Below are 144,179 nucleotides of genomic sequence, written 5' to 3' on the forward strand. Positions count from 1 at the left end.
GCAGGCCCACCAGCGACTCACAGCTCCATCTAAACTCTGTTAGGGCTGAACAAACAAAGTCACCATGGAAACAACAAGTGTTTATGCCTGAGGGGTATCCAGTGACATTATTAACTAAAAGAAAAAAAACGGAACACCTTGGATTTTTTTGAATTGCCTGGTAGAGCGGAAACAATGGCCACTTGAAATCAATTCGATTTTAGCTTGAGTAAACACAAGTTAAACACTTCATTTGAGGAGACTGAGCTATTGAAATACTGCAGGCAGTGAGTCAATTATTAAGCAAATGTATTTATTAATAATTAATAATTTCTTTTTTGCATTGCATCTCATGTGAATCAAGATGAAATAATAAAGACAGTGGAGTAGAAAAGAGTAGGAAAAAGAGTTTAATTCACTAGGCCTAAATGTCAAATTGTGCAAACCTAGCCTTTAAACAGATACATTAAAACAGTATCTAAACCAGGGGTGTCCAAACTACGGCCCGCGGCCCGATTTGTATTGGCCCGCGGCCGATTTTTAAAATATAATGTAATATGGCCCTTTGAAAATGTCTTAGTGCAGGGGTATCAAAACTGATTGATTGGCCCGTGGCACATTTTGAAAATATAATGTAATATGGCCCTTTTAATTTTTAAATAATTTAAATGCACTCATTATATTACAGAGAAATATGTCCCATAAAAGAAAAAGAGCACCAAGCCCATCCCAGAGGACCCTGCATAATATTTTATTTTAAATTAATATTATTATGGAAAATCCATGTGTCCTTCTCCAATAGCTTCTAATTCATCTGACACAGTGTCTCCATTTTTTTTTCATACAAAATTCTTCAGCTTTAGCCTCTTAATTTCCCTCTCAAAGTGCACCAGATTCATGCATTTCACTTTAAAAATTTAAAAAAATCTCCCGGGGGGGCATACCCCCGGCCCCTTCGTAGATTTTTCTGTATGTGGCCCTCAGTGAAAAAAGTTTGGACACCCCTGATCTAAACTATCAAATTAGGACAAAAATGGTTGTTGCGCATTTCATAACAACAGTATCACATCGAAACATGCTCATTTCTAATGGAAAAACAAAGTTGACGGCACCAATATTTGTTAAGTCTGAAATGTAATGACTGCAGGTATTCCTTTCAGGCTGCATACAGCCCCGACACGCTGTACCAATGAGAAAGGGAATCCTGAAAGGCAAAGGGCAAAAGATAAAAGAAAGATAAAAGTTTTCTCCAAGCCCACACTTTACCAAAAACATTGACGTCAAACTATCAAAGTGAGGGTGGCACAGTGGAAATGATGCCTTTATAATACGTCACATAAACCTATGCCTGTTTGCAGTTGATGTGATAATAATGATAAGAAGAAAAAGAAGAAGAAAATATATATAAAGGTGTGGTTGATCAAATGCATCATCATATAAATTATTATTTGAACACCCCCATCAGTTCCTGCACACTAACTTCAACATTATGACTATTTATATCCTGCTGTTCTTATCGTTGCCATGGCAAACACTTCATGTTATCATATCCGCTGTCGCACCAGAGATGATATTGTATTGGGAAAACCCACAAGCGTTGACGTATTCAATCTCAAACTAAACATGACCGAGCGAGCAGTTTGTTTAATCTAAGAGGTGACATAAGGTTGGAGGCACTGATATGCTGTGATCCCTGTAAACAAAACCCACTGTGGAATATTGCCTGCATGTGTGCCACTGTGTTTTTAGGGTCAGATGGGGAGGTCAGTTAAGGTGTCATCTGGTCACAATCTCATTGTAGTGTCTTCAAACCCCTTTGCCTGCCTGGAGGTCAGAGTTCAGGGTCAACTGTGCTTTGAACTACACTTGTGAGCTTGTATTGATTTAATTATGATGTGTTGATTTGACTTAAATTACATAATACAGGTTGAGTCATATACTGTATTAGCAACGTTTTAAAGTTGGAAGACGCTATGCTCCAGTGTTTCATGAGAATAGATTAAAAATGAATAGATACATAGAATAAAATAAACGGTCATCACAAATAGTTTAAAGGCTTCCTATGAACTTCTCTTAAATACCGTCCCATCTATTGTCACTATCGGTTTGCAATTGCATCTGCTTTGTAATCATGAAACCTTAATTAGATCATTTGAGAACTATCTGTCCACGCTGACTGTCATCTATTTTTTATAAGATATCATCAGATGGCCTCAGAGTAAAAAGGTAGGCAGATATCAATTTAAAAACATTGTAATACATGCAGAATGTATACACTGTGAACAGCAATCTCGAACATTAAAAACACGAGAAAAATTACCTATGAATAATACATATTTGTGCATACATATTTATTCGTTTGAAATTCGAAATGTCAGGCATGTGGTGTGGGTGCAACACATGAAAGATTCAACAAAAAAAATTGATTGATATCAATAAATTATATTAACAGTTAAAAGTCTGGCGAAGTGGATGGATTTGTACATACTTAGTAATGTGCCCTCTTGTGTGTTTTGAAATGGAACACATACTTTTTTGTATATTCAGACTCATCAGGTCAAGGAAGAAGTTTGCGTGACTTGAACAATATTAAAAGTGGGCCAATGTAAGTCTTAAAATACATTTGCAACAAACAAAAACGGGAAGTGCTTCCGGTGCAAAGGAATCTTTATTCCCCTATTTTTAGACTGGGGGTGCTTGGATTTGTTTACTTTGACTACTCCTACTACTCCTTAGACTGTGTGACTGAATGTTTTATGGATGTTTTTTAAGATCTTGACCTGGATTAGTCTGACTGTGATGCACAATACAGCACAGCCCACGCCTTGTCTCTCTTGTAAATCTCCCTGTCTCTAAGGGGACAGCTCCCCCAAGCTCAACATGTGTCTTTACAAAAACTACATTTTCTTTATCTCTCTCTGTGCTGTTCGTCACCTCGATCCATTGCATTGTTTCTTACATATATGTGTACCTCGTGTGCCTACTTTTTATTTACCCTGGTGTGTTCTATGGACTCATGAACCATTTGTTAGTGTACAGGGCTAAAACACACACATTTTATTGTCAGTGACAGTCACTTAAAGCAGAGACGGATATAAAAAGCATTCGAGGAAGACAATCATTGGTGGAAAATCATTACAATGGTACTTGCTTACATGAGAATAGATTTTATAGTCTTAAGTGTTTGGACATACTAAACCGCTATAGTGTCTGAACCAAAAGCACATGAACATAGTATGCAGATAAGAGCGTGGTAGGTGACATGTACTGCGTGAGATATCTGAGTATTATACTTATACTTTGTGAAGTATTTCTCAGGTTACCTCCACAAGTTAAATTCTGTTTTCATTGTTCCCTTTATGTACAATATATTATACTTACCTGTGTGTTTGTAATGTGGTCAAATTTGTATTTAGTTCCAGAATGAGTTGTAGGGATTGTAAAGGATGAACAGAAGGCTGAACTACACATGACACCTTCTGCAAGGCAACCCTTTCAACTGATTAGGAGTGGCTGATTTATCTGTTATTTTGGTAATAAATGTGGATGCCAGCATCCAAATGCTGAGCCTGTAGACAGTGCAGGTAATAAAGCCACGTTTCTAATAGAATATATACTGTAGCCCATTGTCTGACATATGATTTACTGTACCGATTTATTTTTGCTTTTGCTTTTTTATGAACACTTTACTATAATACATAACAAAAAGTAATAAAGGCTAACATTTGCCCAGTGGCCCCATTGACTGCAAATCAGGATTTATAGAGATATCCTTGTAGAACTTTAACAAAGAACTTTATCCTCAAACCTTGTGCATTCCTTTCCGTAAGTCATTTGCTCGGTTACCATTTTTGGGCATTTGAGCAGGCAGCTGCAATAAGAGTATGATGTGTCAGAATTGTTATTTTATTTTATTTAACCTTTATTTATAAAAGGTAACTCTCAGGTAGCAGTAGAACAAAGTGGCGCAAATTAGCGGGGGACAAGCTGGGGTGGAGATAAGTCTGAATCTTCTGTTTACAAAACACAACCAGCAAATGTTACCAATTCAAATACAGTCCCTCCTCTGAATGTATTTTGGTAGGTACTAGGTAATATTTGTTTGTTTGTTGTGATTGTAGGACTGTCTAGATAAGCACACACTACCACACATTCCAGTGAGGCAGAAGTGAATAGTGTCATAGAGTGTCATAGAGAAGGATTATTTATGCGTTTAAAGAGAAATCTCAGAGCACTGACAGGGAATTTTCCACTAATAACTCTTCTTGTTCCTCACCAGTTAACTGCTTATATAAACTCCGGAGGCCGAAGGCAGTGGCACTGTGATAACGGAGATGGCAGGGAAGTGCTCTCCACTCTGTGACCTACAGCTGAACCTGATTGCCTGCATACACAGTCGCCGAAGGACTGAATGGATGGCAGAGTGATCTGGACGTGGTTGAGACAGGTTCCAGATAACTGGATGAGCCTGTTGAAAAACATTTTATCTGAGATACCAACACCAGCGGCCACTCTCTCAGAGGAGGTCAGGTCACCATGATCTCCACAGCTCTCCGCTGGCTGGTCCTGATGTCTTTTATCTTGGTGACCATTGGTGGGAACGTGCTGGTGTGTTTGGCCGTGGGGCTCAGCCGACGACTGTGGCGCGTCGCTAACTGTTTCCTGGTGTCTCTGGCGGTGACGGATCTCCTGCTAGGCCTGCTGGTTCTCCCCTTGTCTGCGGCCGTGGAGCTCCGCAGTGGGAAATGGCCCCTGGGAGGAGCCCTGTGTAACATCTACATCTCTCTGGATGTCATGTTGTGTTCATCCTCCATACTGACCCTGCTGGCCATAAGCGTGGACCGATACCTGGCCATCTCGTCCCCGCTTAGCTACGGCCGGAGAGTCACCCGTCTGAGGGTGACCCTGGCCATGGTCACCATCTGGACCACGTCACTGGCTCTGTCCTTCGTGCCCATCCACATGGGCTGGAACACGGTGGACTACAGGGTGCAGCACTCAGACTGGGGCATGGGGGACGAAGACAAGGAGAAGGAGCACTACTGCCAGTTTGAATGGAATAACAACTACGTTCTTATTTATGCCTGCGGCTCATTCTATCTGCCTCTGCTGCTCATGTGCGGAATGTACCTTTGCATATTCAGAGTGGCCCGGGAACAGGTCAGTGGTTATTTTTTCATTGCATTATGTAAAAGACGTGCTGAGGTGGGATACAAAAGGTCAGGGCTCAAGGCATATACATTATTTTCATGCATGGGAAAGAGGCTTCTATTTTCCAAGTGATTATTGACCTGCATTTAAGCAGTAACAATTGCATTAAAGTGACATTCACAAAGTCACACTCACTTGTAATGTATTGCTGAATTGAATCCTTAATCCTCAGATTAGTGGGTGATCTTATCTCATTTGCCGTGCCCTCTGGCTCTCTAACATTGTTTCAACCATTTAACTTTATTCTTTTTCAGGTGCGGCGAATTCGTGCCGCCACTCCGTCATTCGCACGTACTGCATCGACGGCGGCCATTGCCCGAGAGCACAAAGCCACCGTGACCCTGGCTGCTGTACTGGGGGCCTTTGTGGTCTGCTGGTTCCCCTATTTCACCTTCTTCACCTGCATGGGCATAAAGGAACAGTCCAACCCACCTAATACGCTTCATTCTGTGGTGCTGTGGCTGGGCTATTTTAACTCAGCCCTCAACCCCATCCTGTATCCAGCCTTCAACAGGGATTTCCGCAGGGCCTACGGAGAGCTGCTCCGCTGCAGGGGGCTGTCGTGCAGAAAGGTGGGGCTGACTCTCGTGTCCGTGCATAAAAGACTGACCTTAACTAACGGCCAGAGGGTTTCACAACAGACTGAGAAACATGTAGACACGGTTAAGAACGAAACGGAGGGAGCGAGCCTCACCCCACATGAGAGAAACGGTGTCCCTGACGAGCCTAGCTGAAATGCCATGGGATTGTTTCACTGCCTGGACTTCAAAATGGCACCATAATTATGTAAATTAAAAAACTTTTAATATTCACTTCAGCTTACAATTTAAAGCATCAGTTCAATGTTTATAGTATGTAGTGCCAAATATGCTACCATTTTGCAAAACACAAGGCACAGCATTATAAATATATGTAACATTTTTGTACTGAAGTAGCACATGAAACAAATCCAAAATGTGCTTATTTAATACGTGATTTTTAACTTCTGCAAATTTGACGATTCACTTGATTAAAATTGTCTCGTCATATGACACAGGTAAAAAGCAGCAGCAGGGCAGAAAGGAATGAATAGGTGACTCAATAAGTTTCCAAGAACATTGCACGGAGACACAAGTGGTTAAATGTTTGCAAACGGTTTGTTTTCTCTCCCCGCAGTCGTGCCAATGACAGTGAATAAGTGACCAGCGAGTTGATTTGATATGTAGAATATGTGTTTGTTTGACCAGACCCAAAGCAGGAAGACCTTATAACGTCTCTAGATGTTTCAACTGGTTAACTGCAACCGAACAAGACAGTCATGAATCCCTGCAGGAATTGATTGATAGTGGAACTGCACTCATTTTTCAAGACTCCTGAGAACTATTATTGTTAAGGTCCCTTTTTGCTATTAGTGCCTTTTTCACTACTTGTGTTTGTGCTCACTATGGTTCCGTCATCCACTTTAAATTGTGCAGCACTTTGGTCAACGTTGTTTAAACGTGCTCTATAATTAACCTTGACTTCACTTGAATACAATACGCAATACATCACGTAAACTAGACACAATACAATCTACATCCATGACAGTATCGTTACAATGTACATAAATGTAAGAAAAATGTGTGTCATACTGTACAATGTACAATAATATATTGATACAATAACACTAGAGTATTACACCATACATATGAAATGTGTTTGTGTTGTTATAAATACTAAAGAACATATCTCAGTGGTGTTACATTGGTAAAAGTGGATTAGGACATTTTGTGTTGTGTTTCAGTTTGGACAGGACATGGACATGGTGCTAACTCTATTCTGGGCACACCGGGCAGCACCTGCTCCTTCTCTCTCATTTCCATCATCTGCTCTCTTTGTGTTTCTCTCGAATAAACACAAGGTCGATTGATATTTGTTTCTTACTGTCTAATCTGCCTCGTTTTAACATTAAAGGTGCACTATGCAGTTTCAGGGGGAGGGGGGGGAGTTTACATTTGCAACGGCTGCAGTTAGCTTACAAAACATATTTAGTCTACATGGTATTCTTAGTATTGAATGATTGTATCATCATAAATCCAAACAAAAACATGTTTGGGGCACCTGGAACCAAACGTGTGAGTAGAATACGTTTGTGCACAAAACTGAGCCCTGCTGCTGTAAACAACAACGAAAGTGTCACTTTTAAGGTAGCTTTCCAACTTCATACTGTGTTCAAGGGATACAATTTTACTCTGAGGAAAGGTTGTCCATTCAGTTATGAGAATATACCTTAGAAAATGCTCACTTCTCTGACACACCTAAAGTTACATAACATTGTAACAAACTTTACCTTTAAGTTGGACTCTTCACACATATTGAACTTAAAGAAAAGCATTTGAACTGTGTTGGATGAATGGAATGAGTTTATTCACTCAGGTGAAACTAATCAGCCGGCATTATGATGGATGGCCAGTGTCTCGCATAGCACGTTCACACAGTAGTTGTTAGTCAAATGGTATATTGGCTGGCCTTTTAATGAAAACAGATGCCCATCAATGGTAATGTTTAGATGTATAATGGGTTTCAAGCATTGCCAGTCACCAGGCAAGGCCAGCTCAGTGTGATAATTGAAGTTTAATGTGAGCCCTGGTGCTGCCGATGGCAGCTAAAGTAGGTTGATTGGTTGAGGGGAAGGAGAATGAAATCCTTTTGGGATGAATTGATGACTTGACTCTTGTAGAGGAGCGGATGCTGCTGAGGAGGAGAAATGAGATCACACTTACATTCACCAATATGCAGGTCGGAAACAGGATGTGATCAGGGCCAGCTGCACACTGACATATCAAATAGGAGTAATAAAAAATGATTAATTGTGATTAAGGTCAGGTGGCAGAGGAGTAAAAACGTGAGACTGGAAGTGCAGGGCCATTCATAGGCACCATAAAAAGGCAGCCGAGTCCTCTGAGCTGAGGATGGATTAACATTTTTCTGTTCCCTGTCGTGTTCAGTACATCTCCAGCCCAGTTAAAGGTCTCCCAGAGTTTAAGGGTTGAATGTGGAATTACATGCAGGTGAAAAGGTTTCCTCTATAAATCTCGTTGGAATCCAATAGAGGAGACTCTATAGGCTCTAAATACATGTATCAAGTCTGATTTTGTGCAGACATGGAAGAAATGAAATAAACGGGATGTCCCCATACTGCAGTAACTTCTCTTGTATATTTTAAAAATGACACCTCAATTGGCAAAGTTATTTCCCGGAGTCACAGTGACACTTCAGAAAGTCATTGCTCTCTGCCAAGAAATAGTGACAGCACATAATTCCATACTAATATATGTATGTCATAAAATGTACTGAGAGAGATAGAGTTGTAAAAAAACGGATAGGGACAAATTTGAACTCAGGTCAGAACAAAATTAAAATAGCGTAGGTCCCCCATGCTTCCAGACTTTATGCTAAACTAGGCTTGCAGGTCTCTTTTGAGAATAGGACCCTGTGTCTAAATGAGATTACCTGGATAAATAAAGGTTAAATAAATAAAAAATCCTGGTTCCAAATTCATAGATAGTATAAACGTGATAGACATACTGATTTTCTCATAGTAAAAAAGCAATTCCGCAAAACACAATGCCAAAAAGTTTAATATATTCTGTTTAGAGTTATATACTCTGTGTGTGTAAGCAATACAAACATTTTCAAGACGTTGGTGACTTTCTTATCCCCAATAAAAAGATAGTTGAAAATGTAATTTCTCGCTTGTCAAAACAATAACAATTTGTACATCTTGTCTTGAAGATCTGAAATGTATCTACTTGTGCATTGAATACAAAATGAACATTTGAATTACTGCGTATCATAATCATAGATATGTATCATATGTATAACTAATGCAAATAGGAGGTTATTATGTATATATGGTTAATACAGGAAGCGTTGCATAAGTCCTGGTATAAAACACAGTCATAATGGCAGGCCCGTTCTACCCATTTAAACCTTATAAGCCTGTGTTCTGTGTGTCATTTGATGATAAATAGTGTGCTTCAACTGAACCTGGACTCGACCCCAGAAAAGCAGAGAGATAAAAGAATAATTCCAGAAATAAAAAGATCCAAGCCACATGATAGAACTGTCATCATTTGTTGTTGTTCGTAATGGGAACAGAAATACTTTTAATCGTGTTACCACCGAGTTAGGAGACTTACAGATCCACTCGGTGGCTCCATGCAGTGTAGTGTGCGTCATCATGTGTTTGATCAAAATCAGAAGTGGGCTAATCCAATATAGTGCTGTCTCATTGCCTGGTGGCCGTTCTACCTCATGTGATATGAGCTGTTAAGTCCCTCATTGTAATGGTGGTTATCTCTGTTTACCCTATACACAGTCATTTCCAATGTATCATCTCTAGAGCAAAGAGATGAATAAAATCCCACCTGCTGCGCAGAGAGCAACCTTTTCATCTCAAAGTCAATAGTTGTATTATTATTGTTTTGGTGTGCGTCTGTGTGGGAACAATTATTTATTTGTGTTATTGAGCGCAGGCAACGCAAACAAAAAGACATTGCAGTGTTTTAAGAAATGATCCAACTGCATTTCAGGGCTGCCATTTCTGTATCAATTAAGGCTGCAAGGGGTTTTCTCTTTTCAATAGTATTACAGATTGACTTCAGGGTTGAAACCATAATAAAACAAAAAACATAACAATTAGGGAGAGGTTTTTCTACCTGAAATCAATGTTGTTATTGAACACCAGAAGTTAGAACCAGCATCACAATACAACATAGGCCTCTGTATGTCAGTTAAAAACAGTTTAAAAGAAAAGGAGATGCATCTGATTTGGTGGTGAGTGATAAATCTTATCAAATACCATCTCAGGAGGGTGCCTTTGTTCATGCCTTTGTTTACCCCATTCCAATTTATTAACACATTAACCTCCTGCTATTTAGAGACATAGTCTATAAGACATAATGGACATAGTTCACTGAAGTCAGAAAGAGCTTTTTTTAAATTGCTAAAAATAAGTTAAGTTGCCAAGAGTTAGAAGATTGATACCACTACTCATTTCTAGGGGTGGGACGATACAAATAACTCATGATACAATACTATGACGATATTTGGCCCTCGATTATGAGAATATCACGAGAGACAATATTTTACTGTTATCGATATATTGCAAGATATCTAATCTACGATACATCACAATATGTGTAACTGAAGAATAAAAAATACCCCAAAAAAGCCTAAAGGCAGGAATGATGTATTTATTAACATAACTGACATGAAAAGCTTATCAGAATTGTTAGTGTGCAATATGTGCATCACAAACTTGCCAATTGCACATAAAACAACGTACAACAAATTGTATCGTGCACCTTTAAATAGTGGCTATCGAAATAGCAAAATATAGATATTAAATTACAAAATTAAATTAAAAGTCGCTGCAGGAGAAGCTACTACAAGTTGACATGTTGATATCAACATTGATTTTTTTTTTGTCCCACCCCTACTGATTTCTGTATGTCAAAAATAATGATAGAGCCAACTGGTTAGCTTATCTTAGCAAGAAGACTGGAAACAAGAGGAGACTTTGCACTTCATATTCGTACCGTTCAAAACAAAAAAATATATATGCCGTGCTAACAAGGAAGTACATTTTGCTAAAAGTAAAAACATTTTCATCACATGCAGAAATGTGTTCCAGCATAAACGTATGTTGTCATGATTTGATCCACTTCTCTGTCTCCAGCCCCTGCCTGCATTTTCCACACCTGTCCCCACTTGTGGCTCGTTAGCGCCCTGCCATTCACCTCCTCACCTGTTTGTGATTAACCAATCAGCCACTCACTCACCACATAAACTGGACTCATGGCTTTCCCTGCGTTCCGAATCGCATACTCTTTCTTTTTTCTATTCTACAAAATACATCCGACGATAAAAATAATCTAGTCAGGATGCAGTAGGCATACTTTTACTCTTTTATTTCATCATAACATTGCGCCTTGATCTTGCCTCTTGCTTTTATATCCGGCGCATCCCCGTTTGTTTTCATATGGAGGCTTCGTTGATGTGACGTCACTTCACGTGCGCACCGGATTGTGGGTCAGAATCGCTTAAAGATCTCCTATTATACTACTTTTCTGGTCTTAATTTCTTGTTAACTGCTATAGAGCAACCTGACACAAATCACATCACAAAAAACCATGTAGATTTTCGGGAAACTCTTCCTGTCATCTGAGCGCGCACAGCAGTCTATCACAACACTCGGCTTTGTGCTTCTCCGCTCCCTTCCCCCCTCCTGCAAACCCCACTCTGTTGTGATTGGTTACCTTCCTCCCGGAACAATTTCAGCAGCACGTGGGCAGATTCGAGAGCAGGAAGGTGGGGGCATGGCCAGAGCTTGCCTGAGCCAGCATTACCATACATGGAAATGAAACTTTTCTTGTCGACAAGAATATCAGGAAATTCTGAACCGATTTGAACGCGTGATTTCTCGACCGGCTGCCCTAGTGCTTAGTGCTCTGCACAGCCACCCCAGATGGTCAGCAGGGAATACGTCTAAATGCATGTACGTCATTATTTGATACGCTAGTATGGTTAAACATGACTATAAATCATTATAACAATGTTTATTGGTCATAAAAGTCAAAAAAGTATCATAGGTCCTCTTTAAATAGGATGCAGTTTTCAACACTAACAATCTTGGCCAGACGAAGTAGTAGGACATCCGGGTACTTCTAACCATCCTTAATCTGGCCACAAGAATCTGGACATCCTAAATCTTTTTTTCTACATATTTTATAGTAGAAAGTATGCGATTCGGAACGCAGGGTCTGTCTCAAGCCCATGCCTACATTTTCCACACCTGTTCCCACTTGTGGCTCGTTAGCGCTCTGCCATTCACCTCCTCACCTGTTTGTGATTAACTAATCAGCCCCTCACTCACCACATAAACTGGACTCATGGCTTTATGTCTTTGTCAGATTGTCTGTTGTGTTTCCTGTGATGTCTACCTGCTTTAGTCTTTCTAGTTAGTGTTGAGCTTCTAGTGTGTCTCGTTTGTCCAGTGTTCCAGTATTCTCTGCCAGTCAATTCATCATCAATAAAACCACCATCTTCACCCGTCTGCATTTGGATCCATCTCCTGCCGCCTGTTAGATGTACTCCTCTTGTTATCTACTTTGACACCAATGCTGGCGGATGCTACTATAACCTAAGAACTGGGTACAAGTTTTGCAGGAACGCTCCCTCTTTATAGTGAATGTGGGGAAAACTCTCTCACCAAATACACGGCAGAAGTTTTTGATTTACAGATGACAGCATGCAATACTTTTCTGCAGCGAGAGGATGACAAGGAGCTGTGCACTGAACACACAGGGGCGAAGGAATTACTGACAAAACGCCCACTGCTGCCATGGAGTGGAATGCTGTTGATGCAGAGCTTGTGTGTGTGTGTGTCAGTGTCAGTGTGAATCGACTGTAACAATCTTCTAAAATGCTTGTTGCTATCTCTGAAATTAATAAGTGGCAATATTTGAGGACCCATTAACAACCAGGCAAAGATGGCAACTTCAGCTATGCAGGGACCAAAACCCGTATACCAGAGACCCCATGGTTGGTTTGTGGTCCTACTTTGCAGAGGAGCCCTGTATAAAAACTGCCATTGTACATACTCTTGAATAAAAGTGTGTTAAAATACAAAATGCCACAAACAGGGTTCAGTCTGGGCCCAGGGCTAATTGATGAAACATGCCTTCAATCGCCCTCAACTTTGAATAGGCTAAACCTCAACATATTTTCAATTAGATTTACTTATTTCAAGACATGGTGCGGTCTCTATGGGGAGAATACTGCAGCCTTTCTCACAGAACACAGGACAGTAATTGTTCTATTATCTCAATGTATCACCACAAGATGGCAGCATTAACTAGTTTTCACTATGCAGAAGAATGGGGTGGTACAGTATATCTGCAAGGTTCATAAAAGATGCACTTACGACATCCTGTGTTGGACTATCTAGCTAGCACATGACAGAACTCATGTCTTGACCTTATTGTACGTTATCTAAGGGGATGGATGGAGAGTTTAAGAGGTCTATTAGATTAATTAGAAACTCAAAGTCCTTACATTTTCATTTCATTTTTGATTTAACCTTTATTAATACTCAAGATCAATTGAGGGGTGACCCTCATTTACAATGATGTCGAGTCAAACAAATGCAAAGCAAAAACACCAACACAAACACAATGTACCACGCAAAAATACATTAAATACACAAGCGGATACAGAGCCAAACAATTGATATAATTAGACAGCGATGTAGAATGGCTGCGATTAAAAGGAAATGGGTGGAGGCGCCCTTTGCTCAGTTGGTAGGACGTCGGTCCCAGGGGCCTCGGCCAGCAGCGGACCTGGGTTCGATTCCAGCCTGCGGTCGTTCCCTGCATATCACTCCCCTCTCTGCCCCATTTCAACTCTCTGTCTCTACACTATCAATAAAGCATAAAAATGCCAAAAAAAAAAGGAAATGGGTGAAAGTACAATATGGCCTAATTAAAACAGTTACATGTAGAGTTCAGCAGATTTAAGATAATATGTCTACATTTGTTAAAAGATATGAAGGTATTTATTTAAATTTAACAAAAGCACGTTATACAGTATAGTGTTAGTGTTGGGTAGAGAGCAAGAGCTTTGAAATTTGGGGGTAGAAAGAAAAAGGTTTCCATCAAACTAATTAAGGAGTGAAGAAGTGGAGCGTGTTGTAGGTAGAGACATTTCAGTCCACAATCAGACCAGGCAAGAAACGAGGGAACTATGTCAAGGAAACTATTGATGAAAGGACATGTAAAATGTCTTCATTATCTAAAAAAGTGGTTCGATCTAGGATTTTTCCAAAATAGTCAAAACAGTTAATGAGTCACATTCCAACATTGTCTCTCCAGAACTGATTCAAAACTCAAAATTCAGAAATGATTAACTGGTGTGGGTTTTATCATTAGTCAGCTTAAACAGAGTATCTAATCTGCATGCATCATCCTTTTTTTTCCCACTTTGTTTTATATGTTTATTTATTTATGTGTCCATCCATTTGCTTATTGTCATAGGAATGCGATAAGAGTGTTTAAATAACCTCATACATTATGCAACTGAGTAGGAGGGAAGGTGGGCGGGGAGGTGCAATGCGTAAAACGTGATCCCTTTTCTGGTTTCTTGAGAACCATTTGAGCCTGCGATGTAAGGAAGTAAAATCATGCAACTGGGTTTGATTGGAGTGAGCAGCCGTTACCGTGGATAATTGAACCAATCGCTTCCACAGGTTTCACTGGGTGCAGCAATATTTTTGGGAAGTGTGCCCATTGTTCAGACTCAAAAACAAGCAAATAAAAAAAATAAAAATAAAGTTATTGCTTTAAGTCTAATTTATACTTTGAATAGTTTTTGTGCTTAATTTCTAATCCGCATTTGTGTTTTGTTGTTGAGCCCTTTGATTAATTATGTTCATACCTTCAACTCTTTTGTAAAAGACGGTGGTGCCGCAGTCTTCTTTATGTGGTTTCTGCTTTATCAGCACTCCTTAATTGCACCTAAGTGCCAGCTGTATCAGGAGTGTAGCCTTGCTGTGCAGTGCAGTAAAAGAACTCTCAACTGAAGAGAATTGTAAGCTTAGCAATACCTACTGAACTTTCTCTTCAACTGACACGGTTTTTTCATTGCTGGTTGCTTTATAATGGGACTTTTAGTTGCATAGCAACTCTACTGATGTCAGTGTTGGTCTGTCAGCTGTACAGTTCCTGGTCCCATGGTTCCATGCCATGAGTACAAAGTTCCATTATTCTGACAGCTCAGTAGTCCATCATATCCCCCATTGGACCAAAAGTCCATTGGTCCAACGTAACACTATCCCGAAAAAGCCCATAGTTGGATTTGTATTTTCATGTCAGAGATACAGTATGTGTTGCTTGTTTTAATGACCTAATCTACCTTAGCTTCTGCTGAAACAAAGCCACATGGTTTGTGCGTCAAATTACCTTAATATTGAGGGTAAAAAACAGAATGTGTGTATTTTCGGGATAACGGACCGTTGGACAAATGGGCAATATGTCAGACTATAGCCTACTACCATAGCTGTCGGAATGATAGGCCATCAGAAATACAGGCAGTCACCGGTCCCACTGACCCTTCATCTAGTGCAAATATTAAACTCACTTATCTGCAAAACTGATGCCATTACCATCAGCATCTCTACATTGTGTTTAGGGCTAATTAGCAAATGTTAGCATGGTGAGGTGCTAAAGATAATGAACCTATTTGTAGTTATATCTGCCAAATATCAGCACATTGGCATTGTCATTGTGAACATGTTAGCATTAAGCTCATGTGCTCCTTAAAATACATTTGGTATGTTTATGTTATTATATTTATTTCATGAACATAAGTGCTTAAAAGTACAGAAGCCAAGAACATCTGTGCTGACAGTTATGTTTTAATGCAGTTTTCTTGTGATAACGAGGGAATTCTCTTGTGATCTGGAGAAAACCGCCTTTTTCTTTTCAAGCCAACAGCTGCTAATTGCATAAGATAACTTAAAAATTGATTTAACGGCATTAAAAAATGTTTGCAAGCATGGCCCGTCTAAGCCCCTATACAAAGCTGATCTTTCCTCCCCGTTATCACATTTTACGTCCTTTTCCTGACAATAACTTTTGGATTTTATTTTGTCCGAAACTTAATGAAAAACTTTTTTGGTACACCCGAGACAGGTTTTCTTGCTCGCTGCATATGTTTGTGTGGGGGTCTGTATGTGTTTTTCTGTGTGTGGGTGTGAGTTTTTTGGGGGATCGAGTAATGAAGCAGCTGTTGGCTTTGCCTGCCTCACACTGCCAGTTCCTGTCACTTCTCATCCTTCCATGAGCGGATGACTGCTCAACTCCTGTATAGAGTACTGGAAGCAGGTTTGTATGCATGCTCAGTGCGGGGGCTAAGGAGACTTAACATCCAAGTGTAGGAGGTAACCCAATGCTGCTGGGGGGTTCAGAGGCTGCATACGCCCACTAGCAGCAGCAGTTTTTAAGAAATTAACACATGTGAGAATTATTCAAATGGATGAACACATTGATGAACATTGGGTCTGTATTTCAAAGCAAAGCAAATCAATATAATTAAAACATGTGTGGGTTACTGTATTTTTTTTAGGAACTCTTAAACATGTCCTTCTTCTTCTTCTTGACTTCACTATGGCAACAACAGTATAACCAAGTAGTAACAAGTGCAAAAGTAGTTTCTTGTGAGATATTTATTAATATCTCCGTATCACCATGGACACTGGCATTTTTTTTAAATGTAATGCTTTTTTTTCTTCCTTTTTACTTCCCTTTGGCTTAATTAGAGATTTTAATCACAAATATGACAAGGCATGCCGCATTACCTTCTGGACTTACAAAGTATCACTGCTACTGTGGTAAAGGGAACAGAGTAAGTAAGGAACGTGTACTTTCTTGAGTATATACTGTATCTTTCATGAAGCTTTATGATACTCCTATGCATTTCAAATGGATATGTTTGCACTTTTCACCCCTGTATTCTTTTTTTTCTTCAGATTGAGCCTTTTAAAAGCATCGTATTATTGAACACATTGCATTATTAAAGATTAAGCCAGTAAAGGCAATATTTCACATTAAAGCATAGATGAGACTAAATATGCGTGCAGCTGTCAATGTAAGAGATTTTTTTTTATCACCTCACTCCCCTTCAGATCTTTAAAATGACCTTTTGAAACTAGCACCAATATTGACAATCTACTCATGCCAAATGTCCTTATAAGGGTGGAAAAAAGCTAACTCATTAATGCAACCTGATATCAACCCATACAAATCTGATGTCATTTCTCATCTCTGTGCAGTCTGCTACTAAAAACTCATAAATAATCCAAAAACGTCTGAGCATGTTTCAGGGTGGCAGCTTACTTTACCCCTTCACAATAAAGTCACAAATAAAGGCTTCTGAAAATATTACATCAAACAACAGTAACAGCCGAGACAATAGGTTGCTAAGGGAGAAACAGAGAAAAAATAGGTTTAATTGAACTGCTTTTGTTCCGTTTAATTGCAGTTTATAATTACTAATATCCTGCAGATACTTACACTGCATTTAACAGTGTGGCTAGCACTCTGATGCTATTTTTACTCTGCCACTCTGTGAGTAAAGTGCCCCTCTCCTGGGATGTAAACAGGATTGTGCGAACAAGCACCTCAAGTCACAAAAGCTGTGTTCCTCCTTTTTCCATTTCTTTGTTCCTTTGTTAGATTTTCTTTTTTTATTATTGTACGTGTGTTAGCTAGACACTTTAGGATAGACCTAGGATGCTCCTGAAATACATCAGTGACTGTGACCATGAGGAAATAAATAGAATCTATGAGCATTAAATATAGACAGAGGATGAGGGTGGAGAAAAGCCTGAGGACGCACTGCATCATGCTCTCCTCCAGTGTTTCCCCAGTTCAGCAGAGTGAGAAACAAAAAAGCTCCTGCATGGTCTCCACAGGCAAACTGCAGGCTTATTACATAACTAGTCTTAGAGTCATTTAGTGATAAGAGTGGACTGCTTGTCTATGGGCGATTTGCTCACATACAGTAATGTGTGAATTTGGCACAGACGTTTTGGTTCCATTTAAGCAATGATAGCTCGTCAGTTCTGGTGGGTGTCTAATCACCATAGAGACAAGAAGCTGCATTTAGGGATTACAGATGTGCTTTCCTGTCATAGCTGTGGAGATAAAAATGATGAAGGTGATTAGTATAATTACAGTAGGCAGCCATTCTTCTGTGGTACAATCTGTTCCACATTGTAGGTTTAGATTTTGTTTTTTATTTTTTTGCTGAATCCATTTTCTTCTTACCCCAAAATATATTACACATGCTGCAGCACAGCTGCTCACTTCATTCACAATGAAAACGTATTTAAATCATTGTGACAGGACAAAGCCTTCTCATAAACCATCCTCAGACCCATATCTTTCTGTTTCCAGACGAAAAGCAATGGGTTTGCATCACTGTGCAATAACAATCATATGGGTGCACCTTTTTACTTTAACTTTTTCCAAATTTAAATTTTCAATTAATTTACATTAAAAAGTTAGCTAGGTAACTCACTGCAGGGGGAGTGCCCCAATTCATTTGTGATATGGCTGTTGTTGGCACATGCAGCTAAATATGACCTAATTATACATACTTATAGTTATTTTAATCTACATGTTATACATTTTTTCTGAATATTTACAAAGTAAAAAGAAGAGGTTTGGTTTGGAGAACATGTCAATAAATAATGGAAATGTAAGACATTAAGATGTACTGACTTCACGATAGAGACTGTATTGCCGATGTTTGACAAGTTCATCATAAGATGTGTGAAAGAACAATATTATTATATTGCACAGTGTTACAGTTATAAGCTAGAAATGGGATAGCACTATGGGGGGGAATATGATGTAACAGTTAATAAAGGCCACAGGCGATTTGGGCTTTTTTTTTTTACTTTTTTTTTACTGGATCACGGATTATGCAATTGTGTAGGCTCTCAAAGAAAAAGTTTAAAAAAAAAGTAAAAACAAAATAGAGCATTAGCCAAATCAAATCAAATCAGTTTTATTTGTATAGCCCAATATCACAAATGAGACATTTGCCTCAGTGGGCTTTACATTCCATACAGTATGACACCCTGCCCTTAGACCCTTAGCTCGTCTGAGAATAAACTCCCAGTAAAAAAATCTTTATCGGGATTTTAAAAAAGTAGCCAGACTGAGTGAGGAAGCACAAATGCAAGAAGACAGGAGGAGGGAGCACAGAGGAGGAAGGGAAGGAGGGAGGGAGGGCGGGCGGGTAGTGTGGTGGTGGCTGCTCTCTGCAGTACTGATCTGCTGCTGAGAGCACCAGAGCAGAGCAGACCACAGCCGCAGGACTCTCACTGCATCTCACAAACACACACGCACACACATACGTGCTGGAGGAGAAAGTGCTACCTCGCAAGACCTCGGGACAGAAGACCAAGCAAAGAGGAAGAGAACATAAGCTTGATCATACCGACAAGAAGAGCTGGACCAGGCTTGTCTTTTTCTTTTTTTGGACGCACAGAACTTCAACGGCACTCCGTTCTTATTGTTCTACTTTTGGATTCCATTTAATAATTCATCTTTTGCCTTGTTTTGGTCTGTGGAAGGCAACTTTGTTTTTATTTTAAGTTTGACATTCAGGTTTGGAATATTTCCAATCAACATCTCTGCCCATCTGCCTCATATGGCAATTGGCACTGTTTCAATACCTGCCCGTAAACTTCAGCACAGCAGTGCGTTTGTTCCTGCGTGAGCATCAGTTTTTGTGAGTGCAATGTACCCTGTTGAGTTAACAGGTACTCGGGCGTAACTTTGTGGGAAAGAATATACACTGATTTGTTTTGAACTACACTACAAGCTTGTTTATTTTTTATTTTTATGCGTCTAAGCTTTTTTCACTCTTTTCTCCACAAGACTTCAAGATGTCCCAGTGCAAAAACTACTGAGGCAAAATTCAATACGTCTGAAGAGGACTTTGTGGAGACACGTGCGAGTTCAAACCCATTTTGTTTTGAACATATATCTGAGGAAACAGTTGTTCTCTTCTCCTCGGTCCTTGTCCTCCCGGCCCCTGTCTCTACCTGAGGATGGCTGGCTGTACCAGCCGCTGCAGGCAGGGGGTGCTCAAGTTAATCCAGTCCCTGCAGAGACTGGTCTCAGGAACCCTCGCTAAAGGTATCCAATGCAGATGCACCTGCAGCACACCTTTCACTACAATGTGTATTTCACTTGGTTAGATACAGTGTGGTTCTGTGACATTTGTGAGAACATTTAATGCACACTCTATATTAGAAGGTCTTGAATAATAAGATTAACACTAGTCTGTATTTGATCAAGCAGTGTTTTTATTATATAGTGTGTAAAAACACACACACACACACACACACACACACACACACATCTAAGTTCAGAGTGAAAAGCCACCAACTTCAATTCTTCAAAACATTTTCACTTAAGTACTTTTATCTTTCATCAATTAAATTACATTTAACTTTTTTTTCCAAAAAGATGCCATTAGCATGCCAGCAGTGAGTTATCAGTGATATATAATACACTGTATTGTCTCCCACAACCTTCAATGTCCTATATATTCAACAACTGCTATGTATCCTGTCACAATGTATTTGATGATTGTTTTTTTGTTTTGTACACTGGAATCGTGTCACGCTGCAATGGCTGCTGTGCTGCACAAATTGAGCCATCAGGTCAGATGGGACAGATAGAGCCAGATAGAAACTGCGTAGCTCTTTAATATATGCATAGGCCCAACCAAAGGGCTTGGTCTTGTTGACATTTTTCAGACTTTTCTCAAAATTTTGCTTTTAACTAAACATTTTTGCACCTATTTGTCATTTCAAAATGAATGGAATTAAACGATTCGAGAAGATAAAGGTCTATTCCTTGGTTGAACTGCTCAAGATTTCAAGTAATTTACTTTCACATTAAGGCCATAACCTGCAATGACTGAGAGGTATAAGCAGACCTTCATTTTCAGGGACCAAAAGCTAAATAGGTTAGTAAACTTTGATTTAGACAAATGGCTGCATTTGATTCAGCATCACTACTGTAATATGATGTATGATTTGATTGATTAAAAAAAGGGTTGATCGATATTATTTATTTTTTATTTACACTTCATTTCCTGTTTTACCAAACACCTGTACACAGACATTTAGCTTCCCCACAAACATATTCTATTTCACATTTGCAAACACACACACACACATTCCAATCATGCCAAGTAAGTAAGGTTGTGATGGACAGGAGAATGCAGGTAAATCAGACATTGATGTATATGGTTTATTTTGTCTATAAGGTACATTTGCTTGCAGTAATTTGCCGTCAATGTTGTTGGGAAGGAAGAATTTGGCTCTGACCTTTTGATTGTAGTGGATTCGGCTTATTTTTGACTTTTATTTGTGTTAGAGCTGAATGAGGAGGTCTATCTGTGAGTCATAGGTGGGCCTACGCCTCAACATTTGCGATGCACTTATTTAACGCCCTGTCATGTTCATCATCTTCCTGTTAAAAGCCCCGGCTCTACGTCCCCTCCACGAACTCCATCCTCCTTTAGCCGAAAATTACTTTTCACACATGTCAGCAAGTCAGAGTGCAGCTACAAGTCAGTCACAATTGTCTTTATGAAACATCATCTGCACTCACTTCCAAAATAACCTATTTTCTATTATAGATTTCCAAATAAAACCAATATGAAAGTTTAACAATATAATAAAATGATGGCGCAGGTGCAGACAATGCTTCATAGAATCCCTCACTATGGCCCTTGTGCATTTTTTCTACCAGTTGTCAATTACCCATGTCGTCACCAGCTGCTTATTTTCCAACCAGAAACGATTTGCATGCTTTTCCTATTCAGCTGTAAATCATGTGCGAGCATACCCAGTGCAAGGTTTGATTTATTACAGAGCAGAGCGGTGATGGAAACTGAACGGAGCAAACACAAGAAAGGGAAAACAATCACAGCAGGCAGCAATATCAACAGATTCACAAACAGGACAAGACATTTATGCTGGGATATTTTAGGCACACACACACACACACACACACACAATATTTTAAGAAGCAAGCAAGAAGAAAGGAAGGAAGGAGTTCAATAAACAGTAGCTTGTATTCTTATAATCTTTGATGATTCCATTATGATCTGATTTGGTCTTTGTTTTACCTTCATTCTGATCCACTGACCAAACTCTGACACACTACCTATCCTATGCCTTGTTACCTCCCATATCAAATCAACCTTACCTCAATCTTTGTATCATATTCCTTTGATATGAAAAACTACTAAGTAGTGGAGTTTTTTTTCCATCTGTAGTGCAAAAGAATGCAACGCAGTGAAACCTGCTGAGAGGGAAACTATTTGTGGCATTGTCAGCTACTGCTCTATTCCAGAAATAATACAGCCCACTTAAGGTTCCATGGGTTAACGATCTGGGTCAAGCACTGCAGCCACAGATGAGCTGTAGACTGTGGGACTGCAGACTCTGCATCTTTTTATATGGCAAAGACATAAGTGAACTTATCCAAACCCACTTTAACTCTAAGGTGCTAATCTTCAGTAGCTTGGAATCATGTTCCTAAAGTACTAGCCTAGAAATCCAGACCCATATCTAGAACAATATAGGGTCTGGCCATGATCAATAGACCTTCCCAACTCAAGGGGCAGCACCTACGTGTGCATTTCAAATGCCACTGCACGCAATTGGATAGCACTACAACCAATCAGAGTAATGAACAAGGTGACGTCTTAAGCCCTGTTCGTTTAGCGAACAGCGTGGTGAACTGGTAAATTAAACTTTTGCCGTGGTCGGCCGGCAAAACAGAACATTCCTCTTACTTGCTAATGAAAGATTTGATAGCCGTCTTCCAAATCGTTAAGTGTCGAGGCCAAAGCCGTCTCAAACTCAAACAACATATCCGCAGCCATATCTGTTGTTTACTATCACGGCGCAAGCACAGCACTGTTGTCATCCAGTTACGTCCGCCCACGAGAACCATATATAGGGCTCTAGCCTGCCCATATCAAATAGAACCAATTGAAACGTAGCTCAGAATTTTCTGACATATTTAATGAGCTTCAATGGAGCGTGCCCAGACCAACACACTGAGCAAATTTAAATTGGCCAGCGGCAGGTCTGGATTCCCAGGCTAGCAAAGTACAGCATGATGTATGAATGCAGCGTTGAAACTTTTAGTAAACCTCAGTATATTTTTTAAAGAAGGAGACACACACAGTACGGACAGGTATCGGACTTTGAGGAGATATTCACTGATTTTGACTATAAGTGATTTTGTCAACAAGCACATGAATGCAGTCAGAATCACTGACTGCATTTTTAATAAGGTGCCTCAAAACAATCTTTGGGACCCATTGGTTCTATCATTTCAACCCTCTGTGGGAATTTAATTTGGGGTTTCATCCCTGTTAATTTAACTTTTTAATTTAGCACAACCAAACTTTAAGTGTGAATTATGCCATGTCAGCACCGTAGTGATATCTCAGGATGAACATGCCCAAGCTTTTTATATACACACTTCAAAGGGGTGAACACACTTACAGTAACTCTTGTCTAATACAATGCTATATAGAACAAAACCAGTAAGAACTAAGGCCCCAAACAGGGAGTTGAAATCAATAGTTTCTATTTTTGATCCTTTTCTTATTTTAGTTTTGCATACCTTCCTTGTAGTATTATAGTTTGTTCTTTCTCCATTTAACTGTGCTTATTTCTGTCCTTGCTGTTGTTGCTGCAGGAACAACCAAATTTCCCCTCTGGAATCAATACAGGATTTATTCAATAAAGTCTGAACATAAACAAAGATGTTTGTGTTAGACTGCATCACATATTCTATCTACTGTACATTCTTGTAGTTGTGTCCATAACTGTAAAATATATATATATATATACCTGTATATATTTTATTTAAACATAGATAAGATAAATCACTCGCTGTCAACTAAAAACTAAAATTATAAATAGATCCCAATCCATATTAATTCTCCATCTAAAGTTGAAGATGGTGCACACGCACAGTAACTGAACATTTCATGTGAATTTCTCTACAAAATACAATTCCAGGGGGGAGCTTGTGGTGTGGTGGTTAGAGTGTCTTCCTAAAGGCTCAGTCCTCATTGCAGCAGACCCAGTTAGAATCTGACCCATGGTCGGTTCTCTGCATGTCCTCCCCACTTTGCCCCATTTCAACTCTGTCTCTGCAAACTGTCTAATAAAAGCGAAAAACGCCCAAAAATAATCTTACTTTTTTTTTTGACAATGTCAAACAGTTTGTAAATCGGGTTGTTGTCCATTTTTAGTCCATGAATTGAAATATCTGTGTATCAATGTGCATCATACCAGTAGAAATACAGTAGATAGTTTTTGTTGATGATAACAAATGTGGCATAATATAGAGATGCTGATCTTGCTATGTAGGTTGACAGTATGTAGTCATTATCCCTTCTGCTTGTAGTTGCATTCCAGATGGAAACCTTTCTTTGTCCATTTCACTCATCATCATGTGTCAGAGTATCATCTTTGCTCTGCAGATTAAGCACATGACATGCATGCTATCATATGCATGGAAGAAGTTATGAAAATGTGCACACACATCCATATTCAGCTTGGCACACGCAATCATGCTAAGTAAACCGAAAGAATGCAAGTCCCTCATCTCAAACACGCAATTATCCAAAGTACTAGTTTCTTTGCCTGCACACACTTGCATATAGAGTTATGTGAACTGTAAAACTCTGCCTGTTAACCTTTAGGATGTTCTACTTGCAAAAGCAGCGGCGTATAATCATTCTCAGACCTTTAAACATTGTGAGCTGGAGTGTCAGAGTTGGGGAAACAGGGCTGGTGTTGTGCCTTGGGCTTTAAGCTCACTGACACCCACTGTTATTTTTAGGTCCCTTGTGAATAATGTATATTGTGGTCTTCAGAAGTATTTATTTATTCTGTTGTTTCACATAGTTCTGCCTCAAGAGTCCGCAAAAACTAAAACTTGAAACGTATTGAGAAATGTGATCCGGCAGCTGTTGTCTTTTCTGAGAAAGCAAATGCTGCTTTTTTATTATTGTGACGGCCGAACAACACTATCAAAGACAGGGTCCATGCATGCAAAGCGTATAGGCGCACAGGGTGTACAGGTGTTTTTGAATTTTCAGCTCCACAAAACTCTCTCTGTATATTAGTGTTACTGATACATATAGCTTTAAAATATTATTTGAATGCTAAAAAATAGTTCAGCATTTATCCCATTAATCATTATCATAAGCCCCCACAGGTGTAACTGTTAAGGGAAGGTTACAACAGAATCATGTTGAGGTCCACATGGTAAATATTTTAACCTGCGTGCCTATACTGCAATGTCCACGTTCTTGTGTTTGCCCCATTTTTGGTACAGACCAAGCAAGGTCCTATCGGAAACAGAAGGAGTGTAGGTGAGGACAGAAAGCACTCATCCGGCCCTCATGCTGTCCCTTGCTATTAAAAGTCACATGTGTCCTCTAAGTGGATAACCTTGCAGCAAACGTCCCACCACACACACACACACACACTGCGGAGACAGACTGAGATCTATATGGCCCGTGTACTTCTACCCTTGCTCTACTTATGACTGTTCTCCACAAAAACTATACTTCCCCCTTGTTGTTGTAAAAGCAGGGGATGGCAGCCGACAGTGTGTTTCTCTGCTTTAAATGTTTTAACATCACCTCCCTACACACGTTTATGTAACTGTCTTCTTCTAGACTTATTCTCATCTCTTGCCTCAACTGTGAGTGTCATTTTCCGTGTTCATTCTCTAGCCTCATTGTTTTCATAATTACTAATACTATAAGAATTCCGCGCAGTGACGGTGATGTTTGAGTGATGTTTAGTATTTTAGAAGGCATGTTTGAGGGATTGTAAAATTGTAGGGATTGTTCAGAAATTGTAGAAGGCTTACGTGCCCATATGTTGTCAAAGTAATTTAAAAAAAATTTTGCTCATGTTCTATTTAGTCAAGAAGAGCAAACCGAGCTGGTAATGTTGATCCACTGCTGCTGATTGCATTAGGACTTGTACTCTGCTGCCACCTGCTGTTCAAAGACGAAGACACCACATCATGACACGTGTGCTCAGTCAAGTTGATTTTTTTCTCCGTCAGTGGTCATATTATAATTCAGGTCATCAAATAGAGTCACCACTTATTCATCCCAAAGAATATTGGAAAATATTATCGCTCTGCACAGTGTGAGAAATTGTGTGAGTGAGTATAGTGTTGAAGAGAATGTGACTTTTACTCCTGGCTCACTTCTTAAATATTTAATTTCACTTCTCCCCAATTTAAAATACTTTCATATATATATATATATATATATATATATATATATATATATATATATATATATATATATATATATATATAATATCAAAAAATATATATATCAAAGAGAGAGAAAACATATTTTATTAATTCATTATTCATCTTCAATATAATTCGAAAGACAGATCGAAAAAAAAATATTGAAAAACCTCTTACTGATAGCAGTAGAATGTTTTAATTAACACATTATAAATAAATATTATGGCTGCAATTAATACGATGCTATTATTTTTTATTTGTTCTCCTAATGTTGTGCAAATTACTAGTTTTGTCTCGCCATTCAAATTGACCCGAAGTTATTCAATTTAGAATAATATGATATATACCCAAATACACCATTTTACCACATTTGACTGAACGTTTCAGTTACGGAACAAATCTCACTAAAGACACTGTCATCACAGCATTCCTGGCATCAGATGATTAATGAGTTAAATGGCTTTTCATGAAAGATTGTTGTGTGTTCTTCAAATTCACATTAAAAAAATGACAGCAGGTGGAGTAGGGGAGGACGTTGTTGAAAATTATTCGTAAAGCCTTATCTCTTGATTAGAGGTAGAGTGTGTTGTTACCAAATGTGTTCATGCAAACTTTACCTTGGTTCCTTTTTTTTATCCATCTCTCACCTTTTCAACAGCGCCTATGACACAGCTGTGACTTGTGAGCCTCAGGCGCTGAGCTGACTTGTGTGGATCATGAACTGGTTAAAAGATAATGAGGAGATTATGAAGTCAAGTCCTAAGTGCTTGTCAGTGCTTGGGGTGATGTGGTGCAGAAAGGCGGTCTTAGAAGGCACACATCTGTCACGTTATGCTTATAGTTCTCAATCTGCAAGTGTTTTGTTTGTATGTGTGTCAGGGGGGCTTACCTCTATTTATACTGGGGGAGGCTGGGTAGAAAGTTTGTTTGAACAGCAGTGATATCGGTTTGAGTTTGTGTTTATGCTTCGTGATCCTGGGATGAAGTCACCGTTCTGACATTTCCAGGAAATACAAGAAATGAATATTTGATAGTAAAAAGCAGGGGGAATCACGGCATGAAATGCATGAGTAACGCCTTTAGAGTGAGCGTGACATGAGTCTGGAGAATGCAGGGAATTGGGCAGCATAAAGTTAAAAAGGTAAGACACCTCGCGTGGTGGAAAGGGCATGGCTTTATGTTTAATTAATCAGTGCATGTTAAGTTTCTTATCTATAGACCCCATGGGCAACTGCAGGACTGACGTCAGCAAAACACACACCAACACAAAAACACACACAACTTAACTTTAATCCCAGTGAGCTTCATACTTATTCCTGTGGGGTTCTATGCTATTCAAACATCCTAAATACACATGTACCACAGATAAGGGACGTTTCCATGGCTTAAAGCTATAGTGCGTAACTTTTCATATGAATGAATGTAGGTTAGATTAAAGCCATCGAATGAGTTGACACAAAGTTGATTAGGCCTATGGGCTCCACAAAACTCTCTCTGTATTTCTCAGTATGGCAGCATTTATAAACTGGTGTCACCCCCTGACACCGGCGCAGGAGCTCTGAAAAAATCCCAAGAAGAGCCCACGAAAATGTTTCAGTTGTTGATTATACTGCTGAGAATATACAGCCATACAGCAGGTATAAAATCCATATACGATCACCAAAGCCTTACCTCATGTAGATGCACCAACAGTGTTGTTGCAATCACTCAGAATTCCTCATGGTGGTGACAGAAGTTACACAATTTTCGAAAGACTAGAGTTTATTCTCTTAATTTGGTATATACATATAGCTGAGTCCATTTACCCCATCACTGTACTTTATAAACTCCTTAAAACAAGTTGGGAAAATTAAAAGGCTTTCTATCGCGACATAAACCAAAAATAAGACATGATCAACAAAACACAAACATAGATTAAGTCCAGCAGTGACTGAAATAAGAAAAATTATCTCCAAACGATCCTATCCTTCACCAGTTGCAACTTTAAAGTTATGTAGACATCAACACATCCAGCCATTAGCTGTACCCACTTTTCCATTAAAGGGGGCATGGAGCAAATGCTGACATCGCTAATCAATCAATAACAAGAATCCAATAATGTAATATTGATTATTCAGGACTGGGCCATTCTTAATGAGTACCATTGGTATTTAAAGTATATTTTGATGCTTATTATTACAGTATTAAACACAACGTTAAGTGCATGGCTAGTATTTCTGTGGCATTGCTTATTTTACTGAAGTGGAATGTTAGATTCCTTCCACTATTCCTGAGAGGTGGATCACAACTTTCAAGGAACAAGAAAGCTGAATCGACATTGAAAAAAAAAGGCAGTCCATGAATTTTTTAGGTTGAGTGGGTTTTCTGAAGCCCCCCACTCCTCAACACACACACACACACACACACAAACACACACACACACACACACACACACACACAAACACGAGTGGGGCAGGGAGAGCATAACATTTCTGCTCTGCAGCCAGTTGAATATTTATAAAGACACATTCACATTTTCTGTTTTCCCCTCACATGCATTTACAGTATGTGAACCTCACAAGAAGCTTCAAATGTCTTTCCTTAGATTGCATAACGGCAAACTTTGATCTTCAGCGAGGTACTGCAGAGAATCACTGTCAGATAACAGATCAAATCCTATAACAGACTACACTGATATAGTAAACATATTGTAATCAGTGCCTGCTTTTAATCCCAGTGAATGATATTGTTTGAGTAGAAAAGGCATTGATAACATACCTTTACTTCTGCTTCTAACACACCGGTTTGATTTTTAATCCCGGGCACTTGAAGGGAAATAAACATTACTCACTCCCACTGCTTTCCAATGTACACAAAGCCATTTTCCTAAATTGAAGCTGCTCGCTGAATATTAATTGACACCATTAAACACCCTTAGCTCTTGTTTGTACCGCGGGTGAAAATCAATACTTCTCTGTATCCCTTCACCTTACAATAAGTATACACCATTACTGTGGGGAATTAGCAAGCGTGCACACACACACACACACACACACACACACACACACACACACACAAACACACACACACACACACACACACACACATGAGTGGTCAGGCTTCAAACAGAACATATATCCTTGCTCACCAAGGAACATGCCATGCGTCAGGGAGCAGAGCACTAATTCGAAGTGGTATTGGACTGTCTAAAGACATCATTAATGATTGGGTAACCATTGTGTGTGTGTGTGTGTGTGTGTGTGTGTGTGTGTGTGTGTGTGTGTGTGTGTGTGTGTGTGTGTGTGTGTGTGTGTGTGTGTGTGTGTGTGTGTGTGTGTGTGTGTGTGTGTGTGTGTGTGTGTGTATAGTTGCTAGAGTATAAAGAGAGCAATGAGTAATAAATATTAGTAACATATTTAAATGCGTGTCCAATCACCTGCTGCCATTCACTTGTCAGTAGTGTTATTACTTAGTGTTGCTTCGGTTACCAGCACTCCACAATATCATGAGGGCACGAGGAGGCAGGGAGCTGGAAAGAGGGGGGAAAGGCTGACAGATGAGAGGAATGAGGCACAGAATGGAGGGAGTGGCGCAGAAAGGAAGGAGCAGCCGGCGTATGTGTGTGTGTGAGAGTGTATGCGTATGTGTGTGTGTGTGAGAGTGTATGTGTGTGTGTTTGGAGAAAGAGATCAGAAATCCTAGAGAATCGGCTGAGTCCTCTCTCAGTGACTGATCTGAAAGCAGTGAGAAGAGAAGTAGGGGGCAAAGCTCCTTTAAGATACTAGAGCCGTGTGGAGGCACATGAAGACAGAACAACAGGCTGACCAACAACAACAAAAAAAGACGTCAAAATAAATAGAGGACTATTACTCCCCGGGGTTGTTTTGACCAGGCTGGTTTCCACGGTGACAACATGGGCGCAGTGGTGGGCACTTTGACCATGCAAACCAAGCAGAGGAGGAGACCATCCAGAGGTACGTCAATGTTAATGAAAAGATGGGGAGAAGACAAAAGAGCAACAGTAGGCTATAAGATGGGCTACACTGAGCAGAGAGAAATACGCTTAACACACACATAAACACATACACACATACACCCCACAAACACCCACACAGCAAGAAAAACACTCAAACATTTGGAAAGGTTGTAATTCATGTAATGTGTTTGTTTCTCTTGTGTTGCAAATGTGCTCATTTAACATAAGCAATTAGCTTTTTCATGTTTCTATGAATGGGAAATACGGTCAAGGAAGTCACACATAGAACAACTATTGCATTTACAAAATATTACAATTTACATGTGACGAAATGGCCTGTAAAGTGCAGTCATCAATAGCATTGCTGTTTTTAAGTTGTTTAAAAAAACTGCATTAATATTCATTTAAGGAAGTAGCGTCAAAATTGAAAGGGGTTTGAGGTTTGTGTCGTCTGGGTTTGCATGTACTGTGGCCACGATGGATAGATTACATGTGTCATCATGAGGGAGGATGCCCTTGAAAATAACCTGAGAGCCAAATCACTGGCCCTAACTCTGTGTGTGTGTGTGGGGGGGGGAGGGGGGGTTCAGGCTAGATCATGTGGAATTAACACGCCGATCACATACAGTATCAAACCTCTCCCGGGGCCTTATGCTTCAGAACCCGGTTGTCATGGAGACTGGGTTGTAAGGGGGCATATAAAAAAAAGAGAGTAAGAGCAACAAATTCCCAGCTTCAGGACCAATGGTGAATTCATAGCAGCATGAAATACAGATAAAAAACAATCCACGAACCAGCAAATACAGCAATTACTCTCTGATGCTAGATGTCACACCCCCCAAGGAGAAGTGTGTGGATCCGTATTACACAGATAAGATGGAAACATTCGTCCTAGTTTCAATACAAGCCTTCTTTTTTTTTAAATGTGCAGAGGTCATCCTGTTTTATTTTGTATTTTTAGATCTGCCAAAGTTTGTCTTGTAATGCCAGATGGCTGTGTATATGAGATAAGATAAGACAGATAAGACTTTAGAGATCCCCAGGAGGGATATAAGTATAGAAACAGCACAGGAAATAGGGCAGAGAGGTAGGTCAACGCAGTATATAAATAAGAGAATATAAGAATTAGCTAAGTATATAAAATACAACGTCCTAGACCACTGAGCATGCAGTTAAGTGTACCGTTTATGTGCGAAAAGACATGTCTGATGTTTCTGCCTGGAGAAATGAAATGTCACTGGCAATCAGTACAGCCATACTTCATGTCACCGGTATGGTTGATTCCTGTGAGGTGTCTGGTTTATCAGCTATCACATCCACAGGTTTGAAAAAAGGGCACAGACCAAAGTCAGTGCATCGACTACAGCATGCTACAGCATGATGCACTCGTTCAATGACTTCAGTGTGTGAAAAACAAGCATTTGCTGTCATTTTGAAATAACTTTCTGTTTTGATTAGAAATAAAACACATCTAATGCTCATTAATTAAAATGTTACATCAAATTACATTTAGATACAAAGCTGTTTAACGTGCCATACTAATTCATGGCTGGCAGCAGTCCTTTCCTAGAACTACAGTAGCCTATGTCATAATCGTGAGGTTGCAAGGCAACAAGCATGCAGGGACTCCAGGAGGTTACTGGGTTAAACAAACAAGATATAACCTGTTATTTAGTGACCTTGTAGGTGGATTTTTGATATCGTCATACAAAGCCAGGCTAGCTTGTTCTCCCCAGTTTAAAGTCATAATGTTAAGCTAAGCAAACTGTCTGTATGGCTGGCTGTATATTTAGTGCTCAGACGTGGTGAGAGTGGTATCGATTTTCTTATCTAATTCTCAACAAGACAGCGAAACAAGCTTGTGTTGTGTGTGTCGATATTGGGCCTTCTCAATACACGCCAGAAAAGCACGCTGAATACAACCTGTTTTGAGCAGTCAAAGCTACACTTGGGCCAGAGGCACTGTAACAACCACTCTCTCAGATTGCTTTTTATGTGAAGACACTGCTGGCCCGAGGATGCTGGCTGCAGCCGTTGCCCTTCACAGGTTGAAAGAGATGCAGTTTGCCTAAAAAGAAAAAAACACCATCTGACACCCAGTCCTAATTATCTCAATCACGTTATCTCATGACAACCCCAGCCCCAGGTACATGCTTATGAATGTTAATGCAGAGCAGCTGTTGCACCACTTCCGCCAAGACACCTGCCTTATGCATACATCATTGGTAGATCGTAGATGTATCAACGTGTTTTAAACCCCCAGGCGATTAAAAGCTAATAGATGAGTCCTTCAAATTCAAAATCAATATGTCAATTTCTTCATCAGACATATTGTGTAAAGTCCCATTCTGCCATGTGTTGCTCTCATTCTCTCACCTTTTTCCTTCACACTCCTTCTTCTTCTCTCCATATCTCACCCCTCCTCTTATCAACACCTCTTTCTGTTTCTCTTTCTCACCCTCATTTTATTTCTTCTGTTTCTGATCACACCGTCACATTTGCAAGAAAAAAAACTATATTGCACCTTGGCAGAGAGAATAGTGTAGCATATGCACGTGTACCGCAAAACAACACATCTGTTGTAATGTTGTCATGCTTTTTACTCACATTGCAAATTGAAATGTACAAATTGTGTTTGACACCATTTTATTCAAATCAGTTAATCCAGTTCACATTCATAATGGCTGTCTATCTCCATGACAACAGGAGGCAGCGACATCGCAACAGGCCAAGGGGAAAATGGAGGGGAAATTGAGTGAAAGCAACACATAACAATACACTGTATGTTCAGCTAATGATTGACAGTAAATATTCAAAACGGTCCACCATTTCTGCTGGTTCAGCATTCAGTAGAATAAACCCAAAGGATATAGGGGTCAATAAGAGCAGCTGTGTAAGGGCAACACATCTATAGGCTAAATTGCATAAACTCGCAGGCAATTATTCTTATGCTTTCCATGCATGTTGAAGATCTCATTAAAGCTTGTAATATGTTGTTTTCATTGAATGGGCTTAAAGCTAGCTAGTTTCATAAATACTACATGAACGTTACAAACTTATAAGCCTTCAGAACATGTTTGATGTGTGTAGCTAAAAGTCGTGTGCTGATAGTTGAAACCTACTTTGCTGGGATTGAAACTGAAATCTATTGAATAACAAAAAGTTTCCAAATATTATAAAAAGAATTGAAGCGGTACCAATAACTCTGTTGCATAGACACAAATACAACTAATTTGAGCCTTTAGACCTTATTGCGCACTTGATGTATCATGGAAGTGCTAAAAGGTGGATGGCCGAAAGGATATTTGATACTAAATTCAAATTAGCATTACCTCTGGCAGATAAGTTACTATACTACTGTAGATAGATAAGCTCCCAGTGTTGAGGATTAATCTTGACACCACTGCGGAATGGGCTGATATGAATGAGTCATCGCCATCGTACCAAGAGCAGTAGTATTACAGTCTTTTTAATCTCCTTTTCTTCTTGGCTGACTGAGCCTAATGGTGCTTATACTGGTACAGTGCAATTTGCATATATGTGAACATTTGTGAATTTAGCAGGATGGAGTTCATGTTGAAATAATTCCTCCAAGGATAGAGCATATTGTGAGACCTGGTTTCCGTAGAAACAAATGTATAATACTTTATTTAAAATACTTATTGGTTATATCCCAGAGATCAGTTGGGATATAAAAGTAACCATGTGAGCCTATACTTTAGGTTTCATTTCTGCACCATTGTTTCCTTAGTGTTAGCTGCTGCCAGAAGTGAAAGCAATAAAGACTCCCAGAGAGCACTTTGTGGCTGTTTTCCTCTTGGATGTTTACTCATGTTTGAGAACGCACTGATGTGTGAATTGTGTCCACTGCCAGATGTCCAGATGTTAGCATTGCCCCGCGGCCGGAGACAGTCTTGGTGACAAACACTTGCCCACAGCAGCAGTCACATCATTAACCTCCATCCATTTCCACAACATCCAATAAGCCTATACTGAGAACCATGTGGTGATTAAAATAATCCCTCAACTCCTACCGCGAGACCTATCTGTCAAGTTCATGTATAGATCTTCCCTATCGCTCTTTTTCCCTTGACCTGATCCTATTCCTGCCTTATTACTCGGCTGCTTGACATGCTATGTAGGCACTATTTTCTGCTGTCTAATCAAATTCTTTGATATGTTGCCTGTCAATTTAACATGCTAAGGCTTTCGCTGAGCAGTCTCTTTCCTGTGTTTTACAGTTTTTATATTTCTAAAGACAGGGAAGAGCATGTGACAAAGAGGGAGCAAATACTGTATATCTTGACACGATTCTGTGTTCAGTTCTTTCAATCTCTCTCTCTCTCTCGCTCTCTCTCTTTTCTTCTTTCCTGAAGATAAAACAGATGAGGAGCTGGAGATGGCGACGGTGTGCCACAGGCCGGAGGGTCTGGACCAATTGGAGGCCCAAACTAACTTCACCAAACAGGAGCTACAGATCCTCTACCGGGGTTTCAAGAATGTAATCAAACACTTTGTGGTGTTGTTATTAGATTAATCTGGTGCATACAGAGCATGCATTCAAGATAGCCCACATTAAAGCTGGGGTGGAGGATTTGGGGAGAAAATGGCAGTTGGGCTAGAGATTCGAATCCAAATACCTCAACTGCTCCACTTGTTCTCTTTGGTCCCTCATATGGTCCTTCGCTGACACGCTCTACACAAACAAAGTTGTGCCAAAGTGAATGGACAGTCCCAACAGCCAATAAGAACAGAGAATCAGAGCCTCGCTCATGTTAACTTTGACCAATCAGAAATCACATACCCCAGCTTTAAAGCCACTAAGAGTAACATGGCACGTTGGCGTCCCCTTTGAACAAAAGCGGTAGTATTTTTACGACGCCCGCTGTCGCAAAGCTGTTTTCTAGCTCGTGCCAGGCGTGCGAGTGTGAACTGAGAAGGGCGCAATATAGTGCATGTCCGTGTGTTGAAAATGTGAGGACTCTTTTCGGCTCCGTGAGAGTGGTTTTGACACTGCATCAACTAATGCCAGTCAGTGCTACACACACCTGATTGCAATGAGTTGATGCAGCAGCGTCACCTAACTACTCTCTCTCACGGAGCTGAAAGAGTCCGTGTCCTCACAGAAAGCGAATGAACGAGAGACGGCAGTTAGTATGGATCACGATGAGGTAATGTGTGTGTGTTGTTGTTGTAAATAATGACTATTTCAGATAATGGTTATCTGATGATGGTGAAGCAAAGCAAACTTTGTGTTAGTACCAACCGCTCATTCATTTAAGAGTAAACACTGCAGTCTAGTTTCGCTCTCGTGAAATTGTATACCCGCCTATTTTAGCTTTTCTTCATTGCATTTTCTTTTTTTTCTTTGATGGTTCAGCCCCGTTATCAGTCATTATGACGACAAATAACTGTCTCAAACAAGGCTCCCGCTCCCCTTCCCTCACCTGGATGGATAGGCTTCTCAAATCGCGTTGCAGCGCCACACTGAAATGGATATGTGACCACCGAAAATCGGACTGGGTGTGCGACTAGACCAAAAGCAGTAATAAAAACTATATAAAAATGTCTTTCTTTGCACTGATGGTCTCGTTTGCTGTTAAAGGTCATTTATGATTATCAGAGGAAACATGAGGCTGTTTAAAAGATATTTAAATGTTACTCGTAGCCGCTTTAAGATCACACTTATTAAAAATTTAAAAAATCCATCAAATTGTTGAGGTATTTCAATTTGGACCAGAGTAGTAGATAAACAGACTGACAAACCCAATAGCCATTATGCTAGCTCAAGCAAACATTCAGCTGTCACTTCCCATTGAATTTATTTAACTGTTGTTGATGAACAATTACTGGGGACCATTTATTTTCTGCTGAAAAAATGGTGAAACCTGTATGAAAAATAAGTTGCAGTTCTGTTAGAGTAAAAAAAAATATTATGGAGGTGATGTTAATTTAAATTCTTCCAACAGAAAGGTAAAGAGACTTGGCTTAATTGGGTAGCCTAGAGTAACAGCAATTCTTTTTTTCTCCCCCACAGGAATGTCCAAGTGGAGTGGTAGACGAGGAGACATTTAAACATATTTACGCACAGTTCTTCCCTCATGGAGGTAAAGTGTTTTGGTCTGTCTTTCCTTGTTCTGTGAAGTTTCTTGACAACAGGAAATCTCATACGTTCATGTGTTTTATGTATGTTGCAGATGCGAGCATGTATGCACATTATCTCTTCAATGCATTTGACTCGACAAACAATGGCTCCATTAAGTTCAAGGTAAAAATATAAGTTAGTTCATTACTTCCATGTCCTATATGGCACTTTCAGACTCTTGACTCTTTTTGGGGTTCTGTTTGCCAGGACTTTGTGGTGGGTTTGTCCACACTGCTGCGAGGGACACTGAGAGAAAAGCTGGAGTGGACGTTTTACCTTTACGACATTAACAGAGACGGCTACATAAACAGAGAGGTGAGGCTGTGCTGTCCTAAAGCACACAGTGTTTTGTGTTATTATCTGACGAAATTGCCTCACTGCATTGAGAATCTAATATCTTCTTCCAGGAAATGACTGAGATTGTGAGGGCCATTTATGACATGATGGGCAAGTACACCTACCCTGCACTGAAGGGAGATGTCGCGCAGCAGCACGTTGATGCCTTTTTTCGGGTACATTTCTTTTACATAAGATAAACAATACAATTATTTCAGATTTGCTTTTATTCTATTTGAGCCTGATTCTGATGGGTTTTTTTTCCCCCACAGAAAATGGATAAAAACAAAGATGGAGTGGTGACTTTAGAGGAGTTTGTCATAGCATGCCAGGAGGTAAGTGTTATGCTACACTGAGTTGTCTGTTTCTCTATGATAAACCATATACAAGCATGTTTCAAAGCATTTAACAACTTTTATGTGTTGAGAATATACAGTATAAAACAGATCATAAAATGCATGGATTTACCCACAGTGTATTAGAGATATGCATAGACATATTGGTTTGTATTTTTCTATGTGAAAATACCTTTGAGGGTAGAGTTGAGTTCCATTACTAGCTTTTTGGAGCTGTGAACCACAATGAAGACTGGAAGCTTCTTCCGAACTCTTTTAACTGCATGTCCCGTTTAATTAGTCAAGACAAATGATGTGTGTGTGATATATCTGGAAGCTGCAGTCTTCATGGAGCTTATAGAGCAGGGCTGACTATACATTGTTATATACAGAGGTACAGTCATTGTCTAGTTAATTGCATCATTCTGCTCTGATTACTACTCTCTCTCTCTCTGCAGGATGAAACCATGATGAATTCCATGCAGCTGTTTGAAAATGTGATGTAGATAATGGAGACAAAAATGTGGGAAATGAGAGCGCTTGGTGTGAGTGTGTGTGGGGGGAGGAGTGTGTGTGTGTGTGTGTGTGTGTGTGTGGTGTGTGTGTGTGTGTGTGCGTGTGTGTGCTTGTGTGTGTGTGTGTGCGTGTGTGTGTGTGCTTGTGTGTGCATATGTGCAATACATCCGGTCTCTCCTCCTCTTCCTATATCTTTTCCTGCTGTGGCCTGCATACGACCCACAATGATCCGAATGAAGGGATTGAACTGGATTTAGTTTTGCCTTCCTGCATTGTTTAATTTCCCCACTCAATTACAAAGTGACTGATGTGACAGACTTGGACTTAAAAGACATCGCTCTCTCTCCCGTCTTTGGCCCGTTAAAGAAAAAGACTTCCCTATATTACAAGGCTGCTCCCAACCAGCAAGAGCTATTGTTCAACCAGCCGAATTTATTTTGTTTTTTTGCCATTATTTTTTCTTTATTTGCCAAAAATAATTGCATGCTGTTGCAAAATGTTTTGATTTATCTTCAAACGTTTGTCAAATTTGCTATGGGAATTTGGCCATAATTCTTCTGCACTGATCTCAAACATCTAGTGGTGGACAGATATGGTATATTTCAAATGGCATGTGTTGGTTCCACTGGTCGTAGTGACCCCTGTTGACCTTGGCTGTCGCTTGGCTGCTGCTTATTGTCAAGTGTCTGACTAAAGTTAACAGTAGGGAGTCAAACAATTTGTAAACTCTACATTTCATGGGGTTTTATGTGGTGTGTGTGTGTGTGTGTGTGTGTGTGTGTGTGTGTGTGTGTGTGTGTGTGTGTGTGTGTGTGTGTGTGTGTGTGTGTGTGTGTGTGTGTGTGCGCCTGTCTTTCTGTCTCTATGTTGCAACTTGGATTTATATGAAAGAAAAGACTAAATGTATTAATTATTTATTTTATATTTTCACCTGCTGCTCTCCTTCTTGTGGTGTGTTGTCAAAAATCAAAAATGTAAAACTATTGTGAAAAGTGTGCATACATTTTGAGTCTCATGATGAAGTGCCCGTAAAAACAAAGACATTGGGCTTGTAAACCAAAATCTTTAAATTCACTTGGGACGGACTCTGCAACTCGGAGATGGCGCCAGTGACGAAAGTAAAATATGTGTGTGGCACAACCTCATTGATCTCGCTCATACAGTGGCTAATTCATTATACAAGAAACATGGCCATACTAAAGAAATATGAGTGTTTCAGATTATTCTGGCAGGGATCATACGGCTGAATGTCAGTCTCGGAATGTGTTGTTCAGATGGCTCAGAGGACTGCTCCATCTGTATGAGGGAACATTTGGCACTGCCTCCAAGCCAAATCTGTGATGCCAAACTGACGTAGGCTACATGGTGCAGACAGAACATGGTGACCCCTACAGATGGTTTTCTGTGAGTCAGGGTGTGTGTGTGTGTGTGTGTGTGTGTGTGTGTGTGTGTGTGTGTGTGTGTGTTAAGGTACAACGATAGCACAAAGCTCAGAAAGGATATTTTAAGTACTAAGATATTCATCATGCCCATTTTTCTGATGGTGGAGCAATTTTTTTTGCTGTATGGTACGTCAGTATGGCATCACAGCCTCTGGTGTCTGATATTGTGGTTTGGAAAACAGAGTTGTTACTGTAAATTTTAAAAACATAAAATAATTCTAAGCCATAAAATAAAAATGTAAATTCCTAAATTGAGTGGTGTTTTACTTTAAAGTGGTATTTTCTTGTATGTAAATGTGCATGGTGTATGTGTGTGTTGTGTGTGTTTTTATATATATAATACAACATATGTATAATATAATACATATATAAGTGCAATCAAATATTATTTCATTATCTCAGACAACAAAAGTAGTATTTTTTATTTATTTTTAAAGTCGAATTAGAGTAAAACTTCAAATGTCACCCGCCACACCAGTAGGTGGCGGTAATGAGCCAATTCGGTGTTTGACATCCGCGAAAATAACTGTTAAGGAAGAGGTACCACGACCAGCTACCACGTTAGTTAGTGGCTAGTTGTTACCAGCAGGACTTGGTTGTTCTCTCCATCACAGACAGAGAAGTAGGTTGTCAGCCTTTTACTGTAAAACAGAAGAGATGAACGGGATGGACGAGGGACCCATGGCGCCACAGACCTTCCTCTACGGTGAGAGAACTTCTATATGTAGCCTACTGTGTGATTTTACGCTGTTTAACATTATACTTGCCCTCGTGTTTGACTTATGATATCCGGACAAGAACACGCTGTGGCTGTAATGTAAGGAACTATCCCAACTGTTAGGTTAAACCAGTCAACATGTTATGTCTTGTGTTAATATTCATTGCGATATTGAACAGGACTAACGAGAGCTACCCAGTGAATGGCGCGGTTTTCCAGCATGGACATATTGCTTAGCAGCATACACGTGTTTGACTACCAACATGGCGGCGCCCGTCTTATAGGAACAATGTTGATTTTTGATTCTCCTTTCCCCCTACTAGACCCGGGAATAGATGTATATTGTAATTTACATCTCATTGTGATTAACTGAATGATAAGAATTCAAATTCGACCACAGTTAGGCGCTCGTGGGCGGAAGCCGTGTCAACGTGGGTTCAAACCAGGTTTCACCGCGTGCGGTCCTCGTGAGATGAAAAGATGCATTGAATTACAGGCCTCTTTTATACATTAAAATCTGATATAGATCATGATTGAACACACAATAGACGTGGGGAAATAGTAAAGCCTTATTGTGCTTTTGAGTCTCAAATTCTGACCATATGGAAATGAGTAGAGCTGTGTTGTATAGTATAGTGCTCCAGAAAGACGAGGGATGGAAATGGATGTATGGTATCTGAGAAGTGTGAAGCCACCATGCACAGCACAGACAGTTTACTTTGCTGTACATAGTGGCTTTTACTTCATCAAAGTGTATTGTAACACTATTTAATAAGTACACAGTGACATGGTATTTGTTGGAAAGCACCACGCAGACCCCACTAGTTACTGTGCTGACTTTTCACCACAATGTTTTCAGTGACATGATTTTACCCTCATAATTGATGGGGGCTCACAGTGCACCGAGGCCATGTGGGGACACGCACATCAGTAGTCCTTATAGCGCCCCCCTGTGTGCATTTCTAGTATAGCATTATTATTTTTATCACATATTACATTCTCGGTTTGTATGCCTTAAAGGTCCCATATTATGCTAAATGCACTTTTTAAATGTGTTCCAACATATCCATGCGTCCACGGTGTGCCTAGAGACTGCCAAAATATCAAAAAAAATAACCATCTCTCCTTTTCTCACTCTCCCCTTTTCTGAAACCCCCACCCCTCCCCCCAAAAACACTCCAGTCAGAATTATCCCCTTTTCTGACCTCACAAACCGTAAAGCCAGAAGCTTCCACTGTGCAGCCCACACCCCTATTTCTTATTGGTCCACGGCCCTGACAGACAGAGGGCGAGGCGTATCTGGCTTCGCTTCCGGACAGGGGGCGGGGGGAGCTCAAAGATTGTATATTTACGAGGGGACCTGCAACTCTTTTTTTAAAAATAGGCCATTGTGAGATTAGCTGAACATCAGCATAGTATAATAAATTATCTGAAAGTTTTTTTCAGCAAACAATTAAAGAAAAATGTATTAGGGACCACTAAGACCATATAATATGGTGTATAATAGAACCGAAAAGTGTATAATATGGGAGCTTTAACTGTTGTGGCCAAGTTAATTTATTTGTTATTTTGAAATCTCTTCTTTAGGGTGCGTTCTGGAAGCCGGAAAGGAGGTGGTGTTCAACCCCGAGGATGACGAATTTGAGCATCAGCTAGATCTAAGGATGGTAAGTACCATGAGACGTTAAGGCTTCACATGGGCCTTAGAACATGTATTTAATTGTAACGTGGCAGGTATTTTATTTGGAATATATTCCTCCTTTGTATTGGTTTACCCGTATGTGTTATAAGGAATTTTAATACTGGGAAATTCAAGGACACCACATGGGCAACCGTTACACCGATTGTATGGCCATTGCACCTGTTGACACGGGGACAAGTACTAGCCTGAAGTGATTAAAAAAGGGGCATGGTGCCACATGACTGGCTAAATAAATAGTGTTCTATCAGCAGCTTCAGAGGAATGAACATCTGGAGAATAAAGTCCCCTTTAGGTTTTACATTCGGGCCCCCTACACTGATAGCCAGAACAGCATATGCATTTTTTTTTATTATTATTTTTTTATATAAATGTTACAAAGAGCTCACAATCCAGCACGGATAGTATAGACTTTTAACTGGACCCTCAATGCCATTTAATGGTGTCAAACGAGTGGAAACTGTAGATCAAAGTGCTGTATATTATATTATGGTCAGAACGCATCTATGAAAGAAAAACATATTGTGTATTAACTACGATTCCCGTGGCACACTTTGACATCATAAACAAACGGAAGCAAACAGGCTATCCCACGTTTGTGTGTGTGACCAGAGGCAAACGGGTTGCCTGTGAAATCACACTGAACTTGACCGTAGACTGTTGCCTTGCCCTCTCTAGGCCTGTGTGGACCCCAGCACTAAGGATGAGCTTCACATGGTGGAGGTGGAAGGACAAGACGCAGAGGGTCAGACAATCAAAGCGGCACTGGTTTCGCTCAAGCCCTCCACCCTGCCCACTGTAAGTAAACGTCTTCATGTCAGATGTACAACATTGTGTCAGGTTTTATTGTTTCGGTCAAATTGTGCTACTATGGCCCAACATCAGCCCAGGAGAAGAATAAGTTCACTTCATCTTTAAATTCAGCTCTTTATGCCATTAATTGATTGAATTTAAAGTGAAAAGTAGTATATCGTGATATAAATTACTTATACCGTGACACGAGTTTGACCACACCGCCCAACCCTACCTACTGTGTGGATGTAGAGTGCACCTTTTCTACACTGTACAACATGCTGATGTGTGTCTTGTTGCAGGTGTGTCTCGGTGGCTTCACAATCACACCCCCGGCAATCTTCCGTCTGAAGTCGGGTTCAGGTCCCATCCACATCAGTGGACAACACCTCGTCAGTGAGTATTATTGCAAGGGTCTACAGTTATTTAAACTGGTCTGGAAACATAGTTATTTCTTGATTTCCAGCGTATGTTTATGCATCATTAACTTGTTTGACACTAGCCTTAACATTTCTAAATGTTTCTTTAAAGTGATGGAGGCTGATGAGTCTTTTGATGAGGGGGAAGAAGAAGAAGAGGAGGAAGAGGAAGATGTCCCAACATCAAAGAAAAGACCCGCCCCCTCCCCTGCCAAAAAGTCTCAGGTAGGTTTGACATGGTTTACTGTTTTGGTTTCAGATCTGTCCAAATTGAAGAGACCAGATTTAACTTGTTGTTTTTACCTCCACACAGAAAAAGATGAAGATGGAAATGATGGATGATGACGACAGTGACGATGATGATGAAGATGATGAGTGAGTGTCCAGCTTCACATTCTAGACTGAACTTTTTCATTGCATACATTCAAACACAGTGAGGTCCATTACACAGTCAAAGCTATTCTGTTCAAGCTGCATCACCCTAAATCGAGTGATATCTAAAATACTTAAACATTAGTTCAATTTAATAGCTTCATGCCACATTTAAAAAAACAAATGGTGCCATCTTTTTTTAAATATCCCTGGGAATTCTCGTGTTAGTACCACATGTTAGGCTTGTCGTCCTCTCGGATGTTTCGAAAGATTCATTATTTTGAATGCTAGTAACTATAAAGGGTTAGGCATCTCTTTCCCTTGGACTTCAGACAGGCACAGCTTGCGTATGTCACTGTCCTGCTGGACATGAACCTGAATCTGCTTGTCATGATGCCAGCATACTTCTGTCTAACACAATGTAAAGGGTTGCTTTTGTGTTTGGCAGTGAGTGTACCTCTGACTGGAAGGTGTTGATGCTTTTTGTTAACCTGCCTTTGTATATTTGATAAATGTTGTTCCATGTTAGGTTTGGAGGTGTTCCTTTTGGATCAAAGTTGTTTTTCTGTAAATTAAAATGACTTTGCTTGTTTGTACCTTTTTGTAGTTGTGCTGCTAGCTAAGAAACAATAAAGTTCTATGTTGGCACAACACACCTAACCTGCTTTTAATAAAGCTAGTTTGGCATCATTACAGACAACAGGGAAATGTTAGTTTTTCAATTTATGCGATTTATCAAAGTCAGGCAATGAGTCGTGATGATGAGACTCGTGGCGCGATATGAATCTAATTTATGCTTCAGTTTTCTTGCAAAAGACAAACTGCTCGCAGTGCATGGAAAGAGCATTGTTTGTGTTAGAGTAAACGTTTTGATAAACACTGGGGAAAACAAACCTGTCGGTTCTTGATGATTTCTTAATGTATTTGTGATGAATGAAAATCACTTTGTCATTGGATGCTTCCCTTTCTGATTTTATTTTTATTTTTGGTAGGGATGATGACGATGATGAGGAAGACGAGGAGAGCGAGGAAGAAGACACACCTGTTAAGGTAAAGCACTTCTTCCATGCAGTATGTGAGAGCTGAATGAGCTGTTAGTCGTTTCTTACTAACAGCAGCGTATATTTTACAGGCCAAGCCAACGCCGACCAAAAAACAAGCCCCTGCTCAGAATGGCAAGAGTCCAAAACCCAACACTCCAGCCAAGAAACAGGTAACCGTTGGCTCATTAACTGCAATTTTCTCCCCACTTAACCATTTTTAGATGCACTCTGTATAATAATTAATTCAAAGGTTATACATGCCTTTTTTAAAGTTTCCTCTTATACCGTTTAACTTCTCTTTCCTAATATTTAAACATAATGTTGTTCATAGGGAAATACCCCAAAAGCAAAGGGCGACAAGTCGCCTAAACCCCCACCAGTCATTTTAACACTTCCTGAGGTCAAAGCCAAGATGCTGGAGTGCGTCAAGAAGGTTTGTGACATTTTTTTATTTATTCGAATATCTCGCTAATGTTTCATTACTGACATTTTCCTCCATTGGAAAATGCATAAAATTTAACAAATACATGGTGAGAGAATGCAGATTTGCTTATTTGTTGTTCTTTCCATTTTACAGGGAGTATCACTACCTAAACTCCAGCCCAAGTTTGAGAACTTTCTGAAGAACGGTTATAAAATCTCAGATGAAAAGGTACAGTACACCTTTACGCTTCCAGCCAATCTCTCCGGCACCCATTGTTGTGCTAAATTAGCTTGCAAAATTAATCTCTGAACTAAATATTATGGTAGTTACGTATTTTATTTAAATTAAATAGAAAAAAGTTTTGGAAAGGCATGCTAACATATTGGTGCAACTAATTTCTCAGTTCTCCTGCATTTTTTTTTTTAAACTTATTTGCCATCTTTAGATCCTACCACTAGGGGGCTCCAATGTTTAAGAATGACACAGCTTGTCACCATTTAAACTAACTAACTTTTTTTTCTTTTTTTTTCAGATCGTGGCCGAGATGTGGAAGTGGAGACAAACTGTAAAGGATGAGAAATAACTGTCTGCGTAGTTTTATTGTCTCTTTTTATGACGTGTTTGTACCCATAGCACCTCTCAAACCTTCTGAAGCCAATCTCAGGGCCTCATTCTCTGATTCTAAGTGTAGTCCAGCTCCATCTGTCCCTCCTGTATGAAGAGAACCAACTTACACATTTTCATCCGTGTAAATACAATTCTTGCTAGATTGTTGGAACCCGAGTATGGAGGCGATCTTAATGTGTTTTTATATATTCAGTAGACATTGATTTGGCTCCATGTAGGGACAATGAAAAAGCATACAATTATTACACATAGTTAAAAGCACATAAGACTAGCAACACATCAGCTCAAACATCTGGTAAAGCAAATATTTTGGCTGCCAGCATTTTTAAGTCCCGAAGTTGCTGTGTAGTAGCACCATGAATATAAAGAAAAACTTTGTGCACTTTTTGAAATGTGAATGTTTATGCTATTGTGAGATTCCAGAAGTAATTATACCATGAGAACAAATTGTCCACCTGGTTTCTGTTTGAAACGTGTCATTTTTCATATTTCTACCGTCCGGCAATATCAGCCATACAGTATAAATCTGGTCTGTTTCCTTTTTCCCTTTTTTTTTAATAATAAAACAAGTTCTTATGACTTAACAAATCAGGAAGATGTTACGAGAATTTCCCATGTGTCCATGCATGAGGCCTTTTCTAGCAGAATATCATTCCATGTTCTCAAGAAATGTAGTGCAAGTTTGTACGACATAAAATTTGCTATGGGTTTGGATTGACTATCCATGGATTGATTAAATAAAAGATATGAAGACCTGCCAGTGTTTTGTTCCTTATCAATGACAACTGATAAGTTTTACCCAATTTGAAGATTCAGTTCGTTTTCTTCAGTTTTATTTTTGTTATTTGCAACAATCTGCTGACTAATAAAATGTCCAGCAGAGAATTTGTCTTGTGTTTCTTTGGGTTTCCAGTGTAGAATCCTTGGTATCTTTTGAATGTTGTATTACTTGGTTTATTTCCTCAACATTTCCCTCTGCATAAGGCTGCAGAAAGTAGTTACATAAAAGAGGTGTGCTTTTACATTCTCACTTTCCACGACAATTAAAGAAATGAGCCACCAAACTATTTTGTACAACTTGTGATTGTCTTTACATCATGATGTAATTGGCAGTCATTGTTAGCCCAACATCAACTCTTAAGATGTAATCTGCTTCTGACAGTCATAAGATACACTTTACAACATCACTGAATGCTCCTGTGCATTATGGGACTTGGTTATTTAACACATTTGGCGATCTTAGTGTAGGCTACTTTGTCATTTTAGAATCAAAACACAGCAGATGTGCTTGTCAGCAGGACAAAAAGATAAAACATCTTTGTTTACGGGTATAATATCGAAAAATAAAGAGTGCAAACATGACGTGGTAAACGGTTTTCTATTCCTTAAGGGAGACTTTCTGCCCATAAAGCAAGTTTCCTCAAAGCACACCACAGTGTAGACATAACATCTTATGGTAACAGAAGAAAGAAGTACCCAGGTTGGTTTCATTGTGTTAGTTTATAGCACAGATGCAGACTGAGGTCAGACACTTTGGCCATAATCATTAGGTTATAACTTATCACTTGTAGATTGTAGAATGGCAGTGAGAATGAGAACAGAGGAAAAGGAGAACTAGAGCAAGACCTTGCCGGGTCTCAGGCATATGATGACATGAGATGAGATGGTGTTTAAGACTTGAAGAATAAGGTGAATTCAGGTGCAAATGCTCTGCTATTGTGAAATATTACCTTTCACAACTGGAAATGGATCCAAAAGGCAGACCTGAGCAAGCATAGAATACTATTAAGAAGGTGCTACACTTATATCCACCCATTCAGTGCATAGCGTTTACCCCAAATAACAGCAGTTACTCAAACACACCACAAGGTGGCAATAGAACCAAAGGAACCTTCATTACGTGTGCCATTATAATGCTGTGTACCCTCCAAGCCAACAGAAGATGGCTTCCAGCCAGAATACAGGCCATGATGATTTCAGATGTCTCAATAGCAAAATCATATGCAACCAGTCTGTCATGTTTGTTCAAACATTTTTAAATACCAAAACACTGTCGTTTTGAAGGAAGTGTGTTCATATTTAAAAGGGGTGTACATGCCAGGTGTCATATTCACAGCATGTTAAAGGCCTACTTCACCGGTTTGAATATGAAGGTGTATTGAATTCTGAGATCCTATGTAGTATAAATGTGCGAAAAAAATTGAAATCGGTTCATCCTAGCCTGAGAAAAGGCAGAAAGAGTGTTTTTTTAACCCTAAATTTCTCTTTCTCGTGACATCACAGAAAGAGAAATATAGGGTTAAAAAAGAACGTACTTTGTAAATATTACTGTGATGTCTTTTACTGTGACATCACAGTAATATTTACAAAGTACGTTTTTTTTTAACCCTATATTTCTCTTTCTGTGATGTCACGAGAAAGAGAAATATAGGGTTAAAAAAAACACTCTTTCTGCCTTTTCTCAGGCTAGGATGAACCGATTTCAATTATTTTTGCACATTTATACTACATAGGATCTCAGAATTCAATACACCTTCATATTCAAACCGGTGAAGTAGGCCTTTAACCAGTTAACAAAATCATACTTTATTATTGTGCAGAGCTTGTATTTCATCTACATTGTATGGTCATTTCTTTGTTTTAAACTTTCTATTTTGTTTTCCTTCCCTGAAAATATATTAACATTCTAGCTTCTCATTTTGATTGAATGAAAAAGTAGTTATTGTTTCGCATATGTATTTCCACAAGCCAGAAACAGTAGATTTTCCACTTTTATTTGTATGTACAACAGAAACTTTGCAAAGGACAATTTAAAAAGTTTAAAAAAAAATGTATGAAGTTGATTTGTACAGCAACATGTATAATGACTAAAAACTAGTACAGGAGCAATAAGCAAATCCCAGTCACATACTGCAGAACAGGTCAACATCTGTCTTACTGGGTGTGTATCAGCTAAACATTGGCAATTTGATTAAAAGGAATTTATTTACAGCAATTTAAATAGTTACAATTGTACTCCAGCACTTGATATCAAAATGGTTTACAGTGGTAATGAATTACTTGTGTTCACATAAATAAGGCACAAATACATGGAAACTATGGTAGCACATTTCTTCTCAGTTGCCAGATGAACTATTATGCATTCAGCCTAACCAGTAATAATGGTGTTCGGGTTGTCCATATCTGATTCCATGCCGTGCATTCAAACCATTTTACAAAACACAATGTACACAGTAGCATGTGAAGCATATTCTACATTCCAAGTTGCATATCATCAGGGGTGTTTCACCTCATTTGTAACTTTGTGCTTTACAGCGGTCAGCAAAGTGAATAGTATACTACACAGTATACAAATCACTAAGCACTGGCAGATTGGGCTGGGCAAGTGAGCGCTTCAAGAAGTAAACAGCAATTATTTAAAATGTGTACGTCTTTGTTAAAATAATAAAATATAACAGTAACATCACAGAGAAGCCCTGACAGAACTAAAATACAAAATGAAATAAAAAAAAAACAGGTTCCGAGCACCTCCTGGGATACATCTTCGTAACTGAGTTGGACTAGCATGAATGTCAAAGTGTTCCTTCAGCCTCTAACATGGAGCTGTGTCTGGTTCAAACGTACTCCTTGCTGCTGGCCGGTCTGGAGACGGCCATGGGATATTTGGGTGAGGAGGATTTTGATGTTTTAGGGCAGGTTGCTGCCAGCATGGCACCACCAATTACTGCCAGAAAGGCTCCAGCCCAGGCAATGAAGATGGCAGAACCAAACTCATACCTGCAGGAAGGGAAATTACAGTAAGTGGAATGTAATGACAGCGCAGCTTCAACTGACACAAAACAATCAGCAGCAGCACTAGAGATGGGTTGAACACATGTACATGTATGGATACAAAACAGACAACTAATTGGTATTTAAAAATCAATACATTTTAATTCAATTAAAAAAAAATGCATTAAAAAGGTTAAGATTTCTCATGTACTTACTTGGTATTGACAGGGGTGAAAGGGTTGTAGAAGGCTTGGATGATGTCATGAGCATACCAAGAGCAGGCGACAATGGAACACAAAGCTGTTGGAAAGCAAAGAAAAAGATTATTGAAACTGTTAAGGGGCCAGGAGGAGAAGAGACTAACCAAAAAAAGTCAAGATAAAATTGCTTCTTACCTCCTATCAGGATGACAATGCCTCCAGTCATGGCAATGCGAGACTTGCGAGTTTTGTCGTCTCCTCCACAGTTGGTGCACTTCATTCCCATGACGGCTACGCCCAGGCCAGCTACTGTTACGATAATACTCACGATCATGAGAGCGCGGGTTGCTTGGAGGGCACCTGGATGAGGGGACAGGATAGGGTTAATACACAAGACATTTTCACAAGGATTTAATAGTTACTACCACTAGCAATTAGTGACTAGGTCTAAGGGTGTGGCAAGACGAAAACAAGCTTCACCACTGAAAAAACAATTAGACAAACAAAAAAGTTGCAGTGAATGTTGGGTAATAACATTTCTATCAAATGTTTTGAGGCCACCATTTTGGGCAAAAAAAAAGCAGCGTAAACAGAGTGGCTATTGTCTCTTGTGTCACTGCCGCTCCCTTTAACAACGCTCCACAGAAACTGGCTCTAACCGGAAGTCCAAGGGAACGCTGGGGGGGTGGGGGAGTTGCTGCTTGGGTTTGTGTGTGTGCAAGACAGAAACAGGTCTGACCAGGTTTCAGGTTTCATTCTAAGGAAGACACTCCCAATTTCAGGAACTTGCAGGCCGCTTTTCAGCAGGTGTACATTGCAGCTTCAAACTACCATACAAAAAGACACAGGCGCGCTCTAGAATGTGAAAAATGCCCGGTGTTTCAATAAAATAAAAAGGTTCAGAATATAGTTGTCACGCTTTTCAAAGTTGTCTCTAGAACTTCTGGTTTGTGTCCGTAGATTTGGAGGAGTAATTTCAGAAAAGTGAGCCATTATTTGTTCACTAGCTCCATATCTAACCACAGCTATAAAATCACACAATCTTTATCAAAGTGGGGTTATGTTCGTGTTTGAAGAGGCGATAAGGCACATTGTACTGCCGATACTTTATCAAATGTTTTGATAAGTCAACACAGAAAAGAAATGCAGCAGAAATATAAAGAAAATTATACGAGGAATTTGGAGGAAATGGACAGTTTGTGAATTTTTAACTCAGAAGTTAAAAAGTAACTTGCATCTCTTTGTGCATTTTACAGAATAAAAAGGTGAGTCACGATAAACACACAGGGAGGGGCAATAAGCAAAAACCACTCCTCTCATGACATTCAGGCAGTCAATGCCCGGGGGCAGTCTGTCAATCAATGTAATTAGGAGTCAGACTATGTACAATGAAGGACACAACTGTCTGCTACCATTGACCCATTTAGCCACTGCTATAAGATAACAGATAAAAAGGTCATAAAGACGAATGATATCATGAACTTTAGGTTTGGGACTTCAAAAACAGAAAATGTATATTTTTTCCTCCAATTAACTTTTCTTCTTTTGCTTATTAGCAACATGATTACTAATGAAGACACATGTAACAGTGTAATGCATTTCCCTGAACCAATCCCAACCAACACAGGTGTGAATGCATGCTATGTGGCATACCAAAGCCTGGAAGCAGGGCCTTTTGTAGTGATTTGAAGTGTCTTCATGTAGGTGTTGAGATAAAACATATGGAACATTTGAACTAAATGCTGCATTTGTCACTCTTCCACAGTGTATGAAACTCAACATTCGTGGGCCCAAAACGAAGCAAGGAATGTCTGTGTTAACATGACACCCCATAGGCTAAAGACAAAGCAACCGTTTGCGGGGCTGGTATTTAGGCCTGTTGACTAAACAGTGGCCCATGCAGGTGTTGTTTAACCTGTAACTACCTGTGCTGTGTAATGCAATTCCTACACTGTGGGGGTTTGCGCCGAGCTGTAGTCTACTGCACAATGGATACATGACAATCATTGCCTAAAGTGAAAAAGTGTGAACGCACACTATACAAACCTATGCAGTGGAAATAATTTGTCAGCACTGAGCCACGAAGCTGCTCTGCTGCACAGTGCAGGTGAAGTGAGGCCTTATACTGCGTGCTTTAAACCAAATAACTTGGTCTCAGAGAATAAGATGGGAGTTAATAAGTGACAGAACCGGTTCGGCCAAATTACAGGAATCTGTTAACAGCGAAGAGTTGTGAACAGACAAATGAGAACCGACCTGGGGAAAACGTTACAAGTGTCTTTGTTCAACAGGTGCATGCATGTTGGTTACATCATTTCCTGTTTAACGTTGAATAAAAAAGGTAGGCCTACACCGGTTAATAACCTTGGTTTGTAAAATCAGTTATAGGCCTACATTAAAAAAAGTTTAACAAGTTTAAAAAAAAAAAGGCCCCACCCATTTTAGCCTAAATAAAAAATACACACATTTTACATGTTGAACTCTTCGTTTCAAAAATGCAAGAACTTCGACGACAGATGCCTAACAACCCAACTGAAAACTGGTTGACTTACTGTTGAGCTGCAGGATGGAGTCGTACACCTTGCACTGGATTTGGCCCGTGCTCTGGAAGGCGCAGGACATCCACAGTCCTTCATACATGGACACCGCCGTGATGATGTTGTCCCCAACGTAAGCAGACATCTTCCACTGCGGCAGAATGGTGCCAATTATCAATCCAATGAGGCCCAAGAGGGCTAGGGCGAATCCCAAAATCTGCAGACCCGAGTTGGCCATTTTCCACTTCTTCTTGTTCTACTTCTCCTTCAACGACTCGACGGCGAATCAATAGACGACGTCCACCTGCTTTGAAGGTAGCCAACAAAAAAACCCACTCCTTACTTTTTAAATGTGTTTTCTTGCTGATAAAGTTCGCTCCTCTGTTATTATCTATTGGCGTACTCCCTGAATTTCTGGAAATAAAAAGGCAGATGACGGCTATAATTCAACTCTCTCGTTGATTGTCCACGCACCTGTTGCTCTGCCGCGCCTTGAATGAGGAGCTGGTAGCGGGCGCGAGCTCTTTTAGGCGGTTTCTGTTACAGGTGGGAGGGAACGCGCACGTAGTTTCGACTCATCCGCCGTAAGCGTCAGAACACCTGAAGTTTCATGATGTCAGTTTCCTGAAACGCATACCCTTATGGTGATAAATAAATACATCTATTTACAAAACATAGATAGATAGATAGATAGATAGATAGATAGATAGATAAATAGATAGAGAGAGAGAGAGAGAGAGAGAGAGAGATAGAGATAGATAGATAAATAGATAGAGAGAGAGATAGATAGATAGATAGATAGATAGATAGATAGATAGATAGATAGATAGATAGATAGATAGATAGATAGATAGATAGATAGATAGATAGATAGATAGATAGATAGATAGATAGATAGATAGATAGATAGATAGATAGATAGATAGATAGATAGATAAGTGTATTTAGGCTATAGCACCTTTACAGAAACAACATTCACAAGTGCTTCACACGATTAAAAAGGTAATAAATATGCCACTTGGACCTGGTTAACATAGAAAGATAGAAAGACAAATAAATTGGCTAATAATGATTTGATTTGTATTATTTATGATAATTAAGATTTTAGAAAAAACATCTGAAGTTTATCATTTGAATGTTGAGATTATAAATACGCTTGAGAGCCATGTGTAGCATTTCGCAATATAGCCTATTGGTTTTTCACTTTTTATACAATCAATTACAACAATAATGCATCAGGTATGCTACAATATGAAGTGACACAATACATAGGCTATATCTTGTAATGTGCAAGATCTCAAAATACCAGACTCCTACTATGGAGAAGCTCCATTGTGAGTCCTACACAAGTATTTTTAATACTACTATATGTAATGTTGTTCACGTAATTTAATTAATAGAGAGCAACAAGGAGAGGGCCTTGCTTCTGCTATAATAAATGCATAGGCCTGTTGGCTTGACAACATTTTGGCTCTGCATAAGTGCCAAAATGGGAAGTTGCATTAACGTAAGTGGAAGTTGAATGGATGATTAAGGTCCCTACAATTTGAATTATATTGTTGGGAGACATGATGAGGCAAATCAAATATTGCACTGTGTATTGTGATCACAGACCATTCCAGCATTCCTTTTCAGGTTTTTGTGAATTTCTTTTATTTTTATCATTTGAATTTCTAAGTTCAGTTATAATTAAACACAAAAAATAATACATAGTTTTCAATATACACAAATGGACAAACATGTTTTCTTCTCAAATATAGGATGTCATACAAATGTCATACAAATATAGGATGTATGACATCCTATATTTAACAAAGAATTGTTGCCATGTGCTTGTGATGCAGGTCAGATTAAATGGCTCTCTGTACACTGCACTGACTGAAGCGTGTACTCTGCCCTAGGTCAGCTGCATTGTCTTGAACTCCACTCTGCCTCGGAGGAGGTACATTTTGAATCCAGGAAAATCAACAAACGGCTGCAGGAGTGGCTCGCAGTTGTAGGTGGGAGAGTAGTGAGCACTGATGGATCCTGTCATTATGACAACACATAGAACATCTAATGAATAAGTACAACAGATGTAATATTTCCAACAAATCATCATTTACCACCGTTACAGTCTGGTTGTGAGTAATCTGATGCCTGATACTGTATTTATTTAGTTTTAGACCGCAGAATGTATGACTGAAACATGGGGAAAAGACAGACAACAGTGTCCTTGATAAAGGCACCTTCCAGTACATACCACTCACTAGTCTATAGAATGTGTCCGAACCAGTCAGCTCCCACTTATGACTCTTTGTCTATAACCCTCACTTCCGCTTTAAACACTTTTCATGGCTGATGCAGTTAACAATGGAAAAAAAACAGAACTTCTTTTTATGTGTCTTGTAAATAATTTTTGTGTTTCACTGAATGTTATGTTACCATTAGTTTCTATTCCACACTGGCAAACTGTGGAGATGTAAGAGAATCAGGAAGTTCAGAGTGGGAGTTTCACTTCCACTGTTCCCAGAGGAAGAACTGTTTTCAGAATGACAGTTTGCCTGATCATTTGACTGTAACACCATGACTAGATGAGAGGAAATCCCCGGGCACTGATGTCAGTTTAAAACCTGATAGAGGTAGAGTCTTATACACCATGTCAGTATAGCTGTTACTTTTATTGCTTGAGAATTTCATTTCAACTTGATTTTCAAATTAAAACTTGGATTTACATATGAATGTGTATAGTGGTAAATCATTTGATGTCAGGGACATGCTACTCAGTCTTAGTGGTGCATGTAAAAATCGGTGTTCCTTTTGACTTAATTCTGTGCTGTACAGTACGGTTCAAAGTCACAGTTGGGAGTTAATTCTGTTACCTGACCAGTCAAACCGGTTTTAAATCAGCACCACCCGTTATCCAAGCAATATATGCCATTCCCAAAGCAATTTCCTTCTACAAGCGCAGGCATGTGAATTTCTTTACACACGGTTACTACTGCACTGCATGAAAATGTCAGGCGATTGTTTTGGTTTTGAAAAGTTCCACGATACTTGCGCAACAGTGAGTCTTTTCAGATGGATACCCACAGTCACTCTCTGACTCATCAGCAGGTAGATACAGAAAGTATGTAGTAAATACTTTTTGCTTGTCTCATGGTTGTTTTAGTTTTTTGTTTACATTACTCATCTGAAGAGAGAGAAGCAGGCGACACTGAAAGGACCAATTTGAATGTTGTCACAGGGCTTCACAGGGTGCGGCCGTTCTGGGTCAGCTGGGTCAGGCCTCTACCACCATTTATTTGTACAATGCTCTTAAAGGTTAATCCCCAGTCAATGATTATATGAATATTTGAAGTATGATTTTGGCTTTTTTTGCTGAATGTTTCATCCCAAAAAACAAAGGTGCTGTTACCGCCTTTACTGCTAAAACAAATACACTATTCCCTAGTATTCCAATCTCACTGAAGAAGAAAAACTAGTACCTGCATGAAGATCTTTCCCAAAAGTTCCTTTGATATTTCGAGTCATAATTTGGGGGTGGTTAACAATTGTATTATTTCTCATGGTCAGATGTTTTCCAATTAGGATTTATCCTGGCCATCAGAAACTTTTGAACTGTAACGGCTCACTTAAATCATTTTGACCTTAGTGTTGCACCATCATTCTAGGGAGCAGGATGTGGGACAAAAGGTCACATGAGTCTAGATGAAACAGAACAAAAAAGCACAATGCTGTCATCTGGTGGTTACCTCCAAAGCTATAGACATACACCCATTGTAGCTCTTGCTCAGTGACTGTAACCTAAGTGCCATACACATTCATCGGCCACTTAAAGCTGATTTTGACAAAAACAATTTTTGACAACAAGCATTATCAGTACTTGTTGGTACCAGGTTGGAACCCCTTTTTGCATTCAGAATGGCCTTAAAACATAGGCATGGTAAGCAACAATACTCATGGAAGCTGTGGAATATGAATTATGGTAATTTGGTTATAGGAGTCCAAAGTGTGCCACTGTGGTTCTAATACATCCTTATCACATAATTTGTTAGCCTCACCTACAGAGATTTATATTGACTTTTCTTTATGATTGTTTTCCATCATGTGGAACCACCAGTAGACATGTGTATAGTCAAAAGATCATTGCCGTTAAGTACTTGGAAAGAACACGATTAAATGCAGCAAATGCACATACATCCTCCAAGGTTGCGATTTTCCCACGTTTGTTCAAATTTGCCATGTAGATGCCTATAATGGAAACACGGGCATATTCAGGGTAATTGGTTCCTCCAGCAATCGTGAGAACTATATTTGGTTTAATGCCTTAATCCTCATTCGCTGCATTAAGAAATATAAAGCTCCATTCAGTGTGAGCAGCTCCTCTCTGTGCGGGTTTACTGAGAATAATCTTGTATAAATGCACAAATCACGCTTCCATGAGATTTGAGATGCACCAGTAAAGAGCAAGGAGGATCAGAGGAGGAAAGAGGGCTGTCTGACCCTGACTGGGGGTCACGTCTCAAAAGGGGAGCTGGTTGCTAAAGTCAGTGACAGCCCAGAGCACACGATAATACACTCAGAACAGAATGCTGTTCAACTTCAGCTTGTTCCAAAGTATGACTTGTAACTTAATTATCGCAGGCTTTGGGACATGAGTCGTCATCCATTAACCACGGTTAGAGCACAGAGATTGTAATGTTTAATTGACTGCTCGGTTGTGAACCAGCTGTAATTGCAGCTATTCATCCAGCTGATGCAGTTTGGTTAAATAATCCTGCTTCTTTGACAAGATACACGAGGCCTCGGAAGATCAGACAGATGTTATGTTGTTCATCTCGGACCATGATGAACACTTTCTGTTCACATTGTTACGCCTGGATGTTTCTGATGGGGTTTTTTTCCCCACCATTTTCTTACATTCTGCCAATTCTTAATGTAAAATATGGTATTTGAGATGTCACCATTTCTCCGTCTCACAGATGACTTATCTGTTTTTTTTTAAGTGGATTTATAATACCACCATAAAGCATTGATGCAAAAATATATTATGGCAATGGTGAAAGGTCATACACCAAGTTTGAGCATGTTCATGACCAATTTAACGAGAGTGTGGCCCATGGCTACAGTGCATTTAGCAGGTAAAACTGTGTATCAAATACAATGGTGTGAAAGTCAATGTGGTTATACAGGTGTTATAGGTAACTCCTTGCTCTCTATCAGCAAGCCTGTGTTTGTTTGTCTCTAAAGAGGAAGGTGTGGTTTTAAAGAGTTCTACCCTGTTAACTATGTTACTGTTTATTACAGATTTAAGATTTTTGAAGACACCAATAATCTCCTGATTGTCCATTACAGTATTTTCTTTTCATCTTTGGCCAAATCAGACTATGAAGGGTGTACAGAAAAAAAGTGCTTTGGAGTCCCACATCTCAGAAGTCCATGAAGATTCATCTCCATGGTTGTGTGCATGTCGATAGGGACACAAATGAAATAAAGCCCCCCCCCCCCCCCTTCCCCTCCCCCCAGGGTTGCCAGCTGCCAGTGGAGTGCATGACTAAAAAGCCCATGGGCCCATATTAATTGCACATGATATTACATAATGATAATCATTACAAATGATTGCTTCCAGAACAGTGATGTGTTTAGTCAAACGGGCGTAAAGACTGGAAGGGAAGCTCCTGGCCCAGCTTCGTTAAAAAATATTAATTTATAGACGCCAAGATGCATCTTGCCCTGGCCTTTATCAACATTTTTACCTTGCTGTAACACTGGCACTCACTTTTGTGTGTATTTTACATAGTATTTATGCAGAGGCTTATTTTAAAACACAGTCAATGTCCTTAGACATGTCTTAGAAAACTTTTTGGGGATATCTAAAACGGCAGATTTGACCCTGTTTGGGCATACGAAAAGCTGAAAATGCAGTTGTCCGCCATCATGGCAGAGGCTCCTTGACCCCGCTATTCCTAGAGTATGTCAATGTCGTCGAACGAAAACCCATATTCTAGCTCAAGGAGAATCTTCCATGGATTTTGAAAATATAGATAAGCATTCTATGGCCTGCCTGCCTGCCCCCAACAGAGCCCATGATGGTAGCGCATCCTCCACCCAAGATTGTTAGCTACTTGGTCTAAACCTCCCACCCTCCCATCCTTTTCAGTCCACCATGACTGAAAGTGACAGAAAGAGCTTATAAGTCTACTGCCTTGACGGTGAGAGCTCTTAACATCACCTCCATGTTGACAGCTTACCAAGTAAAGCTTGGTCAATATATATCCAAGACTTCTGTGTGGGATGAGATAACTAGGATTATGGATACTTTTGTTCAGCACTGCCCTATACAGGCAACAAGGAAGTGTATAGCGATGTAGGTGCTGCAGGAAAGGGCAATATTGCTCAACCTGAACTTGTTGGATAGAGAAGATCAAGATTCAAAGATTTATTTTGTCACATTCTCATATTTCAGTATGCTCAGTGAAATGGGGTTGTGGATCAAAAGGATGTTCACGTGAAATATTATTTGTAAGTTCCTGTGAAATATTATTTGTAAGTTCCTGTCAACTATCCATGATTTCCCAGAGTGAGGCAGAATCGTAAAGACAGGATGTTTAACCTCCTTGGCTGTCCATGATTTAGTGATGGTTAGACAGGGCCTCTGTGGTGACCCCCGCCTCTTGTTGAGAAGGGACCTGCACTAACACAAAAGCAGACAAACTGCTCGCTCTATGGGCCCAGCCAATTAATGGTTTCATTTGAGAGCTGGACTATCACAAAGTTTTATTTCTACTTTTCTAAATCCAGAGCATCAACCTAATTAGGCCTAATCAAAGTGGAGAAAGGAATGCTTTGTTATAGCACAGTGTATCTACCATTCAGTTGGACATTTTCTTCTAACAAAATGTTATGGCTTTTAACGTTTTACAATTCATTAAAGACATATAGGCCTACACATCTCCAAGCCGATTCCACCATCTTGGGATTTATGTCTATGTCAAATTTAGATTTTGAGAAATAGTTTTGTACGCTATAGAATTTAGCATATCATACAATATGACCGACATTATTAATATAATGTAGGCTAATTCAACTGATTTTTTTTTTTTTTTTGCTGATACAGAGCTGAACTTTGCTGCTGTAGTTTAGATTATGTTTCTTCAAATCCAAACATAACCTTAACCATGCTGTAATACATACTGTACCTTTAATAGCCTACATAGGCACCACATGACATAGCATCCTTTTGGAGTGGATGAGGCAGTGTCTCGCATTCCCATCTGGAGGGATTAAGACCTCTGTGTCTCATGAATGACCTTAAAGATAAATACAAAAGGGATGCTCAAATTTGTATTAGCCTATATTAATTGCATGTATTCCACTCATCGGTTTCCAAATGAATGAAGCCAAAAAAATGCAGCACATGATCAATGTAATTTGATTTTTTTATACACTGATTACAATAAGGGCGCAGTAGGCCTATACTCTCTGCTACTGAATTTAAATATTGTCGGTTCTCCTGATTAGCCACCACGGGCTTGGCCACAACAAAACTAAACAAAAAGCAATCAAAGCCTGTATCACAGTCTCTTCATTCTGCTTAGATTCTCACTTACAAATTAAAACATTGGCGGATTAAACACACAAAGTGCATATCGTGTCATGTCTTTTTTTGGAGAATTGTATTTTAGGCTACATGTCAAAAATATATAGCCGAGTCGGAGGTCATGCTGACGTTCTCTGCCACAGGGGGGCACTGTCAGACGCATGTGTTGATAACAAACCGATTCAAATGGCGGGCTAACCCAAGTTTGTGGAAAAATGCTATCATGCTACATAATTTTTTGTAAGAAAGAAACAAAGGAATACAAAGACTGCTACAACAATAACTTACTAATGAGGAGGATAGTGAAAGCACACATTTAGAGAAAAGGGGAGGCAGTGGGAGTATGGCTACATGTAAAAGGCCTCCCGCAGTGAAACAATTTTTGGAGTTGATACTAGCTTAATTAAGCTAGCCCTGCAATTAATGTGAAACCAGCTAGCTTAATTTATGTTTAGCTTCCTTGGGATTTATTACTGGGGCAAATGTCTCTGCACAGAAGAATGTAAAGAAGAAGCACCCACTTTAAGGTAAGACAGCTTGGATGCCAATTTTTAAAGATGCTAATGTGAAAGATTTTATTAACAGTGCAACAGGTTGTATTATGCTTTGCTTTGCATGGAGGTTTGTGAACAATTGTAATGTATGTAAGTATATGAAATGAATTACATGTGCGTTAAGTATAATTCAGGTTTGAAAGAGGTTTTTTTTAAGAATATTTTATATAATTCATCTGAGAAACCCATCAAAATCAGTGTTGTTACTGATTCACTGATGTGCTTACAACAAGTTAGCCTACTTGATGTTCTTCTGCAGATGATCATTATTTGGTTTAAAACATGCATACTTTGCATAGAGAATATACACAGTAAGTTTACTTTGAAATAGTTATCTAGATATAGGTAAACGTGACATTTTATACAGTGAGTGTGTTGTATGAGTGTTGCAGAGCATACACATAGCCTTCACCGGCTTCTGTAGTCATTATCAGTGGTAAACCAAAACCTCACCTCAGAGATCAAACTTTGAGATGAAGTACTATGTGAAACGCTTAAAGGTGGAGTCAGCGATTATGGAGAATGCTTGTTGTCAAAATTACTTATTGTCAAAATCAGTGAATATCTCCTCACGATCCCATATGTGTGTGCAGCGTGCTGAACATTCATGGTGTTCATACACAGCCTATGCACTGTAAACTGGTATGTAAACAAAGAGCATGTAAAGAAAGGGGGCCCACCATAGCTTGCAACAAGCTTGTTGACAGATCCTAGGTTGTATTAACACTGGATTTTATTTCAGTGCGCATACAGTAGGTTATTGAGGAGATCATATTCACTGATTCATATTATTTTGACAACAAGCATTCTCCAGAATCACTGACTCCACAGGAGAAGTGATATTTTTTTGTTAACATACTTGTTAAATCACTCCGTATTAATCATACAGAAATCACTTAAACAGTATGCACAGTTCATAACACAGTATCCCAGTAATTCAGCCTTGCAGTAATTGCCAGATAAAATGTTTAGTTTCCTACCCATTTTAAGACTGCTGGTCTCTGTGCCCGTGAATGATGACTGACTGCTTTCCATCGCGGCACTATCTGACGAAGACGGCTGCGCGTTCATGTGGTAGTGACAAAGGGACGAGGGAGGTGAATGCTAACTGCAGTCACTGAAAGGAAGTGAGCTAAAATGACCATATCACTCATTTCTCCTTTTAAGGTGAAGTAAGCGGTTTATTTATGTTAATATAAGTGTTAAATCGATATTATTCACACAGTGATCACTTGCATAATGTGCTGGTTTCATAAAGCCGATCCCTCAGTCAACTGCTCTGCATGTAATCGACAAATGAACTTTTCGGGGGATCTCAAAATTAATATCCAATCACAAGAGAGAACGCCACAAACCGAAACCCGTCTGACTCATGGTCTCACTGCTGGTGCACGCCAGGGCGACACATGGGTGAATGTTTGCGCCTACAATGACGGAGCAGGTAAAAATCCTTCCCAATGTCTGTTTTGATGGTTTTTATCATGTTTTTATCACACTTATGGATCTGAGATGATGCTAGATAACTCGCTGCTTGAAGACCGCAGTGCATTAATGTGGTGACGTAGGGACGAGCGAGGGGACTGCTAACTGCAGTAAATGACAGGAAGTTAGCCAAAAGAACCATTCCGCTTACAGCACCTTTAAGTTTGTGTGTTTATGATATAGTTGTGTGTGGAAGCAGACCATTCTCAGATTCCCATTACACAAAACTGAGTAGGATAGATATGCTGTATTTACTGTGTGTTGTTGGCCCTCTTAGTTCATTGAGTTTATTATATTATTTTAAGTGGATAAGCTTTATGACAATGTTAAGGAATTAAAATGTGAAACTATTAAGTATGAGCATTATAAATCCAGAGGGCTAATTTGAATTTGATTATCAAACACTGTCTGTTAGAAGGAGCTCTGTAAACATCAGTGTGTTCACTGAAATATTGTAAATTAGGTAATCGTTTTTAAATGAATGTGATTTGTGCTTTAAGTACACTTAATTGTAAAACAAAAAAATTGCGACTGAATTATTGGGTCTAATTGAGGCAATAATACTTAATACATTCTCTCTCAAGCCATCCCCCTAACTAAGCTACATTTATTATTCCAGATCTGTACTCACTAGCTATTTATTTTTTTCAACATGACCTGGTCCAGAAGTTCCCATTTACAGTGGTCTACTCTGCAGACCGTTCCACTTTCGACTGGCATTTGCAGACACAATCAATTAAGGTGAGGTGCACTCCATCCTGCATATGCACATTTTCACATTACAATTTATTTTGATTAGTAAGTAACTGAACCTGTGTCTTCTACAGGACAAGGACAAGAAAACAACAGAATTGGTGTGTTCCTGCCCCAAAGTGTGTTTGCTCATGACCAGCTAAAACATCAGCAGAGGCAATCAGGCCAGAGGTGTGAGGGTCAGCGACTCTACCGATCCGCAAAACTTGCTCACTGGCCTTTTACAGATGTGATGTGGCAAGTAAGTGAAATATATTCTCCTGTGGGAAATGCACAACACTCTTTTACCAGTTCACTTATGTGGGTTTGAGTCTACTTACTTATATGTATCATTTTGTCTCTTTATCTTGCACTTTCATTCTTTGGTAAACTGAGAGGAATTGCAATACATTTTGTTGTACATCTGTTTGATGACAATAAAGGTGCTCTGAATCAAACTCCTGACAAACTACAGATTGAGCGCATTGCTTTTAAAGATGGAGGAATAAAAGAGCAAATCGGGGAAGGTCAGCTGGCTCAGCCTAAACTGACGCCTGTCTCTCTTAGCTCAATTGTGACCTCCAATCACTTAATTTCAAAAACACTGACATACATTCCGTATATGTTCTATGGTCTAGACTATTAATTTCTTAAAGAACATAGCTAGAACTTAGGTGACTGAAAGGACAAACAGAGAGAGGACAGCTATGCATATCACCTACGGCGCCTTGATCAAAGAGGACACTGTGGGGCGCTCGTCCCCCCCCCCCATAGAGGCTCAGTCCTCAGTCGCAGCAGACCCGGGTTTGAATCCTGCCCGGGTCATTCTCTGCATGTCATTCCCCTCTTTTCCCCATTTCATCTCTGTCTCTCTTAACTGTCCAATAATTAAAATAAAATAAAAAATGCCCAAAAATTATCTTTAAAATGTTTTTAAAAATGGGAAACTAATACAGCATTTTAAAGGGCCTTTAAATGTAATAGGGAGGGGGGGGGAGGGTAGAGAAGACAAAACATCAAAGGAGGCTGCTTACAATCATACAAATATATGTTATTTTATTGAATAATAAGACATCTCCTTTCAATTCATGTAGAAGTTATTGTAGAAATGTACACAGGTCTGATGGCAAACACGGAGAGAGGTCGAATCGAGGGCTTGTGTCTTTAAATACTGAGAGGGAGTCATCCCTATTGAGCCAAAGAACAGTGACGTATGCATGCTTTGCAACCGAAAAAAAAAAAATCCCATGTCTGTCTTGACAATTAGCAGTTGTTATTGCAGACCACTGGTAGCCTGCAAATCCTGATTGTAGCTTGTCAGCCTGTTGAGTTTATTTATTAATTTTTTCTTCCTTGAGTGCAGGCTGGTAGTTCTCGTTGCATATTGCTGGTCTTTATTGTCTGGTTTGCTGCTTCCCGAAGTGGTAAAAAAAAAAATCAGGTACATTCCTGCCACTTGCTTTGGCTCTTATCGTAAGGAGTCCAAACATGCGTCTAAAACCCTGTTGACACTTTGGAGGTGCCTGGGGATTCAGGCCCTCTCTCTCTGTGGCTAATCATTGCCAAGGCCCATTATTTGTTTTATTTATGGCTTCTTTTTTTGTTCTTTCCCATTTTAATCATTGTTAGTTTTTTTGGAAGACAAGAAGTTTGGGATTAAACCAAGAGTCCATAGGAGTAGGACAGAGGTTGTTGGAACTTTCTGGAAGACTTGCGTGACTGGGGAGATCACCGAGGTCATTGCTGTTTATGACAGGACATGTTTGGTTTTTAAGGAGTCCTTATCCTGCTGTTTTCCCTTTTAAATACATCCATTTTTTTCACCAACACATACAACTCAGTCGCACAGTGTGGGATGTTGTTTGGGTGAAGTTCACTCAGGGGACACATCAGTGTTGATACAGCCAGAGTAGACCAAAGACAAATACACATTAAATAGGGAGGAACATTTGGGGCGCAACAACAATTCTTCCTCCTTCTGAGGAGTTCGCATTCGAAAGGAATTATGACAAGAAAAGACAACTGAAAGACAATACAAAAAAATTATCCACACAAACTATTCCAGTACATTTCTGAATAAATTAGACCTGACATAGTACATCAGATATATATATTATTGACATAACATACATGTAACCTGGCAGCATTTGGTACGTTTAGGCTCTCCAGAGAAAGGTGTTGTTGTGAAGAAGCATGCTGCTTTGTTTTAGAGATCAAAGGGAACCTTTTACATCCTTAATTTTTTATCATTCCTCAAATAGGCCAATTTTCTTTGGGCCAAGGTAAGTATGATGCTGCAGTAGCAAAAATACTCCTCGTCTACAAAATAATTGGCTTCTGGAATGTGCCGTTTGATATGGATGCTTATTTAATTTGTAATATAATATTCAAATACAGTGTGGCAGCCAAGTCTCAATCTTAAATTGAGTATCACAATTTCAATATGACACAGTGAGTGGGACACACATCCATTTTCTACTGTAATTTAAGAACTGATTTATATTACATTGTTTATGGGGATTGTGTTATTCAGTTGCTAAAATAAAAAAAATAAAAAATAATCACGGTTCCTCACCCCTCTTGGGTTTCAACAGGAAACCAAAAACCAAGTTATATGTCATAATGCCGAGCTTTTAATCGTTCATCCAATCTTTTGTTATGTCCATTGTCCACCTGGGCAAATTTATTCTGTCGAGTGGTACCAATAACTAACAGTGACATATTAGTGGTAATACATTATTATGCATATGCATGCATAATCATCACATTACTGCATGATGTAAACAACCAAACATTGTAAACTGTGGGAAATCAAATGGACAGTAAATCTTAGCATTATTTCTCAGCACAGCAGAGCAGCTTTAGAAAGAATGCCTTGAAATCAAATAGTGCCCCTCATTAAAACATTTACCTTTTAGCGACCCAGTGCTTCCATTAGAGGGAGCCAGTTGTACACAGATTTCCCTTTATAAATTGACAAATTGCACAGTGCACACCTCAGTATGCATATTGGTTAGAACATGTTGGCACAGTAGCATCGGTGGGCACAATGTATCGACAACGACTGCAAATAACTGCAGCAGATGGAATGAAGTGTGACTTTGGACAGTGATGAGCTTCAGTTTGATCACAAGGGCGTTTAAGTTAATTCTCTTCTGGGCTCTTGGGTCATTCACAGAAGGATGGTAGACCATTATTTGATATTTTTACATTTTCCTTTTCACCTTGATGTAAAATAAAGACGACAGCAAAATTATACATAAACACTTTGTCAAATCTGTAAAAAAAAAATGAATAGCTAGAAATGCTCACATTGTACAAATGAATTTATGTGAACATGCTATAGTCCTTTTTTCTATAATACACTTCAAATCAAATGTTACCAACGTTTTTTTCCCATAGGTTTTCCTGGATGTTGGATGATGTCTACATTTCAATAAAAGCTCTAAATATCAGCTGCACTACTCAAATACTGGTGATGACTTAGGTGCAGTGTAATAGTTATGATTTCCTGTTATTCCCACTAACTCTTATAAAGAGCCAGTAAGTGGGGTACCCTGTTTGTTTGTTATAATCTAAGAACCTGCCAAGACAGTGGGTTAACTCTTAAACGATTCCAGCAATGTAAGGTGCGACGTGCCTCCAGTTCTTAAGTGACTTTTAGAAGGCAGAGTTTAGGAAAGTGGTTTGAGTTAAGCAGCGATGATGTGTCTCAAGGGATGGTGTAGCTGCTAATTCTCACACTGTTTTGAACAAGAGGAAAGTCTTCACCAGGCACTAAGAGGCCTAAAGGAAAAAATCTTCCTCCTGTTCTTTTCCATCTGGGCTCTTTTGTTGAGTGTAGGTGTAGAAAGCAGCCCTCTGAGTTCATTATGAACAAATGGATTTTACTGTCTCCGGCAGGACCTTCTGGGAAATCTCTGCAGCCATCGCTGGGTGGCCGTTCTCTCATTTGTGTTTTATTGACTATATCGATCATTGTTTCAATCCCATGCCCTTTTATTTTCTCCTTGCCTCTTTCTCTTGTCTTACCTTACTCTTAATCGTATTACACACACACAAGCACACACGTACACGTGCACACACACACATACACACACACACACACACACACACACACACACACACACACACACACACACACACACACACACACACAAACCTAATGAGCACACTGTAAGTAAGTATACACCTACACAGGCAACATGGTGTTAAAAAGAACGCTAATGGGCTGTAGTTACTGTAGGCTGTGGTTAAGGAGATGAGTGTGTAGGAAAAGGGATTACGACTTTAAATCTCTCATTCGTGGGCACAACAACTATATATTTTTTATTGTATTTGCTACCACAATATTGTTAGCTTTGCAAGCCTGATCTGAGACCCTTTCAAACTACGATAACAAATATTCTCTTAAAAACCTCCTCGGTTCTATGGCTCTTTTTTTCTCTGCACTTCACTTAAGATCACCATTTACTGCCAGTACTTGTGCGTTCAAGAGCAGAATAGCTGCATGACCAACATTCTAACTTATGTTGCCTTCATTGCACTTACTTCTTAGGTCTGTGAACCTCTCGACATACATTGCTTCACATTCATTGTAAAAACCTACTCTTCTAATCTATGTACATATTTCTTCCTGTCTTACATTCTAGTTTGTTCTTCACTTGACCTTACAAATCAGTCTATTTCACATTCTCTGTTCCTGTCTGTCTACTTGCAGTATCACCGGCAGACAACTTCCTGTGGCGTTCTTAGGTATTAGGATAGTAAGGACTGAGAGCTTTTTTGGAAAGCAATCCTTGGAGGATTTGGATCTCTTTTTGTGTATATGATAGAGTGACATTGATGTCATGGTGAGTTAAGTAAGTTTGCTTGCTTTCTGTCTGCTTCAATGGACTGTAAGGTAGAGCTGCAACAAGTAGTCTATTAATCGATTAGTTGATGCATAGGAAATTAATTTGCTGCTTGTGCCAGCTTCCGGACGAAATGATTAGATATTTTGCCTTGTTATATTTCGGGATTTTTGGATTTGAATTGTTTTGCCCATTGTCTGACATTTTCAAGACAAAACTAATCATCGATGTTGAATTAGTTGGAGCCCTAATAGATTGGAAAAACGAATTGTCATTTGGTCTAATGCAAGCATGCATGATTTCCTTGCCGTCATTAAGTCCCTGCTTTGCACCTCCAAGCTCTTTCCTTTTGTAAACGGACAAATTTAAAATGTTAACGAGTACTAAGCAGCTCCGATTGGGATGCACAAATATTGAAAACTGTATAATTCCTGATAGCTAAAATAAGCCTGTAGCATTGTATATTACCTGCTTTGCAAACAATCTCTGTTATATCATACTGTATCTAGTAATGCACAGTTACAAACCAAATGAACCAGTGAGAGGCAGCATTAGCTTGTCAAAAGTAGAGATATATAGGTGAAGATTTGCAAAATGTCCAAATTTGAACTGAAATATGTTCCCCCTGGAAAAGCCCAGAAAATTAAATACATGAAAAAAAAGAATGCAAAGCCCTCTCCAATCCATTTCCTCCAAAGACCCCAGTTATAAATAGCGCACAGTGCCTTACATGCCTTTTTGTCTTACGTTAATTATCGTATCCGCATGCCGCATACAACCCTGCCAAGAATTTTGCATACTTTCCTGCAGAAATTCCTTATCACCATTCCTCAAGAAAACACCTGCTAATCCTTCACACTTTTTAAATAACTGCCTCCATGCTCTGACCTCTTTATAATTCCGCACCCTATTACAGACTTACTTTCACCCTCAATGCAGCACATTCGTAGAGCCTCTGTTTCACATCCTGTAACCCTTCTTAACATTATGTTACCATTAAACCTTGACACCTACCCAGTGCTTTGAACCTTCTGGAGGTTATCTGTGATTTTTAGTGAGCATATAATGAACCCTTTTACAGTTTTACATCTCCCAGTGTTTCTCATCCTGACTTAGAAATAGCCCATGGTTTTCGGTGGCGTCCATGCACATTCATTTTGACTGAACATTATTTTTCTCTCAGTTCCCAGAGCAGACATCCCCCAACAACATCCAGCATTGACGTGCCAATCACCAATACCCTGACAGCACCCATTTAAAATTCTCATTTCCTATCAAGTCGTTCATGTATTTAAAACTGTAAATTAACGAGAGACACAGTGCACCTTCTGTAGGTTCAGTCCATGAGGTTGTTAGGAGATTTTTCTCCTCTCTAAGGTCAGGGGAAATGGTACTCAAGAGGGATGTATCAGCCAATCACAAATCTAGACACAGCAAAGACACAATGCCGTGTCTTGTCTGAAGGACACAGTAGAGGTTACCCACAGTATCTCAATCCTGATCTACTGGCTCTCATTCACACACATGAATCTTCCTGTGCATCCATACCATACACAACATCCACATGCAGGAGTTAAAGCACAATCACACCAAGACATTCCCTCGGACAACTACATTTTCTGAGGGTGATTCTTCCAAGGTGATGTGATAAAGCTAGCGACTGGATAAGCTGCGAGACATCCTCAGAATAACAAGTGCCCCTGCACAGAGGCTCCTCTGGCTTTGATGTTTCGGCTTCAAACCTTGCTTTATGCTGACAGCAGATGCTGAGTGAAGTACACATTACGGCTCCCTTCTTCAAGTGACTCGAGTTAAGATCCTCGCTGGATTTCAAACATGACCCAGTTGTTCATTTGTAGTCTGTAAAGAGCTAGTGCAAAGTAATAAGTGGTCACCTGGTAGAGAAGGGAGGCTGGCGAGAGGGTGCTATCATTCTCTCATTCATTCACACACTTGTTTTCTTTTGTTAACTAAATGTTATCTTCTTGCTTGTTGGTACAAATATTGCTTACCCTGTCCACAAGAGTCTGGGGTATAAACTCTAGTAGTGTATGCCCTTCTCTATGGCTAATTTTCCCAGGAAGAATCTTTATATTACATGTTATTTTCATATGACACTTATGCAAGCAGTGTCTCTCTATTGAGCTTCATAAACCTTCTATTACACTACTTCCTTAAATCTTTGTCATTATCATTAGCACCATATTCCTATTATTTGCACCTTTTGTTTTGAGCACTGGCGTCATCTTAATAATCTTTTTAAAGATATGGTTTCCATATCCGTGCCCATTTCAGTCTGGACTGACATGAATTCTAATATTTAGCCCACGATAGGTTGATATAGAAAAATAAAACAACAACAAAAAGGATAATATTGCTATTAGTTAGAATGTCGTACACTCCTCTTTATAAGTAGCTGTTATTTTGTCCGCACACTTTCCTTAGCTCATCTTGCTCAGCAGACCTGACCTGACCCAGGATTCCAGCAGATGTCTTTCCTCTTAGAGCCGTTTCATCTCACTTTGAGCTTTGGTTGACCTCGGCGATTAACTTAGCTGGTCGGCAGATGGCGGGTGAGAAGACGGCTGATCATCACTGTCCTTTTGGGCTAAAGAAGTGGGGGCCCATGGGTGAGGATTATGATGTTGTGTCAGTGCAGGAAACACGTGAGCTGTGAATATACAGTACAATAGAGCATACGGTGGGTAGGCATGTGACACAAGATGAAATTGCCATTGGGACAAAGAAGCTTGAGCATGACAGAGAAATGAAGGACACTGTGCATTAGGAAGTCCCAGGGGGGCAGAGAGGGAGAGACAAAGAGTGGGAGGTGGTAGTAGATCTGTCTCCGGCCCTGGGCTTTTTTCTGGTGGTGACAGGTGAGGGCGGGACTCCTCTCTCAGGCATTCTAGGCTGCTGATGGACTGCTGACACTTTGATCCCCCAGCATCTCGTAGTGTACTTCTGGTATTTGGCCGCCAGTGAGGGCCATTCCCGCAGATACCCTCAGTGCATAATGGGTGGCTGTGTTCCACAGTGTCACTTCTGCCGTCCTTTGTCCCACCCTCCGTCTCCTGTGCTATGAGGCATCAGCTTTGGGAGCTTCTTTTCGTCCATTCTTTAGGGATGGCGAATCTGATGTCTTCACTGTCTTTCGTGGAGGACTCACAGGTTCAGCAGCAGCAGCAGCAGCGTTGAGCTCATGTAGCGATGGCTCCTTATACATCGCAACTGTGGAACAAAGAGAATAGCTATTGGTTAATGTTTAGGGAGTTGACTTATATAACTAAGATAAACTGGTGACACAAAGGATACACACCCTCTATAACTTTAGGCAGGAAGTGTGCAGCTGCTTTGGTCTTCTTTACCCGGTTGCCCTTCATGATTTGGCCATCGCGGTTGATACCGATATACCAGGAGCGGCCAGACTGGGTCTGACGATAGAGCATGGAGGAGTATGTAACATAGTAGTTCTCAAACACACTCTCCTTGAACTTACACTCCGGAGTGAAGTGCTCCTGAAAATAAATATGGGAAAGGGGAAGGTGAAAAGGTGCATTTATATTAATACACAAAGCAAGATAAGAAACACAAAGTGAAAATGCCACAAGACAAATGTCATGTTTATTGTCTTTGAACATAAACTCTAGGGCATATAAATGCACACTTGAAAAAGATAAATACATGGACGTAAGCAGGGAAATACATTAATTAGGTTACTTTTTCCTGAGGGGAAGTATGGATAGAATTATATCTGGACTTAGGTTTCTTTGAAAGCATAGACATGTGCTCCTTTGGGACCAGCAAGACAACAATCTATAATATATAACATACAGTACGTGGAGATAAAGCATTAACATCTCTGCTTAACATAACACATTCCCAAAGGAAAAGAGCAAAGAAGATGAAAAGCACTGACACCTACACCAATACAACAAATGTAATTAATACACTTACATTACATACTGTACATGTAAGTGACTACTTCAAAGGCATTCCAAGTTTAGAACATGGTTTTGTACATACGTTATTTAATTAAATCTATTTACTGGGGATCAAGGCTGTAGAATGGCTTCTTGATGGGTATTGGACTGATATGTAATTGAATAAATTACTTTAGTAAATATCTTAGCTACGCTGTGTACGATAGTCCAGATATCACTCTTTAAAGAAGTGCATTCCCTGCTTTTGAGAAAAGATTTATTTGACCCCATAGACATCTGTGTATTAAGCTCACCATGTATGTACAGCAATAATAGGCATTAATGCACTGGTTCCCAACATGGGGGAAACAATTGTCTGACCTTTTAAAATGTTTAAATAAGGAGGGCACTCGTGGTGTAGTGGTTAGAGCGTCCCCCTCGAGACTCAGGACTGGCAGCAGACCCGGGTTCAAATCCGGCCTGGGTCGTTCTCTGCATGGCATTCCCCTCTTTGCCCCATCTCAACTCTTTCCCCAAAACTGTCTAATAAAGTAAAAAATGCTTAAATCTTATATATATTTTTTTAACGTTGATTTACTGTTACAGAGGATTGAGAAAAGCACATTTTAAGAAGTTTTAAGCAGGGCATTTTGTGGCAATTTTCAAAGGAAAAGAGAGATCAACCTATTATCAATAATTTCAGCTCTCAATTTTGTATTAATTTACTTTACTTAGCTGGCCTATTGGATAGAATGTGGGGTACAATCTTCGGGTACCTCTACATTAGCAGGTATTTTAGACTTTTAGAACTATCTCTTAATCATAAGCTACTCTCATGTTCTCTCAGGTGTCCATCACTGGCTGAATCTAATCGTAGTTGTTGTAAATAATCATGTTCCATCAGCATTTCCACTGCTTCTTGGTCCTCAACATAAGGACTACTATACCCAACATGATGTTGGCTGTTGATATTAACCAATAGCGACCGATATACATCTCTCTTTGCCTCCGTCATGGTCTTGACAGGGTCCTTCCCCTGTCAGAGAGCATAACCAATCTGTTGGATTGATTAAGTGAGAGCAGCAGGTCAGAAATGGCTGAGTGGAGAATTTATGAGACTCAAAACGACAGAGGGCCAAGGGATCACAACTTGGTGTGGACATGCTTTAATAAAGAGTCAGAGGTAGAGTGAGAAGGTATAAGAGACCTCCTGTTTCACACTTATCACATATCCTCACCTTTTTCCTTCACATGGAGCTGGGAATGTAATTCAGGACTATGCCCATTCTCTGCCCAAACCAGTCCCACTGCTCCACCATAGTTTAAGGGTGTATTCACACAGGGAAAGTCCGCTAGTTCACTTGCTTTGGTCCAGACCAAATAGAGTTTCGATTTTTTTTGTTTGGTGTGGTCCACTTTCATATTGCCCATTTTGTAAGTGGGACCAGCATTACGAAGCAAAACCACACGTGATCTGAGGTCATTCATTCATTGGACAGACATTCTGGGGTGGAGAGAAACAGGAAGAACGAAGTAAAAACTGCAAAATATATCATTGATATAATATGGGGTTAAAAATAATAAAAAGGCCTACATCTAGCCTATAAATAAAGAAGAAAAAAATCAAATTATTGTTGTTTCATATGGTTATAATATGAAGCCCTATGACAATGCCACGTTATGTGGCTTGTAGTATACGATGTGAAACATAATTTTTACTGTATTTTTGCTGCTGGACGCGCGGCTCGCAAGAAGAATAGGCTCAAGCTCTGTATCACCTGGGTGTTAGTATGGCGCAGTTTAGCTTCAAACTGACACGGGGATAGTATTGACGGTCCCGTACATGGGAAGCAAAATAGAAACGCACACCTCTTGCGCAGCGGGAACCTGTTGGCACTGTGCGGGAGATGCTCCCCTCTCCTTCATCTGATCGCTGAACACATTCAGCATTTTTACGCGTCCTCTCGATCAAATGTAATATATTGTTCTGGGCTCCCGGTCAAACCACAACTTATTGTCCTAACACTGGCGACAACAACACTTTCCCATAATGTGAAGCTGACGGCAATTTATTCAAAAAAGAAAAGGCACAGTGCTTCCTGCAAATTCACACCACAAACGAACTGCTGCAGAGTGTGTTTGGAAACACACAGAGACTACCTCTTCAGCTGGGTCTCGGAGCGCTTGTTTGGTCCGCCCCTGAGTGCGATTGCTGTATTCACACCTGCCTGAAAGATGCGCACCGAAGGCGGAAGTGCACCTGAGTTTGTTTCAACCGAACTAAACACGGCATGTGTGGATACACCCTTAGCCCTTTTTAAAGGCCTACTTCACCGGTTTGAATATGAAGGTGTATTGAATTCTGAGATCCTATGTAGTATAAATGTGCAAAAAAAAATTAAATCGGTTCATCCTAGCCTGAGAAAAGGCAGAAAGAGTGTTTTTTTTAACCCTATATTTCTCTTTCTCGTGACATCACAGAAAGAGAAATATAGGGTTAAAAAAAACTTACTTTGTAAATATTACTGTGATGTCTTTTACTGTGACATCACAGTAATATTTACAAAGTACGTTTCGCACATTTATACTACATAGGATCTCAGAATTCAATACAGCTTCATATTCAAACCGGTGAAGTAGGCCTTTAAATGCTGTTTTCCCACCATTCAAAAACAAATCCCTACCCTTTACCCAATAAACTCTCCTAGCATCATTGCCACCAAATCTCAGGGCTATTTTAAGATCCTCTGACAGGTTTGATATCTTCTGCTGTGCTAACACAAAGAGAATGGGATCGATAGATGATCTGCTTCATTCATTATTAATCAGGCCAGAGAGCAAGAGGGGTGGGAAGTGCATGAGACAGAAGGGGAAAGGTAGGAGAGATGGAAAAGAGAGCAAAAGATCACACGGAGGGGACAGAGGGGTTGCTGGATAATAAAGGAGATTAAGAAGAGAGAAAAAGCGAGAGACCTACTTAATTGGATCTCCCCCAGGACCAAAGCAGGGCTGCTGGGCTTTAGTCACCAGCACCCCTCGATCTGACACTCTCAAGTCCCTCCGGAAAGAGGACCCATCACTCCAACAAAATACCCTTCAGCTCAACCTCTCAAATGACACCAATGATAACCCCTCTCCCAAGTCATCCTATAATTACCCTTCATAATCAGCCTCATGAAAGTAGCCTAATGATAGAACCCACATCTTCTGTGTTTCATTCAAGAAGTCTCAAAAGGTCTGAAGAAAGAAAAATTACACATAGAGAGCAGACAAGACAAAGAAAATGTAAAGAAATACTTATCAAGTGATTTTTCATGAAACACTACCAGAATGGCCAATATGCCTCTCCTTAACTGATACAAATATGTCTCTGTAAATATCCCCATCTCTGAAACTCACCTTGAGGTAACCTCCAGACCTCATCAGAACTATAGAGTCCTCCCAGATTACAAACTGATGATATCACTCAAACCCCCAGTTTTACTTGCACAGATGAATAATTGCTGACGATATATTGAGGGTTGCACATTTTTGAGAGTGTTGCAGTAATATTTCAATAGGCGAGGCGGGCACTCGCCTTGGACTATAACATTTAATAAACACCTCTTTCTTGAAACGGAAATTATTAGGGAGAACTTGGGTAGCTTGCCTTCCATGTGTCACAAGCCAACAATTAATTCCAATGAAAGCAGACGAGAAAAGGTAATATGGATCGTCCGTGCTGAGAATCCCCAAGACAGGAGGAACCTTTTTATGATGCAGAGCAGCACCCTGGCCACCAACCCCCGCCCACACAGTCCCCCCTCCTTCCACATCCCTCGGGTCTGATTACATCTATTCTACCTGCTTCAGGAAGCTTAACTCTCCATGCCACCATACGCTGGGATTACACTTGCCACCAAATAGGGACAGTGAAGTACTAATGATACACACTCATAGGGCAGAGTTCCCTAAATCTGACTATCCTAGCATATAATTAGGACATAAGAACATGAATTAAAGTTATAACTAAAACAGACAGTGATCCATGAATAATATGAAATGTCTTTTTTACTTTTCGTTCTATCTAGCATGCCCAAGTGTGAAAGCAGAACAAACACAGGAAACGCTCTACTCTAGCTCTAGCTCTACTTTTGGAATTCAAAACATGTTTTTAGCATCTCTGATGTGTAAATAATTATTTGCAGTCCCCTATTTAGACAGCAGGGGTCACAGTGTCATGAAGGCTAACTCCAAGCTATTGACTGTCCCATCAGCTCCCAGTGGAACCTATAGAAACTGAGAAACCGGCCCAGCTGCAGTAATCCCACCGTATTCACACAGTGCTGCATTTCTGCTGCAGCAACCCACTCACATGAAAACGTGAAATGCCGAGCTCATTCACAAATATCCTCTGTTACATACATATGGGCATATGCACATAATCCGTGCATTTGAGTGCATGGAACGAAGAACAACCCAAGCAGGGAACGTTGCTGATGATGTTTTCGAAGCCAGATGTAGTTGTACTATGACTCGCCACGTTACGTAAGTCAATAGGGCATAGACGTGCCTATTTAGAGGGGTTTACAGAGGATGAGACTGGCAGTGAAACTGTCTAGTACCATGCATGAATGGTCTGTCTTTAATGCTTTATGATAGCCCAGGGAGGCATGATGCTCGCACGACGAGAGCATAGTGGATAATAATGTGATGGGTCTCATGTCTGTACAGTGTTGACTTTGACTGACAGCCGGAAGGCTCCTGTCAATATGATGTAGCTGAGAGAGCAGAAGTAGCTGACATTCCCTTTTTGACCCTCAGTGACTAAGGTGACCACCTCCACACACTAACTGCTGCTCTTATCAGAAATCAGCCTGCTTTTAATTCATCTAGGTAAAAGCTGGGACACATAAAGTGGTGGTTGATTGTTTATCGTGATCTTTACCTTAGGACTACAATCCTATCTACTATCCCAGAGTTCATTTTGGAAGGGGAACAATGATACAAGGTATATCATAAGTCAATCAGGAAGAGTATGTTTTTGCCTTCCCTAAGTGCTCTTAATTGGCTGCCTGGCAAAGTGTACTGTCTTTACCATTGCATTTCTGCACTTCATCTCTTTTCTCTTTACTCTGGCCAATCGTTCTCTCTGCTTCTTTTTTTTGTCCACATTTGATCCTTTCCTGTGATAAAGGCGATGCTATCGTGCTGCTGGTGTAGTCCTGCATGTCAATGCAATCCTCCAACGAAAAGAATAGAAGGACTTAGCTTTCCATCAATAGGTCCCAAACTCTTTCTCTTTTGTTATCATTCTCCTGTGTCTATCTGCTTGTCTTTCACTGTATTTCTATTACACACACTAATAACAGACCAGCACCATCATTTGTGTTGATTTTGCCTTTGAGTATTTATTTAATGTGTTGATGGCCCATATACACGATTGTGTGCTGTTCCAGTTAACAATTGACAACTGTTGTCATAATATCTTTGTTCACTCCGAAAAGGTGTGCCTAAATTTATGTTTAATGTCTACTGTCTAATTGTTTATGTCTACAATTTAATGTCTACAATGGTCGATTAAGAGCTGTAGTGACAACATCTTCTCAAATATTTCTATATGACTAACCCAAATAACTAGCCTGGTGAGACCAGTTTGATCTTGTGTGAGATTCACATCAATGTATCTCCCACAGATCAGTCTGGCCTTTCTGGCCTCTGTGGGGAGGAGCCCATCAATAAATGCCTGGCCAATCAGGGCCTGCATTCATATATAATGTTTATACCTTATTGGTCCCTGTAGTCGTCAATCTAGCTTTGTGAGACCTGTCATAAATCACAAGTTTATTCGTTGATCCATGTTTACGGCAACGACTACATGAACCAGGGTCTGCCTTCCACAAACAGACAGTAGGTGAGGAGGGCCCAGTCTGATTGGTGGCTAGATTAACGACTACATGTATTTGTCAGGGATGCCTTCCACCCCACAGAGACTGGAGAAAGGCCAGACTGATCTGCCGTAGAGAAAATAAATATGTTAAGCTCGCCTAAGATCAGACTGGTCTTGCCAGGGTACCAAATAACAGATGTAGTTAACCACAACTGACACAACTTATTTTCTCAAGCTACTCTTATCTTAAACAAATCTACAATTAATGGTCCTGGTTCAAAACTATTACGTTTAAAAGCCTAAATTACCAATCAGATATAAATAAAGGATTAACTGTGATAATGCAACTCCTGAAATCAGGTGAAGATTTATCTGTTGTTGAATCTACAGAAACATTGGCATGCAGCTTCATTTTGTCTAACTCATCCTTTAAATTATGATTGGATATCTTTGATTCTAGGCATGGCTTGATCAATATGCCTCATAATTTATATTCTACAGTCTGAAAATAGAAATTGCAATAAAGATTGTAATTGTGTGCAGTCAAATGTGCACAAACAACAGCATGGAGGTGCCAAATATTTACTACTGTATGAAGCATGTGTCTAAATCTTGATTGGCACACTGTGAAAACTTGCCCGTCAGTCATTTTGTCGGTTTAGTTCAGCAAGAGCCCTTTTCTCTCTCTCTCTCTCTGTGTATGAGGAGTGTTGCAGAGCACATAGCTTATAAAATGGGTCACAAATTAGTTCTATTTTTGTATAAGGATCAGACATTTCCTGTTGTCACCTACAGGTAGTGAGGCTGAGATGTATGTCTGAGGCCAGGCAGCAGTTGACTTGTTCTGCTTTACAGAGCATTGCCCTGCTACCTGACCACTATATGTGAGCGTTTGTGTGTGTGTGTGTGTGTGGGGGGAGGGGGATTCAGTGAAAAGTACATAATCACCATTAGTGAGCAGCAGACAAGGCAGTATGTGCAAGAAAATAGCCTGATAGCTCTTCTGAGAGTGACAGTGATGAGCTTATTTATCAGAAATGAAGACATTCCTTGTCTGTGTCACGCACCCTGTTAACATGCTTTCAAATGTGAAAGCAACTATGAAGATGCTACATGCACAAATATATGTGCTAAGGGGCGATATCAAGCCACCTGAACACCCTCCTACACCAGCAAATTAAAGAATAACAGGGGGTCGTAAAACCAACATGCATGATATAACACAAGAAGACAGCTGTTCTACTGTGCAGCACCTATATCAACCTGTGTGTGTGTGTGTGTGTGTGTGTGTGTGTGTGTGTGTGTGTGTGTGTGTGTGTGTGTGTGTGTGTGTGTGTGTGTGTGTGTGTGTGTGTGTGTGTGTGTGTGTGTGTGTGTGTGTGTGTGTGTGTGTGTGTGTGTGTGTGTGTGTGTGTGTGTGTGTGTGTGTGTGTGTGTGTGTGTGTGTGTGTGTGCGTGTGAGAGGGAGAGAGGGGAAACTCTCTGAAAGAGGTCATCAGTGTGGGGATGCGGTACAGCTATTGACTCGTACTGAGGAAATCCCTTCTCCTCTTTGTTCACGGAGGCAAGGAACCAACGAGTCTATTGCATGCTAATCAGGGGCTCTTAAGATTATAGGAGATGGTCGATTTGCCAAAATTCACGATTTAACACCGAATGATGCACTGTCCTTTACATCTCATATGCATAAACCCACTCTTGCATCCACAACAGTAATTTCCCACACATTCTGATGAAACCAAGATAGCAATTCCACTGAACAGAAATAAAAGCAGCATATACCAATGACATGTATTTCAGATGTTAAGAAGCACACAAATGTTATCCCCCTGAGAAGACTGCTCTATCTTTGAATGATCTTACTGCTTTTAGGTTGGATAAAGTCATCTTTATAAATAGATGATACTCTTTGTGGAGGCTTTGCAAAAGAGTAATGTTTTGTATATGAGAACTAAACACTGCATCGTCGTTCAACACAAATTTAACTTTAAGCAACAGTTAAAATGATTTGATAAGAAATCAGCAGTCTATATTGGTAAAATAGAATGTAAGCTTAGCATCAAAATCTGTGCAGATTTTAGAAGGACAGATTCCTGTTTCAATGTCAAGTGCACATGCAGGAATTAATTAGGTGTTGCAATGCTTTGGCAAAGCTATTCTTTAAACTTCAAAATATTTTCATTTTTCATTTTCCTTTATTTAACCTCGAAAGATCAATTGAGGGGTGACCCTCTTTTACAATGACGTCGAGTTTGTACATATACACAATATACAATGAGAATACATAACAAGTTTACACACACACACACACACACACAGACAACAACAATTTAAAACATTCAGATCAATTGAATGAGAGACATAATAGCCTAATTAAAACAGTTACAAGTGTAGAGGGGCTGATTCAAAATAATAATTTTAAATTGGTTAACAGTTATGAGTGTATTTATTTTAATTGTATGTTGTAGGCTGTTCCAGGAGTCAGGGGCACTATGGCTAAAAGCGGATTTACCAAGCTCAGACCGGGCATAGGGGACATATAACATGAGCATGTCAGTTGAGCGGGTTTGATAAAGCCCATCTGAAATAAGCAGCATTTCTGTCAAATATAGTGGTAGCTTTCCAGTCAGAGCTTTATATATAAAAATATGCCAATGTGCATCACGTCTCTCCTTAAGGGAGGACCACCCAACCTTTTCATATAAAACACAATGGTGTGTATCATAAGCATCTCCTGTAATGAATCTCAAAGCAGAGTGAAATACAGAGTCTAGGAGTTTAAGGCATGAACGAGATGCATGCCGATAAACCACATCACCGTAATCAAGGACAGACATAAAAACTGCCTCAATAATCCTTTTCCTACTGAACAACGGGAAGGTGGCTTTATTCCTATAAAAATAGCCAATCTTTTGTCGGAGACGACAGACAAGATTTTTTATGTGAAATGTAAAAGAGAGTTTTTCATCTATCCAGATGCCAAGATATTTATATTCAGTGACTCTTTCAATATGAGATCCATTATTTGTGTGAATAATAAGATCATTAAAATGTGTAATTCTTGCTCTGGAAAAGCACATATATTTTGTTTTTTCTATATTAAGGACAAGCCTGAGATCCACTAGACAGTTCTGCAGGGTGTTAAAAGAGCTCTGTAGGTTCTGAACAGATTGTTGCACTGAATCAGAAATGCAATACAGTACAGTGTCGTCAGCATACAAATGGGCATGGCAGTTTTGTAGTGATGAAACAATGTTATTGATGTAAATTGTGAATAGGACTATAAATATAAATAATAGGGTAGTATATGGTTGACACTATCGGATCATGGAATATCAGATTAATTTACAATGAACTGACACATTGGAGTGAGAACTTTCATTCTAACCACTGAGTAGACTGCAAATGGCCCAGATATTTGCAGGTCCAAGCTGATTTGGTATAATAATGATCAAAGGTCACTTACGTCTTTTTGGAGTAGAGAAAATTAAAATATATTTTTCAGGACAAAACAGTTTGAAAAGTATTTAATACATTAATTAATGGAGGACATAATGACAACAAAGTGTAAAATAAAGGTATACATTTCCAACTGATTAAATCTTGAGGTTTAAATATACATAGCTTGTGTACATAGCTTGTGAACAGAGTTTTAACCCTAACCTAGTCTGGCTAATAGGATATAGACAACGAGTATTGCGCTCGAGACAGATAATGCCGCTCAACACCTCCCCTTTCCCGCAGTAGCCTATACCGTTTATGCTCCACTCAGAACGGGAGACAACAGAAAGTGCGCGTGTGTGTTTGATAGGTTTTGATAGTATCCAGCTCATAATGATGCTACACACACGGCGTGCACCATTTTATAATAGGTCCATGGTCGGCACCAATTTGCACTATTTTGAAAGGACACCTTACGGCTTCCTGGGCTTATTGCCACCCGAAGCAATATAGCCTGAGTCCAGACCATACTACTACCAGCTGTAGTTTGGTCTGGTTGTGCAAGACTAACCCTTACCCAACAAACTCCTAAATGACACAATACATTAGCGCTTTCTGGGGTGCTGATCCAACTTCCTATCTTTAAAGATTTAACAGCTCCTGAGATGGGCTTCTGCAAAAGAAAGTAGCGGTTTTACATGATGTTGCTGTATTATACTGCTTAAGCCAGTGCTTCTCAAATGGTGGGGCGCCGTGAGTTGTCGGGGGGGGGGGGGGGGGGGGGGGGGCGCGGGCTGCCTAGATTTCCAACTGACCAAAAAAAAAATATATATTTTTTTTTTAAGTGCTAGCAAGCCTGATGTGTTCTTGTGTATGGTCATAACCGCGCAAAACGCCGCGATTTGCAGTAAATAAATGTCCACATGTGTCTCCAAGTGTCTCTGTAGGCTATTTAAAAAGAAATCAAGCAAGTAGACTAATAATAACATTAATGAATTATTGGTTATCGCATCACAGAAGGCCTATTGGCCTATAATAATAATAAAAAAAACACCACCTTAACTATGTTTACAGTTTAAAAATGTTTTGAATGAAATGCAAACCTCAGTGAATCATTTGCTCTTGTTTCTCTCTCCTGAGATTCACACAGACTGAGCAATCTTGTTTAAATGTTACAAATTGAGCTAATAAACTGAACTTTGATTTGAACTTTGATTTGAAAATTCTGTCTCCTGGGGGGGCATGACAGAAAATAATTGAGAACCACTGGCTTAAGCAATGTAACAAGCGCTGTCCTTGGTGCTGATCCGACTATGCACCCTAAAACTGGCTCTAGCGCTGTCCAAGGTACCAAATCGAATGCACACTGAAACTAGCTCTGTCAGTGAAAGTGTTATTGTGAGAGCACAACCAGAATTCCCACTTGCAGCTCAATCTTAAAACTGACGGCTCATGAAGTCTCTCTCTTGAATTGAAGTCATAGATTTTCCCTTGCAGTTAGTATACTAACTAAAAGCTAACTGCAACCACTAGTCACACTTCAAAAACGAGCCATAAGAATAATCAATAAAGCTGGATATTATGATCACACCAACCTCCTCTTTTTACATTCCCGTAGCATAAAGTTCAATGACCTGGTTGAATATCAAGTTGCACAAATCATGTTCAAAGCTAGAAATAAACTGCTACCAGGTAACATACAAAAACTTTTCTTTGACCGAGAGGGGGGTTACAATTTGAGGCAACAGTTAAACTTTAAGACACTGGCGGTACGCACGACTTTAAAATGTCATTGCATCTCAATTGGGGGTGTGAAACTGTGGAATGGGATGAGCACGGAGCTAAAGCAATGTCCAGACATGATCCAGTTTAAAAAAAGGTTCAAAGCAATGATTTTCATAAGGTACAGGGATGAGGGTGTGAAGTAAGAGGGTAATTATAATTATATGGATATATATATATATATACTGATTGTATAGATATGTATGTATATATGGATATATTGATTGTTTGTAAATATAAATATAGATATATGCATTATATAAATATATAAAATATAAAAAATGTATAGTATATTAAGTTGTATGTAATTGGCAAATATAGTATCGCCAATGGTACAGAGAATATAGATAAGAGAAGCGAATATAATTGTTGTTTTTGTTTTATTTTATTTTATTTTATTTTCTATTTTATTTTTTTTAATTTAATAAATATTTTGATTTTTAATTTTTTTAAGGAAAGGGGTAGGATTAAATAAGTGTATACTTCTTCCTGCTCCTTTTCAGGCATATTTATTGTATTTCCATGCTTTTCATTTTGTTTTGTATGTGGATGTCTGAAATAAACTGTTGGATGTTGGATACTGAAAACATCTGACATCTTAAAATGTATACCTAATGAAGCCCTTGTGGCTAATTGGTTGATAACTCTTTAACACTTTCTTAGACGTAATTGAAATTATACTTGAGACTAGAGCTAATGTAGTGCTTTGTAGCATTGACTATTTTAAACTCAACAAGTTGTTATACCTACACCCTGTCATGGGCATTGCACTTCAGCCTGCTGCTACTGCTTCACACATTTCTGTTTACTATCTGCTCAACTTGATCCCATTCATTATATCAAGATGCTTGCAAGCATTCAGTTTTGATTGTTCTACAATCCCCTGGCACCTTTGTGACATTTGGAGTGAAAGTGTCAAAGGTCTTGAGGTAAACAGCAAAAACAGAACAGTGAGCAGATGTAGACCCACAATCTGTCAACAGTTCCTTTACTCAAGAAAAACAAGGTTCTCCCAACAGTAGTTTTACACCCACTCTATCTCCATACTTCCCTCTCTGTCTTTCCAAAACAAATTGGAATACTAATGCATTGGAACAGGTTGTCACACTATCTCTCACTCCCCACTTTGTGTCTCACTTACCCTCCCACATTTTCATTCACACTTAAACATACACAATCAACTTCCACATACTGCTAGAATATCATTAACTATGACACTGCTTATGCAATAGCAAACTTTGTTTTCTACATGGCTTCTGTGCTTAAGTAAAGCATTTTCTGGCATGATGCATACACAGGTGCGCAAACATAGAGACAAATATAAAGATGCGACACACATACAGTCCTCACGCTACACTCATACCCATATCACATAGATAATCCTGAAATAAGAGACAATAAGCGTGATTCCAGCACAGACAAATGAAGCTCAACATCTAAAATGACAGTTGATGATTAAGCGCTGATTAGTATTCCATTCTCCATGACATGACAGTAATGTGGACAGGTATCATCCTCTATAAGTGCAGATATCAGGGCCGTGCAAACAGCAACACATGGCGCATATTTCCCAATCCAAACACTTTACATTACAAGCCAAAACCAGAGCAATCCTATTGGGATTTTCACTGTCACAGCAACATACTTCTAAAATAGAGTGGTTAAGATATGGGATCTAATTGAAATGTGTTCCTTCTACATACACATCACTGTATCTGTAGGGCATACTTACCGAGGTATAGAGGTATCCTTCACTATTCATTGCAAGATATAGCCCTGTCTTCGCCCCCTGGATTGCCACAATCCGCAGTCCCACCGGAATTAAGTTGAACTGTGCTATAATGGGGAATAAAGTAGGAGAGATAGGGTGCCAGCAAAGAGAGGAGAACACAGAAGAAAGTCAATGAAGACTGTGAAATCAAATACCAACAGTATGCTTTTCTGTCTTCATAGTGTAATGGCTTGACGGCTGCAGTGTAACTGCCGCATGCCCTATCTCTTAAGCCCTAATGCTGTGCCCTCTCTAGTTTTTATGTTGATGTGAACACAACACATTGTCACCTTCACTATGCTTTACTCCGCCTCTAATCCTGGATGATAATAGAGACGCGGAATGGAGCTTAGAGCTAAGACAGGGAAAAGTGGACGGATAGATACTGTTCCTCGGTTGGTTAAACTGGATCTGTTAACAAAAAGTAATCTTTACCACATTCAAACTACACTCTGAAAAGGGGAATCATGTCTGAGTCTGGATGGCCAAATATAATGATACTAAACAGAGGTAGTTCCAGGCCAAATTTCAGATTACTGAAGCACCAGATGAGCATTCACATCATCTCAACAGTGGCAGTGTGTCAATTAGAGGAGCCTTGCTTTAAGTGGTTTTTAAACTTTGAATAGTGAATTTAGAGATCCGACACAATTCCGTATCTGTGATTTCAAATGTAATATATAGATGGCTAAAGCGTGAGCATACATCCTTTCTGCCTATGAGCAAGGACATATTAAATAACCAAAGTTTGACGGGCAGTTTGCCATGATGTACCTCTCCTTTAAAATACAAAAATAAAAGTACATTATAATTGTAACAAATTTGACAGTTGGGTTAGAAGTTGAACCCAACTGTCCACACCAATCCTAACGTTTTCCTTCACTCTTCAGCCCCCCGCCCCCCTGTAGCACAGTGTCACATCTTCTGTGGTTCTGTTTAGGTCAGTGTGTACAATACAGCAATAGCTTTACCCAAGTAAGAGATTTCTCTCCCAGTGAGGGCAAGAGCTGTTTAGTACTTGAGCTTTGTGCTGGTGAAAACTGCAGGTGTATGAGACACTGTAATATGATCAAATGTACACAACACGACCACAAGCACTGACGTGTAGGCTGCAGACAGAAACACACTCACAGAATGAGCTGCTTTCATCCCTTGTGCTGTCCATGGTGCCGTCAGGCTGCATCTGCAGGTAGTATCCGTGTTGGCTGTATAGCCGGGTTACAATGCCCTTCAGCTGGGGCTCTGCAAGGGAGCACCGGAAAACAGCATCGCATTAGACAGGTGCCTCCGCCAGAGGTCGAGAGCAGAGATGACATTCACTGATTTACAGATCCTGAGAGAAAAAAGGGTTAGCCAAATATGTCAGAGTTTAAAGACACTAAGCACAGAGGAGATTTACTGTGAAAAGAAAAATGTTGAATTGATAAACAAACATCTGTTATTTCATATAAAAAATACTGGTATTGGGGGCGCCTTTAGCTCAGTCGGTAAGGCGTCCCCCTCCCAGGCCGGGCCCAGCAGCAGACCCGGGTTCGATTCCCGCCCGCGGTCGTTCTCTGCATGTCACTCCCCTCTCTGCCCCATTTCACCTCTGTCTCTCTGCACTATCAATAAAGCATAAAAATGCCCCAAAAATATCTTATAAAAAATGTAATACTGGTATTGATAAAAAATCCAAACGGCTCATGGGGTTTACATACTTTCAAGCAGCACTATACATAACAAAATCACAAACATCCTCACTAACTATTTTCTTGTACTTACTATGTCCCGTATCCAACATTAAATCAATTAACAGTACTACAAGAGAAAATAATACCATTTTGTTGGAGCTAGAGGCTTACTCTCGAGAGGAGGGAAGATAGAAAAACACAAGATAGTTTAGGTTATCAGTATTCAATAACAATTTCTTAGTTAATTAGCCAATTGCCCAAAGTACATTTTGGGTCCTATTCGACAAACACTGGGGACACATAACACCCAATGAATCTGAAATGATGTAGCAGCAAGTGATCCAACTAACTAATGAATAAACGTGTGTTTAACTTAAACTAACATATCGGCCCACTGTATTCGCTACCAGTGGTATTTTTAGCAAGAGCCGGGGCCAGCAGATGAAGTCAAGTGAGAGTTAGGGGCCACTCACACTAGGGCCGCGGCCCCGTGCCCAAGCTCATTTGCATACTAAAGTCTAGAACGTTTGGCTAGTGTGACCACGCCATCCGTATTCCAGCACGGAACAGCCCCTTGGCCACGGCACACTTGGGAGAGGTGTGCCGTGGCCAAAGTACAGATGCTAATGAGATGACACGCGCACAAGCAAGCGCACAGGCGGCGTTCCTGACGTGAATTAATTAAGGATACATAGTCCGTTAACCAGAGCCGGCCCAAGCCTTCAGGGGGCCCTAAGCGAAATATGATTAGGGGGCCCCTCTCCAATGTTAGCGCTGCTGAAACTATAGATCTTTGTTAAATATCATTCACACACCCAGTGTTTTCCGCTAGTGCCTCCACTAACTGGCTGTGCGAAAATATTAGACAGCCGAGATTCAGACCCTCCTTGGGGGGTCCGGGGGTATGCCCCCCCGGGAGATTTTTTTAACCTTTTTAAAGTGAAATGCATGAATCTGGTGCACTTTGAGAGGAAAATTAAGAGGCTAAATCTGAGAAATTGTGTGTGAACAAATAATTTGGAGACACTGGGTCAGATGAATTAGAAGCTATTGAAGAAGGACACATGGATTTTCCATAAAAATATTAATATAAAATAAAATATTATGGGTTGGGCTTGGAGCTCTTTTTCTTTTACGGGACATATTTCTCTGTAATATAGTGAATGCATTTAAATGCAGTGTGAGGAACGAAGCAGAAGAACTCTGTTGTCCAGCTACTGTATCTTTTTTTCCACAGACAAGGCTGACATAGGCTATAGACTATACACAGTGCATGGGCAACTGAGTACAGCCCCATTTCCAATTGTTTTTAAATAAACTCAATACACACTGTGCATGGATGTGAACGTGACATGATCAGATAATTTCAGATTTCCTCCCAGATGAACTGATTACATTTTTAGGATATTAATTATCTAGACCAATACATTTTATTCCTTTTTTTGTATGATAACTCACATTTGCATAGTATGATGTTAATATCAAACACACAAACTAAAAAAAAATAATAATGATTTATTTTTTATTTTTTTTTAAGGGGCCCCCCAGGCAGTCGGGGGCCCTAAGCGGCCGCTTAGTTCGCTTATGCCTCGGGCCGGCTCTGCCGTTAACGACCGCTGCCTTACTAGTCGGCACCAGAATTGCCCACCACTTGGACTTGTAGCTACATAAAATGTGTGAGAATTAACGTGTGTAGGCCTAGGTGTGGGCTAATAAAAGAGGGACAGCGCAGAAAGCAAAGAAAGAAGGTTTTCGTGTTTACTCACGTTCGTCAGATGATTTTTTTCTTTTTCCTCCCGTCAGCTGTCATAATAATGCCTTTACGCATGGCGGTGGAGACGAACCCAACACAACACACAGCGGGACTCCGCGGCCCGGTGATAAGGAAACAGTAGCTACTTTATAAAGACACTTAAAATAACGATCTCTGCTCATACAAAAAGTTCTGACTTGGATTACTTGATAGATCGATCGATGTGTATAAAACCATCCGATACATATGGTCTGATGACGGGCCGTTATATTAATAATAAACAGCGTGCTGCACAATTATTACGTCAAGGCTACATTTAAAAGAAACAATAGCTTAAGGATTTGATGCAAATTTGGCCGGATGAAAATATTCACAAACAAACAGTCGTATAGCCTTCAAGTAGACTACGCTCCAAATCCTAAACGCGCACGGTGACGTAGGCAATGTGCAATCGTGCCCAGGCCACGAGCAGTGTGACCACGGGCCAGCGGGGGGAGTGGGGAGGGGGGGAATCGTGCTGAATCTTCCTGCAGCACGGAACAGGCAAACGGCCCTCGTGTGAGTGGGCCCTTAGTCTGTCTCCAGCTAAATAAAATATATATAATCAAGGGGTGGCTGGGTGGCGGCGGAAAGGACAGAGGGCGAATAAAAAGGTTGAATGTTTTATAAGTCCCTGCAGCCTATTTTGAGTTTATTTATGAAACATAGAGGAGCTTTGCACAAAACTGAGTTCAGAACTAGCCTGATCGTGTGAGCTTCACATGAGTTTCTGTCCTACAGATCTGTCTGTCCTTTCTCCAATCTCCCTGGGGAGGAGCCCTGTCAAACAATAACTGGGCCAATCAATATCCACACGCTGACCTACAGTCGTCCTTTATAGTGGAAGGCACCTTCTGATAGGTTCACGTAGTCGTCAATCTAGCGTTGACATCATTGATTACAAGAACCAATCAGGGGCTGCCTTCCACCAACAGACAGAAAGTGGGGAGGGCCTGGTCTGACTGGAGACTAGATTGACGACTAAATGTACTTATCAGGGATGCCTTCCACAAAATGACAGGGCCAGACTCCTCCACGGAGATTGGAGATAGTTCAGACTGATCTACAGGTGAGAACCAAATGTGAAACCCGCGAGGTCAGGCTTGTCTCGCCAGGTTATAGCTTAGCACCTCTGCTTTGCTAAACTCTGCCACTGCCCTCGCACACACCCCCCGGGGGGACATGGACCCAGGACACTGCGCAATCTGCCTTTCTTCTTCTTATGACCAGCACAGGGAGCGAGAGAGTGGTAAAGTTCTGCAGGACGAGTTCCCAGAGGAAGTGTGCTAGGGTTGAGGCATCACTGAAACCGTGACCTACTCCCATTGTTACATGCAAAGCATCTGCAGCAGCGCTCCCCAACCTCCCTCTTTCAAAGCAGCTTGTCAAAACATTTCAGGATCTCCACTCCCGCACTTTCTTCTTCTTCTTTTTCCCCTTTTTTCCTTTCCGTATCCTTTGAGTTATGTGCGCTTTCATCCCACCTAATAACTTCATACATCATCCAATCAGAGCAGCGGAGCCATTCATTACTTGTCCCCACAGATGCAAAACACAGAGATGAGAGAGAGAGAGAGTGAGCGAGAGAAAGAAAGTTAAATGGGAGGATCAGGGAGGAGAAGTGAACAGAGAGACAACAGAGTTACTGAGATGACACTGTCATTTCATCAAGATTGACGGCTGTGTGTGCTCCAGAACAAAGTACATTGAGGCAAAAATTCAATAGACTTGTGCAATATGGTTGCAATCAAAATATATTCCCATGCTTGGTGTCAGGGGTACAACAACTAATGTATCTCTCAGAGGAGCTGGCTCTGACTTCAAAATCTTCATCCTCCAACAGACCAACTATAAATCCTGGTGCAGTGTAATGAAAGCAAGCTTCACACAAAACACGGTAACAGTTGTGTTTTACAGCAGCTGCATTTGAGATTCATAGAGGATAAAAGGAAAAGCAGATCTGGTGGACTCTTGCCACCTTATTACCATACAAATGTGGCAATTTATTTAGGCCCAACGTCATATTTCACTGTGCTCTACAAGTCAGTGCAACTTTTTAATGTATGTTTTATAACCTTCCAAGTGTTGTAAACTGACAGAGCAAAACTATTGGGAGGTGTCAAAAATGAAGGCTCATGAAATAGTTTTTGTATTCTGCCATTACTGTGTTGAACATAACCAGCTGAATTTGCCCGTGCAACAAATGGTATGTGTTACTGAACTTTTTTGACTATTCACTTGCGTATTCACACCTGCCGTGTTAAGTTCGGTTGAAATGAAATCAGGTGCGCTTCCACTTTCAGTGTGCATTAGGTGTGAATACAGCAATCGCACTCGGAGGCGGACCAAACAAGGGCACCGAGACCCAGCTGAACAGGTGTTCTTGTTGCGCTTCCAAACAAACTCTGGTGCAGTTCGCTTGTTGTCTGAATTTGCCTCGACCCAAATGCAGGAAGCACTGTGCCTTTTCTATATTTTATTTTTTAATAAATCGCCATTATTAAGAAGATTAGTTGTGGTTTGACCGGTAGCCACTAGCCAATATATTACATTTGATAGAGAGGACGTGTAAAAATGCTGATGTGGTCAGCGATCAGATGAAGGAGAGGAGAGTGTCTTTATTTTGCTTCCCAGGTTAGTCCGTTAGTACTGTCCCGTGTCAGATCTTGGCCGAGCCTTGCCAAACTGACACACAGCTGACATACAGGAGCCTATTTAATTATTCTAGCGAGTCGGTCATCCAGCAGCAGTGAAAATTTCACATCGTAGGCTACATGCCAAAAAACGTGGTATTGACATACATAGTATTTTATTCTATATTTTCATATGAAACAGCAATAACTTTCTTCTTTATAACTGCAGGGGAGAGTGGGGTGAGTTGGGCCACTTTTTACTCAAAGTGACTTTAAAGTAAGTCCTTGACAGTAATGTATCCAACTAAAATATGTACGTATAAGTATTTAAATTATTAAAGAGTAACATTAATTAATATTTATTTGAGTTATGAGAGGTATTAGTCACTTAATTACATCAAACTGATCCTGGTCCCATTTTACAGTGTTCATTAAAGCAGAAGTTGTTCTTCTTCTCCTCTAAACCCAAATAAATCATATAGAGATCACCAGGAAACTTTGCCAGTTGATTTCTTACATTGAAAGTATCTAAACTACAAACCCTAACCCTTTTTTTTTAATATTTGAATAATAATGCAAATTTGGTAATAGCTAAATAATTATGTGTAAATTGGCTGTAAAGGAGAAATATACAGATGCAAACCTATGGTTAAGTAAAATAAATGCCTAAATACATTTTTTTGACCTTTCATTCATACTACCTACGAAAGAAGCAAAAAATACCCACAAAAAAGCAATGTTATTGCCAGTAGTCGCTCGCCTTAATTAGTGTATTAATGTTGACCATTTACAGTGTTACAGAGACATTTAGAATTTCTCTGCCTTTCATTCATATCCCTTATTCTGTCACTCTCCACCTCTGCTGTATCTGCTGAAGCTTCTCCAAGCGTTAAGCGAGCAGTTTAAAACAGCTGTGTACAACAGCATCAGCCATCTGTGGAGGTGTAGACTCCAGGGGGACTGAAGTCATAGTTAGAAGTTAGCAGTATCTGTGGTTTAGTGGGCTGAGTGTCCCAGGGTACACCATATATTCTGCACAAATGTTTCTGGATCTTAAAGGCCAGAATTGCTGTTTCTTCCAAAGAAAAAGGAAAAATAACTATTTGCTATACAACCCCGCTGTGAAAAACAGTTTTGTTTGTACTGAAAACAAAGGTCTGCAGCATATTCCAATTATATACTAGAGCAGGGTTTCTCATTCCTCTCCTGGAGTACCACTTGTCTGTCCAGCACATTTTAGACTGCTCCAGCAGGCTCCAACAGCTGATTGATTCATATGATCAGCTTGTTATCAAGCAGCTTGAGGAGTTAAAAAGTTGATTATTTGAATCATCTGTGTTGAAGCAGGATGGCAGGTACCCTCTATGACTTATCTTTTGTTTAAAATGTGTTTCCAATGGACTGGTGAAACAAGTTGTTGTTACATTTTACATTTATATTGTACATACTTTATAAACATTTTACAATATGGCATTAGTTTTGTACATTGAAAACTAGTAATGAAAATGATTATCACTCATGACACTGTCTAGACCAGGTTTTGAAATTAATTTTAATTAAAACATTAAATTAGTTATCATGGCATAAAACCAATGATCCTATTCCAAATTAGACTAGTCTAAAATGACATATCCATCTGTGCTAAAAAAAACAACTAGGAGCTTCAAATTGAAAATCCAACTGAAGCGAGAATTTGGAGAATCGTGACACCCGTATACCATGTATACTCTATCTATTGTAAAACTCTAAAGCTATTTATTTTTGGCTCTGGTAGTCCAGTCCAACAAGGCTTTTAACAACATGCAAATGAACAAAACTGTGTCTAATCATAACACTGACTCAACTCGGTGTCATCAAATAGCAGAGGCACTACATCCCCTGGGTATTCTGCCAACTGCTCCCCACTCACTGTCTCGTTGGCATCTGTGTCTGCATAATGCGTAGCCTACACCCCCCCCCCCCCTACACACACACACACACACACACACACATTCACACTAACACACTTTTCCTGTCATTGCTGTTAGTGTTGCAGTATACGTGGGCATTAGCAGTGAATAAATCAAGCCTTCAACCAACAAGTCACATTGTTGCCCGAGTAACACGCCCTTTCATCAAAAATAAAGAGGAGTACATCACACACAAACAGACTGAGTTAAACGTTGTGGAATATATTCTATAAACTAGACCCAGTATGGACGATCTGTGCGTCCCTGTGCTTTATACTTGATACTGAAACTTGTCACTTCAGAGAAATAAGGGTTACCAAAGATATTTTCCAATGCACTTCAGTAAAGCTGGGGGAATTCAAGGGATCAATCAAAATCAAAGCAGCAGTGGCCAAAAATTGTCTGACTTTTAGTCTTACTCCTTAATAAGCCTCAAGTTTATGGAAGTAAATGAGTGTCATCGGATTTTGAAAATAAAAAGCCATTGAATTTTAAGCACTGAATATTTATGCATTGAAATAACGTATCTGAATTGTTTGCCTCTGAATTTAAGTCATTACATTTTAAACAACTAATTTTCACCTTTATTTTACAATGTTCTCAAATTCAAAATCAAATATTCAACGTTAAAAAATTCAACGTGCCAAATTCAACTGCAAAATCCCATGTATGAAATTCAGAGTAAAACTTTGGGGACCCAAGAAAGAGCAATCGATCATAGATGCTAGATCGCGTTCAACAAAGAGAGCAAGTGGGAATATTAGCTCGTTGCCTTGGATATCCTTGACTGATGCAGGAAGGCAAATCAGGTTTTAGCCATGTCAAACGGCAACGCAAGTAACGATGGTGCTTCGGTGAGTAGAAACATGTTTCTATATATATGCCATTATATTCTTCCCTATATAGAAACATGTTTGAATATTTGATTTTGAATTTGAGAACATTGTAAAATAAAGGTGAAACTTAGTTGTTTAAAATGTAATGAGTTAAATTCAGAGGCAAAAAATTCAGATACATAATTTTGTCATGGAAGTTTTTTAATCAGTTAAACCTTGTGGGAATAAATGAACTGAAACTTCTCAATATAAACAATTTAATAAAAGTAGATAAAACAACAGAGTTACAGAGTAAAGTTTCCAACCTGCATGGTCAGCCCCCGACAGGACTGACACTATCTTTTGGTCAGACAGGGATTTTAAAGGCCCCCTTAAACAACGGGGGTGTCAACTAACAGATGGTCAAACAGGTCTCAGGGGTTTATTGTGGTCATTGTGGTTTATTGTGGTCAGCCACAATAAACCTTAAATTAGTTTAAGCAACTGTTGTCAGCACATTTCTTAGAGGAAATGCACATGTGTTAAACTGATGTGATATACATATAGAAAAACAGATCAATACGATGGTTACAAATAAATTTGCCCTCACAAATTTCAATGCGGCAAAAAATTCAGGTACATTATTTCAATGCTGCAAAAAATTCAGATACGTTATTTCAATGCATAAATATTCAGTGCTTAAAATTCAATGGCTTTTTATTTTCAAAATCCGATGACACTCATTTACTTCCATACAAGTTCCAAAAACACTGTTACATTTTCTGTAATGCAACTGGATAGCGTCTTTCCTTAGACATTTTTCTTCCCCCTAGATGCCCATTTCTTTCAGACCCCTCAACTGCTTTTTGTGACACAGGCATCTTCACAATAAAATGATTTAGCCCAAGCAGTTGGTTATTTTTCAAACTTTGGAAAGCTCTCCCCGAAGCATCAGAAGGCTGGCTCTATGCAGTATTCTCACTGGATGAATAGTACTTCTGATGAATAATCTGAACTCCATGTTTAAAATTGCTCAAGTGCCCCTTTAAACTTGATGGTTTGTGTCCAGGCCACGAAGGAGTGAGCACACATTACCACGCAAGCCAACTTTCTTTCCCCTCGAGAAGCCATGGAGAAGTACACTGACTGATAGTGACACACTGTGACAGCACTCTACCTCTGGTTGGATTAGCAAAGCACAGAGTTGTTTACATGATGAGCAAAAAGCCTGTGTTTGTATCACGTGGATGCGTAGAGTGCACATGTACTCTCCAATTCTCTATGGTAGTAAACAGAGAAGATGATAACTCGGAAGAGCTACTGACTCAAAGGTTATGTTTATTGAATTGGGTATGGTAGACCATATTTGCCTCAAAACATCAGAGCATATTAAGGGCCAAAAGCTATCATGAACTGTCAAAGATTACGTTCAAAATAAAGCTTTAGAAAATAATAAATAAATTACATGGAGGAATGTATGAAGCAGTGTTTTTCAGCATTTATCATCTTGTCCGAATTCAGATTTATTGTGATCCTTTAGAGAATCAGTATTAAAAATATAACAAGGCCTTAGATAATAATGTATATGACTTAGATATTGGGATATTTTTCTGTTGAATTGGTGCTTTTACTTTTGATACTTTAAAGAGGACCTATGATGCTTTTTGACTTTTAAGACCTATAAACGTTGTTATGATGATTTATAGTCATGCTTAACCATACTAAATTATCAAATAATGACTTACATGCATTTCGACGTATTCCCTGCTGACCGTCTGGGGTGTCTGTGCAGAGCACTAGACACTATTCTAGCCAGTCGAGAAGTCACGTGTTCAAAGCGGCTTGACGCTTTGTAATTTCGTGACGTCGCATGTAACTTGGTGAAGTCACCACGCGGATGTTTCCATGTATGGTAATGCTGTCACTTCCCTGTTCGCGTCTGCCTCGCGCCCTTATAGGTCCATGCTCGCGCTTCCCGCCACTGAAAGTGTTCCGGAAGGAAGGTAACCTATCACAACGGAGTGGGTTTGCAGGAGGGGGGGGGGGGGAGGGGAGCGGAGATGGCCGAAGCACAGGCGGAGGGAGCGGAGATGGCCGAAGCACACACACTCAAGTGTTGACAGGACGTGCTGGATCGCCAAAATAAGAGAAAGAGCTTCCCGAAAATCTACATAGTTTTTTGTGATGTGATTCGTGTCAGGTTGCTCTATAGCAGTGTAAAACAAGAAATTAAGACCAGAAAAGTAGTATAATAGGTCCTCTTTAAGTTAGTTTTGTTGGTAAAACTTTGGTAGTTTTATCAACAGTTAAATGTCATTTTAATTTTAATGCAGGGCTATAACTTTAAGAGCATGACAGTAAATGATCTGAATACTTCCATCACTGTTATAAAGGAGCCCCATGCAGTGTAAAGTAGGGCTGCAGCTAATGAGAATTAATTATCAAGTCATCATCTGCAGCTATTATCTTGATTAATTGTTTTGTCTATAAAGTTTCAGAAAATAGGGATAAAATGGCAACATGACATATTCAAAGCGCTTGTTTTATCTGACTCACGTTCTGAAACCCAAGTATGTTCAATGATCTATAGGATCCAGAAACAGAACTACTGAAACGAGTTGAATATAAAAAATTATTGATTTTCTATGGATCCTCTTAATAATTAATAAGCTGAACGTTTCAACTCTATCGCAGAACGTTGTAAGCCTCATATTAAATGCTTAACATTCAGAAGAGCCCTGGTTATTTGACATCCACATGACACAATAATGTGAGAATGAGGTTCCCAGGGGCTGGAAATAAATGCTTCAAGACGGATTCAAAACATATTTTTTTATGTAAGTGAAAAAGAAGAATGTGTCCAAGGATATACAGTATTAACAACAATGACATAGTCTACATTTAAAGTATTTTAATTCTCATTTTGTAGATAACCAGGGCCATACAGTAAATGGATTACTGCACAATCTCCTCTCTTGATCCAATCGAGACTGCTCATTATCATGATTAATCTCACCATACGTATCCCATCTAGTTTGAAGTGCATCCCTGTCCCTTAGCTGAAGGAGCAGCAGGGACCACACACATTATCTTTTCAGGGTGAGCACACCAGCATCTGCCTTGCACTACGTTCACAAGCCATGCCAGAAACACAACCTGCCGTCTCGGCTGTCCTGGGTATTTCCCTCCGAGAGGAGCCGGGTGACTGTAGTCATCACTCTTGGGACACGCGTGGGCTTGAGTGACAGAAAACATTTGCCGATGCGGGTCAGTGGAGTGTGGGTCAACGAGATCCCTCGGTCTGTTTATGTACATCAGCAGCACAGGTGTTGTCAGCGCACCCGAGAACATGGTGACTCATCAGCGGGCCCATTTCCAAGTGTCCCCTCCACACATGAACGAAAAATATAAAACACGTTGCTGACAGACTGTGTGTAGTGTAGAGTGAGTGCATTAAGGGATGTGGCTTTACAAGACACATTTTATGGCAGGCGTTGTATGGGTAACTGGTAAAGCTATTCTATGGTCAAGATGTAGACAGGTGACAGACAGTTTTTTGCTTTCATATTTTGCCAGGGAGAAATATTTATGTTTTAATTTTCAGGCCGAGGTAAAGGATGACTATGTTAGTGTTAAAAGTTTTGTAAAAGCAAGAGATATTATAGTCATTAGTGCAATTTTGCCCCTAATCCCAGCAGTAAATGCTGCACAATCTACACAGGGATGCCCCTCATCAATTTACATTTCAGCAGTGATAATCATTTTGAAAATCACCTGGGGGAGACCGGAGCCTGGTGTGATAGTACAGCCACGCACACTGCAATTATGAGTGTGTCTGTATAAATGAGGGCAATGCACATAAGAAACCCAAGGTAATCACTTCATGCATCACGGCTGCCATCAAGGACACTTAAAACCCTTTCGCAATGTAATTGCTCTGAAAAATAAGCAGCGGTTGAGGTTTATCGCTAATCAGAGTAGTGTATGGCTCGGTGTTAGTTATCATTTCACTAATGTATTTATCTGGCCTCGATGTGAGCTTGGTATGTCGCTCGCTGATCTCCCCCCGTTGCAGAGCTCCTCTTGATAAGGTTGGAGGTAATTACTAGGGGGTCTGCATGACTGAGCAGCCAAGGGCATTTCTTCTTCTGCTATGACCCAACCAAACAACAGGGGGTTTTCCTTGGTTTATATATTTCAGGACTCCCTGCTTCTGCCCTCTCATTTTACTATAGCTCTCTTTATACCTCTCTACATGTGCAAACTGTACACGTGTGTTTGCATGCATGCACATGTGTACTGCATATATACGCAAAAAATAGGCACTCTGTCTCTTGTGTAGTGTTTGATTCCGCTTCTAATAAAAGGATAACATGATTCCTCCTTCTTTTCCTTTTCTAAACTGGGCCATGAGCTTTACAGTGCTGCTAGTAATTATCAACCTTGTGGGAAGATAGATGGGTGGAGAGAACGAGCAGAGGAAGGAAGGAAGTCGTGAAGTCGATAACAACATGGAGGCAAGATTGAGGAATTCTCTACTGTTTGTCCAGAGAGAAAAAGAATGGATGGGTAGCAAGAGCAAGACAAAAAAGGGCAGTGACAGAGCGATAGAGCGATACAATGATACAGAGTGTGACAACAAGCGTGAGAGGGAGGGGGTTGGAGATAGTTGAAGACAGGTTGGGAAAAGGCTGTGTCGTTGAGGAGGAAGAGGGATAGCAGGATGAGGGGCGAGGTTAAAGAAGGAATAGGAATGAATGAGGTGTATCACATCACCTGCAATTCAGACGGTGGCCCCTCCATTTAAATTCAAGGTTTCATAAATCATTTTGCGTGACAATGGCTGACGTTTTTCCCATAAGTGAGACAGAGTTATCGGTGCCTATTAATGGGGCTGACAAGAGCATGTCAAACACGAGCGGGCACTGGCAAATAGGGCTCACACTGTTTCCCTGACACACGTTCAATATTCACATATGTGCCTCATTAGCGTTATGACAGGAACATATCAGTGACGGTTAATAACATTCTCAGTGCATGGGGAGTCATTGCGACGTGGTGCGGGCTGCATACCGTGGCCTCGCAAAGCCTTAACATATTGCATTTCTTCTGGTTGGAATCTGAGCTCACCCAATGGTGCTTTCACATCAGCCACGTGAAAAAACACAGAGGAATGAGAGCAAGACCACCGAGCCTAACAGCGCCCCAACGCACTTCACCTATCCCTTTTTCCCAGGGACCCTCCGGCAAGGACACAAATAGGCACTTTAATATATGCATAACAAACAAACACAAACATTCCTCTGAACTCCCACCGGGGTCCAGACCTATACTGTCAGATCGTGTGATGATCACAAGAGTAAACAAACAACGAAGCCAAATAGCACACTGACGGACAACAAAGGATTCCGAAATTTGCACTTGCATTGATTTGCTTGCCAAAACATTTTGATACAGTCCTCGCACCGTGCACTTTGCCCACACCGAAGAGGAAGAAAATTCATAAGTAGAGGCGGTTAAGAGCAGCTGGCCATGAGAGGAGGGAAGCCATTGTAGATACGGGGAACTATATTGTTTTTGCGACCAACAGATGATGATACTCCCACAGCTGCACTAGAAAGGTGCTGTTCTCATGAAGAAGAGATGTATGGGACAACAAAAAATAAATACTGGTGCTTATTACTTTAAATGTATTGATTTGAACTCTGCTATGTAAGAGTTTGATCAGGCATTCCAGTAAAATGCACTTATTAATTTGCATTCTGTCTGTGCATTCGTACAAGCGATATCTTTCGCAGAGCACTCCACAGATCTCTTTCAGACAGTACATCTCTGATTCATGCCCCTCTTTCTTGCACATCCCTCTGTCTCTCTCTATCTTTGTCTCCTAATCTTTACGTCCGTAGGTGTCCTCCGTCCTCACTGTCTTACTCTCATTAGAGGTAAATTCAATCTGTCCTTGTCAGCTTTAATCGACGCGACCACAGATTCAATTTAGCAGGTATGTGTGGGAGGTTAAAGCGGTGTCTTCTGGACGACTGGAAACAAAAGGGTGTTCTTTGCACACACGTCCCTCTGCCGTCTCACTTTGAACAATAGTTTAAGCCATTGCCAGCAGCCTCACTACAGCTCAATATCTTTACACAAGCCAATTTAACCTTTAACTGCAATATAACTCAAATAAAGTCACTGATCGCTCTGATCTAACCCAAACCCTAACCCTAACCCTAACCTATATGGGCTTTGTTTGCTTATTGTCTTAAGAATTCTTGTGGTGCCGAGACGTAAAATTAGATTCACTTTCAAAAGGAAAAAAGAACACGATTAAATCCGTTAATCTATAATGGAGTTTTACCTTACATAAAACAAGCTACGAGATTAGAGCCCAAATTTTGTTAGATTGTGGTTTAATCTAACATGTTATATCATGGAGAAAGTTTAAGGGATGAAACTAGATCATCTACTTCTTACGAATTTGGTAACGGATATTTAAGATCCCTCTGATGAAACAAGGGTTGCTCAAAGCTGAAAATCCCCAGGAAATGAATGACCTCAATAGCAATCAACTGCTAATCTTGTGTTTATCTTGTCTAGACGCAAACCAATAGAAAGCTGTTGTTTTTAAGTCTCTCGAATGTTTATTATGGCTGCATGTTGTTTGAAGATTTTCAATACTAGTGTTGGTTGATAACCTAGTTTCTAATTATATTACCAAAATTATATACAGTATTTTTAACATGTACATTTTTAGAAACCTTTCAATAGAGCTTAGACAAAAACACAAACATAGAATCCTCTAAAATTAAATAATTAAAACTGCAAAAGAGCTGTGCGTTCTTGAAGGAGCCCATTGCGCACAATGATAAGCTGATAGATAGAATTTATTTTGATGGCCTTGGACCTAACCAAACAGGGGGGGTAAGGACGCAAACCCAGGTCTAAAGTCCTTTGCTTATCCCCTGATTTACCTCCAGACGGCAGGTGTGTAGCAGGACAACATATCATGAACTATGCCCCCTTGCACGAAAAATAAGTTACATTAAAACAACATATCCAGAAGAAGAGGTTCTATATGCAAGCATCACCTACCCTCCGAACTTTAACTAAAACACCTGCGACTTTCATTAAATAGAAGAACAACGCCCAGCTTCCAATTAAAAGCAACCTACTTTCTGGGCGGATTATTAAACATGAGGAGAACTTCACAAAAGAAGCTGTTTTGCAGTGGCAGTTAACATCCAGCCCCATGGCTTCCCATTTCATGTTCTTCTCCACATGCTGCCTCTGTGACAGGCAGATTCACAGCTCATTCCAGACTCACCCACCTTCCCTTTAATCTCCACTGCTATCTCTCCCTGCCTCTCATCACATATTTTCGACTATGTCTTTATCTGGTCCCACCCCCTCCCCCGTCATTGCCACCCACCTCCACCTTCAGATAGTTGTTCCTGCGACGTGGGTAATATCCTTACTTTTCTCTTTAAACCTCTGTTTACCTCCGCAGACTCCCCCTCCCTTTCTGTCTCTATCCCTTTGATGTGTCTCTTCCTCTGACCCCTGTCACAGTCAGTAAAATTCTGATGAGAAGCTACCTAACACTGCATTGTCTGATCAGGTGTTGTTGAGTAAGCGAGTTTGCGGACCCTGATCTCTTGGGGTCAGGATAATGCTATCCTCTGCTGGATCTCTCCTTCTAACCTGGTCTGCTGCCCGCCAGCCGGGACGTACATTTGTGCCAGACAGTCGACAGGCCCCTCGGATGCTTACTCACAACATACTACAGTCCACCTCTATGCCAAATGGCCCACTTGATGCTACAGGATGTCTAGGTCTGCACTATGTTTGCATGCCTTAGTTTCTAATTACTCTGCTAATAGTGTTGCTATTTTGGATGCGCATTTGTATTTTTACAGTATTACTACGGTACAGTCTTGTGATATTTGTCTTCCATCAAAATCGAAAGGCGTAAATGGTTCTATCTTTTTTTAATTTCCTACACATGCAGTGTACTGCTTAGATTATGTGCTCATTTATCCATCTTAGAGAAAGGTTCTAAAGGTGAAACACAGAGGCAAGCAGCTCAATATCCCTCCCTTTTCAAGTCCAATTCCACCTTGAACAAACTAAGAGGTTGATTATTGATTAATTGCTATACATTAATGAGCTGGATTGATCTGGAAAAGAGGGCATCAGCACAGATCATTGACAGTGTGTGTGTGTGTGTGTGTGTGTGTGTGTGTGTGTGTGTGTGTGTGTGTGTGCTTATGTTAAGGAGACTGCACAGGGCACCTAGAGGAGGCTGATGAGAAGTGGATAGGGCAGGTAATCACATGTATAGGCAGCAAGATTTATGTCTGTCCCTATAACTTCAATAGCCGGTTGCTTTGTGGGAGTAGTAAATATAGCTTATGTGTGCTGGTTGTGATGCTAATATGACAGCTGTGGAAGAAAAATCTTCCCCTTTCCTTTGGTGGCTGTGCTGTGTGGGGAATATCTAGACCTGTCTTTCTCTGTTAACAGGATATTTACTTGAACAAATGGCAAAATTATGTGCATATATAGTGGATATGCTTTTATGGTGCATCAATGTGGAAGCTTAATCTTTATAAAACCCACAGAACATTTAAAAGTACTTTCAGTGTACATTATATAAATGTTTGAAATCCAGAGCTCTTTTAGACAATAATGTTAAATGGAGCTGGAATAACAACATTAACTTAAGTCTACATCTTCAAGACTACTAAGTGGAAATCTGATTTAGTTAATAAGTTGTTGAGCCCCAATGTCCCAAACACCGTTTACTAAACAGATATAAGGCTCATTTATGCGCTGTGTTATACTCATACGAAAACGGATGGAGCCTTCTGCCCATGCTCTGCGTTCATCTCGTCCATATTACTGCATGTTCTCAGCAAGCTTCCGGATATGGACCAAACATAGCACTACCACCGAAAATAGTAGGGCAGTGTAGTCAATAGTTTAAACTTGAAACACAAAGCATACTTTGAAACTACTTGTACCTGCCTGTACATTTTCTTTTTACCAAATACCTGCTAATCGTGCGGTACATTTTGTGCTAAGCGCTAATTAGCCAACGTTAGCATGCTAACATTGTGAGCATTAGCATTTAGCATCTCGTACAGCAGCCACAGAGAGCCACTTTTATGGCTGAAGACACTTCTTACTTGCTTTTTACTTAAAATTATTAATACAAGCATAACAATGGAACTCAGTAACCACCTAAGGGACCACAAGCACATACTTAATATAGCCCTTTCTATCCCCCCATGGTACAAACAAACAGTCACAAAATACAGATTCAGATATAGTTGAACACATTTGTTCTTCAGTATCACTATCAAAGCCCCAAAGCTAATGTCTGTCCAAAATCAGCAGGCTTTCCAATGCAATAGCAGACAAACATCTGGTATTATTATGTAAACAACTTATGACCAGTTTCATAAAATAATTTAAAAAAACAGGGGATTGTAGAGGCTTTACCGAACAGATGCAAAATAATGGTTCCAATACACTCTTTTCCCCCAAGAAATAAAGCTGTATTTATTTCACCATGGATTCATTGTTATGTCACATACGGATTGTGTAAGCAGCACATAGACAGCGTTTTCAGATTTGGTTATATAGAAAATATCACCAGGATGCTATTCCCCTTTTATCACGGAAGGGTAGCCTATGCATTAAGCCAGAACCAAATAAAATTACTTGTAAATTATTCAACAATACCACAGGTGCCTCTAAATGAGCAATACTTTTTTATCTGTAGAAACATTTCAGGTGATCTGTCTTTGAAGCTTTTTGCAAATTTTACAATAAATGCTCTTTAGTAGCCTATCTTTTTTTTTACAACAGTCTTTTGGCTCTGGCGTGGACTTCAAAGTTTTTGGATCACAATGCTGTTTGAAACATAGTACACTATGTGAAAGAGTGGTGCACAATAAAAATCAAGCACAAAGCTCTGCTCATCGCTCATCATTGTCACGTTCAAACTGCTTAGATGCGGTCTTTAGTTACGGTGGGGTGGGAGGGGTGATGGGCACATGGGGGTTGAAATTCACTGTTTTCGTCGCCAATCAACCATGAAAGTATGTAGCCGCTTTCTGTAGGATGTTTGTTGTGACACATTTCTGCAGTATGCATAATTTAATAACTTTAGAATACTACACTTACTAATTGTGCATGAGTAAGGCAAAACATTTCTAAGTCAGGAGTTTATTATTATTCAGCAGTCTGCCAATCACACCGACGGAGAAAAGAATAATGCAAAAACAAATGAAGAATTAGAAAAAAAAAAATTTCCTCTGACTAAAGTGTTTAAAAAAAAAAAGCAATTATGGAACTTAAACAAAAAAGCTTACTTTCCTTTTAAATGTTAAACATAACAAGACATTGTATGATTTATGAATAACAATATTTAAAAACAAGCTGCACTGGCATGTACAACATCAAAGTTTGTGTTTACTTGTATAGGTACTTATTTGGGTTGTAGCACATTTTTCTTTTCCAATGACAAGTAGCACATTAGTAAGAGAGAGTGGTGACAAGACATCATCTAATTTCCCATTCAGAGCCTCTGTGTGAAAGTTCTGCCTTCAAAGATAAAGTTAAAATGAACAGTTACCCAACATTCTTCTAACTAGACTTGGTTGTTTTGCAGGTGTGAATGTCAAAATGTTTAATAAATTGACCAATGGATTTTCCCCCTTCCTTTAAAGTTTAGTGCTTGTGTTAGGTATAAATTCATAAATGACGACAGGTTTGTGTTTTCACATCAAATTTACATTTCTAAGACATTTCAGTTTATTAAACAGTTATTTTCTCCATTACATGGGATAACTCTTTACTGCATGCAATTATGTCCATATGCCAATGTGGAAAACATTTGTAAAGCTGCATGAATTCATCACTTGACTCTACGGATGTGCATAAGACCAAAGAGAGTAAGTGCTGATGGTTTTTTAGCTAATTTCACAATCTATTGTTACTGCAGGTCTTTGCTTAATTAAATCTCTGGGAATGCAAAAGCTCTATTAGCTGAAAGGAAAGTAATTTCAGCTGCATTTTGCATTTATTCAACATCAAACAGGTGAAGGACCCCTAGCATGAAATGATCAGTCTGTATTAGCTATGACTGCAACAGATACTCAGTTGATGACTTTTAACTCTGAATCTAAGTGTTAATAGATTGTTTGGGCATAAAAACTAGCTGCCATGTTGTGTGAGTCCTTATACCCAGTGGGAAGGTATTTTGATGCAGTGTTGATTTGCAGTGTCAAATACACTCTGGCAGGTTTTGATCGACTAGAATAGACCTCTGGGACTCTTTATTCAGATAGTTTTAAGTGCAGATACTGAATAAATTAAACAACTTCAAATTACAACAAATAACATTTTGTAAAATATATTCCTAATGTGCTTAGTCGTCATTCGCTTGGTTAGTTTATAAAAAATAAACATGCACTTGAAAAGCTATCACTTGTAGCCAAACCTTTGAGCGAGCAAAAGAAGAAGCAGAGACATTTGGAAATGGTAACAGTGACTTACCCGGTCTTTTTTCGTTTCGACCTTTTCGACCCCCGCATAGTCGTACCTTGGAGATCAGCACCAGGATCTGTTTCTGGCACAAGGACTTGTTGCTCTTAGGACAGGGCTTGCGCTTGTTGGCTACCGGTCGGTTGGCTTGGTCGTCCTTGACCGCCCGTTTCTGTCTAATGAGAGAGCTGGCGAGAGCTGCCATCTTCCCCCCCTCTCACTTTTGGGAGGGGGGTTGTCTAGTTCCTTCCCAGCACCCCCTTTTGCTGGTTTGGCTTTTTCTTTCCTCAAAAAAAGAAGAAAATAAAACTACAATAGAACAGACGTTTAAGAGAAGCCCCCACAGGGGAGACCGGGGCGTCTAAGTGGGTTAACAGGGAAGAGTTTAGTTTGAGGGCTCCCTTGGAGACAGAGGAATTGGAAGAGATGCAAGTTTACCTGCAGTCCAATGTGAAGACTCCACTCTGACCCAAAAATCTAAAAATCCTGACCGCAACAGAGCAGGCAAAACAAGTGTCAGTCACATTTTCAGTTGTAAAAATGACAGAAGGAACACGGCTAGAGTGACTTTTACAAAGGTGATGATGGAGACATACGTCTACCCCTCTTCCCCACTCATGCTCCACATGAAAATGTACCTCAGTGGCCAAGTTCAAAAGATCCTATTGCAAAAATAGCTAACCTACTTGGAATAGACAACACCAGAGGGGACGGAGCTCAAATAATGTTACATATAAAAAAAATGTTACTGAAGAAAAGTGAAACCATATTGAACGCTAGGAAGCTCTTAAAAGCGCAAGAAAAAAAGCCAAACTGTTTGTCACCATTTGTGCAGTCCACGGAGGTCCAACTTTGCCTCCCATTGAAACCAGGCAGCATTGAATAATGAGCGTCCGAGAGTCCGAGTGGTAATCCAGCCGACTTAAATCCAGAGGTGGAACAGCGGGCGGGACAGCTGTGGCGGCGGTGGTGGTCTTTGTGGAAGTGAAGCTGGGAACGGAGCGGAGACATGGACACAGACAGACACAGATTGCTCTTCTGCCTCATATGGCACGCTGCTTTCCCACAGTCCTCACCGAACCCCCAACTCCCTCCTCCTCTTCCTCCTCCTCCTCCTCCTCCCATCCAAAGTCAGCGAGTGGTTTGCGAGAGTATGTGTGCGTGAATTCCAGCAGCCACCATCAGTAGAGGTGACATTCATGAGAGAGAGAGAGAAGGAGAGAGAGAGAGAGGGAGACAGCAGGGAGGGAGGGAGGACAGAGGCTGTGATGTGTGAGAATGAGCTTGACTGGGAAAGGGAGGGAAGAAAATGTGGGAGAGCCCCACGGGCAACAGCCACTTCAAAAAATCACCGCTCGCAGAGGCTACAATTTTGTTATTTTTACAGCAGCATCTCTCACCTTTAAAACAAACAAAAAAATCACTTTAACTGAAAAAGGGAGACAGTGCCAGTGGGGGAGAGAGGGAGAGTGCTTAAGGTGCAGGTTGTGATGGTTCTCTGTCTCCTCGTGAGGAAAAGCATTACCATGTGTTATCTTCTTGCTACATTTAAACTCACACACACACGCACACACACACACAGCACATCAGCATATTTTTTTGTAGTGGACCCTGCTGTGTTAGTGTGTGTCTCCAGTCGGTATCAATCTTCGTCTTCCTTCTCTGATACACAGTGATTTGGTTCCTCTAGCTATACATGTGAAATTGAGGCAAAATGAGTAAAGGAATAAATAAATAGAAAATATGAGGTGACTCTCTTCCTGGCATTTAGTGTTTGACATATCTGACTGCTGGCTTACGCTAACCCCCTGCAGAGAAAACATGAGCTTTGGACAGATTGAGTTAGACAGTTTGCCCTGCCAACACACACGCACACAACATTCACCCCCCCCCCCCTGCAAAAACAATAAACAGCGGTATTCATCGCAGTCATGATGCTCCCTCGTTTGTAATACTCTCATTCAGAGACAGATTTAAGGGCAGACATCACAGATTTCTAAAATATTTCTAAGACAAAAACAGACTTCCACAAGTATCAGTAGAGAACACAAATCATGTTGACATACTTTTTGGACAAAATAGCTGGTTCTGGTAAATGACAATGCCCTGCTGTCAAGCATTTCCCATCTTGTTGAGTTGCTTCACAATAACTAAATGTATTTTGACCCCTTTAATTTAGCAAAACAAAGACAAACTGATTCAAGGAAATCAGTATATTTGGGTAATGGAATATAAGGCAGCACTAAACGAGCATGTAAACTGAATTCTAAGCAGTTGTCCGCCTGTTTAATTGTGTTATTTTGGCTGTATGTAATGGCACGATCATGATCATTTATAAAGTATATATAGTATATAGTTATATTGACGTTAACTTTTAATGCAGTTGTACACTGGTGCATACATCGGCTGAATAAATCATGCCAACATTGTGTCAAAACATGCATGCAATCTGTAGCCCCACTGAAATAGAAATAAAGCTATGAACGTCTCAGACTCGGACCCAATAAATCAAATCATTTGAGGGCAAATTAATCCAATTTTTATTTGGCATGGCGTCTCTTTTACAAGCTGAAGCAACTTGGAAATGCAAGGTCAATTCAAATCGTTTCTAACAATGCCGAGCAAGGTCACTGGCTGTCAGGGCTTGATTGACAGGTGACAGCGGATGTTTGGTCTCCGCGGAGGGGACGAGGGCACCGCAGATGAGATAACGCAGTTTGCATTGACAGGGAAACAGGAAACATATTTTTCCTCCTTTCCCAATTTTCCCATTCGCTCTACCCCGCATTTCGTTCAGCCATACTCGGCCGCGTATTCGTCTTTCTTACTCTGAGTTACGAATCAATCTCCTAATGGACGTCACATTACGCACATTGCCAAAGGTTGCTCTCCTTTTTTTTTGCTTTCTCCAATCTCCAAGCACACGCCAAAAGAAAGCTAAGTAGGGGATTCTCGGGACATTAGACAATCTCAAGGTTAAGACGTGTTTCCATCATTATAATGAAATCCCATGCCAAAAAACTAAGTGGACTCATTAATACTAAAGCCGCTATGCACGTCTGCCGAAGAGCTATCACCTGTACCAACACACTCCAGCCAACAACTAAACACCCATTATGTCAGGACTCTATGTTCCTGCCATTAGTTCACTTCCACTTTATTACCATGTAAATGTTAGTCTTTTGTCTTGGTCAAATATGATTAGTGAACAAGCTAGCACACTTTTAAACACGGATCTAATCGCATTCAAGGATTTAGTGTGCGGGGATACCTCAGCCCTGGTGTCAATATTGGACGCTCTTTGGTGAAGTGGAGGGGGGGGGGGGGACAAGAACAAGTCCATGTATGACTTTTCATCATCTGAAGAATGCACAATAGGGGATTAAATGCAGATGTTTTGCTAAAATCAATCCATGCCACAATCCCCGCATGCATATCAATCTACATGGAAGCCGAGGGTATTAACAGTATATCCTCTCTGAAGTGCTTTATGCTGAAACGTTTTTTCTCAGTATAATGATTATATGTTACCTAACCAAGATTTTTATAATCTTTTTTAGATGGGATTGTGGTGAATAGAGTTTGAAATTGTGGGTTTTTTGCTTCAGCGATAGTTTGTTACATTATCTATAACCGTGAAAGGAAACACATTTACTTGAATAGTGTACAAATAACGAGGTACTCTAGTCAAATCGTTTACAATACAAATCACATTTCCATGTTATGGTACTTAGTAATTCTACTTCACTACATGCAGAAGGGAATATTGTGCTATTTACTCCACTACAAGGAGTTCTTCTGTATCAGTGTTTTTGTCTGTGGTTTTTCTCATTTAGAATAAGGTGATGTCATGTGCTTCTGTGCACCAATCAGGATTTAACATCCGTCGGTTTGTGTTCAGACCACAGTCAGTCACATCTGATCAAAACACACCCACACACTTCTGATAAAGCAGGTCTTTGAGTGCTGAACGCTTCATAAATATAAATATATATACATATATATATATATATATATATATATATATATATATATATATATTATTTTTTTGTTTGTTTTCAAAACTCTACCTCTCATGGCTGTTAACATAAATATGTAATTTGGTATCACACATTGTTCAAGTTTAATCCAGTGCTACTTGATATTTGTATTTTATTTTTTATGCATGTTTAAGATGTTTTACAGTTCCAACTGAGAGTGATTTCCTCTTTGTACATGGTTTAATTTAAACAATTGTTTGAGGCCCTAAAATGTTGAATATATAAATAAAGCAAAAAATATTAATACATAATTGTTTTGTAGAAAAAAATGGCAACCTCATCAATAATTAAAGATAACCCATTAATTTTGAGCCCTATAAAGTTTCCCAAAAATGGATACATGTCCCTATGTAGACAGCAGTGTTGCATTGCAGCAAGGTGTCCTTCAGTATACGTTGGTCCAGTGTCCTGTGATACAGTGCAGCCTCACTGAGTAACATGAGTTAAGACATATAGTCATGTACTGTATACACACACACACACACACACACACACACACACACACACACACACACACACACACACACACACACACACACACACACACACACACACACAAGCCAGAAAGAGTTAAGCACATCAAAACAATTGGCCTAGTTCTGTCTCATCCTCCCTCCTCTCTCTCTTTCTCTCCTTCAGTCCCCTCTCAGCTCATCAGACTGTCCACAGATGACAGCAAGTATTCTTCGTTAATCCCCCCCTCCATTATGCGAGCGTGTGGAATCTGAGGCCTGCCTCTTGGCATACAGAAATAATATTTCCAATGTCCATGACCCATGGGTGAGTTGCTCATTAACTTTGAGCAGCACATATCATTCTCAGTGTCGTTCTTTATTTAGCCCTTTTCGGATCAGTTTCTAGTAATTAGGTTTTAATCGTGAGAATTACTCGGCTTGTGAGATGGATGCAATTTCCTTTTTTTCTGTTTACAACTGCTGCTGATTTTGAATCGCTGAATTTTATTTATTTTTTTGTCACAATGTAAGTCTGAAGTCATGACGATTGTTCTGGATTTTCCAAGCGCTGAAATGGAATACATTTTTGCATTGCTCATCCTCTAAAAATAATTGTCTGTCACTTAGCATTGGGATTTCCTTTTTCAGTCCAATGACACCCATTTTCAAAGCATTTACTATGTCACATGAACGTTCCAAACATTTCATCTGTTTTGTCTCAAGGCCTCTGGAAGTTTGATCACACAGTCATACTCAACAGTAATATTTAGTCTGATGAATGCACGCCCTGGATGATCTCTGCTGTTCAGTTAATCTCAATCTCCTTTTCCCTGCTTCACATTCTTCCTTCTCTCTTTTCTATTCAATGAATGTAAACAGAAATAGGCCTATGTCAGATTAGGATGACCTTTCATTTCATGGGTTAGGAATGGAAATGAAATGTTTGGGTTCAAATAATGACTCCTGATTTACGAACTAATCTAGCTATTGAGCCGAATCTCATCATCCGTCCCAAAAATGATCCCAGTAAACAGTGAAAAACAAAGTGTGTGTGTGTGTGTGTGTGTGTGTGTGTGTGTGTGTGGGGCTGTGGCGTGTGCGTGTGTGCTTGCACAAACATATGGTAATACTGCAGTATTTTTAATTATTTTTTGTTGTTATTTGGATGTATTCATATAAAGAGGATCCACAGAGAGCTAAGCACGAATAGAGCGACAAGATAGTTTTTCTGCCAGCAAAATGAGGTCACATAAGTGGGTTTTGAGTTTTGAGTTTTTTTTGCCTGTGTATTCAATATAAATATTGATTTGGTGTTTCTGGAGGTCTTTCAAGTGTTCCATCAGTCTTCTTGGCATTTCACTACTTGACACTAACTGCAGATTATAACTGGTTCAGAATAGCTCATATAGGATTCAGAACACATTACTGCATATTTTCCTGATGGTTTTGGAAATCAGACTTTTCTCATTCTACTCGCACCAATTATGGTAGAGACACCTTACCATGTAAACGTAAAACGACTTTCTAAACTAAAAATATTGTGCATAGTTGCTTTGGTAGTTATTTAGACTCAAGGTGGAATAACATTACTCCATTTTGTGGGGAGAAGTAAAAGCTGGCATGTCCGTGGGGTAATCAGGTGGGAACCTCCCATCACAGATGTTCTGCTGAATTAGGATCACAAAACCAACTTCTGGCACCGAAAACAAACCCCACCTGCTCTCAACCGTTTCAGTGCAGCTAACCCTTTCTAATGTTATTTTACATATTTGAAAAACAATCTCTCAACTCATTGATGCCTTCCCTGTGTCTCGTATTCAGTTTGTATTACACAGTGAGGGCAGCTTAGCTTAGTTCAGTTCATGCTGGGTTCCTCTCTAATGTGTGTAGAGACACCTTCTGTACCGTGGTGGTTTAAATGCTTGTTACTCATTAGCCTAGCATTAACAGTTTTTAAACAAAAGCTTTGCCAAATCCACAACAGGATTCTGTGGTTTAGTGAGTCAAGTAGGTGGTCTGTAGAGCGCACACAAACTCCAACTCCTACAGGATCAGTTGAGAAAAGCTTTTAATAATGTTTTCTTTTCTCTTCATAGCTAAATCCCCCAGGATGCAAATAATATTACACACATTTGGACTAACCAAATGTTTGTACTAATCTTTGAGCCATGTCAGCACAATGGCTATATGGATGCCTATATCGGTCGGTTGGTTGGTACACCACTTTTGTCCAAACTCATTTCTTTCCACAACTATTGGATGGATTGCCATATTATTTGGTACAGGTACCCATGGTGTCCAGATGATGAATTCCAATGACTTTGCTGATCCCCTGACTATTCTTCTAATGCACCTATGAGGTTGACATGATTTGTCTGTACTTACTACGATACTACTAAGTATTGGAAAGATTTTCAAATTATCCTCCTTGATCAACTGAAATAGCTTAAGTGACCCCCTGACTTCTCATCTAGTGCCATTATCAGGTTTCAACTTTTATTTGTCCAATGCAGGTTTAGTGTTAAGTAGCAACTATTAGCATGCTATAAGGTTAGGTTAAGGTTATCATTATTATGCTTAAAAATAACCTTCTCTGATTTCTTTATGTTTTATAACCATTGTTGAAAACATGATGCAAGGTCATGCCATTTGCGAATTAAAAAAAAAAAAACATTTGTTTAGCTAAGCTAATGCCAGGTAAATGCATAGGGCGAGCGGCCACTGGAAAACAATGCCTTTGCAGCTGAAGCACCTCTGTGTGATTTCCCCATCCACAAGTACATAGCCATAACTTGGCCACAGTTCAACTAATCTATTTTAACACATTATCTTGTTACAGTGATGGGTTTTGTTTTCCACCCCTGATCCCTGCGCAAGGTGTACAGCTCATCTGTGTCACTGATACTTGGCCCGGGCTTCTGTATATGATCACTATAGAGCCTATTTGCAGCTGTCTTCCTAATCTGTCAGACATATCAGGTGCTCACAGCACAGAGCAGACACTAAACAAATCCACTTAAAGCTTGTCGTACTGGTGTAATTATTTCTAGTGCTACTTTTGATTGCTCCAGTTTTGAGTTAAAGGATAGGTGAAAGCAGGTATCTAGTTGTTTAGTTTTTAACCTTATGTACACATGGGTAGTTAAACAGAGAGCAGTGCTGTGTCTTATACACAGTTGAACAAAATCCCACATGGATTTGCTCAAGAGCACCTCAATGGCTGCGACATGGGAATCAGTTAATAATCTATTCTGCGCCATTAGTAACACTTGGCCCTTCTTCACGAGCGCTGTATCCTTAAAATCAGTCGCTGTAGGGGGCGCCCTTAGCTCAGTTGGTAGGGCGTCCCCCCGGGCCGGGCCTAGCAGCAGACCCGGGTTCGATTCCCGCCCGCGGTCGTTCTCTGCATGTCACTCCCCTCTCTACCCCATTTCACCTGTCTCTCTGCACTATCAATAAAGCATAAAAATGCAAAAAAAAAAAAAAATCTTAAAAAAAAAATCAGTCACTGTAGTTTGGCAACACAGTAACCACAGTCCCTAAGTATGCATTTATTTTTAAATTTAATTAAAAAATATATTAAGAGCTTTATATAAAAGCATTAGTTAGGATTAGCATGATGGCCATTTTTAGACCGATTACATTTGGAGACATAATGTGTTCACAGTGAGACGAGACAAGCGGGATTATGGTTTAGCAGTGCTCTGTAAAGCTCATGAACTCCCATCAAACAAACATGACCTTTGCAGACATGGAGCGCTATGAATGCGAGGCACCGATGAAACAACAGGAACAACAGGGAAACGGTTGTGGTTGACCTTTAAAAAAACTAAATAATCATATAGGAGTAATTTAAAAAATTAGGCTGGCAGCAACTCGGGTGTCCAAATATTAACAACTGCTATAATATATATATATAATATGTTTGTATATGGGTTAACTCATTTAAGATTCAAACATATTCCACTTAAGTCAGGATTGAACTTTTTTTTTTTCTTTCACGCTCGGCTTATAGACATTTCAAAACAAGTCCAAGACATTCGATCAAATACTTTTGGTAGTGGTAGAACAATCAACAGCATGTGTGTCGTGTGTAGATGTTGAATTTGGTCCTTGTAAATTTAAAGTGAAATATATTAGGAATCTTGGCGTTTCTCTTCTAAGAGGAAATCATGTGAAAACCTAAATGAGGCACATGTTCATTTTGGTCCAATTCATTTTCCTCCAAAGGCAACCTTCTGTCAAAGTTAGCACAAATGTATTTCTAAGATGGGCAAGACATTCTCCTGCTTGAGATATCAGAACAAATTATGAACAGCTGTTCTGTCATAAGAATTTCAAGATGTAAGAATGTGTCCATAAAAGCGTAGTCTTTGCAGGAGCTTAAGATGCTGTTGAGAAAACCAAAACTAACTAGGCATCAAATGACTGTGAAAACAATGGGACAATGTGAAAGGCATCACTCGCGTTCACATGCAGATTCATAATCGGGTAAATAAACGAATAAGACTTCAACGGGACTTGAACAATGCATGTAAACACCTTTATCCGATCTACTTCGCACACAAATCGGCACATTAACGGACAAGCGAAGTCGGATAAGAATACCTAGATAACTCGTTCACAGTTGGCATTCACTCTGCATGTATACAGGGATCGGACATTGCATATCGGAGTTTGCGTTCTGCGCTTGCTCGAGAATCCCTGCCGGGGATTTCACATGGAAGTGGAAGAAGACAACGTAAAAAAATAGTAGGGTTGTTGCCGGAAGGGAACCGGACATGGCTCTATAACCACTTGTTGAAAGGGCTACAGCGCCACCTAGCATAGTGGAGACAGCCATGCATCGGACATTTATCAAGTGACACGGTACGTTCGAGTGTCTAGTTCGGTATATGTCTTAATCCAATCTAGTTGTGCCATGGAAACGCACTGACTGATACAGTGATGAACCTACAGAGACATATCAGCTGAATATGCAGCTCTGCTCAGCTTTAGAATGAGTTTCATGTTTATCTGTCTGTCCCACAACTTTTCCTCTTTGGTTCACTCTCGTTGCTCTCATAGACTAGTGTCTTTTTCAGCTGCTTTTTTATTAGGTAACATCACGAAAGAGAAATATGATGCAACAAAAACTCCTCCCACTTCCCAACAGCAATATTTTTCAAATACGGCAATTTCATCATCAATCATTTTAGCTTATATTATATAATATATTATATTATATGAGCTTCCAAATATATGGCATTTTCAATCCTTTGTCTTGATTGTGGATAATGTTAAACTAAGTTGGGGAACGACACTAACGGCCTGACTGCCAACCATTCATCATATTTAATACCTTTGATCATTTAACATTTGGGCTCCTTAATGGACTGGTGATATCTGTTTTAGAGGCTAGAAGCAGAAACAGCTAACAATCTGTTTCTTCAACTTGAGCAGGTCGCCAATGTAGAGGTCATTTCAATCACAGCCGTTTTAATTGCATCTCTTGGTGAATCCCAGAGACTCCCTCTGCAGAGTGGCAGATAGCTGAGCGGAGAGGGTTCCACATTTCACTGCTACCCCTTCACAAGGGAGAGCACTCTTTGATGTCGTAGAGCTCTGCCTGCGAGACAGCCTTTGAACCAGTGGGAAACTGCGGTGGATTAATGGATATTGCAGTCAAGTCTCTTGCTGGGGGCTTGCTTATGCCATTGTGAGCAGACCATGCAGATCTTTGTCATTATCAACTTAACCACGAGCCACGCCCTGCATATGGCCCAGTCAGGGGCACCGCCACAGGCTCGCACAGTATGTTTGTTTTTCAGATGTAATGGAAGCGTTGTTATGACAAGACCGTGCTCAGGGCGACTGGAGACAGGAAGACATTGTTACCCGAGTTTTAGACTCCATGACATGTGGCCACAGGATTTATAAAGAGGACTGTAACAGCAGTCGTGATTTGTACTTACACAGCAGTTTTTTACTACAGTAGATTACAGTATGTCCTTCTTTTAACAGGGTCAGAACATAGTCAAACAATCTATCTCCTGGACTACTGACTTTGCATTAAAAAACACACGGACACAAAATATGCGTGAATGTCCCAACGCAAGTCTGTTGGCACATGATGAATTAATACCCGCTGTGATGGGAACACATGCACTGTCACGCGCACAAAGATACCCAGACAGTGGTAAAAATAGTTTGCCGTTTGCTCCATCAAATCCTCTCAGCGGGTCACTGAGCAAGCACTGTCCCACCTGCGAAGCCCAATTATATGACATGCAAGAGGAAACCTAATAATTGCCACTGCAAATCAGAAAAAGCAGAGCCTGAACTGTTAAGTAGCGAATCTCATGAAGAACATTTTATTTATGTTTGGCTGGGTCGCTGAGGGCTTTTCTTTGCGGCTCTTAAGCCTGCACGGTTTAAGATTAGTTATACAATTTTGATCACGAAATAAGTGCCAGGTTTTTTTATTCAGTTAAAAAAATATCTGTTGGCAGTGCACTGACAGTCAATGTGTTCCAAGATTTGCAGTGCACGGGGTTAGCGTGGGGGTAAGTTTAATTAAGCGGTCACAACGGGCTGTTTATCTCACGTGAGCCAACTTTAAATCCGGCTTTAGGTGCACGGAGGTACATGGCAGGGCACAAATTTAACTTGACTGTGTATGTGTATGTGTGTCTGTGTGTTTGGTAGGTGGCCTCTGCCCAATCCCTGTCATGCAATTCAAGAACTAAAGGCATGCATTATGGATGAACCAGTCCTGGGGTTGCAGAGGAGGTGTGGTTAAGACAAAAAAACACTTTTTCTCTCTAATAAATGAGACAATGACATGCTCTGACTTTACCTCACCGGGTGCACAAGCTCATCCCAGCATGCATTGGGCAGGTTGGTAGATAATCACAAGCGGAACACAAATTAACACACCTCTGACGATATGGCACCTTCGTGCTGTGAGTCAACAGAGCAAGTGAATCACCCACCATGATGTTCCAAATTGTTTAAAATGCAGCTTAATTGACACCTGTGCTGTGTAGCCTCCTGATGGCAAACACACACATTGAGCTTCTTTGGCTACAATTGCTCCTTTCATTAAGTAGTTTTCCCCTCTGATCATCCTGAATTACTCATATGTTATGTATTTGTTGGATTGAAATGGGGATATTTGAGATCGTTTCCTGAATTAGTGGTTGGTGTCTAATGCTCCCGGTAATCTTCCCATTGGATTTGCATCCATGCCGCCAGAGGCTAGGTGCCTTTCAGCCAAAAAACGTAGTTTAATCCAAGTCTGTCCTCGCGTTCCCCGTGGAGGACAGCCAAATCCTTGTTTACCCCCTAACTCTCATCTGTCACCACATTAAGCCTGTCTCTCAACAGCAGCCCTGACACTGACTGCAATTTAAATATTAATATGATACCTTTTACTCTCACCATTAGACGGGCAGAAATATCCCCACAGATGCTTCTCTCACACTGACACAAGGGGATGTGTGGTGAGAGCACAGCACAGTGCGAGGATGTGCCCTTGTGCACAGACACTCGCCTGTGCACACATACACACACACACACACACACACACACGCACACACACAGACAGACCAAGTGGATGACTGCTTATCAGATGAGACCAAAGCGTGGGTGCGAGTCCCCTGAATCTCTGTGTGTAGAGATCATGGTGTTTTTTTTGTCTTTTAGGTTTTATTTTGAGCTGAGCATCACTTATATATCACACATTAAGCAGAGCAATTCCCCACACGTACATAATACATAGAGGACTCAAAGGAGGGAATGGAATACTTTTAAACAAGACTAAGAGTCTTCATCCGTGTTAGGGGCTCCCTTGGGCTGAACTTAGACACATCAGTGCCTTAAGCTAAATGCTAATGGTAGCACGACAATGTTCTTCTAATGCTGTTGTACCATGCTGATGTATAGCAGATATTTATCAAGTTCACCATCTTAGTTAAAGAGGACCTATGATTCTTTTTGACTTTTATGACCTATAAACGTTGTTATGATGATTCATAGTCATGCTTAACCATACAAAATGATCAAATAATGACTTACATGCATTTCGACGTATTCCCTGCTGACTGTCTGGGGTGTCTGTGCCGAGCACTATACACTATTCTAGCCAGTCGAGAAGTCACGTGTTCAAAGCGGTCTACCCTTTGTAACTTCGTGACGTCGCATGTAACTTCGTGAAGTCACCACGCGGATGTTTCCATGTATGGTAATGCTGTCACTTCCCTGTTCGCGTCTGCCTCGCGCCCTTATAGGTCCATGCTCGCGCTTCCCGCCACTGAAAGTGTTCCGGAAGGAAGGTAACCAATCACAACGGAGTGGGGTTTGCAGGAGGGGGGGGAGGGTAGCGGAGATGGCCGATGCACAGGCGGAGGGAGCGGAGATTGCCGAAGCACACACACTCAAGTGTTGACAGGACGTGCTGGATCGCCAAAATAAGAGAAAGAGCTTCCTGAAAATCTACATAGTTTTTTGTGATGTGATTCGTGTCAGGTTGCTCTATAGCAGTGTAAAACAAGAAATTAAGACCAGAAAAGTAGTATAATAGGTCCTCTTTAAGCATTTTAGCTTTACTAATGTTTGCTAAATTGCACTAGAAACATTAACCTAATTAGAGCTAAACAAGTACAGCTGAGGCCAATAGGAATGGCATTAGTTTTGCAGATATATGGTCATTAATAAAAGTCATGGGCAAATGTAATATTTGACCTGATGGTTCTAGAGGGGAAATGAGGTGATCACCAATGTTATTACTTAAATCCGACAAGCTGTCCAGATTAAATGTAATAATTTGTCTGTGCCCTCTAAAATTATACAAATAAGCATTTTCTCATCAGCAGAATTTGCTTGGTTTGGGTTCATATTTCTTTATGGTTAATGAAACATCATGGATTATTCTAAAATTACAATTTAGTCAAGGTTATAAGACTTTTGTCCTGAGGTTTACAATAATACATATGTGGCTAACATAAGGGAATAAATCTTTAAATGTAACATATAATACAGATTTGTAGGTAAACATTTTTAATTTGTGTTTCAATTAGAAATTCAATTCATGGTGTAGTAACCAAAATACCTTTTATATTTATCACAGTGCCATTGCTGAATCTCCTCTTAAAAATAGAGAGGGTTGTTTTTCTCATACTTTTGGAATCTCTAGACACACAGAGGACCTATATTAATATTAATAAAACATTAAAAAGTGCATTTTACGTAATAGGAGACCCTTAACAAATATGTTGACTGTTGGTTGTAAACAGGACACAAACAGGGCTCTGTGGTGTTGAGGTCTAACAATTAGGCTTCCCAATGGGGTTGTTGTATTGCTCAAGGGCACCTTGACAGTGCCCAGCAGGGGAGCAGCTGGCAACTCTCTAAATACCAGTCCATACTCTGATGGGATTGGTCCATGCTGGACTTAAACCAGCCACTCTCCAGTTCCCAAGCCAGGTCCTCACTGACTGAGCTACTGCCGCCACTGTCGTTTTTGTTGCTTTTGCTCAAACAGCATATTAACTCATAGCTTTGAATCCACCTGAACCCCATAACACTGTTGAATGAGTCCAATGTTGTTAATACTGAAATCATTGGAGATTTCTATTAAAATTATAATGCATCCACCGTTTTGATCAGCCTTCCTTTGGCCTCTGCAGCACATGGAATATGTGGCCCCATGACTCTCGCAAAGGTAAAACAAATAACCTTGTCACTCGACGCGTTATCATGGAAAGCTGTTTGTCACTGCTATCTGTACAAAATAAGCTTTTATGTGATGAACAGCACATATTGTAGCTCTTGCTTTAAAATTGAACCATAAAAATTTACATCCTGGTAATATGGGGATTTAATAGCCCACTGGGCCCTGCCTCTGAAGTGGACCTCGTACGCTTTTGGCAATAAGTATTATAAATTGAGATGGATATCAAGTCGCAAATTGCTGGAAAGAGAAGCCATAAAATGCATTACGCTCAAGTCTTGGCATGCAGCAGACTAAAGCGAGAGAGTCCGGTGTCCATTAAAACTGACAGTGATTTACAACTTGGTGTGGGTCTTCAAAATAATTATAAACAGCTAGCGTCTTACGGTGCTCTCCGATTTGGCCTCAGTTTCTGAACTATCGTGTTTATATCATTCACATTTAGAACTACTTTACTTTTATTGGGTCGTGTCGTGTGGGGACATTCTGATCTGGGAGGGCGTTCTCGTCTAATTATAACTGTCATTGTTTTCGGACTGCAGCCCATCTAGTGAGTCATGGCTTAAGGAATAATTTGTCACACCCCAATAGGAGTCTGTTTTCTTCTTCTCTCAAGCTCTCTTCTGTCTATGTGTCATCCACTGTGTCCGTCTCATTTCTTCTTTCTCTTTGTGTTGTACAGAATTGCTGTTCAAGTCAGAAGATGCCACTCATTCTAGAGCAAGTGAACAATTTCAATTGATTTATATATTTAATTTGATTCCAAGCATTTAGCACTGAGATGTATGAAAATGGTACGTGACCACAGAAAATTTGAAAAGCAAATCCCAAGCTTGTGTGCATTATCCAGCAAAGTGCAACCCGTTGTATGGTCAGAAATTGCCCCAATGCTCAAAAGTGGGATCTAAATTTGTCTTTTTCTGGTGGTGCACTTTAGTTAATAATGTAGTGGGGAGAAAATGTTGTACCATAGTCTGTAATAGCCTGCTGCCCGAGCTGCTTCGAATAGAAACATTGCAGAAAAGGGAGCAGAAAGGAAGAAGCAGCACAAAAGATGAGAGGAGAGTGGACGTCTAGCATGAGAGATAAAAGTTTAGAGAGATTGAAAAACTGATTACTTATCAGCCCCTTGACTCCTGATGCATTGGCCAAATCAAATTCTGAACAAGAGAATACTGTTTTACCAATTAGGAGCTGCAGTGTGTGATTCCACGGAGGAATCCAGGTCGTTTCCATTCGTCTGTCTTTGAAAATATGGCTTTGTTGATTCATATACATTTTTTATAGATTTGTTTTTTACCTCTTGTTATCAAAGTTTACTTTTTATTAAGTTCCATTCCTGGTTTTGTTATGATAGATAGGACGGCAGAGTTTTTTCTCCATCATTGCTTGCGTTGACAATATGAACACGGCTATAATAAATGTATGGTGCAGAATGTTTGTCTTTATAGCAGCAGTAACCACTCACCGATATATACACACAGGGCATAATGAGAACCAGGCAGGAATGAAAAGGGACAATGACGTGTGTGTGTACACAGGCATACAAAGTACGGGAGGAGACAGACAAAAAATGTAAATCAACCATTCACCGACCAGTGTAATCTGCCAGACACCCAGCACCTCTCTCTCTCTTTTTCATTTTCTCCCCAGGAACTGTTAATACTCTCACTGTGCTAATGGTGATGAATGTGGAGCGGTAACAAACAGACGTGGCAGAGCGAAAAAGAAAAAAAAATCCAGTGGGTGGAAACAAGGACGGACTGAAAGATGGATAGATTTAATTTGGCGGGGGAAGTTGTGAGGTGAAAAACACCTTCACGCGTCTGTTAAAATGGCCCTCCACCCCTCGGAGCAAGGTGTTCTCCAAATAATTACAGTTTATTGGTCCTTCTCGGCGTTAGAGGGTGAGGTGGGGTCAGGAGGTGGAGTGTATAGCGCAGTATACTATAGGATAACAAAAAGTCTCTTTTTGTTTCACATGACATTAGAACAGAAGAGGCCAAAAGGTGAAACATTTGTTGAAATTGCATCATTCACAGCGAACAAAAGCAAATCGTTTGAAGCACTTCAAGGTGGAGTCAGCAATTCTGGAGAATACTTGAATGTGAATGTCTCCTCAAAATCCGCTACCTGTACACATTGTGTGTGCTGAAAAAAAATCTGTTGTAAACACAGCTTAGGCTCTGTAAACTGTAAAACTAAATATAAACAAAATATATGTAAACAAAGAGGGCCCAACATAGTTAGCAACATGCTCATTTACCGAGCCTAGGCTGTGTATTAACACTGGATTATTTTCCAGTGCACACAGAGGATATTGAGAGATATTCACTCATTTTGATAAAACGTGATTTTGACAGCAATCATACTCCAGAATAGTTGAGTCCACCTTTAAAGTGTCAAATGATTAAGGTGACTTATGAGGCTAATTGAGCACAAACAGTCTCTTCCTGCAGGCTTGGTCACGTCAGGGCAGCGGGAAACGGCATTTGACTGACGGAGCCCGGGATGGTGTGGCATGCTTTGGGGACACTGGCGAGGGATGGGGCTGTGCTTATATAACTTCTGGAAGATTGGGGCATCCGAGCCCAAAAGAGAGAGAGACACAGACAGACGGACAGTGTTTTGTGTAGGGTGGGGGATGGTTGGCGCTAGTTGATGGGGGTACAGCAGGGAACATTCCAGGAAACTCAGAGGCATAATCTTCTTATCCATGGCAGATTGGTTGAATGTGGGATGTGCAGCCTGTGTGTGTATGTGTGTGTGTATGTGTGTTAATCACTCGCAGAGAATGCTGATTTTATGCATGTAGGTTTGTTTACATAAAGAATGCATTACATTGTGTTTTATAGCTGTGCATTTTTAATTGCATGTACTAATTTATTTTTTATATATTGCAACCGCAGTTGCTGTCTCTGGACATTGTTGTTGAATTGACAACCTGTATTCCGAGTAGATTGAGGATGTGTGTGTGTGTGTGTGTGTGTGTGTGTGTGTGTGTGTGTGTTTTGTGTCTGTGTGTGCGCATGTGCGTGCATGTACAGTATCTCACAAAAGTGAGTACACCCCTCACATTTCTTCACATTTTTCTTTATATCTTTCCATGGGACAACACTGAAGAAATGACACTTTGATACAATGTAAAGTAGTCAGTGTACAGCTTGTATAACAGTGTAAATTTACTGTCCCCTCAAAATAACTCGACACACAGTCATTAATGTCTAAACTGCTGGCAACAAAAGTGAGTACACCCCTTAGAAAAAATGTACAAATTGGGCCCAAAGTGTAAATATTTTGTGTGGCCACCATTATTTTCCAGCACTGCCTTAACCCTCTTGGGCATGTAGTTCACTAGAGCTTCACAGGTTGCAACTGGAACCCTCTTCCACCCATTTATGACAGCATCACAGAGCTGGTGGATATTAAAGACCTTGCGCTCCTCCACCTTCTGTTTGAGGATGCCCCAAAGATGCTCAATAGGGTTTAGGTCTGGAGACATGCTTGGCCAGGCCATAACCTTTACCCTCAGCTTTTTTAGCAAGCCACTGGTCCTCTTGGAGGTGTGTTTGGGGTCGTTATCATGTTGCAATACCACCCTGCGGCCCAGTTTACGAAGGTTGAGTGCACGTGGTCAGCGTCGTACACAGAGGTTGGCTTTGGAAAATAGACGTATGAGTGCTGCCAGCATTGCTGAAGGGCTTGAAGGGGTGGGGGGTCAACATGTCAGTGCTCAGACCATACGCCGCACTCTGCATCATTAGAACATCATACTGGTCTGCATGGCTGTCATCCCAGAAAGAAGCCTATTCTAAAGATGATGCAAAAGAAACCCCACAAAAAGTTTGCTGAAGACAAACAGACTACGGACATGGATTACTGCAACCATGTCCTGTGGTCTGATGAGACCAAAATACATTTATTTGGTTCAGATGGTGTTAAGAGTGTGGAGCGGCAACCAGGTGAGGAGTACAAAGACAAGTGTGTCTTGCCTAGAGTCAAGCATGGTGGTTGGAGTGTCATGGTCTGGGGCTGCATGAGTGCTGCCAGCACTGGGGATCTACAGTTCATTGAATTCTAACATGTACTGTGACATACTGAAGCAGAGCATGATTCCCTCCCTTCATAAACTGGGCCACAGGGCAGTACTGCAACATGATAACGACCCCAAACACCCCTCCGAACGACCACTGGCTTGCTAAAGAAACTGAGGGTAAAGGTTATGGACTGGCCAAGCATGTCTCCAGTCTTAAACCCTATTGAGCATCTTTGGGGCATCCTCAAACAGAAGGTGGAGGAGCGCAAGGACTCTAATATCCACCAGCTCCTTGATGTCGTCATGAATGGGTAGAAGAGGGTTCCAGTTGCAACCTGTGAAGCTCTAGTGAACTACATGCCCAAGAGGGTTAAGGCAGTGCTAGAAAATAATGTTGGCAAAACAAAATATTGACACTTTGGGCCCAATTTGGAAATGTTTTCTTAGGAGTGTACTCACTTTTGTTGCCAACAGTTTAGACATTAATGGCTGTGTGTCGAGTTATTTTGAGGGGACAGTAAATTTACACTGTTATACAAGCTGTACACTGACTACTTGACATTGTATCAAAGTGTCATTTATTCAGTGTTTTCGCATGGAAAGATATAATGAAATATTTGAAGAAATGTTAGGGGTGTACTCACTTTTGTGAGATACTGTATATGTTTTTGCGTGCACGACTATAGCTTTTTGCATGAGAGGTTTCTACACATCACTCCCACTCGTCCTCTACCTCGCCATTCGCTCGCTTTTCCTTTCTGTGTATGTGTGACCCTCACCTTTCTCCGCCCTTCCTTTGTACGCACTCTCTCCATTTCATCACACACACACACACACACACACACAATGGATCAAGATCAACTCATTCTCATTAGTGCCTCTTTTTCCTCTTTGTCGGTTTGTGCTCCCCCCCACACACACACACACGATCAGCAGATCAAAGTAGTGACCCAATGTTGAAGGCAGAACCAATTGGGAGGGTTTCTCACTGAGACTGACTGCATGGTGTTCCTCTGCCCCTGGACATGCTGGGGATTTGTGTGAGAATTGCAGGGGGTAGGATGGGGGTTGTTAAAGGGTGATTGGGGTGGGGGTGGGGAGTTTCTGATTGTGCTGATTGTAGGAAATTACGTATATCCTCTCAATTTCACCTGCAAATCCGGGAGACAATGGTCTAGAGGAGAGCAAAAAAGATAAGGAAGTATTTCACGGAGTGATAAGAAGAAAACGGAAAAGACAGGGAGCGTGGGAGTGTGGGAGGTGGGGCGGGATGAAAGAAGTAGAGAAGGTTGGACATAGGGGGCATAAGAGAGAGAGAGAGAGAGAGAGAGAGAGAGAGAGGATGTAACACTAGAACTAGAAGGTTTGGTCTGAGGCCAGTCAGGGGAAGACACAGAAAGAAGAGAGGCAGCCACTCAGAAGAAAAGTGGTTCCGCTAAACCAAACCAAGTCCTTAAGGATCACCCATCCAGCTTGAGCACACATGCACATACACCAACGCACACACAATCACACACACAAACACACACACACACACACATATTCGTATAAACACGCACCACGTTTACCCACGCTATACCCCCACTTCTCATCTTAACACCTTACTAAAGCACCATTTTGCCGTGCCGGTGCCCGTGTATCCTCCCATCTTCCTCCTGGATCCTGGTTTCCCTCTCCTGCTTGATACTCTTACTCACAGACCGTGACTATCTCCCACTGACAGAGCTGCTTCAGGATTAGAGAAGGATGGCAGAGAGCAGGAGCGCAGTTAGCCAGCACCTCCTGCTGTACACCCAACGCAACTGACTCACATCCATCTATGCTGCATCCTTCAAAGACACAGCAAGGGCATCCCTCGGTTGAGACATTATTTCAGTCACCTATGGTTGGAAATATAAATAGACTTAACGACCGGAGAAAGACGGAACAAATCTCCATTGCTATAATTTCATGTTGTGAGTTCACTGGGCATTACAAACTATATTCCTACTTTTTGTTTGTATTTTGATAAACCTACCAATATTATTCTGAATCAGGAAATGCTCACATTTGATTGGTTAGCCCCAGCCCTTTTCTTCTGACTGGATGATTTGTGGTTTCATTGACAGCAACATTGTCTGATACAATTAACATTTCAATGCCATTGATCAAAGTATTGAGATGGCAGAATTAAACAAGAAGTTGACGGAAAGTTGATTGGCAGTGCTGCCAAACATAATGTAAACTAGAAATACTGCCTGGCTGTTGTATGCCCCCCTGCATACAATTGCCGAACAGTGAAAGTACAGTGTGGTGTTAGGCAATGCTTCGAGGAAGGTAGAGCTCCCAAGAAGCTAGAATATGGTACAATATATTTGACCTCCAAAATCTAATCAGTTCATCTTCAAATCCAAGTGTTATTTTATGCCAAATTTGACAAAAATCCTTCAATTTGCGCTCACCACATGCAAGGTCGCCCTGACCTTGACCTTTGACATCCAACATGGAAAGAGTTCAGGTTCAAGTGTGAGGAAATCAAAGCGTTTATGAGATATGCTCTCACAAGAATCGCCGGGCGGACAGACATATGGACATACGGACGGACAACCCGAAAACAAAATTCCTTTGTCTATGGCCAGCGCGGAGGCATAAAAATGACAAACGTTTGCCAACAACAACTTCTTAAATCTAAGGATGTGCGCCTTTGCTCTTCTACATATTATTGTAAGTTGAATATATTAAGGTTGTGCACTGTTTGATGGACATACTGAGCAATCTGAATTTCAACGTGAACTTGTGCGTGCTTGGCATTTTATAGACAAAATGATGGGAAGACAAATGAAGGACAAACGGTCGGTTACCTTAACATAACACCACTAATTCCCTTCAATGTGGAAATACAGAGTAAACAGAGGGAAGGGGAAGCAAATGATTTAAATCAAACATTCTGTGTGCTTTACTAAACCAACGGATGACCCACATGCCCTGTTCCCCATCTGTTATGCTAATACTACTATTAAATATAACACATTGCTCTGCCCAGAACCTCTTATTGAAACACAATTTTGGTATCGAAAATGTAATCCTGTATGAATAGATTTCAACCGATTTTTTTTAAGGTCTTTGGCATATTTTGATACAATGAAGAAACTGGGACACAGCAGCACATGCAGTACCCTCCTCGTTTCACGGTTCTGTTTCCAACAGCTGCCTCGAGTCGAGGCTCATCCAAACTCAACTGTGATTATTTCATCTCAAAGATGGAGACAGCAGATTCTCAAATATTTAATGCTAACTGAGATCCCCACAATTGATCCAGTCAACACAGCTCCCGTGTCTGTTGAACTTTTCATGCATCATGTGCTGTAAAACAAGGAGGAAAACATAGTCGCTTTCAAACATTAACCATCTCTCCTTTGATTATTTCAGCCTCCTTGTTGGATGGCTGTTATTAGTCGGACGTCTGTGGGAGTGAACAGTGTGTGAGCCTTTGCTAAGTTACTCAGAGAGAGGGGGAGAGAATGAGAAGCTCAACGACAAGAGAGTGAGCTTGGCAGAGCTACAGCGTTTCACTGCAGAGGTTTTAAATCCTTTAACATGATTTCCCTCATCCTATTAAAGACATAGCCATGGATAGGGAGACTGTAAAGTGTTACGTACAGGGAGGAGGGGGACCGAGTGAGAACGATACAAAGGGAAAGCGAGAGGGAGGGAGATTAAATGGGTGTTAAATATAGGGAACAAATCAACCCTCCAGTCTTATTTCTATCTGCAATCAGGCTTCTAAATGTTCCATATATCATCTCTTGTAGATTGGGCTCGATGACCTCTCATCGTTTTCTCCTCTTGAAATATCATTTCTTGTTCTTAAAATTGGACATGGACGTGTCAAAATGTCTTTTTAGCATGTTTTGTAGTCAGTAGTTTAGCCCATTTCTTCCCTGCAAACCATCCTCCCAACATAAGTAACTCTAAAGCAAGGTCAACCGTTTTGGGTGCAAAGACACCTGCATTCATCTACTATAACACTATAACAGCCCATATACCATATGTGGCGACAACATTGCGTGTAATGATGAACCTGGTTCTTCCGCTTCCCACTGCCTCACTGAGATTTATACCGAGCTTAAGTGCATTGCTACTGGAAAGTTGTTAACAGAGCATTTATGCAGTTTTATGTTAATGACTTATATTGTTTATTAGAAAATAGTGGAGAGTTGGTAGTTGTAGATATTAAGTTGTCTGCCTCTGATTTATCAGTTAGCTTATTTTGGAAGAAATATGCTACATTATACTGATCAACGTTTTTGGTAACTTTTATACTATAACTGTCAAATAAAAACCAGTTAAGAGGAACTTGGATACATCAGTCAATAGAAAAATCCAATACCAAAAAAGGCAAAGAGGGCAGCTATTGGTTGAATGATGGATTGAGAAGGTAGACTACAATAAGAAATACAAGATACCTCCCGCTCTAAGGCTGTGATTACACATCTTCTCAGAACAGGACACAGAAAGAGTAGGAAGTGAGGCAGAAAAGATCTCTGGCTTCAACCATTCCTCTGTCGCCACCATATTCTACAATCATTTACAACATAAAGCTCCAGAGGCGTTGTCTGACCTCTGACTCAGACAGTTCATATTGTTCTCTCTCTGTCCCTGTGAGGGCCATCAGGATAATATCTGAATATCTTTCCTGAGGCAGTACAGCTGTGAAGTTAATGGGAGTGGGCTCTACAAACGAAAAGGACACACTTTAAATCTGTATTTTGTATTTTCACATTGCAGTTTTTTGTCAACCTTTTAACTGGTCATGGCTTGTTGATAAGCAAGGTGACTTTTCTACATTTTCCCTTGATCCTAAAAAGAACCAATATAGAATATGTTGCCAGTTTCTCGTTGTTTAACTGTTAGCTTCACTCCCTTCACTGATTCTTACTGCATTACAGTGCCACTATGTGTTCACTTCATACCGACAACCTTTAAAGTTTCCAGTCCTTTTGTTAATTTTATTTAATTTTTTTAATTAATTGATGACTTGAATTGTGTCGGCTGCCTCCAGTGCCCATGAGATGCAATATCAACTGTACTCCAGCAGAGTGGGCTGCTCTCCAACAACTGAATAGTGGAAATGCGTCATCACTTCCAGAATGCGTCTCTGAACTAGATCCTGTGGGCTCGGTCTCTTGTGTGTTGCCTTGATGCAGGGATTTCTTACTCTCAGTTACAGCAGCAACCGTGTCTCTCCCGCTGGTCTATTAATGTTTGTATGTATACTAGTGGGGAGAGCGAGAGGGGGGGGGGGGGCTCAGCTCTCTTCTTCTATTGTCTTTCCATACTGATAAAGAGATGAAACAGTGACAGAAGTTGACCTTTGTAGTAGACTTAATTGAACGTATACACCAAAGTCAATGAACCAGTCCCTCTTTATCATCCATTCCTCATGCACAACCTCCCGATCACTTCTGTTAAACTATTGCGACCCGAGTGCGCTATTCTTCTCCCATCAAGTCAGCTGATGATGAAAAGCTTGATCTTGTGATGCAATCCAGGAAAAACAAAGAAAAAACGATAAAAATAACTAAACAAAAAAAGAGTTCACCCCCACTCACAGTTCTGTAACCTCAGGGGCAAGTCTGTGGACACATACGGCTTTGTTGTTTGTGGTTAATGATATCCAGTGAGCGGATGATACACCTGAGATTTGCCCTCTGCACAAGGACTACTGAGAAATGGTCTCCCTCCAATGTTGTGGTTAACAAGCCTTTGTCTTTTGAGTGAGATTCTCTTCTTTTTCTGTGACAAGGCTTTGCTGGCCTTTTAATAATTGTTGTCAGTTATTCATCAAAATCGTTGCATCTTGGACGTATACTGTCTGATGTCTTTTTCATTAGCTATACATTCTCCAGCTTTGAACTTGCCTTGCCTTCCGACTTGTCTTGTGGATTTAAAAGAACATTTTTAACGCAGTCTTTGAACTCGTATTTGATACAGCTACTCATGCAGCTCACATTCAACACACTGAACATATTTTTTCCGTGCTCCGCTGTAATCAGTTTGCCATGTACAACTATATACAAAAAATGCACAGAGGGTGAAAAACTATTTTCCCAGCATAGTCTGAAAACTATGTGGAAATAATAAAAACTGATCAACAATTCTTCATAAAGGCAGTTTAAAGTTACGTTACAGTAAACAATTTGATATTTATTTAGAGAATCCAGCATTTATTTTTGAAATTTGAAACCTTAGTGACAGAGAGCATACAGTATACACTTTATTGACATGTATTATCACAGTCGTTCCTGTAAATGGAATGGTGTCAATAAGGTTGGATTATATTCAATCAGCAGTATTTCAGATGTTGCATGTCATTCTATGATTTCAAATTGTTGTGTGAAATTGTACACTGCATTAAAGGGTAAAAGATCAGAAAAATGGAATCCACTAATAACTAATGGCTGTAATAATCCAATTTGAATCTGTTATCCATTCATCTGTCTTCATCAATTTTCCATTGCAGATTGTGGTTAGAGTTGTGTGGGAGAATGGCTAAGTATCCCAAGCGCCGGACATTTCATCCCTCCACTGTGTTCTGATCACCTCTCAGCTGGACATGCCAGGAAGACATTAAGTGATGGAGGTCTCCCCGGGGGCAACCTTAACAAATGGCTGAACCACCTCAACTGGCTCCTTGAGCTTTGTCTGTAAGTCTTTTTGTATGTGTGTCAGTCCCCCAGTGAAAATGAGCTTGTTTTGGCCACTTTTACCCACCATTGTTGTCATCTCTCTCATGGCCATAGGTGAGAGTTGCAATGTGCAACAAAGATCGATAAAAAGTCACATTCAGAGTCACAGCTTTTCACCCCTCTATGACTCCTGTATCACTGTGGATTTCACGCCAATTGTGGATGCTGCTTGTTACCCTTCTTAGTGAACAAGACACCAAGAAACTCCCTACCCACAGGAAGAAATCCGAAATGTTCCAAGGGAGATAAACGTGGTAACCATGATAGTCCATAATCACTTCAAGAACTGGTAACAAGGTACAGCCTTGGTGGACTCCAAAACCCACTGAGAACTTACATGAATGTATGACATACCCTGTGGCGTGTCACCACATAGTTCTTAAATACTTCCTTCAGGGATGTAGTCATGAGCCATTGATAGCCCAGAAGCTTTCTCTGAATATAAATGTTAGGCAACAGTTGGCTAACAGACTTCAAATATCAACTTAAAGGTACAGTGTGCCATAGTGTTAAATAGGAGTATTTTGGCGTCATCTAGTGGTGAAAGTTCTTACCCTTCCAAATCGGAGAATTAACAGAATCTGATATTGCCTTCAAGAACAAGAAGCTAGTTAGTTACCAAAGATGGCATCATCCACCACTGCCTCAAGTCTTTGCACAATATCAAGTGATGAGGTGAAGATGTATTGAGCCTAGTTATTTATTCTATAGTACCTCTCCTTCGTCTTCCAACAGGTGCATTTCCAGCGAACACTAGATATATAAAAAAATGTGTAAGGCTGTTAAGTTTGTCCGTTCTGTGCTACTGTCGAAACATGGCGGTACAACATGGCAGCCTCCTATGTAGATATACAACACTCATTCTAAGGTAAGAAAAACTATGGCTACTTTTATTTTCAAGAAATTATACACTAATTAAAACATGATTATAAACATTAGAATCCATTTCTACCAAGTCTGTTCTGAAAAACGCCAATTCCCATTACACACCGCAAAAAATAGTATACAGTATGTCACTGACTGTTGTGTGTAATCTCTTTTGGGTTAATTAATGTAGGTTCAAGTGAAAGTGTACCAATAGAATACTGTACCCTATGGCGTTGTATTGTACCAGCCTGATCTGGGCGTGCTGCACATTCGTTTCTGTCCCACAGAATAGTCTGGCCTTTCTCCAATGTACATGAGGAGGAGCCTGGCCCTGTCCGTTAGTGGAAGGCAGCCCCTTATTGCTTCTTGTAGGAGATGATGTCAACATGGATCGACCAATAAGCTTGTGAGATATGGCAGGTCTCAGGAGGCTAGATTGACAACTACAGGAAGGCAGATGCTGCTTTCCACCATATGGGACAAATGTTAGGTCAGAATGTGGGTTCCAGGCTGATCTGGTGCAAGCTAACTGTCCCTCTAATTACAGAATTACAGAGACCTTTGCAGGGGCCTTTTTTATATTGACAGTTGAATATCAATTAAACTATTCATAGGCTATAGTAATTATTATAAAAATATATATTTACTTTATGTAAATATAATAAAAATATTATTATTCAATTGTTACAAGCTTTCTACTGCTAGTAGCCTATTCATTTATATTTTAACTTGTTAAATGCACCTCTGCCTGGCGCCAAAAAGAAACGAAAAGTCTGACGTCAGCCTGGTGCAGATCCTCATGAAAAAAACAATCAAAGCAAATCCCTAGCCTGTGTGTGTCTCTCTCTCTCTCTTTCCCAAGACGATTCCAGCAGATCAAGCGCCTGGTCATTGAATTATGTGTCGCACATCCTCGTCATGACAACTAGCTGTGAGATTGAAATATTGCAATAAGCGAGAGAGGCGATGAGACCGCACTGAGAGAGAGAGAGAGAGAGAGAGAGAGAGAGAGAGAGAGAGAGAGTTGAAGCACGAGCCGTGGGATCCTCTCTCCGGGCTTCAAAATGATACCACCGCATTCAAACATTTGAAGCATACATTGTGCTATTCTATAAAACCACTGAGGCTATATGGAAGATCCCTGCTCTGCTTCCATAGGCTGCTTCTCAGTCCGAGCCTTTACTTTCTGCTAGGAGCATCAGATACCAAGTGAAGCCAAGAGAGAGAAAGAGAGAGAGAGAGAGAGAGAGAGCACAACGCAAGCGCGCAAAGACGAGATTGGACACCTGATTTTGTTGGGGTGTCTTTGGAGCGCTATTTCACATGTTTTTTTTTTAGTCAAACCGTCTTGTGATTGCGAAGAGCCCTCGCGTTGCAGCGGAGCAGAGGGGGATACCGTGGCTGCTTATCATCAGCATGGACAAATGGGGAGAAGAGGACCGATCGCTGCGTTGACTTTTGAAGCAACGCGCAGAGTCTTGACGCTATAGCGTTACGCATTTATTTTACTGTAAGTGTTTTTTTTTCACTCTCCCCCTACCCCCTCTCTCCTTCTCACCGCTGCCTCTCAACATCATAAAAAGTCTTATATCCGTGGATAAGGAACATATATAGCGGGGTGTTGTCAAAGAGGGATGAGAGGAGGCGGAGGGGGCAGTATGAGGTGTGCTTTTTTTGGAAAAGCCGGAGAAAGACTGACACCGAGAAGAAGGTGTACTGATGTGCGAAAGCCTGCGACTCGCTGCCCTCCTGAGAAAATAATTGCGATCCGGGGAGAAATGGCCTAGTTACAAGCTCATCGACACCACACCGGCAGCGGACAGAAAAAGAAGAATCGCGTTTTAGATGGACGTCGGGCCATCATCATCATCATCATAATTCCGGTGCTTGCCATCGAGTCTTTGAGGTAAGACATACGTTCACCACCACTTACTAAACGTGACTAGAGGTTTTCTGTCTATCGTTGGCTTTTCTTCTATTTTTTGTGTATGTATGTTGTTTGCGCAATCCGTTCGTTTTGGTGACTTCGCACATTGCGCACGTTATCCATCTTGGCGCACTGTCACAACATGGGGAATGAGATTTCGGTGTTAAAATCCTCATGATCACTTTGTTGCTATAGCACACATTTTCTTCCTTTCCGCGGGAGCCTTCGATTGGCCTTGCCGCTTGCCTGTTGATAAGCTGTCACATCTTAACGTGATCGCTCTACTTTGCGCGCTCGGCATCAGTATTCTGTCGTTTTAAGCACGCTGCTAACAAGATGATGTTCAATGTGATCCAATTGCAATCAACTCATCATGCACACTGTCAATCAGACTGGCTGCTCTTGTCAGTTTGGCTCCATCAGTGTCCTGTTTCCCTTGGTTGTGGAGGTATTGATCATGTTAATATAATGTATTTGCTATTATTAATATTTGTGTTGACTGTTAATTGGCTTCATTTTAAACATATGCTTTATGCTGCAATATATTGTTACATATCTCAACCAGAGTGTGTGTGTGTGTGTGTGTGTGTGTGTGTGTGTGTGTGTGTGTGTGTGTGTGTGTGTGTGTGTGTGTGTGTGTGTGTTGGGCCTTGAACTCAGAAGCTGTCCTCTCTAATGAACAAACCCACAACAGCTCGGACACATACACACACACACACACACACACACACACACACACACACACACACACACACACACACACACACACACACACACACAGCCTGTGCCCTGGAAGATGCAGATAGGATTGTGAATTAAATGCACACACTCCGATGAATCCAGGGAAGGCTCCATTAATATTCAGCGGTGGTTGGGCTGTGCTCAGCTAATGGCAGACAACAGGACCTCTGTTCTGACAGGTCATGGATGAGAAATGGTCTATTTTCATTTTGCTCTTCTCCCCCCACTGATACGGTGCCCGTAGCTGTGTTGAGGACTGACATTTAAAATCCATCAGAAAACCAATGAATTCATTTTGTAGACTTTTGCAGAATTTGTTATTTTACTCTCCTTCGTGTAGGTGGAATAGCTGTGATTGTCTTCATGGGCCTGCATCATGTAAACCTGCTTGTACTGGCATTTGGGCACTTAATCAAATAACACGGAACATGGGAGTCAGGAGTCTTGCATGGGTTTCGTTAATACCATACATGTGCCTAAATCAGTGCATTTTCATTACATTACAATCGTTATCATTACATGGAAGATAAAATACATAGAGGTAGGAATGGAGACCAAAACTAGACAGAAATGTAGCAAGGACCCACAATTTAGGGACAGCTTAAACCTTTTTTCCTAAAAGGCATGTCATTTGATTAATTATGAAATGAATCCAATTTGTCTGTAGTTTCTCACTCGCAAGTGGGCCTTAAAGATTCAGCAGGAAAATGATATTCAAGGACAAGCCTTTGCTGTGTTGTGACATCATAAAACCTACTCTAATTAACCAAACACTGGTTATATAATACTAATAAGTGGGCTCTAACTTTTAGAACTGCCTGCATTTTCCTTTTTTTTAATCTCTTGCTTGTACCATTCCCAGATTGCTGTATCCAATAAACTACAGTTGAGGGCCAATAAAGCTAATATTTATTGTAGAGAGCACAATGTCATTTGGTTTCCAGAAGGGGAAAATACAACGGATAAATGGAATGAGAAAGAAAGAATGGCGGCTTAATGGATTGGATTGATGTGGAGACTGACCATCCAGAACGGAACGTGTTTAATCCTAATGTTTAATGAAGTATGTTTGGCTGATTTGTGGCTCAACAAGGTGTCAGAGGGCGTTCAGTGTGACATTCTCTCTGGTCAAAACCAGAGCAGGAAGACAGGGTTGATGTCCAGTAGTTGTGCATTTTGTATACAGTAGATATGTAGCTGGTTTTGAGAGAGGCCAGCCATGTCAAATACCAGTGCTTATTTCCATCCTCAAGTCCTATAATTTAAAAGGGATTGTCAGGTCATTTGCCTTGGTCTCACACTGTCCACAATTTGAGGCTATTGTTATTCTTAGACTTGGTTGATTGAATAGTTTGGATCAAGTTGAATAGTGAATTGATTACCTGTCCTACATATGGATTCAAATGAAGAAAACAAATGAGACACTTTCTCTTTTACTCAACATGACTTTGATAAGTCACATGTGACAATTTGTATCTGCGTTAACTCTTTTTTCTAATTTGAAGTGTGCACAATGTACTTTAATATAATTAGTAGGTAATATGTAGAACATTATTTGGTCAGTTGGTAGAATTAGCCAGCTCTCTGATGCTGCAGTGCAGGGAGGCTGATTAAAACAAGCTTGGCTGTTGCACTGGGTCATAAATCCTGGCTATTTGACAGAATGAGCTAATATAAGAACTTAGTGTATGTTAACTTCCAGCCCTGCAGGCCACCGGTGCTAACACTGAGCCACTATACAGCCATAGGATGAGCCTCATTAACCTAGGTGCTGAATAATGGTAAACTTATATAATGGTGAATTAGAATAATAGTTTAGTGTTTCTTCATTTGACCATCTGAAGAAAACAAAAGCCTGTTTCAAAAGGGATTTCACTTGGGTTAAGTTATATAACCCACACAAAAAAAAATTGCACAGAGAAGCTGTGAATATGCAGCGATTTATCAAAGGCAACTACAATATTAATTTTTTTTACTCCAAAAAGGGCCTACTGCCTAGTGCCTACATGATTTTGCTTCAGCTTGTTCGCGTCTTTGTTTTCTTTTAACTGCATGGTCTGAGAGTTTGGTTTGCTATTTATGCTTTTTGGTGCTGTCCATTTTAAAAGTATGCTTGTAGTAGTGCAGTAGTTTCCTGTGACTTAATCGTTAAAAATTATGCAGCTACCATAGAACTTCTTCCTCTGCTGTAAAACAAGCAGTGTCCAAGTATATGAGAAAAAACTCTTTGTACCAAAAGCATTACTAGCTCCACAGAATCATTATTTATGCTGCCATCTCAGCAGAAGGCTGCATTGAAAAATGTGTTAATACATGAGTGGTCGCCTAGCAATGACGCATTCACACCTTTGAAAGTCCATATATTCCATATTCTGATATAATTAAATATTATACAGTTGCACTCAATGTGCCTTTGCCGTATGATTTTAATGTGAGAATAGCAGATACAGGCTGAGAGGAGGAGGAGATTCTCTGTTCTTGACCAAGCATCATCTTTGCAGATATCGCTGGTACAGTCTGTCTAGTATTTTAAGCCAGTGGAGAGGTTTGAATGAAAGGGATCCAATCTCAATGTCCACTCTATGGCTGAAATCATTGAACCCCACAGATTGAAATGGATGCCTGCGCCATGTGCACCATTTGCATGAAATGATTGAAAGGGGATACAAGTTCCCCAAAGGGGAATTTGACTAATAAAGTATGGGATAAAACTCTGTAACATCACAAATGAGGTGGGGCAGAGGTATTTAATTGGCCATTAAAGTGAGGGCCCATTAGTAATTTAAGAATAATTAGTATGAGTATTTTGAACAGTAATGTTGATGAATCAAATTGGCATCATGCCTCCGTGGCAGCACCTTTCATTATTCTGACTTTGTTTTGGTTGCTTCTGGGGTTCTTGTGTCATTCCTGTTTTCATTATGTCACACCACAATGCATTGTGGGTCAGCCCCGTGAGCAGAGTGTGTAGTATTGTGCAGTTACCAAAAAGTCCACCAAAGTACCCTTGTGCACTCACTCACTATTATTATTTTTTATGTATCAAGAAAACTCTTCAAATCTGTATTTTTTTTGTTGGACTGAGGGGTTGACCGACATTGGGATTGGACGTAACCTGTAGCATCTTTCTGCTGCTCTAGCAACCCATTCCATTGACTTGTCCAGCAAGATGCACATTCATAGCACAAAAACAGTGTGTTCGAGTGAGTGTGTGCACATGTTTCAAGCAAGAGAAGCTATAGGCTGAGTGAAGCATCTAAGATAATTAAAAAAAATCCAGCCCATATTGCCATCCATACGTCACAAAGCTGCAACATCTTTCCATAAAAATTAACTAGATTATGGGTCAGTGGTGCAGCTGCTGCAATGGGCCTTGAGATTTAAATTTCTGTGTGAGGATGTTGAGTCAAAGAGAAAGGGAGGTTAAAATGACCCAGCTCACACTCTAGTCACGACCAAAAGCAGGAGAGTAGTTTGACCTGACCTATTATCCATGAGCAAACTAAAGCTGTAGAAATGCTTGTGCAAATGCCATGGTAACCATTTCTGTGTAACCTCCTTTGAGCAATATCACATACTGGTCATATATGAGATAAGCCAGGATAAGTGCCGTCCTGTCTGATAACGTCTGGAAAGAATATCACACCAAACCCCATTCAAAATATCTACTAATTTGATGTGTATTTTATTAGCGGCAGAGGCGCGAGCCCATTAAAAAACAGGACACGTGACCTTTCCTGAATCACAAAGTCCACCCTTCACAGTTAATTCTTTGATATGTGTTACTCAAACTAGAGCTGCCATTCAAATGTGGCACTTATTCTATAATAAGAATTGTGTCTTTGCAGCAGTGTTGGAGTATCATTGAATAGCACTGATCGTAATTCACCTTGTTTATGACATAGCTCACACATTAGGCAGCTGGTGCTCTTTAGAAAGGTGTGGGCAGTGTTGACATGATTTGGATACGAATTCTGAAATGGAGCCTAGGTGATGAATTGGGGAAGTAGGCCATTAATTACTAGTTAAATGTCATGGTGTCTTAACAAATATGAGATATGATGCTAAAGGAAATGTTAATAACCATGTCCGTACCTACCCTGTACCCCTTGTGCAGAAGTGTATCACTCAGTGGGAAAACAATGCCACAGTATGTCCTTTTTGTCTGCTGGTCCCTTGGCAGTGAATGCAATGTCTTGTGGTGTGTAGCGAATAAAAGTTGAAGACATAATTAGGGACCCAATAGATTGACATACATTGGCCGAAAACAAAACCAGACAGTGTGTGTAGTCAAGTCACTTGTCTAAATCATTGTCATGATGAACCGAAAGGCAAACAGCTTGAAGTAAGATGTCAGACGACGCAATCCACAGACATTTAAAAGACATTACGATGAGCTGAGGCGAGCACTGACAAGGGTTGAAAAGTAGTAATACTCTGAATAACACCGGCGCCAGCAAAAGCCTTTTTAAAATGCTACCTGACATTGAACAATGATGAGCAGTTTGTGTTTAATGAACATTTTTTTATTAACCTTTTTTATGAAATGAAGCTGCAATGACAGGCCTCAGGAGAATACATTCACAGTGTGTAATGACAGAATTACACTGTGTTTTGCAAAGTAGAGCCATCCACCTTACCTCCTGATAGAACAGTTATTGGTGGAAACAGTAGATTAGTCTTCATTGCCATGAACATGATAAATAGTCAGTTTAAAAAGACAAAAGTGATCCTTGTTTGTTCAGGAAAATCAGACGCGTAGCTTCAAACACCCACCGCAAGTTTTGACACATCATTGCAAATAGCAACACCAAAAAAACTTGATTGTTAAATGTGTTTGAATATGAAAATGACATCCCTCTTTTGTTATTTTAATTCATTTGAAAATGTTTGCTGTTCCTATTAAAACTATGAACCGTTCTTGACCTTAATCAACTAAACGTGAAAGCGACTGCTCTGTTAAAGCCCCTTGCAAAAAAACAGGCACGGAACCACAAGGCTCTTATAGCCATGTAAATCAAACCAATAGATGAATTATGGTTTGTAACAAGCACTTTATAGTCATTTTGATTGTCTGCTGTTTGGAGCTATATTGTGATCTGTTGGCGTCACATCTGCTGGGCTCAACTCCTCTTCACTCCCCCTTTAAAGAGCTACAAAACGTGAAAATATCCGGGCTGTTATGTTCTCAAAAGGCCAAGGCCTCCAGTTTGAAGGCAGTAAACCTTAATTTTTATCAGCAGCACAAAAGGTTGGTTTCTACGGTTCACGGACAGCCGCAGACTCAGAAGTGCAAGTGGCAGGAAATAGTGGAGCAAAATGAAAAAGTAGATCCAGCACCATTAATGCAGATTCTACTGATTTACCTGCACAATAACATGAGAGGGGACACACGTGGTCCTATCATCTTAAAAAATGAATACAAATGTTCTCCTACACATTCAAAGTGGCTATTTACAGTATTTCCTCTGACCTATTTATAAAAAAAATCTTATTCCTTTTGCAAAAGAAATGCTTATTAACGTAAGCGTGAAATGTGTTATATTAGGGAGGCAGCGTGAGGTTTGTTCCTTAAGAACTTTTGTAATCAGTGGCGCCTGGGTACTCTCTTTGTATGGTAAATGTAATGTAAATGTAGCTTTTTAGCAAATTGATTGGGTTAACAGTGTAGAGAGGGTTATGCTAACAGGGCAGTTTCCCTTTAAAATATGGCTACCTCTGGCCTTCGTTGGCAATAGTGCCGTGTGGTGCAGCAGTCATATTTATCTGAATGTCTTTGCAAGAAGCATGGTAATATAGTGACCTGTGACTACTAACACTATCAGGCCTTAACTTTATATCACTCTGACTGGCAAGCTAACAGCTAACACGCTAGCCAGCAAGGCTAACTCTAGTTAGTCACATAGCTAACAATAGCTTTTATTTCTTCCATTCAGACATTTCCAACACTCCTTTTGCTCAGAGGTCAGCTCTGTCAGGACTTTCCATGTGTCAGTGTCACAAATCCTCTTATTCATCTCCAAAGTTGAAGTTACCATGAAAAATGTGCCTGGCGTGTAACTTAATTTGTATTTATTTTCCTACACAATCCTGCTTGCCATGAATAACGGCTGCTGATTGCTGGAATACGATTTCAAATCTTTATGTTTCTGTTTTGTTGTGCCTGCTATAGCCAATAAGCTGTATAGTAGGATAATATTACATGTATTGCCAAGTGTAAATAAAAGTGTCCTCAAGTTACATTTTGGCATTGTATCCAACAATCCATCAAAACACTTGAACATAGTGAACTTCAAAGTCAGTTGTGGTGAAGTCCTTTCTATCATACAGATAATTTCTGAGTAGCTTTATACCTGTTTTAGCTTGGCCAAAGCGTTACGCTGAGGGATAATATGACCACTACTCTAAACAGTGCCCTTCCAAAATTTTCAGGCATTTCAGTCAGACACTCAAGTCAAACGATTCAGGACGATTTTTTGCAGATAAATGTCCGGATGCTGCTTGATAATGTTCTGCATTTATATGAACAAGATTGTGAACAATCAAAGGAGTGAGAGTGGGAGCTTTTCAGATTGTCAGGATCAGCTAATTACCTTGTTTTGATTTAAAAGGTGATACTAAGAGATACCGATCAGCTGATGACATCCAGGAACCCAGTGTAATATACACAGTATTGTATATAAAGTTGTATGTGTACCTGAACCAACATGATGCTCCACTTTGCTACTTAAATTACTTGTACAAAGCCCTGAACACAACCGCATAGCATTAACACTCTGAAAATGTATTAGCAATCCTTCCGTTGCTGTTGTTTCTGGGCTCTTTTTGTATTCAGTTATCAGATTTAATGAGGCTGCATGATGTCTAATTTTACAAGAGAATAAGAACGTTGAAATACAATGCAAACATTGTATATGATAAATCGTACATACAGCATCTACATTAACATTTAGAAAGTTACAAACTCCTCAATGAATTTTTAATTTTCAATGAATTGGCCATTTTAAAAGTTAGTCCTTGCACTGAAACTCAAATTACACTCCACATCTTTTATGCATCTGACATCAGAGCAGCACGTTTGGAGTACAGGAAACCTGACACGTCGTATACAAATCATTTCAGCAGAATACATCGCATACAGCGAGTCTCTGCGCTCTACTTAAGCTAACGTGCACAGCATCAATGCAGCCAGCCCATCTGTCAAGGTACACTTTCCACTGAACGTGACAGTCCTCTTAAGGCAACATCTAAAATTCCATTCGCCGTTTTGTATTATATGGCGGCAGCTTGAAAAGCATGGGGAAGTAAATTGTATGTATTTATTCAAATGAGTGATGATCCTGAGTCAAAATGTCCCCAGTGTGAGACAATAAAGCGGGTTTATGTTGCAGGCCGTGTTGCTGAACTCTTCTGAGGTTGCTGCTATCCCCCCTCCCAGAGTAGATGAGCATTGATGTGTAGCTGTAGGACCACCTGCATGCATTGTAGATTATTGTATTAGCTATTATTATGATTCTCTGTGGTCAAACATAGTGCCCTTTTTTATCTCCCACACACATATAGCATATGATTTGTTCAGGTTCCCACTTGTGATTCAATTCTGCAAAGTTCCCCCCTATGCTGTGCATCCCAATATGTGTGGGCAGCCAAATAAGAATAACTCCTACCTTATCTTATCACGTCTATACAATCTCCTTATTATAATACTGATTTGCCCTGTGTCCACTTTTTTATACCAGATTGTAATGGCCTACAGTGTATGTTGCATCTCAAGCAGTTTTACTGATTCCCAGATAGATGTACAGTAAAATATGCTGTTTGACATGCCTTTCTTAAAAGTTTAGAGGATATTGGAATACACCAGTCAGAATGTTTGGGATTCTGTAATCCTAGGACAAGAACACCAATTTGGAAGATAAGATAGTTTTGGACAATTCTGTGAAATCCTGACTACCTTTTTTTCATTGTCTAAAATGGGATTATATTTCACAACATTCTTAACAATTCTTACTCTAAGGTTATGGGAAACAAAAACTATTGGACTGTAGCTGTGATTTATAAAAAGGAAATGTATTTGTGTGCTGGTGTATCCCTAATCCCTTATTGTCAAAACAGTTTTGTTATGCATGTACTTCATTTTCCTTTTCTAACTATATTATAATGTCAGGGATTGTGGTTTTCTGATTGTATGTCTATGATATTCAGACTTTTTATAGGTCACTGATTCCTTTTTTAAAATCTTTTTAAATTTTTTAAATTTTTACAAACGAAAAGGGAAAGAATTATAATTCTTGGGATCCCCTTTCGATATTTCAATAGTTACTGCATTTACACACGTACAGCTCCCCGGGTTTGTTTTCAGAATAAATGGGTGGTGTGTCGCCATAGAGGAAAAAACACCACTGTATGCAGGTTATCCCCAGCCATTCTGAAAACATTTTAATGATTAATCTGTTGGGAAAGTCAGAAGAGAGCGAGACCACATTGCGTCTACACAACAGTAAGGGGGCTGGGTGGATGCAACGTACTTCAGGGAAAGTTACATGCTAACATGTTGGTGTAATCATATCAAAAGTAACTTTTGAGCATCTGCAGTCCAAAGACTAAAATGAATCACGTTCAACTTTCCACTTCCCCTCACAATTCTTTCAACCCAGTGAAGCTCAGACATTGTACCTCTTAACCCTCTCACGCATGATATATTTGATAGTGGACAATTAAGCATTTAACTTAATAAAGAATGGCAGTGATACAGACTTTACATGCAGGGAGTTCATAGCCCGAACTGTCTTGTGTTTACTGGTGTGGAGTCTTCCCCAAAGAAGATCTGTGCAATAATGACAGAACACTTTTCTTGACCAAATACAACAATGTGATGATGCTCTAGTTGAGTTATATACTATTGCTATTTTCCATACGTGATTTAAGTGTCATAGATTCAATTGTGAGGTGGTCCTGCAGCAAAACACAATGGACTTTCTTCTTCATAACTTTCAACATAAAATAACTTCAAACTAAAAAAGTTTGTCTACATGAGTAATATTTGTATGGCCATTCTTTATCAGTGTTAAATCTTTTCACATCGCTAGTGGGACAAACCATGAAATGGATGTAATGTGTGATTTTATTAATCCTTTTGAAAATTCTCTTCTGGACAAACGCTCTGACAATTTGCAAAACAAGCTTTCGTTCAATATGCATATGCAAAAATATTGAAGATGCTTCCTCCCTCAAGCTGTTAATCTAGACTTCTGCTCTGCACATAACATGCATTCTCTCTGATGTAAAGGACTGGTCATTAGTCACTATAGTCTGACATGTACTGTTTGGCACACACCCGCCTTCCATTCTAAAAGGCTTTATTGACAATATTTATTGACAATATTTTAAATAGGTTAATGATTATAGGAGCCAAAGTGATGGCTGCTATGATCATTACTGTTGTCAATGGGATGGTTGTCAAATGGCTTTGTTTGTGTGGGTTGGACAATAATTTCAAATGTGTGTTCATAATGAATTTTAAACTAGTTATTAGTAAACATGTAATCAAGTTAGATGCAATGAATACCAGTAAAATACAAATATTGCATTAAACTGCATTTAATGATTTTACATCAAATATACAGTTGCCCCATAGTCATATACGACGTACAGATTTTTTAATTATCCCTAATAACAATGCAAATTTCAAGCAGCCTTCTTAAAAAGTAAAAAAATGGTGGTACTCCGACTATTCTCCAAAAATAAGTTCTATGATAAAGTGAATTATGCTGCACAGCAATTTAATTGAATATGCTAAGTAGATCTACCACTTAAATCAAAGTCTTAACCATTCTCTTGTATAAAAATTAAAAAATGGTCGTAGCTTTGAATAGCATCAGCAAGTACATGTTGAAAGTACAGAAAGTACACATGTTCACCGCACAAATACTTTGCCTACTAACATCGCCTTTAACAGCGCAGGGAATGGTTTGACATTTCAGTAGACAGCAATAGACTGGATTTACATACTCATCTCCAATGCTAGCTTGCTGTAGTTGCTACAGTGTAGCCTCCCACCACCAAACAGAGTGCCATTGGTTGAGCAATAATAGTGACTACTAGCTGGGCCAGTTGAAGCTGCTACTTTAGTATCGGTAGCAAGAGCTTCTGGATAGCTAAAAACAACTAGGCAACTCGATGGGATTTTAACAGTTTTATCTATAGCACAGTCACTTGGTTATTCCATCAAGTGAGTCACCATCAATATTACCTGTTGCAGCACTGGTCCAGGTCCAGGTCTCTCTTGAAAAAGAGATTTTAATCTCAATGAGACTAACCTGGTTAAATAAAGGATAAATAAAATAACTGGAGCACTGCAGTTTTGGGCGCCACACTTTTCTGCACAGCGCCAACCTAACAAATTGGATGACTGCAAAAGTTAACTGTTAAGCCGTATAACGTCATGTTATCTTCAGGCTGCAACCATTCAAGGCATGTACACCAGTCATTTTCTATGGGAAATTTGTTATTTATTTGGGGATAATGAGATTGCTGGCTGGCCAGCTAGACCTCTTGTTAAACATATTGGCTGATTACATTAACTGTTTGTTCACTATGCACAATTTAACTGACTTTGAATCTTGCAAACATAACATTAGCTCTATGGCTAACAGCTGATTCGAAGGGTTCAGTCAGCTAAGCCGACTAGTTTATCTCCAGTTGCTAAATCATATGACAAGCAAATATCTATTGCTTGTCATATTAACTGGATTACTGTACCTTTTCAGTACATTAAAACCATGTGGGATTGATAATGGGCACTTCTTCTGGCATTATCCCATGCATATTTTTATTTAACCGGGCTGCACTATTATCTGCTTGTAGTACTGTCTTCACCCGCTAAACTTTTTCCACTGTGGCGCCAAAAACTGCAGGGACAAAACCTGCGGTGCCCTAAACTGTAATGATCCAGTAATGCATAACCAAGTTTGTAGGACTGCCATAGTGGTCATCTATATGGAAGGCAGAGGAAGAGGGATGCTTGTTTGTTCTGGGTTTGCAGTCAGCGTATACACCTTTAACTCCATCTCATTAATATTAATAGTAAACAGAAGCACCACCTAGTGACGCGACCAGGTACTATACCAAAACCCTGTGTTGTCCCTGGTTTTCTACATTGTTAGTTAAATTCTTTTTTTATTGATTAAGTTATTAAAACTGATCAGAAGATCATATCATTTTTATAGTACTGATTTCTACCATATCTTTTAGTACAAGCAGTGGCTGCCCCTCAGGTTACAAATTCTAATGACATAGATTTTCCACAACTCCAATCCTCATTCTCTTGCGATTTCCCTTCCCTTCAGAAGTTTTACTGCCCCCAGTGTTTCCCCCTTAAACCATGGGTTAGCCTTCATACCCACCTCTTATCTGTCATTGTTCATACAACTCAACAGATAGATCCCTTTCCCAGTGCACTGCAGTCTTTTTGTCCCATTACATCTACATATCATTCACCGTCGGTAATATAACTCTATGTTCCCACCTTCCTGTTGCAACTCACGTCACTTCACCTTACATCTCACAGCGCTTCTCCAGCCCAGCTCTAATCTGCCCACACTGGTGCAGTATCCAGACTGCAGCTGCGCTTCCCCATGCCCCCACTGCCTGCACACTTCTTTAACAATGAGTAGAGCTGTGTTAACGTGCGGTGCAGCGTCAACCATGTGTGCTCTTTCCAGCCTAATACTTTGTTGTGCTCACACGATCTTATGTAAGAATGAGGCAGGTGTGGCTGGCATGTGTCTCTCAGTGAATCGCTCTCAGGATGCTCCTTCTAGCATCC

The 144,179-nt window shown here is 40.1% G+C and overlaps 5 protein-coding genes across 6 annotated transcripts; 3 read left to right on the forward strand and 2 right to left on the reverse strand.

Annotated features, from left to right (window-relative positions):
* Window positions 1-4,515: 4,515 nt before the first annotated feature.
* hrh2b (histamine receptor H2b) lies at window positions 4,516-5,924 on the forward strand (the record flags this gene model as incomplete). The annotated part of the gene is made up of 2 exons (XM_080041477.1): window positions 4,516-5,139; window positions 5,445-5,924. The coding sequence occupies 2 exons, from the start codon at window positions 4,516-4,518 to the stop codon at window positions 5,922-5,924; spliced, it is 1,104 nt and encodes a 367-aa protein (XP_079897603.1).
* A 13,910-nt stretch (window positions 5,925-19,834) lies between these two features.
* On the forward strand, window positions 19,835-37,391 carry kcnip1b (Kv channel interacting protein 1 b; the record flags this gene model as incomplete). 2 transcript variants are annotated; one of them, XM_080041662.1, is made up of 8 exons in its annotated part: window positions 19,835-19,922; window positions 34,446-34,570; window positions 36,107-36,176; window positions 36,267-36,337; window positions 36,422-36,529; window positions 36,622-36,726; window positions 36,823-36,885; window positions 37,344-37,391. In XM_080041662.1, 8 exons carry the CDS (start codon window positions 19,835-19,837, stop codon window positions 37,389-37,391), a joined length of 678 nt encoding a protein of 225 aa, XP_079897788.1. The 2 variants fall into 2 exon arrangements, with proteins under 2 accessions (XP_079897788.1, XP_079897789.1); XM_080041663.1 differs by lacking the exon at window positions 19,835-19,922 and adding an exon at window positions 29,992-30,067.
* Window positions 37,392-39,390: 1,999 nt separating this feature from the next.
* npm1a (nucleophosmin 1a) lies at window positions 39,391-45,833 on the forward strand. Its single transcript, XM_080041518.1, has 11 exons — window positions 39,391-39,549; window positions 41,149-41,228; window positions 41,939-42,058; window positions 42,355-42,448; window positions 42,584-42,696; window positions 42,785-42,846; window positions 43,836-43,893; window positions 43,976-44,056; window positions 44,218-44,319; window positions 44,464-44,538; window positions 44,843-45,833. The coding sequence occupies exons 1-11, from the start codon at window positions 39,501-39,503 to the stop codon at window positions 44,891-44,893; spliced, it is 885 nt and encodes a 294-aa protein (XP_079897644.1). The 5' UTR covers window positions 39,391-39,500; the 3' UTR covers window positions 44,894-45,833.
* Window positions 45,834-47,695: 1,862 nt separating this feature from the next.
* On the reverse strand, window positions 47,696-51,934 carry LOC307260329 (claudin-7-B-like). Its single transcript, XM_080040541.1, has 4 exons — window positions 51,461-51,934; window positions 49,104-49,268; window positions 48,924-49,008; window positions 47,696-48,714 (listed from the first exon to the last, which is right to left on the reverse strand). Exons 1-4 carry the CDS (start codon window positions 51,681-51,683, stop codon window positions 48,552-48,554), a joined length of 636 nt encoding a protein of 211 aa, XP_079896667.1. The 5' UTR covers window positions 51,684-51,934; the 3' UTR covers window positions 47,696-48,551.
* A 17,793-nt stretch (window positions 51,935-69,727) lies between these two features.
* Window positions 69,728-104,051, reverse strand: fgf11b (fibroblast growth factor 11b; the record flags this gene model as incomplete). The annotated part of the gene is made up of 5 exons (XM_080040533.1): window positions 69,728-69,879; window positions 69,968-70,166; window positions 83,396-83,499; window positions 84,566-84,676; window positions 103,859-104,051. The coding sequence occupies 5 exons, from the start codon at window positions 104,049-104,051 to the stop codon at window positions 69,728-69,730; spliced, it is 759 nt and encodes a 252-aa protein (XP_079896659.1).
* Between the last annotated feature and the right edge of the window lie 40,128 nt (window positions 104,052-144,179).

Source organism: Ammodytes marinus, assembly GCF_949987685.1.
Source record: "Ammodytes marinus genome assembly, chromosome: 14".
Taxonomy (NCBI): domain Eukaryota; kingdom Metazoa; phylum Chordata; class Actinopteri; order Uranoscopiformes; family Ammodytidae; genus Ammodytes; species Ammodytes marinus.

What these genes read in the sequence shown, in the direction of transcription:
- npm1a (XM_080041518.1), top strand. Translation starts at nt 39,501, where the DNA reads ATGAACGGGATGGACGAGGGACCCATGGCGCCACAGACCTTCCTCTAC. An exon ending in CCCCTGCCAAAAAGTCTCAG is followed by an intron (nt 42,697 to 42,784) that starts GTAGGTTTGACA and finishes ACCTCCACACAG; the next exon opens with AAAAAGATGAAGATGGAAAT. An exon ending in ATAAAATCTCAGATGAAAAG is followed by an intron (nt 44,539 to 44,842) that starts GTACAGTACACC and finishes TTTTTTTTTCAG; the next exon opens with ATCGTGGCCGAGATGTGGAA.
- LOC307260329 (XM_080040541.1), bottom strand. Translation starts at nt 51,683, where the DNA reads ATGGCCAACTCGGGTCTGCAGATTTTGGGATTCGCCCTAGCCCTCTTG. An exon ending in CTCCATCCTGCAGCTCAACA is followed by an intron (nt 49,269 to 51,460) that starts GTAAGTCAACCA and finishes CCCCTCATCCAG; the next exon opens with GTGCCCTCCAAGCAACCCGC. An exon ending in CATTGTCATCCTGATAGGAG is followed by an intron (nt 49,009 to 49,103) that starts GTAAGAAGCAAT and finishes GCTTTCCAACAG; the next exon opens with CTTTGTGTTCCATTGTCGCC.